The 131,495-nt window shown below is 35.4% G+C and overlaps 8 protein-coding genes across 12 annotated transcripts; 5 read left to right on the top strand and 3 right to left on the bottom strand.

Annotated features, from left to right (window-relative positions):
- The first annotated feature begins 32,311 nt into the window (after positions 1-32,311).
- On the top strand, positions 32,312-51,538 carry LOC126819291 (uncharacterized). The gene is made up of 12 exons (XM_050547274.2): positions 32,312-32,689; positions 38,505-38,775; positions 39,529-39,549; positions 40,027-40,133; positions 40,774-40,823; positions 41,559-41,773; positions 41,925-44,270; positions 44,648-44,953; positions 45,106-45,429; positions 46,238-46,399; positions 47,385-47,411; positions 47,782-51,538. The coding sequence occupies exons 1-12, from the start codon at positions 32,528-32,530 to the stop codon at positions 47,985-47,987; spliced, it is 4,197 nt and encodes a 1,398-aa protein (XP_050403231.1). The 5' UTR covers positions 32,312-32,527; the 3' UTR covers positions 47,988-51,538.
- A 13,152-nt stretch (positions 51,539-64,690) lies between these two features.
- Positions 64,691-71,877, top strand: LOC126810235 (uncharacterized). The gene is made up of 7 exons (XM_050535236.2): positions 64,691-65,053; positions 65,410-65,715; positions 66,894-67,217; positions 68,578-68,739; positions 70,910-70,936; positions 71,498-71,644; positions 71,873-71,877. The coding sequence occupies exons 2-7, from the start codon at positions 65,433-65,435 to the stop codon at positions 71,875-71,877; spliced, it is 948 nt and encodes a 315-aa protein (XP_050391193.2). The 5' UTR covers positions 64,691-65,053; positions 65,410-65,432.
- A 1,319-nt stretch (positions 71,878-73,196) lies between these two features.
- On the bottom strand, positions 73,197-83,135 carry LOC126819474 (heparan-sulfate 6-O-sulfotransferase 1-B). Its single transcript, XM_050547568.2, has 3 exons — positions 82,398-83,135; positions 79,421-80,195; positions 73,197-77,966 (listed from the first exon to the last, which is right to left on the bottom strand). The coding sequence occupies exons 2-3, from the start codon at positions 79,888-79,890 to the stop codon at positions 77,396-77,398; spliced, it is 1,041 nt and encodes a 346-aa protein (XP_050403525.1). The 5' UTR covers positions 79,891-80,195; positions 82,398-83,135; the 3' UTR covers positions 73,197-77,395.
- A 13,049-nt stretch (positions 83,136-96,184) lies between these two features.
- LOC126812521 (26S proteasome non-ATPase regulatory subunit 5) lies at positions 96,185-117,734 on the bottom strand. Of its 4 annotated transcripts, XM_050538956.2 has the most exons (9): positions 103,767-103,894; positions 102,961-103,157; positions 102,066-102,210; positions 101,642-101,774; positions 100,280-100,374; positions 99,164-99,416; positions 98,242-98,430; positions 97,490-97,599; positions 96,185-96,679 (listed from the first exon to the last, which is right to left on the bottom strand). In XM_050538956.2, exons 2-9 carry the CDS (start codon positions 103,137-103,139, stop codon positions 96,275-96,277), a joined length of 1,509 nt encoding a protein of 502 aa, XP_050394913.1. In that variant the 5' UTR covers positions 103,140-103,157; positions 103,767-103,894; the 3' UTR covers positions 96,185-96,274. The 4 variants fall into 4 exon arrangements, with proteins under 4 accessions (XP_050394913.1, XP_050394933.1, XP_050394924.1 ...); XM_050538976.2 differs by lacking the exons at positions 102,961-103,157; positions 103,767-103,894 and adding an exon at positions 117,589-117,734; XM_050538967.2 differs by lacking the exon at positions 102,961-103,157 and having other exon boundaries at positions 103,767-103,885.
- On the top strand, positions 105,710-108,621 carry LOC126812512 (uncharacterized). The gene has a single exon (XM_050538939.2). The coding sequence runs from the start codon at positions 105,775-105,777 to the stop codon at positions 108,514-108,516; it is 2,742 nt and encodes a 913-aa protein (XP_050394896.1). The 5' UTR covers positions 105,710-105,774; the 3' UTR covers positions 108,517-108,621.
- Positions 112,638-115,795, top strand: LOC126812520 (uncharacterized). Its single transcript, XM_050538945.1, has one exon. The coding sequence runs from the start codon at positions 112,738-112,740 to the stop codon at positions 115,420-115,422; it is 2,685 nt and encodes an 894-aa protein (XP_050394902.1). The 5' UTR covers positions 112,638-112,737; the 3' UTR covers positions 115,423-115,795.
- Positions 117,735-118,492: 758 nt separating the features above from the next.
- On the top strand, positions 118,493-119,403 carry LOC126812532 (uncharacterized). The gene is made up of 2 exons (XM_050538989.2): positions 118,493-118,960; positions 119,027-119,403. The coding sequence occupies exons 1-2, from the start codon at positions 118,543-118,545 to the stop codon at positions 119,401-119,403; spliced, it is 795 nt and encodes a 264-aa protein (XP_050394946.1). The 5' UTR covers positions 118,493-118,542.
- Positions 119,404-123,801: 4,398 nt separating this feature from the next.
- On the bottom strand, positions 123,802-130,343 carry LOC126820085 (zinc finger protein Gfi-1b-like). 2 transcript variants are annotated; one of them, XM_050548058.2, is made up of 4 exons: positions 130,153-130,343; positions 128,210-128,407; positions 127,497-128,084; positions 123,802-124,126 (listed from the first exon to the last, which is right to left on the bottom strand). In XM_050548058.2, exons 1-4 carry the CDS (start codon positions 130,244-130,246, stop codon positions 123,909-123,911), a joined length of 1,098 nt encoding a protein of 365 aa, XP_050404015.1. In that variant the 5' UTR covers positions 130,247-130,343; the 3' UTR covers positions 123,802-123,908. The 2 variants fall into 2 exon arrangements, with proteins under 2 accessions (XP_050404015.1, XP_050404016.1); XM_050548059.2 differs by lacking the exon at positions 130,153-130,343 and having other exon boundaries at positions 128,210-128,506.
- Between the last annotated feature and the right edge of the window lie 1,152 nt (positions 130,344-131,495).

Here is a 131,495-nt window from a genome sequence, read left to right as displayed (position 1 = left end):
ACTCCAATTTCAAATCAGTTATGTTTGGCAAAATAAGCCAGCAGTCTCAAGCAAGTGCAAATTTCTAGCGTCTGGTTATTCCAGTCTACATACGCCGTTTGATTTGGTGCAATGTGTCTAGCCTCGTCCCTCGAGTCTCTTGATACATCTGGGGCTGAAGCGCATTATGGTACACGATTCGTGTACCAATGATAAAATGTTTATTTTGTCTTAAATATTGGATATCAAAAGCCCATCTTTTCCGGTAAGATGACAACATGAATGTTGATTTAATTTGACAAATAAATCGTGTTTTCAATGTTGAAGATTTTGGATAATATTGAGTTAGAGACTTAGCTCCTTTAATTCAAATTTTTGCGGACAAAGTTAATCTTTGCTACATGTGTTTACGTTGCTAAGGCAAACTTGAAAAGTGCCCTTCAGAACAAAAAATCCCCTGGCTTCAGAACGCCCCCTAGTGACCCGGGTACGTAGGTTTATTTCAAAATATGACGAACAACTTTGATTCCTTTTTCACCTGATAGGGTGTGGTCCCAAAGTAAATAAAACACAACTTCAGAACAAATAATCCCCTGGGTTCCTACTCCAGAACGGGTTCCAAGCTGAACACATCACAAAATCCCGGTAGAACTTGTAGAAAACTGATTTGTTTCAAGTATGGCGGACAAAATTCTTCTTTCGTGAGAATGGTGCCACAATTGATCTATAAATATAAAGTGCCCTCCAGAAAAGAATATCATCTGGTTCAAATGTTACAGACAACTTTGATTCCTGTTTCAGCTGATCGGGTATGGCCCCAAAGTAAATAAAACACCACTTCAGAACAAACAATCCCCTGGGTTCCTTCTCCAGAACCGGTTCCAAGTTGAACACATTACGAAATCCCGGTAGAAGACTGATTTGTTTCAAGTATGGTGGACAAAATTCTGCGTTCGTGAGCATGGTGCCACATTTGACCTATAAAAAAGTACCCCCTGGTTTCTACACCTCAGAACTCCCCCTATTGACCTCAATAGACATGTTTATTTCAAATATGACCGACAACCTTGATCCCTTTTTCAACTGATAGGATATGGTTCCAAAGTAATTTTAACACACAGATCATTGCTACGATAGATGCGTAACGAAGATTTCAAGAAATGGAAGTGAAAAAAGCAAAAGGAAATCACGAGCTTTTCTCACTTCCATTTCTTGAAAGCAAAAGGAAAACACGAGCAATAACTTCAGACAGTTTTATAGAAGGATAACTCGTTTTTTCCTTTTCCTTTTTTCACTTCCATTTCTTGAAATCTTCGTTACGCATAATATGTCATATAGGAAGAATAACAAAGAATTTATCGTTCCATAAATATTGGCTATCCCAACGTGTGACATCAGGTCAGTTTTAATAATGATAAAAAATGACGTGTCGTCTGCCAAACAGCACTGATAGTTTACTTTCATGTTGAAAGAGGTCACGGTCTTTCATTTCATGAAACAAATCAAATGATTATTGCTATCGGTCAGCAAATTTAATAATTTCATTGAAATGTAAGACATATTATTCTGTGTTTTGTAAGGCCTTAAAAGCCAGTTTCATTTCATTTGATTTATACCGGTATGCACAATATTTTCTGTTAATTTTCGGGGAATGTGAAGGGCTGTTTTAATCTTCAGATTTCTATGTGAATGGAATTTCGAGATACGTTGTCAGTACTATAAAGTAGACCTACATATAATCACCAAGATTATTACAAGTCAATATTTATTTATTACTGAAAAAATAAATATCAAGCCTGGGGTGGAATGATGTTTTTTCTTTCTATACACGAAGTATAAATAGTAAATCTTTCAAAAGTTAAAATTGTAATGTGAACAGTTAATCAATGTTGAATACATATTTAACTTTTAAACCTGTCCCAGATGGCTGTAGAAGACACCTACGGAACTTAGAAGTTCAAGGAATTTGGGATGGGGTAGTGTACGTGTGTTTTGTTAATATTTATTGGGCCCACAAGTTAATGTTCGGACCCACAACTTTCATGAATGGCGTCTACCAGCGGGTCCTGTTGGCTTACAACTTTTCTTGTCGAATTTTAAAAACTGCAGTCAATATACAACTGATTTGTGATTTTTCTGTTTGCATATTGTCCGGAGTGTCTAAAAATATGTCCCTTGATATAAGCTAAGTTCTATTATGCATTTGTCTATTATGCAGAATGGAGAAGTGTAATGTGCAAAATAACTATTATACTGTATTTGTATCATTGGAAAATGTATTCTGTATTTTAACACAGAGACATTGGTATTGTGGAGCAATGAAATTGCAGATTGTGAAACCAAAATACGTATTTTGAACTGCTGAAATATGCAGTTTGAACAGTGAACATTGAAATAATATTGGTAACGGTATCCTTCCATAGCTTGTACTACAATGTTAACAGCCATAATTTCAAATTTAATAAAAAGTTAATTTAATTTTACTCTTTGAAATCGCCTCGTTGTAACATCTAAAAAAATCGGTTTTCAGTTGCATAATATGAAAGCTAAGAAGATATGAATTAATTCCATAACTAATAACAGTTGTACATTGTACAATAAAATATCAATAAATAATACAGTGGAATGGGTTATTTTTTATTATTAAGTGTACAATACGCCTGGTTTATATCGTCTGTACAAATTTGACCAGGTACAGTGTTAAAGAAGTATGAAGTGCCAGTACAGACACCTGGGACCTGGGCACCATTTATGCACCGCATATATTCTGTACATGAACCTCTTACAGGAATATAGGAAAAGTTGATTTTTCCATTACAACTGTATGGATCACTTGCTAAAACAAGAAAACATATTTTTTGTGTAAATAGTTATACAAATCACCCGTCAAGAATATGATTTACTCCGCCATATTAAATTTTATTGATATTCAAATTATTAGAAACTGTTCAGCATTTGAAATTAATAATTTATAAAACACCATTGTTATCAGTACAGTTCCAGAGAGCTTAGGACTACAACTTATCCAGTCATGCTGTATACATGCGTTCGTTCGTTCTTAGGGCCACTCCCACCATGGGTGATATCGTAGACAATTGTAGACACTGTAGATACTGTACCAAGGTCATATTTAGATTAAAATACTGTTAATTTCATTTACTTTGGTAATAGGGTGCAATACGCATTGCGTGAGAAGAGAAGTTTGTCCGGGCAGAATTCCAACAGCCAAGATTTCGCTCACGACCATCTTTTGCCCATCTAATTATCTTCCCATAAATATTAGAAGCCGGTTAGACGTATACCAAATCAGGGTTTTAAGCAAATGGGACCTACTTGTGTTCTCTAGCTATCCATCTATCGTGGAGGAAAACGCAGGCTTTTTTAAACATGCATTATGCAAGAGCTAAATCTGCCTATTTCAGGTCTTTCTTTAGGCCTGAAATGTTATCTAAATTATTAATTAGACATTAATTAACCTATCCAGGCCATAATCAACTCTAGATGTCAGCGCTAGCCTGCGATATTTAGTGGATTGTAGGCCGATTTACTGCATAACTTCCCTTCTCTATTAAACGATTAAATGGATAATCGAGACTATGCTGTTTATCGTACTGACTTTAGTAATGAGGCTTATGGGAATTTCAGTCGCTTAGTTTTCGGTTCATAGTGGATCAATTTGAATGAAATTTTCACCAAAATTGCCTTTACATTATTTAGTTTTTAACTATTATAGTGAGAACTTCCAACTCGTCACCGAATCTCCCATAATGTATCTTTAACTAACAAAGTGTTAAATTTCGATTTACAAAAAGAAGGGCCGAGACATTGTAAAACAAAACTCACTTTGACTTGGAGCCATTGTTGTGGTAGCAGCTGTAATATATAAGATATATTATATATTTCAATTGAAATGTTGCTACTTGGGTCGGCATGGTGTTTGAATAGTTTTGGTTTTGTGTTTGCTTCCTTTTTTGTTTTTTGTCGTCTATTTGGTGTTTTTTTTTTTGGGGGGGGGGAGGCGGTTGGTGACTGGACCCAACCCGAAGAACATTGTGAAATTGCGCCAAATAAAGCGAAAATATTAAATATGCTTGATGGGGCAAACTATTCCATTATCTCAGAACGAATGTCCCCACGCTCGTACACGACCGTATAAAGTACTTATTATAGATCTAAAAACAGATTGTGTCTACCAACTGGAGGAAAGATCAAATTTTGTTTGCTGAATTGTATCTGTATACCTTCTGCCACTGAATACCGAACACCAACTTTTCCATTGATGACGTGGGTAGAGAGATCGGATAAATCTAAATTAATTTCAATCCATTTTCCAATTACCTCTGGGTTGAGTACATGATTGACTTGCTTCGTTGAAACAATAAACTCCAGCTTTGTTACAATTGTTTATGTAAATGATACCATTAAAACACTGGATATATTGGTAACAGTCATTATACGGATGATCATACAAACCATCGGTCTTGTTAGAGCAATAATCACCTTATTAAAAAGAAAGAACATTAATTTATATGAATTTTCTACTGTACATAATCCACAGTAAATTATAAGATTCTGGCTATATTGCCGGCCCTAAGTTTTGATGGAAAGCAAAGCGTGGTATGAAATCAGAAAAACTCAAGAGAAGGTACTTGGATAACTGTCTTATCGCGGACTTAATGGCTGGCCGGGGGTGTAGGGGTAAAGGAAGCGACGTCCTCGGACATCCATGAAACGATTGTTTTAATTTTTGAAACTTTTACAGTTTGCTTAGTAGTAATAGCTACCTTACTTAAAGGGCCAATCCCGATAATATTTTGGAGAATAAAACTGCTTAATTTTGTGTTAAAACTCCTTAATATCCTGTACTTAAGGGCCGATCAACTAATTCAGTATTTGTGACATGTTTTCAAACAACTTATACCCGTCAGTCTTCATCTGGAAATGGAGACCGGTGTCCCAAGCTGTATTATGCGGTGTCTGGATAAAACCAGACTTTTATTTTATAAAAAAAAACAATGTGTAGGTGAAATTTACGTTTCGTTATCCAGTACGGCACATGGGTCATTCAATGTATAGACCTCTAAAGGAAGGCGATAGATTATCAGGTCACCCAACGAAAAAAATGACCAGAAATCTTAAAAGGGTTACGTGTCCGGATAAGCATTTTTGACGTTCACGTCCAAACAACTCAATATTTTGAGCTGGAATTTTGACACCATTCCTCTATATTTTGGCGCTTAAATTTCATACGAACTCGGACTTTTATTTTTGAGACTCTGTTCAAATCGGGATAGTCCCTTTAATCTGTTTTTACTCGAGGAGTTCACCCTGAGCATCATCGTTACTGATTTTAATGAAATTTGCAAATAAGAACTGACCTGGAACAACAAATAGATGGTTACACGAAGATGTCTTTCTACTTCCTTGATCAACATTACAACATAAACTAGAATTTTGCCAGCTTATGTTAAATGTTGAAATAAAAGATGAAACGTGTTTATTAATACAAGATTCTGAAGAATTTGTTTCTTGTGTAGGGTTGAAATTAAAATTCTCAAACTTTCGGCCATCTTGGAACTCTACAGACCACGTTACCATAGAAGCCGGTATACCAATGTCTACTGAACATATTATTTTCTGTTTTAATAATTTGTCCTCGACTACCTCATCAGGAATTGTTACAACCGGTACTCCTGGTGCAACTGTAAGCAAGAAATATAATAACATTTTAAATTCCCGAATGTGATACAATTCGTCGTGTTTTCTAGAATCTCCAAGGGTGATATGATGGTGACGAACCAGACAAGCATGTGCGTATTTTAATAACAGATTTAAATCCACCGCTTATAAATCATGCTGTGTTTCAGAATTAACAATGATGACGATGATGATGATAATGATGATCAACAAGTTAAACATATAATTGTGGGTTTATGCGCCTAACGTTTTAACTGAAAGCAAAACTCGTAGAAAAATATTTTGCAAGACGGATCCATTCATTACCCATGAACTTCAACTCTACGCAACTGTAGTCATAATTATAACTGATAGACCTAGAAAACAAATCACACGTTCTTAGCATATCTTAGTATATCCCATACAGAAAACCCGGCAAATAAATGATAACTTTTTAGGATAATTTTAACCACTATACCGGGTAAAAGGAAACACTTGGCGTGACCAGGATTCTTGTGAGAGGGGTGGGATGCCCAAGGCATCCTGCGAGCGCCGAGTGCCGTAGGAGCTAGCAGCAACCCGAAGGCATGGGGGCGAGGGCAGAGTGGCTCTCCCCTCAATTGTCATGTACTTGACGCCATTGCTAGGAGCAAATTCTTGTGAAAGAGAGAATCAGAAATAGTACAGAATCTAAAGATCTGCCTGTCAATTCTGTTTTGTGAGAGTTAGTATAAGACCACAGTGGAGTGGAAGAATGACGACATAATGGAATCGAGCACCTACGGCGCGAGGAAATTTCTGATAACGACGCATAATATGAAATATATTGAGCTTTTAATGTTTTGGGACTGGGACTAAGGGGTGGAGACTGTCGCCGTGGAGTCCCCTCCCCTCATTACGCCACTGGATACAATGCATTATAACTGTGCCCTGGTAAGTCCTCTGGTTTATATAGTATTTTAGTTTCAGTAAAGGTTCAGTTGTCCAAATTACATATCACCGAAAAGTCAAAATAGCCTTTCCCAATAGCTTGTTTGCGTCGAAATACCTTCAACTGTTGAAATATTAACATATAGATAGCATATTGACCTCGAATAGATTAAAAGATACAGGGTCCCGCCTGGTTTCTAGTAATGTCGGCGTCTTAACCGTGGGTCCATTTTATCTCTTACTCAAATACATATTTACTAGCGTTGCATGGGCGGTTGCCTTATATAGTTATGATTTTGAGTTAAGAATATGCTAGAAAAGTAATGAGTTTTCCTAGAGATAATGGGTCAGACAGAAAAGTAAATGGTATGTTCTAGAATGTAACGCAGTAATCATTAATTGCCAATATCACCATTAAATCCTGCAAAATCTAGAAAATAAATAGCATTATGAAATGCTTTGTTATTATGAAGTTATTTGGAAGTTTAATCGTTCCATTTCATATATTGAACAAACAAACCAACTTCCTATTGTACGTGTATATACGTGTATTATATATAGCTTAAAAACATACCTCTTACTTCTATTGTAGCTGTTTGTTGTACAACACCCCAATCACCACCAATACTACATGTATAATTACCAGAATGAGTACAATTTGGTTCTTCTAATGTCATTAAATAGATTTGTTTATCTGAATTACTTTCATTTCTGAAAGTCCACAGAGGCTGAATTTCGATTATATCACCAGTAATCTTCCCAGCTTCAATACCATTGACGTTGAAAATGATCCGTGTAAAATGATCAACAGTACTTATGTTACATCCCAGAGTCAAATTACCTTCATCCTGATACATTACTACATCACGAACATACACGCCTAGAATAGAGAAAGCATAGACTCAAAAATAAAACTGAAACAAATTAATCAAAGAAATACACTGCCACGTAATCGACATCTATCGCTACATTAGCTAATTAGAGCCCTAGCCTAGAAGTAATACAATTTTTGTTTAAATATAAAAGTACACCAGAAATGTCATTTTTCAGCAAGTTTTAGTTTGAGGGTCTCATTAAAATACATGTACCGGTAAATGACCCAGTACACTGTTATCCACAGAATAAGAAAAAAAATACAAAACAATTTCTAGGGAGTGGTGCCAGATGGCCTATTTGATTACAGCCCCCCGAAACAATATTTACCTGGTTGTGTAATAGTAGAATAAGCGGATGATGATAACTGTAAAGTATCTTGAGTAGGCGATGGTCTTAGTGAATATGACAGAAACGTAACTGATGTTGATTGTACATAAATAGTTGAATCAAATGAACTTGTTGGGGTTGGAATCAACGATTCAGATATAAATGTAGATGAATCGAACTCCGATTGTATAGAAAACAATCCAGTAGTTATTAACTCGGCGCTAATTACCGTTTTACCAAGTTTGGAAGATTGTGTTTCCGCTGTATTGTAATCCATTGCCGGCGAGATTTGTTTCCATAGACTTGTTTTTATTTTGGATGGACTTTGTTCCAATTCACCATAAGCATTTCCAGATGAACTTGACTCCCATAAAGACAATCGGGCCATTTTATAAGACAATAATGAAGACGCCGTATCCGCCCCTGCTTTACTGTATACAGACGAAATTAATTCCAAGGAGCTAGATGGTGTTTCAACAGAACTAAATTCTGACGTGCGAAGAGTCCTTTCAAATGAACCTGCAATTAAATTACAGGGGCATTATGGAATATTAGATAAAGACCTGGGCCCTTATTCACGAAAACTTAACTTAAGATACAATCGAAATTTTAAGAAATACTGCAATTCGATTGGCTGACCAGTAAAATCAATTTGCATATATCCAATGAAGTTGCAGTATTTCTTAAAATTTCGGTTGTAACTTAGTTTAAGTTTTCGTGAATAAGGCCCCAGAAAGTTATAATAGTCAAAAATAGATAACGTAAAGACAATATGCTGAAAATTTCAATCAAATCGCTCCACTCTAAACCGAGATATTTGCGATTGAATTTTAGGCCTAGCCTCGATGATTGATACGATAAAAAACAAAGTCTCGATTATCCATTTTGACGTTACGTCATCCATTAGAAAATGTATTCAAGTCTAGGTAATATCGCAGGCTAGCGATGACATCGAGAGTTGATTATGGTCTGGATAAGTTAATTAATGTTTAATTAATAGTTTACATAACATTTCAGGGCTAAAGAAAGACCTGCAATAGGCAGATTTAGCTCTTGTATAATGTATTTTTAACATTGGCTAACTTGATTCTAGCATATCAGACACTTTCATGTCCACCTCTGATGAATCAATCTTAACAGATGTACTGGGTTTTTCATGTTTTTTTTTTATTATTTACCATAGTTTTTATTGCGAAACACTCGTTCATTGTATTGCAGAGTGAATCTTTCTCATGCGGTAAATTACTAGAAAATTACTAGACAGCGGAGAAATGGTTTTTCATGGTTTTTTTTTACCATAGTTTTCATTGCGAGGCACTTGCTCATTGTATTGCGAAACACTAGTTCATTGTATTGCTAGACAAAGGTATAAATTAGCGAATGGCACCAATAGGCCATTGTGGTGCACATATACTAAACAGCAAAAAAACAAAAAAACAAAAAAAAACCAAAAAAAAAACGTCAGTACGATTTCAAAATCAGAGAGGCACTTTAATCAAATCATTCTAGAAATCGACTTACTAAATGGATCAAAGCAATTTTTTGTGAACAGTATGTTGATACATTAGTGATTAATTCATCACAATTCCAAGACAGTACGAGAAGGTTTAGAGTCTGTACATAGTCTATACATCAGTATCTGGTTTGTCCACCACGAGTGCAGTTGATATGCAATATCGACTCTCATTTGTGAACAGAACAGTTCTCCATTGCCTTTGTCGCCAGTTCTGGTGTTGTTGGGTAAACTGTAGACGTTCACGTCGATGGCGAGGGGTGAGGATCGGTCCACGGTAAGGTCTACAGTAATGGAGGTTCTCTCTGGTGAGACGTAGGCGCACTGTATCGGTACTGATGGGTCTTCCCTGTGTTCCCACTGTCTGGCGTGCTGTCTCAGATGCCTGTGTGAAGGGATTCTGCACGTGCTGTCGCACAACATGGCGGTCTTGTCACTTTGTGGTAACCCTTGGTCTACCAGTTCGGGGGCGATCATCCGTGGTTTTGGTGGCCATTGAAATGGAAGTGATTGTCAACGGGTTGGGCAGTGTGGCCAGCGTCGAGTCTTCCAAGCGCCTGGTTCCTCTAGGCTGTCGTGAGTCGTGGCATGCTGTGACGTTGTGTGAATGATTCAACCAGGTATGGGGGTTCATTTTATAGGGTTGCTCCCGGTGAACAGCACGTGTAGCATGAGTTTCATGAAAATCACGGAGAACACATTACCATCTCAGAAGTCAGGTTGCGTTTTTAAGAACATTTCCTGGGTTCATTTCTGTGTTTGGGAAGTAGCCTTATTGCTCAAGTAAAGATGGAAATGTGGTCACAAATATACAATAAAAACATTTGGCAAGTTTTATGCAATGCGTCTATTCAGAGTACCATACCAACCTGACGTTTGTTTTGCTGCTTAGTATATATATCGTCCAAATAATGTACTATTTTAATGGAAAGACTGCAATACGTTAACCCGAAGATAATGTATAAGGTTCCGTCGTGAAATAAATAATTAGTAAAACACCAGTCCATGTTTAAAGATAGCGAATAATATAAATGAAAAATATAAATGGTGTATAATACAAATGGTAATAAAACATATAATACAATTGGTATTTTAAAAATGATAGCCGTAACTATAAGATAATATATGATATAGATATATAGTGTTAGTGTATAATATTAATAGGTAATACTAGATATTACAGAAATATAAACAGATAATATAATCTATAATATAAATTGCAAATATAAAGTGGTAATAATATAAAAATATATGGGTTATAGGACAGTTTATAATATAAATGGGTAATATAAGAATATAGAGTATAATCTAAATTGATAAAATAGGGTATAATTTAAAGAGTATGATCTAAACGGGTAATATAAAATAAGGTATCTAAATGGATAATATAAAACATGGTATAATCTAAATGGGTAATAATATAAGATGTATTTTTAGCATAAATGGGTAAACAGGTGTGTAATATAAATGGGTAATATATGATGTTTTGTATAGTATTAATGGGTAATATGAGATGGTTTGAGGTATAGATGGGTGATATTGGGTGTTTTGTAATATAAAAGGAAAATACAAGATGTTGATAGACCTATAAATGGGCAATATAAAATGCTTCGTAGTATAAAAGGGTAATAAAAAGATGATTTGTATAAGAAGTTTTGTGATATAAATTGTAGTAATATCGGACTTCCTTGTGTTTCCTTAGTGATCATAAAATAAAACTACAAGTTAGTTCGTTTTTACAGCTTTATTGCTAAACTAGTTGGCTTCGAAGGTCCCTCGTTTTCAATAAAGCATAGATGATAGCTGCTAGGAGTATCTGACTCAACACCCTCTTTTATAACCCCCTTATTACTGCACGTTATAGACTGACCCTGGCGTTAATTTCTTTCCCAAATATGGAATAAACACCCCATTCTCCCAAGACCTTATTTGGTCTACCAACCCCATGTCATAAACAGATAGATTATGATGGATGTTTTGACAATGGTTTGGATAATTGGATTTTTCCAAAATATCATTGTTTTTTTATATATAGTGCGTGGGATGGGACTCTATATTATATAGAAAGAGTGAACCAACAATTAGTCAAAGACTAATGACCAAAGTACTCCAAAATAGGATACATAAAAAAGTACACTCGAAGAAGATTTTGTATAATTGTGTAACGTGTAATGGAATTGGGCAAATAGGAAACTAAGCAAACAAACATTGTGAAGTTGTGAAGATCAAATAAACAAATATACATGTACCTATAAAGTTGTTTCTTGAAGCTGAAAGTAAAATATGCAAAGACCCATCTTTGTACAATACGCATTTGTTCATGGAGACTAAAGAGAATATAAATCTGCATCTAGCGACTTATCTATCAAGTCTAGCTACATAAACTTTGTATATTGCTAATCATAGACTAGAATACTTAAGCCAGTTGGATTTGTCTGCAACTACACTCGGTAGGTGACGGGAGAGCGTCTGGTGCTTCAAATGTGGTCCTAGACCTTGGGTAGCCGTCATTGCCCCCACCCCCACACTACCACCCCCACCACCACCACCACCCCGAGTTTCATCGTGAGGAACTAGGCACGCCATAACCACATGTATCTATTTATGGCTTGCTGTTGGAAAACAGGATATCATATTTGCTCTTTGCTAAAGTAGTGCGAGGTCCAGCCTTTATAATGCGTTCTTAGAAAGACAATGTAGCGTTTTAGAAGTAAGTCTGGGTTCTAGGCTCGTCGATTACAGACTACAGATTTTAACAACCTTTTCTCCGCGGTGGGAATCTTTTCTCCGCTGAGACCTCATGTGATTTACCACCGTGGAGAAAATGTTTCCATCGCGGAGGATAGGTATAAACCGCGAAAAAAAGTGGAGAAAAGGTTTACACCGCGGAGAACACCGCGAAGAAAACTTTATACCGCTGAGAAAAGGGTTACTCCGCGGAGAAAAAGTTTACACCGCGGAGAAAAAGTTTACACCCCGGAGAAACTTTTTTGATTTAGCATAGTTTTAACGGCGATTTTTCATATGAGGCATATTACAAGAAAAGGGTATAAATCAACGCATGGCACTAAAAGGCCACCATATTATACTTACGAACAAAAATTACAGCTAATATAATACAAGTCACTAATACAATAACGACGGCCAAAGTAATCGCTGAAGTAGCTAGCTTTCTTTGGAGTTTAAATTTCTTTTCTGCTTCTGTGATTCCAGCATGGCTGCTACTGTCAGATTTTCGCTGAAGTGGTTCTGCCATGCAAGTCTGCTTTTGGGATGAATGCCCTGTTTCTAAAGGACGTAAAGGTCTGTTGAAATCTAGTATTTGTCCATGTTTGTCATTCCATCTAGATTTTACCTGTAATAAGTTTCAATATTTGAAAATGAGAGAGAAATGGGGTTTAACGTACACGCGACATAAACTAGGTCATTTCGGGAAAAACACATGGTTTAATTTTATTTCAATAATTCGCTTGCGCGTAAGGGTCTTTAGCAGTGGGAGGAAACCGGGGAGGGGGGGGGTAACGTCCACTCGACACAAACTAGGTCATTTCGGGACTAACATATGGTTTGAATTTATTTCAATAATTCGAAACCACGCCAGTAGACTCAATGAAAGGCCTTATGATACAACGCACACACGTTAACTATTCTGCCATCCAACTCCCCAAAAAGCCTTAAAGACTTTTGTAAAATAGATCAATGTTGAGTATGAAAGTCATCTGTTTCGTACAATACAGCCAATTCGTATATTATGCATTTTAGGGCAATAATAAAAATACTTTTATTTACATTTTTTGTCCTTGATACCTACACAATCAAGCTTGCACTTTGAATCTATTTATGACATCAATTCTTACGCCGAAATTATTTCAAAATATTTGTAGCTACCAATGTGATTTGTTTTAGATTTCGATCTGTAAGTCAATGTTGTTTGTAGTTTTTACGGGGAGCCATGGTGACTCAGTGGGTAAGGCGTTGGTTCGATTCCATTGTGTTGGCTGAGAATTGACAGTTGTACAGGATGCTGAGCTTGGCAATAAACAGTGCTAGTCGTTCCGATGGGAAATAGGAGTGTGCTGTAGCGCGAGCTGACAAATTTTCTATCATTACACAATGCATATAGTAATGTGTATGTTATTACTTTTAACTTCATATAATATAACATACAGGTCCAAATAGGGTCGACTAGTGGCCAGTCAACCCCTTAATATTCTTCATATCGTTAAACATGTACTTCGTTAAATCGAAAATCATCTCTTTAAGTACCAGCGAAGATATCAAAAACGCTAATACCCCTTTAACGTGACATGCATAAAGAAAACTATGCGTCTGTGCTTTGTAGTTTAATTCCCCCCCCCCCAAAAAAAAACCCCCCCAAAAAACAACAACAACAAAAAAACAACAAATCAAACAAACAAAAAACAACAAAACAAAAACAAACAACAAATGCTTATGGAGAAAGAATTTAATTTTGTCATATTTGGCCACCTACAAATAACCCTGTAAGAAATTTGTCAAATGGCTGCTATAAGTATATGGTTGATATTTAAATTATAGGGTGCCTACTGTTTTCTATAATATTTCTGTTTGAAATATAAACTTAGTATTACCTATAAACGCGAAGAATAACAAAAATGTAATGTAACTAGATCATACTTAAAGTAGTCTTTAACTCAGTCACGACTTATTGCTCGATTTAAATCCGTATTGATGGTGTTATCTTAACGTGAAAAGATGGACTTCTGATATCAAATATTTAAGACAAAATAAAAAAAATAAAAAAATTGGCACACAAATCGCGTGTCAGAATGACTTCGAGCGCCATTTGTAATGAAGCGACATCGATGAACGAGACTAAACATATCCCACGGGAGAATACTACCGGTTTAGTCTGGAATAATCAGACGCGAAAGACTGCCATTCGATTTGAACTATTCGCGTGTTTCGATGAACATAACTGAAATTACAGTAAAACAGAAACGATTGAATGTAAATCAGTTTATATACATTCATATTGCATTATTATATGCGTTCCGGTCCATTTGCGTCCATTTCTATATAGGTGCCAAAGAGTAGAGAATTAGCTCCTTTAAATAAATAATTTTACAAAAACGATTGTCAATAGATATATCATATTTACAAGAATCACTGGGATTTATCTTGCATAATAATCATTAGCATTTATTTGGTTGCGTATCAGTGCATTGAGACGTATTTTGCCCGGACAATGGCCTTTCCGTCTACTTTTCTTTCAAATTCCAACTACCAATAAATATTTGTCTTACTGTCTAACCTTTAACCCCAGACTAGATACAATAGAAAACATACCGACATTGAAAAGGCCATTTATTCTTTAAGTGACAAAAAATTATTTACATTGATACATGGATGGAATTAAAGATAATATCACACTATGATAATCAACAATCTTTACATTAATTCTAATAAAATACATATCTTTCATAAAGACCTATATTTCATAAAGACATATCTTATGTCTTTCATAATGACCTATCTCTTATAAAGACCTATCTTTCATAAAGACCTATCTTTCATAAAGACCTTTCATAAAATAACAAAATTGGTTAACCTCCTATCAAAGACGGGGGCATGTGCACTACCAATTTGTACAAGGGACCTTCATTTTTCGTTCCGTAGACGCGCATTCCTTGTCAGTACTGTTTTTATAGGTACAAGTATCAAAACATGGCATGGCGCTAAATTATCGAAGCTGCAATACAATGACACCAAAGATTGTAATCTTTTTTTTATCTTTTCATCTATTGAATATCGTTGCAATGTGTAGGAAAATATTAGAGCTTCCAATTGTTACGTGTTTCTAGTATATTTATTTAAGGTACTGAAGCATAAGTCAGAACAAGAATTCAATAACACCTATAAAATTCACTGCTAATCTTTAAATATAAAGCCGGCCAACTATAGATTCTGGCACTGTAATTTTATTTAATACCCTATTTTACAATTAATGTAATGAAGCACTATTTTTTTAGACTTGTGCGATAATTAATTACGAAAATGATAACAAAAGACTGTAAAATAAGTAAAAGCGCATTTTTTTTTAGTTTATCACCTTAATAAAGTGACATATGGACTCACCTCGTTGCAGGTGCTTGCAAAGTTCCTTTAGGAAGTCCCAAAAAAGGGTATCAGCACAGGCGGGAATACCAACCTGATCATTTTCATATTCATTTAAAGTTGCAATTTCATATTTTTAAGTTATATTTTTAAAATTTATTAAAATAAAGCCTTAAAATATATGGTATCTATAAACAGTCCTACCTTGTTAAAGAATAATCCTATTAATCCTATAATTCACTTTTGCCAGTTGAGAAATTGGCAAAAATATCATTTTCATCTTCAAATTCCAACGTTTGAAGATAACTACTCCTTGGTGGAGAATAGAAAACAAGGAAGGTAATTGGGAGGTAATTGTGTTATTATTTCCGGTGTAAATGAGTTTTAAGTGTGAGAATGACACCTATGATCGTATAATAATAGTAAGTTGACAACCTATTGAGCAAAAGACATAGAAATATGTTTTGACTTTCTTAGAAAATATGAAAATGTAACGTTAAAGGAATACTTGCCTGATCCTCAGATGACAGATGTGAATTTATCTCCATTGTTATGCTGGTTAATGATTCTTCAAGTTGAAAAAAATGTGTAAGTATAAACGTTACAATATAATTATTACTTATACTCAGTAATTACTTCTCACAAGTTGACAATCGAACCCTTCAAATAATTTAGGGAGTCCTCTAAGCTCAAATCAAAGCTGGTATTAGTGTTCGATATCTTTGATATTCTTTTATATGTAAATATATGTAACATTAGATTTTAAAAAAACTTATGGACAAATAAACCGAGGCGTGAAAGGCACCCCAAGCATTATAACAAAAATATGACACTTTACAAATAAATGATTATGGAAACAACGTAGAATATATAAATCTGACACAGAAAGAAATATTGATTTAAAATTAATTTGATCCAGGGGAAGTTTGAGTTCTTATGTTCTAGACAATATGATCTTTTACAAACTAAATGTGATTTATATCGATTTAAGTTGTAACCTTTCAGTTAGTTGGCTTAAACAACCTATATTAAAATGTTTGACAAGCGAATCGTGTTGATGTTGCCTCCCCCCTCCCCCCTCCCCCACGTGTTTTGTTCTTCTTGATTATTTCATATCAACTTAAGAGACCATATAATATCGTTTCATTTCGTTCCGTTTTGTTTTATTTCGTTGTGTTTCCTTTCGGACAGTCTAATCTAAGTTTTACCATTTTTTTCGTTCCGTTTTAGTCTCCGGCTGTTGACGTCACTTATCTTTGTGTAAAAGGTTTTTTCCCCCAAGAGCGCGTTCAGTTAAAACAGCCCCTAGCACAAAATCTTTCAGGTCATTACTGAGATACACATGCTTTAACTTTCAAACAAACCAAAGAACGAAATATAAAATATCTGATAGTATCTTGATAGGCTTAAAGATTCGTGTCAATGGTCTAAAATCCTAAGTTGACATTAAAATTATCTTAAAATAAATATATGCACAACATCAAGTCACACACACGCAAAGATATATAAAAAAATACCAATCAAAGCAATCATTGTATTGAACTTTGAATTGTGAAAATGCAGAAAGGGACGCAACTCGTCCTATCTTTCAAAATACATGTATGAATAACTAAATGTTATCGGGTAGAGCTTATTCTACTAGGTCATTTCGGGACTAACATATGGTTTAATTTTATTTCGATAAAGCGCTTGCGCGTAGGGGTCTTTAGCAGTGGGAGGAAACCGGAGGACCCGGAGAAAACCCATGAGGTTGGACAGGCAACCCTACTCATTTCACAGTATATTTGTAACTGGAAAAACATGTCTATATCGAATCAAGCATTGGGTAGCGAGCTTATAGGCAAACTTCATTTTCGAACTTTGATTTTGAAGTTTAATCTATATCACACACTTGTGCCAACCTTCAATCTGGGAAAATTAAATGATCACCAAGTAGACACAAAATACAATTTAATGTTATAGCTTTGAAGTAGATAAGCAGTAACAAAATACAATTTAATACTATCTGTAATTGAATTGTAATTCTCTATTTCATCTAAAAGCGCTTGAAGATTCGCTCTTTTTCTAATTGAGAACAAACAGTATCAATAATCAGTTCAGACTATTTAAAGGCTAAAAGGGGTAATTCAGATAACATTAAATAGGAAATATATTCATGATAAATCTATAGTATAGTTCATTTAAAAAAACAAAAGGATGAAGAAAATAGGAAATTTATAATCAAGTATATTTTAGATACTGAATACAATAGATTAAGGAAAAGCGCTTGCGTTTTCGTGCTAAAACTGAGCTAATTCCAGATGGAATTGCGGTTGTCGGTATTACGCCGCTTTGTCAAAATATCAATTATCCCGATAAAGATATAATGTAGGATACGAAAGACAGTCGTGCAGAACGAACTAGTAAGTACATATTTATCTATTCTATCTCATTAAAGCTTGGCAACTGCAAATATAGGCCTACTTTTCACGTTTTTGTAAATAAAGGATTTTAATCTAATGTACATAATGGCGCAGCTGTTTAAAAAAAATGATCAACGATTATACACGAAAGGAAATTTTAAAATACATGTAATGTCAAAACATAATACTGATATGTTTTATGTATAAATGATCTGTCAGCTAAGTGACGGGAAAGTAATTTTTGAAAATATAGTAAGTACACTTTTATCACAGAGATATTTGCTATGGTAGATATAAATGATACACAGTCGATTTTCAGCTCATTGATCATTCTTTAAAAGAGAAATGTTGTTATATGTGACGGCGAGAGGATATCTGACAATTCATAAAAAATTGACAGTCACTAGATAAGAGAAAACGAGAAAAATAGAAAAAGTTCATGCATTACCTTGTTTTTATTAAGTAGTCGTCTCTATAACTGTCACTAAATGTGGTAAACATTCAATTCTAGGTTGATAACAGATATCTCATGGGAAGTTTCTCCAGTAAATTTCCATTACCATATAAGGGTGGGTTTCGACGTCATTTGGCTCAATTAACCAACCTCTCTAATTATTTACATCATATTTGACCAATTAGATAATTGAAGGTCCAAAGCCCAAGCTACAATATCATATTTGTGAGCAATCGCCAGACAACAGATAGATTTCAGAAGGGAAAAGATGTAGCAGTTTCTATCAGCAGACGTGCCCAGCGAGTCTGGCTGGATGAGGTTTGATATATAAAGTGTAAAAACGAACTGTTGCATTGTTATTCCTGGAAAGACAATGGATAGCACGTGCATGCTGTATCATACGGCCTGTCATTGAGTCAACTGGCGTGGTTTCGAATCCCCGGTTGTACGTGACAAGGAGTAGGGTCGCCTGTCCAACCTCGTGGGTTTTCTCCGGGTCCCCCGGTTTCCTCCCACTGCTAAAAGACCCCTACGCGCAAGCGAATTATTCAAAAAAAAAATTAAAAACCATATGTTAGTCATGTAATGACCTAGTTTGTGTCGAGTGGACGTTAAACCCCAGTGCAGTGCATATTCCTTGGAAGTCATGTGGAGCTTAGTATGTAAATGACATATGGGGTTAATTACATGATTAATTAGATCATAGCCAGTTCGTGCCTTAACAGAAGTATATACGAATTGAAAAGTCAATATAATATTATTATCAAAAGCAGCTTAGGTCAATCAGTTCGATGCACCTAAATGATCGTTCAATTTGATGAAAGTTATAGAGTACTTTGTGACACCGGTTGGCTTCTACTTTACGATTAAGTAACAGTGTATTTTATACAAACAATTTTTTTTGAAAAAAAATTAAGCGGCATACCCGCGGGTCGCGCTGGGCCCGGGGAACCTGGCCTAGTATCCCAGGTGCCCCCTCTCCTCCGCCCACACGGGCCCTGTTTCTATAAGACAAGCAGTGACAGCGCCAGCCTCCGGTGGTTGGAGTGCCAAGCTGGGGCAAAGTCCAAGGTTAAGAGAGCAAAGGCACGAGCTTTACCTAGGGGTAGGGGGCGTCCTCCAGAAATTTCAGGCACTGATCGTTGAGATAAAGTGTCAAACGAACGGACTTGCGAACCCCGATGAAGCCCACCGACAAGCGCCAAAGTAGGGAGTCCTTACAGAGGGTATGGGGGACCTCCCCCAGAACATTTTGAAAAATAGACTTCCGGACATGCTGTCTTACAGTATTCAGCCAGACACCGATCGTCGAGATAAATAGAGCTGACCAGATACCGTCCGTCGCCTGATCACTAGTTTATCCGGCCAGAGAACAAAGTGTCTAACGAACGGACTTGCGAACCTCAACGAAGTCGCCTCATGAGCGCCAAAGTAGCAAGTTCTTTCCGGGGGGGGGGGGGTAAGGGAGACCACCCTAATAAAATTTTGAAAAATAGACTGCCGGAAATGCTATCTGACAGTATTCAAGCACCGATTATTGAGATACATAGAACTGATCAGATACCGTCTGTCGCCTGATCACTAGTTTATCCGACCCCAACGACGACTCCGAAAAGTTGAAAAGTAGACTGCCGGAAGTGCAGTCTGGCAGTATTTCAGTCTCTGATCGTCGAGATAATAAGAGCTTACCAGATACCGCCTGTCGCCATATCACTAGTTTATCCGACCACAGAGGAAAGTGTCAAACGAACGGAGTGAGTGAATCAATGTGAATCGTCGAGATAAGTAGAGCTGACCAGATACTGTTCGTCGCCAAATCACCAGCTTATCCGAACAGAGAGGAAGGTATCAAACGAACGGAGCGAGTGTATCAAGTGAATTCATATTCTCGCCACGTTGAACCTATACCCAAAAACTTTGAGGATCGTAAAAAGCACTTCTCAAGTGGTTAACGTGGTATTGTTTATGGTAGGTTTACAGCAGCTCGGGCTTGGTAAGAAATCACTCAGACTCTACAACATGCAAGTTTATCACCGAGTGGGAATGTGGGATTTAATCACCGTAGAAGGTATTGATTACCGAAAAGTATCACAAATACTTTTTTATTTTCTAAAATTGGGGGGGGGGGGGCAGCAAACAGAGTGCAGGCCAGATTTATGGAGGGGGGTGTTACATATTGTTTAGATCATCAATGGCAACATTATCGTATAGATTGTAGATATATTTATTATCCACCAAACATGTCATATTAGTTATCTTAGATGTAGTACTTTAGTCGTTTTGTTTATATCTAGGTATCTAGGTCAATACTTATGTGGAGACTTAAACCTCTCTCCGAAATTCTTAAAACTAACCCTAATCCTAACGCACAATCCACATATGGCGTCATATGTGCAGGGCCTTCTCCGATCTAGCGTTCTCCCTCGTTGTCACGTTAAACCGGAAGTGCACTTCTGTGGTGGAGAGAAAGAGAGAGAGGGAAATGGGATTTAACGTACACTCGACACAAACTAGGTCATTTCGGGACTAACATATGGTTCAATTTTACTTCAAAAATTCGCTTCCGCGTCGGGGTCTTTAGCAATGGGAGAAAACAGGAGGACCCGAAGAAAACCCACGAGGTTAAACAGGCGACCCTGTCACGTGCAACCGAGGAATCGAAACCACGCCAGTTGACTCAATGACAGATCTTGTGATACATCGAACACGCGCTAACCATTCGGCCATCCAACCATGTTTAAATTTGATTCAAACATTCAATCATTTATAAAGGAGCCCAATTACAGGAAGAAGATTAGAATCACACATGATTTAGACCAGTGTTTCATATCCTATGGTTAGTGATCGTAAAATGAATTTCTGTTGCTATACTAAACAGCAAAAAAAAAAAAAAAAAAAATAACCACGTCAGTACGATTTCAAAATCGGAGAGGCACTTTAATCAAATCATTCTAGAAAACGACTTACTAAAGGGATCAAAGCAATTTTTTGTGAACAGTATGTTGACACATTAGTGATTAATTCATCACAATAAACAAGACAGTACGAGAAGGTTTAGAGTCTGTACATAGTCTATACAATAGTATCTGGTGTGTCCACTGCGAGTGTCAATAACAGCACCGCAGCGTCTGTACATGGAGTGGACCAGACGATTGATGAACGCCATTGACACCTATAACTACACTCTCAGAAAAGCCTGGCGCAATCCATCGGTTGTGCTCGGTCTCGGTACGACGTTATTAAGTCTCCTCTGAATTTCATCCCAAAGATGTTCAATCGAGTTTAAGTCCGGACTAAGGGCTGGCCAGTGCATAACGTTGACACCGTTCTGCTGTAGAAAGTCAATAGTAACTCTGGCGTTGTCGGCACGGGCGTTGTCATGCTGGAAAAAGTTGTTTCGATGATGTGCGAAATGTGGTATGACGTGGGGTCTGAGATCTTGATCGATGTAGCGCACTGCTGTGATGCCGCCTCCTCTCCCTGGACCAAGATTTTGGAACACCACAGGACCCACTCTCTGGTTCAAGCCGATTCCACCCCAAACCATTATGTTTGGACCTCCCCATGACCATGAGTTTCGTTCCATTACACATTGGTCAGAATAACGCTGGCCATGTCGACGCCATATTCTTGTCCTGCCATCAGCAGTTGATACGCAATACCGACTCTCATCTGTGAACATAACAGTTCTCCATTGCATGTGTCGCCATTCACTTCGATGGCGAGTGGTCAGGATCGGTCCACGGTAAGGTCGGCAATGGATGTTCTCTCTGGTGAGATATTGGCGCACTGCATCGGTACTGATGGGTCTTCCGTGTGTTCCCACTGTCTGACGTCTGTCTTAGATGCCTGTGTGTAGGGATTCTGCACGTGCTTGTTGCCTTGTGGTAACCCTTGATCTACCAGAGCGGGGGCGATCATCCGTGGTGTTGGTGGCCCGAAAGCATTGCTGAAGCCTGTAGATGGTCCGATCATTGACCTGGAAGTGATTGGCAACGGCTTGGGCAGTGTGGCCAGCGTCGAGTCTCTAAGCGCCTGGTTCCTCTGAGCTGTCGTGAGCCGTGGCATGCTGCTGATGTTGTAGTGTGAATGATTTAAACAGGTATGGGAGTGCATTTTTTAGGGATGGTCCCGCAGAACAGCACGTACAGCACGAGTTAATGAAAATCATGGAGAACACATTACCATCTCAGAAGTCCGGTTGTGTTTTTGAGAACATTTCCTGGGTTCAATTCTGTGTTTGGGAATTGCTCAGGTAAAGTTGGAGATGTGATCACAAATATACAATAAACACATTTGCAAGTTTTATGCAATGCATCTATTCAGAGTAACATACCAACCTGACGTTTCTTTTGGTGCTTAGTATATAAAGTCACATTTGCGACAAGCGATATAGTTAATTCCACATTCAGTCTTGTTCTGCTGATGCAATAGAAGCGCTGGATCAGCTTAATTTTATGCCGCCTCTGTTATATTAAAATCCGAAACTATCAGTATTTGTCAATCTTGTAAAAACTTGCCATATCTGTATTCTTCAGGGTTTTTTTATCGGCTTCTTTGGGTTCTCGTTATACTGCAATTTCCCAAACTGTAGTGGGATTTTAGTTTTCTTCGACTGCGGGCGATTTTGGAAGATTAAAATGTAATTATTATTTTTGACAATTTTTTTTCGACTTTCTTGAACTGTCGAGACCCGAGAAATGTGTGTTTATTGAAAGAGTGCCAATGATATAAAATGTCATTTAGCAACATTACTTATTATATAAAAACGTGATTTACATTTATCAAGCTTCAATGAGCTCGATTGTCTTTCGTTTGTTAAGTCTCTTATATCGTAAATATTGCTTGAACAATTGAAACTAAGAATGTCACAAATTCTTTTTTATTGACAAAAAGAAAGCTATTGATTAGGTTGGCTGTGGACAGCTATGTTGATGTTATGTGGTGCAGATGTGATTTTGAGCAAGGCTAACTGCATATAACGGACTCGAAGCTTCACAACACCACTGCACGTTACACAGGTCACAACTCAAAGGTAAAAACAAACATGAGTCTGCTTGGCCCGTCCGTCAGTCCATCACATTTTTGGGACACAATAATTTTACTTCTAATTTTTGGGACACAATAATTCTCCTTCTAAATGAGCTAAAACATTTATTCTTGGTGTATGTATTTATTATGTAAATGCCCTGGTGGAGTTCGAAGATGGGTATTTTCTGCTTATGGTAAGCAGAGATAAGCAATTTGATTGGTTGATGCTTTGGAACACAATAACTCTCCTTCTAATTGAGGTAGATTGTTCAAAATCGGTGTAGGCGTTCATTAGATGAAGTTCGAAGATGAGCATTTTCTGCTTAAGGTAATCAGAGAGAGGTAATTTGATTGGTTGAGGCTTTGGTTCTAATTAAGTGAGAGTGATGAAACTTGGTGTACAGTTTTATTACGTCAATACCTTTACTAAATTCGATAATGAGCATTTTTGTTACAGGGTAAACAGAGCGATAAGCAATTTGATTGGTCGAACCTTTGGAGCTCCACAACTTTGTTTCTAATTGAGTGATATTAGTGAAACTTGGTGTATAGTTTCATTACATCAATACCTTAACAAATGTCGATGTTGTGCATTTTCTGCTTATGCGAAGTAGAGACTTCAATCTGATTGGTCAAGACTTTGGAACACAACAGCCGACCTTCTAATTGAGATAGAATGTTCAAACTTGGTGTAGGTGTCTATTAGGTGAATGCCTTGACAGAGCTCGATCATGCGCAATTTTAAATTAGGGTAAGCAGAGGTAAGCAATTTGACTGGTTGAGACTTTGGAACACGATAACTTTGGTTCTAATTGGGTGAGAGCGATGAAACTCAGAGTATAGATTCATTATGAAAAGCATTTTCATACCCAATTTTCGGGCTCTTGAAGAATAAAAATTTTAAGTTTTCAAAAATGTTATTCTAAGAAACCATTGGATCTTTTTATCTTCTCCGACAATTTTGATGATATCAGTGCCCGAACAGGAAATAATATTAAACAAATATACTTATTCTGTTTATTACTATTTCATAATTACCACCGGAATTGTAAAATGTTTGAACCAGCAAACATAAATAATTACATAAGATTTAGGTCAAGAGCTGGTCGTTCTAGCTACAATAGTTGAAAAAAATGATAATGCAAAATAACTGTATTGAAAATTTCATTCAATTTACTTTATTTGATATTACTGTTTGAAGTTTTGACCAGATGTGGAGTAGGTTGTTTATTATCGTAACAACGGTACTTGTGATTCGAGGCTCAGCCTCGATTCTCCCGTGTAAATCCGGGTCAGTTATAATTATAAGCTTTTCATGTCTAGATGATAATCTGTATAACATTTGAAGCCAAAATAGAAACCTGCAATAGGCAGGTTTAGCTGTTAAATAATGCATCTTTATTTAGCGTGAAATGTATATATTTGTCCTTTGAAAATCGGAATTGATTGTGCTGCGTTCCATAGTATTGCACATATGTTATTTAATATTTATAGTAGATATAGAAAGATGCTAGGGGTTTTCCGGCTCAGTTTTGCCCTTGTCAGTGATGCAGGACAGTGTCTAGTCGTTGGCACGTAGAAGAATCCTGCGCAGTTGGAATTCCAAAAACGAGTAGGCCGTAGGAAAAATTCCCCCATAGTAAACTGTATGGCGTGTATTCGTCTTTATTATTAGCCCAATCGGAGCAGAAAATTTGGATGTTAAACACCATTTCATTTCATTGCGTAAGCCAAGTAAAGCGACACGAACGGGAGCATTCCTGATGTTATCATTTTGAATATCATTAACCGCCCAGCTCCTCTAACTGACACACCCGTTCTTATATCGATTTAGATAGTTAATGTCTGCGTAAAATCAAGGGTGTATATAATAGAATTTATATCATTTTTGATAGTCTACCTCATAAAATTCTATACCCTCCGGAAAGAAATCAAATTCGGATTTTATCTTTTTATTCAAGAAATTCACATTATATTTGAAACCAAAAGGTTTCATAATATATTCTGAATCCAAATGAGCATGTGTTTCCATGAAATGAAATGGGGTTTAACGTCCTACTGTTCTGCTCCGACTGAGTCTCAGTATAGACCACCGTATTTATAGTAGTTGTAGTAGTAGTGGTATAGCTGGTGATATCGAGATATGTCTACATGTTTCTGATAGTACTGTGTCTCTTATCGTTGAAACCAGCTTTAGTAGAGAGAGAGAGAGAGAGAGAGAGAGTGAGAGGGAGGGGGGGGGGTAACGTCAGCTCGACACAAACTAGGTCATTTCGGGACTAACACATGCTTGAATCTTTTAATAAATATAACAGGAAGTGGGATTATACATTTAAAAAATACACCTCTTTATGGAGATTCGGTGGATGTTTCAAAAGGTTATTGCATAGTTGAATGGGCCTTGTCTTACCAATAATAGTGACACCATAAAGAAGAGTCATGACATATTGCATCAGTGCTGCCGCACTATACCCTGGGTTCATTCACGGTAGTGATATCGAATGTTTCTATTATAACAATTCTAATAATAATGACTGTATTTTCTGAGGGAAAATATTTATTTAGTACATGAGTTCTAATATAAAATTAGCAACTACACAGTGACCAAATATTTACAAGAGAGAGAGAGAGAGAGAGAGAGAGAGAGAGAGAGAGAGAGAGTAACGTCCACTCGACACAAACTAGGTCATTTTGGGGTCTAACACATGCTTGCGCGTATAGGGGTCTTTAGCAGTGGGAGGAAACCGAAGGACCCGGAGAACGAGGTTGGACAGGCGACCCTACTCCTTGTCACGTACAACCAGGAATCGAAACCATGTCAGTTGACTCACTGACAGACCTTATTATACAAAGCGCACGTGCTAACCTTTCGGCCATCCAATCCCCCAAATATTTACAAAGTGCATATATTAATATATATAAGCTTATCAAGGGAAAAATGAAACAAACAAGAAAGAGAAAACGGCAAAAAGACATATTCAAAGGATAACAAAGTTAAAAGATTTGACATGTATTGCCGTTGACAGTACTATATCTCTTTATCTTTAAAAGGGCATTATGGGAGGTTAGATAAAGAGCTGACAGTTCTAACTACAATGGTTAAAAACTAGATAATGTAAAGGGATTTGCTGAAAATTTCATTCAAATTGATCCACTCTAAACCGAGATTTTAGCGATTGAATTTTAGGCCTAGCCCAAAGGCTGTATACGATAAAAAAAAAACATAGTCTCAATTAAACATTTTGGGATTAAATCAGCAATGAGTGTTTAGCAGCAAATCGGATTCAAATCCAGTATATATCGCAGGCTAGATATGACATCGAGAGTTGATTATGGTCTGGATAAGTTAATCAATGTCTAATTAATAATTTAGATAACATTTCAGGCCCAAAGAAAGACCTGTAATAGGCAGGTTTAGCTCTTGCATAGTGTATGTTTAAATCCACCTTTAATAAACTTACCAGGAAGCGAGATTGTATATTTCAAAAGTACACCTCTCGCGATTCAATTAAGTATTTTATGTATGTATATCCCCGTATACATGTACATATTTCAATAGGGTATTGAATGGTTGGATGAGCCTTGTCTTGTCAATAATAGCGATATCGTAAAGAAGCGCCATGACAGATTGTGAAGCGTTTCATTATCTATATTCATGACAGATTAAATGAGCTAAACTTCTAACTCAATATTTTCCATAATATTCGAAATTAAAAACACTAATTAGAATTCAATATTGGTCCATTTCAATCAAAGTTGATGTTGTTATCATGTGTGAAAGTATAGAATCCTAATATCCGATATGAACCTTTTAAAATCAGTACACGATTCGTGTACTTTGTGGTTTCGGGCGCCATTGAACAAAGACAAACATATCCTACAAGGCCATGCGGAAGTAATTAGTAATGGCTGATTCATAAACAACATGGACTAAGCAGGCGTAAACGACCACCGTTCAATTTGGACTGTTCACGTATTTCACCGAACACAACTGAATCGCAATTACGATCATTTGTTTTAAAAATTGAATAAAAATCACATTATATACATTCATATTACGTTAAAGATACATTATGTACGATTTAGATAAAGGGCTCACCATTCTTGCTATAATAGCTCAAAAATAGATAATGTAAAATGAAAATCTTCTTTGAGTGGCATTTAGCAATTGACATACGTAATACAAAAACATAATATGGAACACAATTACTATTTTATTTAAAGCGGCGTTTCGTTAAGGCGTTTTCAAGCAAATGATAATGAAAATAATGTACAGAGGGTTTATATACAAAAACAAGTATTTAGGGAAACCATTGATTTAATATGTTAAATGGTTTCCCTATTGATTAGATTAATTAGTTGTTACTTGTTTTTGTATATAAACCCTCTGTACATTATTTTCATTATCTTGTCTGCGATATCACCTCGGTGGAAGCGGACGTAAAAATACAACTAACTAACAACATATTTTCATCATCATTTGCTTGAAAACGTTGAGAGAATCATCAACGAAACGTCGCTTTAAATAAAATAGTAATTGTGTTCCATATTATGTTTTTGTAGTATTATGATGAAAATATTGAAAATTTCATTCAAATTACTTCATTCTGAGCCATGTTATCACTGTTTGTATAGTTTTGACAAGATGTGTGCATTGTGGTAACCAGGGCACTGGTATATTCGAGACAGTCTCGCTTTGCCATTTTTAAATTATTTTTTTTAAATGGCGGACCGTTCTAATCTAGTTAAAATCTCGAGTATCCGATGCCATCGAGAGTTGATTATGGTCTGGTTTTGTTAATAAATGTCTAATTAATAGTTTATATAACATTTCAGGCCCAGAGAAAGACCTGCCATAGGCAGATTTAGCTCTTGCATAATGTATGTTTAATAAGTGTTTTTAGATCCATTTAAGGATTCCAAAGAATAGAGGTATGTGCCCTTTAAAACCAAAATATACATGTTAGATAAAGTCAGCCTCGATGTTTGCGAATACATAACATGTCTTTCAAAACACTACAAACGAATAAAGATGCTTTTAAGTCATTTGTAACTAATTTCAACTTAAACTGACCATGACTCTATATTGTCTGTAATAATATTTGACAAGTATATATTTCGGAGAGGGTAATTTTTATTGTGTTTCTTCTTACCGCTTTGGGGGTCTTAGAGTTGGTAAGCAATTAAATTTCGACGAGACGTTATTTGACGTTACACATTGCGGGTTCAAATGAGATTGCATGGAAAATGTTAGACAACTCGCTGATATTTCAATTGGTATATTAACTGCCAATATAAGAATAGTACATATTTTTTTATCGGTTTCAAACAACTTAACGAACGCGCAAAACACTTTTCTCTAATAAGCAGGTCGATGTTTGCATTTTCAGTAATTAGGTAATTATATTTTTCTTCTCATGGCATGGTGGGAGTGAGCATGTCCATTTAAACTGTTTTTGCTTTGCCTTCTTGTCCCTTTAATTTTAGTTCTGATTTATTGCATTTTATTAGAGCAATGTTTTATTTTCCCCATGTATGACTTGCCTAGAACATTATACTTTATAATCATTGCATGGATACGTACTTTAAAGGAACAGTGCAAAGTAATAAGTGTTGAATTATATTTGCCTGAATATTATGTAAATCAGAAGTGGAAAGCTCTGTACACTTTTTTTAATCGCGGTACAGTTAGTTTTACTCGTAACGGGAAAAGACTGACAGCTGCCTATGCAAGGGGTAGACGAGCGTATATTTTCGCTTGATCGCGCCGATTAGAATTCGCCAGCGATTTTTTACGGCCGATCACGAACGGGCGCACGTAGCGATCGTCTAGAGTAAATTTGCGTCGATCGTGTTACTTGTTCTAAATGGCGAATCGTCGAAATCGTAAGACTGCTGTTGTAGCTTGATATCTATTTGCTAACAATAAAACGGAAAATACTTAGAAGGGCTCGTGGAACAAATCGAAACTTGTGGTACAGGAGTTAGATTCCACGCTTCGGCAATGGAGGCAGACATTTTGAGATCATGTGATATCAATCATGTCTCCGATTGGCTTAACAAAATTGTTCGCACGACAATATACGCTGGGCATGGGCGCACGAGCTAATTTGATCGTCGGCGAAAAATATTCGGCCGAAAATATCTAACAAGCTAGATACGAGCGATTGATCATGCGAATGGTTGACCGAGCAGAATCGTCGTCGCCGTGAAGGTCCACACTGGCGATTTTTTCGAGCGATTTTAAAAATCGGTGCGATCGGGCGAAAAAATACGCTCGTCTGTCCCCCCACTTAACATGCTAGATACGAGCGATTGATCGGGCAAATGGTTCGCCGAGCAGAATCGTCGTCGCCGTGAAGAATGGAAAGGAAGTGTGGCTCCTCGGGATAAATGACAATACGCTGATTGCCGTATTCCCAAAATTGGATCTGTACACGTGTTGTCATCTGTCAATCTTAGTGACTAACATACAACACCACAGAAAACAAAATTTGCTAAATCACCTGTCGATGGTTACACGTCTAATGGTTAAAATAATTTGCGAGAGACAAGAACATCTATCATATTGAGGAACATATTCAGGTGCAGATCTAGGAATTTTTGCACAAAGGGGGGGGGGGGCAGGTTCCTGTTCAGGAAATTTGACAGTCTACTTATTTCATAGGCATACCTACACACTGACCTTTTTAAAGAGAGGGATCCAACACCCCGTTTGACATCAATTTTTAATTGTGAATTAACAGGATCACATTCTGGTTCAATTTCATTGATGCAAGACATGCCCATCCCATCTCATCATCTGATTATAAAGGATAAAGCACACGACCGTGATACTTTTCTTATAAAAAGTGTTCTTTTACATTTATTTTATATAGCTGAGTGTGGGGATCCGCCTCTGATATTAATAGTACGTGGTCAAAACAACCCTCCTCATTTATTATAAATATATGCAAGAATGTTTTTATATATATAATTATATGCACCTTGAACACGATTCGACACCAAGATACTTGTTCCGCTTTTTCTATTCAACGTGTGGCATTGTCTATTTTCAAACATTAAGGTTTATATTTAATGAGATGCAAACCATTATTTAATACCCTCGACTATAGCTTTGACGTAAATGAATTTTAAAAAAGATAGTGAATTCATATTTCATTTTAAAGAAATGTACTTAAAATAGTTTAAGGTTTGACTTTTAAACTGTTTTATTGATAACTGTAAACAATCGGTGAAATAAATAGCAAGTGACTTGATATGATAGATAATCAGTGAATGAATCTACACTGCAGTTTAAAATTATTGAAATTTTAATGCAGCCGAAGTAACAAAATCATATTTCTGCATCTTAAAAAAAGCCAGAAGATTAATTTTATCTTTATAAAATTGTTGGCCCTAGAGTCATCGTAATAAACACGGGTCTTTTGGGGTTCAGGGGCCAGTTTCACGATATTTTAACTAAGATAAAATTCAAATTTAGTAATTTGATTGGATAATATTAGATTGATTTTAGTGCTTAGCCAAACAAAATTGAAGTATCTACTAAAATTTAGAATTGATCTTTAGTTAAGATTTCGAGAAACAGGGCCAAGTTCTTCGTGTGTTACTTCTATGTTGTCTGGATGATCACAAGTCATCGTAGATTTATGCTTCATTGATACCTTCCACGTTGAAGCACTTAAACATACATTATGCAAGAGCTAAATCTGTCTATTGCAGTTCCTTCTTTAGACCTGAAATGATATCTAAATTAAAAATTATCATTAATTAACTTATCCAGACCATAGTCAACTCTCGGTGGCATCGCTAGCCTGCGATATTTACTGAATTTGAATCTGATCTGTTGCTCAGTGCGCATTGATGATTAAATCTAAAAATGGATAATCGAGACTATGTTTTTTATCGTACCGACTTTAGTAATGATGATCAAGGTCAGGCCTAAAATTCAATCGCTAAGTTCTCGGTTCAGAGTGGATCAATTTGACTGAAATTTTCAGCAAATTCTCTTTACATTATCTAGCTTTTAACTATTATAGTGAGAACTGCCAGCTGTTCTAATCTCCATTAATTTCCCTTTAAACAAGCTACTTCGTAAAAATGCTAATGATATATTCTTAGTTTGTTTCATAAAGTTTTATAAATTCGCCCACATGTAGTCATTGTTGTGATGTTGGACAATGTTTCAAATAGTATTTGGCCCACTAGTAAATCAAATATTTTATAGATCTACCCTAGATATTAAGTGTTGATTTCTTCCCAAAATTTGTAATGCTGTGTTCCCACTGTCGTGCGAAGCGTTACAATAGGATTGTCCCGAGTGAGTTCACGATCTGGCAACTGCAGATACGTTCGGATACGTTTCGATACAATCAACACGATTGTTACAACTGACCTCAATATAAGACCTGATAGGACCACGACGATTATTCCACGATTAAAACCACGATTTCAATCGTAGCGCGATCGCAATAGTGGAAACCTAGCATTAGAAACATCACTAAATCTCTGATATATTTTTGAAAAGTATCGATACAGCGCAAAGTCTCCGAGACTGAAGAAATCGCAGTGAGTCTCTTGCCCAACCACCACAACGGTCAATGGGATTTTCTTCACAATAATTTCAAAACGGTTCGTGGAATTCTACACAAATTAAGATTGAAAACCCGGGCACATGTGTATTCGATTTTTTATTTGTGGTTTCTTCAAATTTCTGAGTAATTGGATATTAAGTAAGTAAGTAGAGTGTTTGTCATATCATCCACATATAAAAAACAGCTCGTACATAAAAGGGCGATTTAATACATGACTTTAAGCGTGATAGACCCAGAGGCTTAAACGCATATCTTTACTTTATTATTGCATACACGATATCCATTCAAATCATTCTTTTGTTTTTTTTGTTTAACATACAAAACAGCGCCCCTTTAACATCCTGGTATAAATTGTTGCTTGAATGATATATAAGATATATATATAATAAGTTTAAGGTAGCGAGGTAATATGTAAGAGCTTGGGATATGGGCGGAGATATATGATGGTTTCGTTTTCAACAATTAATATGTATATTATATCCGCCTTACAATTATTGCGATGTAGGTAAATAGATGGCATGTTGCAGTTTTAAGACACGAAAATGCTGTGATTTTTTTTAAACAAAATGTCGTAATATGTCCCAAAATTCACAGCGTGTAAGTTCGAGAAGACATTAATGTAAACAATTAATAATTAGTTATTGTTAAAATGACGACAAATCGTCCTGTGTTAAATTCGGATGAAACATTCTTGAGGAAAAATTTGGACGATTTCGATAGTGGAAAGGATTTTGACAGTGATGTTATTCCGACGTGGACGAACACGTTTTTTGGAACTACACATCGGAATTTTACAGAGCAATGGAATAATGTAAGTAGAATAAAAACAGCTAGTGATTTAACGTCTGCATTCACCGAGGGTGATATCGCAGACAAAATGTATGTAGAGAGTATGTTGTAGCTTTTATTCAAAGAGTTTGCGTTTACCAATCAAATTGAATTTGATTACAATTACTTGGAGAAAATGTTTTCGTTAGGAATAAAAAATAGAGTGCGTGCCACCATTTTTACATAAATCTTTGTTAAACCATAACATGGACAATCTTAGTAGCCATTCTGATTACAAATGTGGTACACCGACCCATAGCAAGCTGATCGCCATTCCTATTACTGCGGCTCTGATATAAGCAACTGAAATTCATTGTATGAATACCAAGAATTTCATATTGAATTTTAATTAGCTATCTTTTATTCGCCGAACCACCCTTTTCTTTGTGGACCCATGCAGTCTTTTTTCTCATTAAATCTAATTATGTGTAAACCAGAGACAATTTCAATACATGCCCTTCAAGATATCTTTACACTATTTCTAGGGGGTATATAATCAATATACTATGTCATATTAATCGTATCCCAATATTATATAATCTAAACTATATATCGTGTACTTTATGATATGTAACCCTACCCTTAAATGATTGTAATTCTAGCTGTCACCTTACGAAGGTTGGGGAACTGGTAATGGAATGTAACCATTACTTTTTTTAAATAATGGTCATGTAATGAGTAATGGAAGATTTTAAAAAATAATGAGTAATGGAAATGTAATTAATTACATTTCAAAAGTAATGAGTAATGGAAATGTAATTACATTCCAAAAATCATGTAATGGTCAATTACTTTTCAATTACATATTATATATGGCACATATCATTATTTCCAACTATGACAAGCCTCAAATTTGATCATCAGAGAAGTCAATTAATAATATCTTACACAAATCCAAAATATTGGAATTTTAGAAAAATATTTTAAATCAGTCTACCCCTCCCCCCCCCCGGAAAAAACCCAACAAAACAAAACAAACAAAAACAGGTGGAAAACATAACTATTAAATTTTATTACTTTTGATTTATGGACCCTTTTCAGACTTTAAAGCGTAAGCCATGACGATTCCTGAACAGATGTAAACGTGCAAATTAGAGCTAATAATCATTCAATCATTCAATCAATAAGTATGATTTAAGGGCAATTAGATAGTCCTATTACAGGTTAATCTCAAGGTGACAAGTGGCAAACCAAACAATTGCATTCAAGTATCTCATCATACAATAGTTTTTGCCAAGCACTGCACCATACGTGAAAATTTACTTTTGCTCTAGTGTGATATTTGATAGAAGTAATAATTCTTACAGAAAAAAGTTAAATATATTATAGCGAGCTTTCATAGCTACTTCATCTCAGAAATATAAGGCTATTTTTTAAAGTTGGTAAAATGTTTTTTATTTATATGGCCATAAAGTAATGGGTAAGGGTAATTAATTACTTTCAATATAATGGGTAATGATAAGGAATTGCATTGCTAAAATGAGAAAATAATTGTAATGATTACATTTAAATAGTAATGATAATGTAATTAATTATATTGATAATGTAATGGTCCCAGCCCTGCGCCTGATACGTATTTATTTAATGCCCGTCATGATGATTATATAGTAAGATCTGTCATGATGTTCATGTAATATCCGTCCTGGTCATATGGTAAAACCTGGTACGATGATCTAGTAATCTCTGGCAATATGATCTAGTAATATCTGCCATGGTCATCTAGTAATACCTGTCATGATGATCTTGGAATACCTGTTATGATAATCTTGTAATAGCTGTCATGATCACCGTGTAATACTTGTCATGATCATCGTGTAACCTAACCTAACGAGGACTGTAATAGAATCTGCAATGACATCAACGAAATTAGCATATTGTTGTAAATAGCGTTGTAAATAACAAAGATTACTATAATGAATTTTATTTTAAATATGATAATTTTGTATAAAATTAAACGATTATTTTCCATAGAAAAGGAGAAAATTGATCTTTAAATTCGGAATGTTTAATTGTTGCCCACTTTCAATATCGTCACAAGTTATATGATTTGCAAATAAACCGCCTATTTAAAAATAAACATGGGACCGACTTGTACAGCAAATCAAAAGCAATAATTTGTACGTGCCCATAATATGACGGCAATTGAACGCGGATTATAAAGTACACTGGCATATCAATTTTCATAAGTGTTTTGCTACAGGCATAACACGACAGTTCAAAGTTCACAGTTTTTGTTACATAATAAAACCTTAATATTTGAGTAAACGTACATAACACGTACTTACTTCGTGCAACAAAATTCGAAACATTATCAATGAGAAATCAAAAGACCAATATTCTAATACATGTAGTTTTCACTATGAAATCAAAAGAAAAATCTTATATGAGAAATCAGAGGAATGGTATTCTAGAAATCAAGTTAAATTCTCGGTTCAGAGTGGATCAATTTGACTGAAATTTTAAGCAAATTCCATTTACATTATCTAGTTTTTAACTATTATACTGAGAACTGCCAGCTCTTTATCTAATCTCCGATAATGTATCTTTAAGTCGTTGAAATGATATACTTTATGATTATCCCACACATTACAAAGTTTATGTTTTCCGAGCATAAACCGTTCAAGATATGTTAATTTAACTTTCCACGCACATCAGCCTGCTCTACTAGTTGTATCTTTCAACGATTAGAAATTTCTCATATTGACTATTTTGGGGGTTAAATTAAAAGAAATTTGACTTAGTGTTTGATACATTATTCTATATTTTGACCCTAATCAATGAGATTGAGCTATTTAAAAAGAAAGGATAATTCCCCCGAAGCAAGTATTTTTGTAATCCGCTGGAATGATACTTTATCTGAATTTTATTTTCTTGGAAGGCTAATCGTCATAATAGTACGTGAAGGTAAAGCGATAAAATATACGTTAAATCACACTATAAATTATTCTGGTATTTATGACAACACAGTATCTAGCCCAGTTTGACCAAAGCACGTATAGTACAACAGCACAGTGAATGAATTGAAAATGGCCATTTATTAATATTAAGGTACAATATTATACAAATATGATTGTAATGATTATTAAAAAAATTTCTAATAAAATTTGAACTACTATAAACATATATAATAACATTACAAGGCATTTGTTTAGTATACTCATATATATTCATAGTGACCTATAATAGAACTAATGATTACTTCTTAGAGTTTGAAATGGTTATTTTAAAAGTTATGATTAAAAGTTATAGACATTAGTTTTTCTTAGAATTGCTGTTTAACCGTACAGGAAGAGAATACTGTCAATCATGATTTTTAAAGAACAAAAATGCTAAATCGCATATCAGTGCACTCTGCATTCAATCTCTGAGCTTTAATTCAGTTTATATACCAATAAACACTTTATACAAGCTCAGAGCTTTAATTCAGTGTATATAATTATACACGATATACACACTCAGAGCTTTAACAAAGTTTCAATATTGCAGTTCTATACCAGTATATCATTCTACACACAGAATATAATAATTATATCTCTACCCTGAATATTCCAGAATTTATTAGTATTCTAATTTGTATTTTGGTTCTAATCCGTTTTACCTCTTTCATTTACACAAAGAGTAAATACATATTCTCGATTTTATTATATAAAAGCAGAATAAATACTTCGTCTTTTTGACTAAAATCGTCGATTTAGAAATAACAATGTCGGGCAATTAGCCTCGTGTCTGTTCTCAAGTAGATCTTATTTTAGAAAGACAGCTGAACTTTCGTATTTCAGTAAATTAAACGCTCTGGTTTCTATATTAATCAGTAACCAAATCAAGCTAGAGGTTATTTTTTGTCCAATATGTTAAAATTCCTGTTTGATTGAATGGAGTTAAATAAGATATTTCACGTTTATTTTCAATACGCCGAGGATGGAATAAAGGTGCTTTTCTGTCACGAAGACAATTGGTGTGATAGCATTGCATAATAGAAATGATTTCTTTTATCCGGAATGTCAACTCCGGTTATACAAAGAAGTATTTAAAATTTTACACCTAACTATGTATGCAATAGACACTAATCAAATTTTGTATCATAATTACTGCCAGCAAGTTATCAGTAGTCCCGCAGTTTTCGGGTCATCTAAGGATTCGAAGCAAATATTATAGTTGAAAGCCTGGGTTATTAATGGTTTTGCTGTAACCTTTCCTAAAAAAGATGACAGGACGTGACGCAAACGATTTTCACTCCTATATCTTAACTGTCGTTAAAGGGGGTGTTCTATATGTTTCTCTATTCTATTAAAGATAAATAATGACCACAGTGACTAGGATCAACATTTTTATATAGGTGACCCCGTTCAAGACGAACCCTAATTATTAAGAATGTTCCAGTGATGTCGTCATCAATACCCCCGTTCTTTCCATTTGGCGACCACACATTGGGAAAAAAAAAATAGTAAATCGATGAAATTTGTTTCATTTCGTATCGATATTAACTGTTAGCTGCATTCCGGATCTTTGTAATAGCTAGTTTCGCGTAAACCTCTCAGACCAGTAAAGCAGAAAAGTAACGTTAGTTATGAACACAATAATTTAAAACCCACTTCAAGCATGACTACATATGCTGTCAGAATAGAAATATGTTTAGCATGTTCTTCCTGGTTGATATTAAAATGAGTTTAACTGATTATCGTTATTTATGACGTACCCAAATATGTACGACACTCCCTATATTGAGCTGGAGAAACAGAGCAAGAAAATAAAAAAAAAAAACATCGGCTTTTACGGGCGTATAATATGTTAATTTGTTTTCTAGGGTGACATGTTTCTTGATAAAACCAGAGTTGAAATATAACCGGGATTGTTTTTTTTTCAAAATGAAACTAAGATTAGTAAATTTTCGGAACAGATATTTAACAGTTTGAAGCTTGCCCCATCATTAACAGAACTAACACACGATATGAAATCAATTCAATATTTTATTTTGACCCAAATCAAAAAGGTTCAGCTCTTATAAAGTAATAATCGTGCCCCTGAATCAAGTATTAATTCACCCAAATTGTTTAATCCGCTTGAAGGATACTTTATTTGGATTTGTTTTTTGAAATAACGTAACGGTAAAATATAAAATATACGCTTTTCACACTAAATTACTATGTAGAATACACATACTTATAGTGTTTTTAGTGTGACCTACGAGCGTATAGCCTGACAGGAACTATAGTTATTATCTTTTTTAAAACGATTGTTGGAATTTATTATTAAACGTCATTAAGCCTATAAATTATTGGCTATGTTATCGAGTATTGCTTTTATCACCACCTGTAACTATTGAATTTCTTGCAAAGAATACATGCTGAAACTGAAAGGCGTAAACATCTTGTGCAAGATGGATAACTCATACGAACCAAATATACAAAATTGGCAATAATCATTAGTTGCCAATTTCATTACTAAATACAAATATATATATATATATATATAATAAAAATAATAATAATAAAAAATAGCACATTCAAATTTCTTGTAAAAGCTGGATATTATGAATCTATTTTAAAATACCAGTATTCTGGAACAGAATAAGTGGGGTCCTATTGCTCTAATGAATCACCGTTTCTTTAAAAAAAACCCAAAAAAAACCAAGAATAAGTCTACGTTTGTTTCGAAATAAATTATAAAATTATATATAATTGAAATGGAAAAAAAATAGGACTCAATTTTATGCAATAAGATTACTGTTTTTTCTGTAGTAATGAAGTGACACCAGATGTTCAACATGGTATATATGCCACAGTTTCATTTCATTACAGGTAAAGACAAGATGGCATCGCAATTATGGATATTTGTTTTCTTCAAACGATTCGATCCAGTCTTCCAATCCAGAAAACACATTTCAAAATGAGTTATATTTATCAGATGAACGTGATTTTTATGACAATATAAGTGAAGCATCCGCCATTACAAAAGAAAAGGCATTTAACCGACGAAGAAGATACGTTTGTGTGGGAGTGACTATTGCCATCGTGTTGGTACTATTAGCTTGTATAATATCCGCCGTTCTTATAGAAGTCATTTTTGTCCGTAAGTTAATTAATGATACATGATTTAAGATTTAGATGAAGAGCTAGCCATTCTTGCTATAATAGTTCGAAAAAAGATAATGCAAAATGAATAATTTGAAAATTTCATTCAAATTACTGTATTGCGAGCGAACATATTAGCCTTTGAAGGTTTGACAAGATGTGTGCAATAATTTCAACCACCGTACTGGTTGATCGAAGATAAGTCTCGCTCCACCATTTTTAGCTTAAATCAAAATATGGCTGAACTGTTCTAATCTATTTAATATCGGAGAAAGCCGATGCCATCGAGAGTTAATTATGGCCTGGATAAGTTAATTAATGTCTAATTAATAATTTAGAATACATTTCAGGCCTAAAGAAAGACCTGTAATAGACAGATTTAGCCCTTGCATAATGTACATGTATGTTTAATATGTTCTTGTAGAATATCAGATCTAAATATATTTTAAACATAGCTTGTGTGGGCTAAATATCAAAATCTACCAAACAGTGACATAGCTCTGGTATTGGTGGATGGGGGTGGCAAACAAGTTCATGTACAACCTGTTCCGTATGTCAACAATTGGCTTGTGAACACAGTAGAGGCTACAGTTTTTGACGGTTCTTTTTCGAATTTGATGTGAAGAATCTGGCCACGAGAGGACGAATACCAACGATATTCAGCGTTCTAGACTTACCCCCTTTGTCGAAATCACCTTGGATAATATTACATAAATATAATGTTTTAATTCTTCAAATGACTTTTTTTCAGCCCCAAGAAATGATTTAGCAGGTAATGATGTATACTTTATAGAATATAAAAATCGGATGTATTTCTATCTTTACCATATCAAGGAGTATTATGTTGAGGATTATGTTTAAATTTCATAGAAAACGAAATGGTAGCTTTACAGGCGAATCAAATGTTTCACATTTATCATAGTCCTATACCGAACTGAATAATTCACTATGGTATACAGTATATTGACCCATTCGTGAAGAGATGACAGCACTTATATTGTGGAATGTGGCAGGTTCACTTGCTGTTGTTATTCCGGATTCGTCCGTTAGACTTGATTACTGGTTTAAATTCACTATTCCTATTTTTTAAAATTCTGTTCTTGTGGCGGATTCTCTTGCTACTGTAACTCAATATATCCGAAATCGTCCATTAGACTTGACTATATAACGGATAAGAAATTAACACCTGCATTTTACAATGATCTAATGTGGATAATGTGCATTTTATGATATTTGATTTTATTTCTAGTACAAGCTAGGCTGTCAATGCGGATTATAAATCGTAATTACACAGAAGAATTATCAAATAAATCATCCGAGTCATTTCAACTTTTCCAGAAAGAATTATGTTCTTCGGTACGTTAGATTTCATGATAATCTAATTCAAATTATGCTACAATTTGTTTCGTTTTTGGTGGTTCAACTTCAGAAATAGAAATGAAATTGATATAAGATTTTTATCAGGTTGGATTACTAGAATAAATAGTCAGCACACCACGGGAGAAGGAGGGAGAGGGAGAGGAAGGGGGGGGGGGTGAGCTAAAGAACAGAACACCGGTCTGCAACACTGGTGTCCTGTCCAAAAGTACACCTATTTCTGGCGGATTAAGATCGCCAACACACGCCTACCATGAGTGGGCCCCCATAAAACCTCCACAAGTTGTTAGGAAGCTTGCCATACCCCACCCCTATTAACAATGTCACTAAAAAGCTCAAATTGACAGGATTCATAGTAATAGAATAATCAGGTCAGTTAAGTTCTTATACTGTGCATTGAACAAAAAAATATAGAAATGCGTTGCATGAAGACATTTTATACTCACATTGGTATTGTACTGGTAAATAAAAGTATTAAACAACGTGCCCATTAATAAATCTATGAATACATTATGATTTAAACTAAGTCTATATTAAATTAAATACACACAAATACCACAGTCAATTAATTATTGTATGCCCGAAGTCTTGATGCAGCATAAATTGATTTCTATTTCAGGTCCAAAGAAAAGTAAACGAAGACACGTCATGTATAATTGACTCAGTAAAGTAATAACCTAAATGTATTTAGATTTTAAATTCTCACTACAAAAATTATTTCATTGGTTTTAACAATTCTTAGATTATAAAATATTGAAGAAAGTATGTACCCGCCATCCATAGAGCTATACGCATATATTTCAATTATGAACATTTGTTAACAGGCTATAGCTAATAAACTCCATCTTCTAGTAATGAGCTAAAAGTATTTTGAATTATGAAAAGTTTATTTCATTTGTTTGAACAGTTCTCAAATCATGAAATATCGTAGAAGTAATTACCCACCGACCAAAGCGTTGTACGAATAAATTTCAATTATGAACATATATTAACATGTTGTAACACAAAACTCCATCCAAAAATCGTCACTGAAAGAGTACACAATACCAATTCAAACGTAAAGATATGCACGTTACGGTTATGGTTTACTTATGAAACAATTTTGTTGACAAAACTAACACAAAATACAAAAATATACGTGCTTTATTTGACATCATAATAAGCTAGGAAAAATGATATTACTGGCTGGGCTTTTATTATTCTCAGGGTTATTTTAATAAGATAACAATTGTTATAGTTTATTGGTAAAACAAATTGAAATAATAAATAACAGAAATCTAAAATGTGCAGCTTTGAAATCAACAGAATAAGCTTTTTATAAATTTTGTTTCGCCCAAAATAATAATGTTATATAATACTGGAACTACAGAAAACGTCATTTGGAAATATTTCTTTTTCTCCTAGAAATGGTTCTCTCATTGTGGATATCAGATTGTTTACAACATCAACAAGAAATGCTGAAGCTTTCGGTGTAACGGTTATAGTCATAATAAAAGGGGACACACAAGACGGATCAAGTTACTCGATTGGGGTATTTCTAATTAGTGAAATAAAATCTGAGAGTAGCAATCTCGTAGTACAAGAAACAATCCCACCCACGGCTATTATTTATAATAAAGGTAATTTTAATCCATGGTTCAAGTTAACCGTTTTTATTTTTGGTACTTCTGTATTCTTCTAGGTTAAATAGTTACAATTAACATGTTAAACGTCCATTGCTTAGTCTATCGATATATTCGTAAATTACATTTAGTGTTATATATTTCACAGATGAAACTACATTTCCATCATCAACCCTAATAACCACATCAACGGTGACATCTTCAAGTTCCCTACAACCAAGCTCAGTCGAGATTTCTTCAAGTCATAGTGCTCTTCAACTAGAATCAAGATCAACTGAAATGTCTCCAGGCCTGATGGAATCAAGATCAAGTGAATCTTCTATCATAACGTCGCTATTAAGTTTAGCAGAAACATCTTCGAAAATGTCAGAATCCAGTTCCAACGAAGAAAGCTTGTTGGAATCTAGCTATAGTGAATCACCTCACAGTTCTCAACAACCGAGTCCAAGTTTAACTGAAACGTCTTCTAGTACTCTTCAACTAGAACGAAGATCAACTGATATATCTTCAGGTCTGTTGGAATCAAGGCCAAGTGAATCGTCTGTCAGAACGTCACTATTAAGTCTAGTAGAGACATCCTCGAAAATGTTAGAACCCAGTTCCAACTTAGAAAGCTTTTTGGAATCCAGCTCTAGTGAATCTGATGCATCCTTAATCGTGTCTGAATCTTTTGTCAGTACATTACTACCAAATCCACCCGAAACAACTCCCGAAATGATAAAATCCAGTTCCACCGGATCATCAACTACCTTTAGTGAATCTCCAAATAGTTCACCACAGCCGAATTTATCTGAAACATCTTCCACTATGCTCAAATCAAGTTATACTGCTACATATTTAAGCCCGTCTGAATTTAGTTCAAGTGAATCTACTTTTGGTATCCCCCAATCAAGTTCGAAAGAAGAATTTTCCACTGTGTTAGAGTCAAGTGCTGCTGATACATCGCCCGTCGTGTTCGAAGCTAGCTCAAGCTCGAATGAAGCATCTTCCACCATGTTAGAATCAAGTTCTCCTGATACACCCTCCCTCATGTTGGAATCTAGATCAAATAAAGCGTCTGATAGTACCCTGCAACCACATTCAACTGAATTACCCAGTTCCACTGAAACATCTTTAAGCCCGTTAGAAACTAGCTCAAGTGAAACCTCTTTCAATACCCCACGGTCAAATGACGAATTATCTACCAGATTAGAATCAAGTTCTGCTCTAATATCCTCCTTTATGTTGGAACCTGACTCAAGTGGAATTTCTTCCAGCACCTTACAGCCAAGTTCAAATGAAGCATTTACTGTGGTCCCTGAATCAAGTTCTGCCGATAGTGATACACCCCCAATAATGCTGGAATCTGGCTCAAGTGAAGCGTCTTATAGTTCCCTGCAAACACGTTCAGCGGGAGCATTGTCTAGCGTCTTGGTATCTAGTTCCGATGAAATATCTTCAATCTCATTAGTTACTAGCTCACGGGAAACGTCTATCAGTACCCCACAGTCAAGTTCAAAACTAGAAACTAGCTCAAGTGAATCTTCTTTCAGTGCTCCGGAGTCAAGTTCAAATGAAGCAAGTTCAATTTTAACTGAATCTTCCTTCGGTACCCCACAGCCAACCTCCACTGAAGCATTATCTACCATGTTAGAATCAAGTCCTACTGTAATATCCCCCATTGCGTTGGAGTCTAGCTCATGGGTAATTACTTCCAGTGCCCCACAGCTAAGCTCAAATGAAGGATTTTCCACCATACTTGAATCATGGGAAGTTTCATATAGTCTCCCGCGAACGCGTTCAATGGAAGCATCATCCAGTATCTTAGTATCTACTTTCGCTGAAACATCTTCAAATCTGTTCGAATCTAGTTCCATCGATTCTTTTACTATATCGCTACAGACAAGTGAAGAATCGTCCGATAGTCTAGCATCTATATCCGACGAGTTCGACTTTGGTGTCAGTGTCACATACAGCAGTACACTAGAATCAATGTCAAACACAGTACTGTCCAGCACACAATTACCAATACCATCTTTATCACTACCTTACACGCTACAACCAAGCTCAAATGAGATACAATATAGCACACTGGTAATAAGCCCAACTGAAGTAACATCTGGTACTTCGACTGAAGCATTGACTGGGAGTTTAGAATCCGATTTTATTGAAGTATCATCCAGCATCTTATCACCCTTGTCAAGTATGTTAGTTCCAAGCTCAAATACGTTAACTTCTAGCATCACAGAACCTAGTACTACTGATATGTTAATTAGTACAGCTGAAATAAAACCCAGTGCCTTCTCAACGGAATCACCAATCACAACAGCCGAACTAGCAAGTTCCTTGATAGCAACTACACTCGGAATGCAAACATCTGAATCAAGTGTGAATGTAATAGCGACTACTGAAATATCTTCGGTAATTTCTACTTCTGAAATAGCAGTAACACCATCACCATCATTAAGCCCATCATCAACCCAAGATATAGAGATGTCATCAACCTTCATACCAGGTAATTATTATTGACTATAGTTTATCATATTCAGTCTAATTAAAACTCTTACCAATATTTCGTTCTCTTCGGTTGTTTACTACACTTCATCTTGGTCTAAATGCATTTCTATCGCTCTTCAAATATATGCAGATTTAATTCGTCGAATCCAGATCAACCTACAAATTAACAATATTCATACCGAAACTTCTGCGAAATGTTATGAAAGGCTTTGCTGTCATTTGCTCGGATAGAATAACACAGAATTGCCAGAAACCGACAGTGGACGAACTAGAAACACATACCTTGAACTCAGTCCTAGCACACATATTCCATTATGCAAATCATTTATGTCTTTATGTTAGAGTATCACGTTTTATTTATCTTTTCTCTTTTAGTCATCACTGTCAGAGACACACTGATCTATCAAAATGAGGACAACCTAACCCTAGGATGCAACATAACTAACACCGAAAACTTTACACAAATTATATTTGATGTCAATGGTGTAGAAGCTGGAATGATTACAAGGGATCAAACCGAGATAGAACCTCAGTGGACTTTTAGAAACGAAAGTAATTCAGATAAACAAATATATTTAATGACATTAGAAGAACCAAATTGTACTCATTCCGGTAATTATACATGTAGTATTGGTGGTGATTGGGGTGTTGTACAACAAACAGCTACAATAGAAGTAAGAGGTATGTATTAAGCTACCACTGTATAATACACGTATATACACGTATACTAGAAAGTTGGTTTGTTTGTTCAATTATGAAATTGAACGGTTAAACTTCCAAATAACTTCATTATAACAATAAATAATTAAATATATCTGTTGTTTATTTTATAGTTGCTCCAGGGGAACCAGTAATAGCGTTTCCTGATCAGATAGTGGAGAACCGAATATTAAGACAGAACATCACGTGTTCAGTGGACGCTGGCATACCGGCTTCTATGGTAACATGGTCTGTAGAGTTCCAAGATGGCCAACAGTTTCAGAATTTTAATTTTAACCCTACAGAAAAAACAAATTCTTCAGAATCTTGTACCAATAAACACGTTTCATCTTTTATTTCAACATTTAATATAAGCTGGCATAATTCTAGTTTATGCTGTAATGTTGATCAAGGAAGCAGACGAACATCAACTTGTAAACATCTATTTGTTGTACCGTGTAAGAATCTTCATTTTTCTTCTTTAAATTACTGTTTTCTAGTGTTGAGGTATTATAAAATATAAGCAGATTGGTGCTTTTCTTGTTCCAAAAAATAGGCTTACATGCATGATTAGATTTCAGTAAAATTATTGTATCCATAGTTGAGATGTAGGTCAGATTTAAATATGTAATTGTTTTCCATAGAATAGTTGGGATTATGTTTATACCCACATCTACTAAATACCGTTTAAATTGTACATTGGATTACGGCATTAAAAACTATAAGAGAATCACAATTGAAAAGAAGCTCCGATTAAATTACAGTGTTATGTGTTCAATTACTAGATGTCGTTTAAACATAACGCCAGATTTGATTGTTAAAATTATAACCCACGCATAAATTAGAAAACAAACGAAAGATATAATAGGGATCAAGTAGGCTGTATAGAACTTGAGCTATAGAACTTTATGTTTTAAACAAAACGCTAGATTTGTTTGTTTATAACCCACGCATAAATATAATTAGAAAATAAACGAAAGATATACAAGGGATCAGGTAAGCTCTAGACATGTGTTTCAAATAATTAGACTAGATATAAAAATCAGAAACCCAGGCAAGATTTGAATAATGCTGAAAAACAAGAAAAATAATGATATCAAGCAGAACCTTTAGTTTTAATGCCTCTAATCACATGAAAACAACATTAAGACACACTACACCGCCAATTTACTTAAACATACATTATTTAAGAACTAAATCTGCCTATTTCAGGCCTTTCTTTAGGCCTGAAATGTTATCTAAATTATTAATGTTTATATATTACAGCTGATTATTGTAATAATAGAACTGATGGTATATATGATCATCCCTATGATGATTGTTACTTATATGTGTCGTGTGGTGGTGGTACAGTTTATATCAGCAACTGTGGTAAAAGTGGTGCTTTTTGTTTTGATGAACAAGCCAAATCTTGTTCCAGAGCCGCACGTAAGTATTAATGTAGATCTATAGACCTATTAATTAATATGTTAACTTTAAGCACAAGGGGCAGATACATAGGAGATGGAGGCGCTACGGACATATTATGGAATGGAAATAACAAATTGCACTTTTTAGTTCAGTTGTGGGTTTATTTCTGGAAAAATTCTAAGAAAAAAGGTCAAATAAAGGTATATAAAGTAAATAAATGTCTATAAACTTTTCTATTCATGATATTAAATAGTCATAAGATAATCATTTCTGGTCACTCTTTATTTGCAATTTTTAGATCCCGTTTTCTATGGCGGTATATGATTAGATTCAAAACAATGTATAATCCAATTTCTTTATTTGTTCAGCGTAAATTTTAATACTATTTCATCTTATTTCTATTATTAAGAAGGAAAATGTCTTCCTCATTGACTCTTTATATGTTTAGCATGAACATCTAACAAATTTAGAAATGTGACATTTCTACCCGGCAACCATCATTATGAACTCGTTTAGTGTCGCCCCTGCCTGCTCCATTTAAAGATTGAGCACCAGATCGGAACATTGGTCTTTTTTTTTGAAGACAAGTGCAGATTCCTGTTTGATGTATATATTTACTGTTACGCCAATTAATATTTATATTCTGTTGATCTGATCATCAGCAGTGGTTATTCGCCTTTGCATTACCGCTGTAAAACAGATTGGCCCAAGCCTTGGATTATGAATATAATATTTCGAGCAGTTTCACAATGTAATGGAATGGGGTCAAGCGATCTGCCCCCTGCGCCCCCCCCCCTCTCCGCCCCAAAACAAAAATTCAAACACCAACACAGTCCCACGAACAGTTGGATATTGTGCGGTTATTTGGAGTATTTCTATAACGACCCCCCCCCCCCCTCCCGCGGCAGGAAGAAAAATTCACTGGCTAAGGCAACTATCATTATTATGATCAATAACACTAGCAGTATTGTAATTGCATTTTTTGATATCTTATATATTACAGCTACCACAACAATAGATCCAAGTCAAGGTGAGTGTTTACAATTTCTCTGCCCTTCTTTTTGTAAATCTAAATTTAATACTTTGCTAACTTCTTGCTAACCGTGAACGAAATCTTTGCTCTTGGATTTCTGCCCGGACAAACATCTCTTCTGACACAATGCACCCTATGACCAAAGTAGACAAAATTAACAGAATCTAAATATGACCTCGATACAGTGTCTACAACATGATAGGATAATTTACAAGCCATCTATACATGTACTGATAACAATGATTTTTTCAAATTATTAGTTATGTATACTAATTTAAATAACAATTAATTATTAAATAACGATAAATTATATTCTTGACTTGTGCTTTTATAATTATTTACACAAAGATATGTTTTATTATTTTAGCAAGTGATCCATACAGTTGTAATGGAAAAATCAACTTTTCCTATATTCCTGTAAGAGGTTCCTGTACAGAATATATGCGGTGCGTAAATAGTGACCAGTTCCCAGGTGTCTGTCCTGGCACTACATACTTCTATGACACAGAACCTGATCAGACTTGTACAAACGATATAAGCCAGGCATATTGTACACTTAATAATAATAAATAAAATATTTCACTGTTTTATTCATTGATATTTGATTGTACGACCGTTAATATTGATGGAATTAATTTACAATCTTGTTAGCTTTCATATGCAAATGAAGATCGATCGATATTTAGATGTTCCAACAAGGCCATTTTCAAAGACTGAAATTAAATTATAATTTTTTATTAAATTTGAAATTATGGCTGTTAACTTTGCAGTACAAAGAATAAGAAAAAGTGACAATATAAAATCATTTAAAAGGAATTAAAAACAGAACTATTCCGACAATCATTCTATTAATGACTTTAATGACACTGTAATTTGCGCCAATGAGCAGCTTCTTGGTTGGAATTCCAGCGCTATATAAGAGGATTATTATTATTATTATTATTATTATTATTTTATTACCCTACGTAATTTAAACAATTCAATCTGGTCTTAATATTAATCCATTCTCAGATCCCTGAATACTATAGGCCTAGTGCCATTATAGCTAATGAACTTGAATTTATATTCGGCTACAGATATGCGCCACAATCCACCATTGGCGATTAATTATTTTCGGATGACCCCCCCCCCCCCCCGTCACGCACACAAACCCCACTTCTTTCTAAACAAATATGCTCTTATCTGCGACTGACCATGTCTCGTTTTTATCGTCTGCAATATGTTGCAAAATTTTCAATTGTTCGCACTTCGCAATATCTTTGTAAAAATTGAACAGAATTTAACGATTTTGGACTGATAAATCAGTTTATATACATTCATATTCCAAAGAATGGGGCTTATCTCCTTTAGATGTAAAGACTACTTTTCAAATGAAATAATGTATGAAACATATTTTTACACCTAGTATTTTAACAGATTTGTGTGTAGGAAAAGGCGATTAGCTCGCAGCCAATACAAGACTGAATGATATTTATGACATGCGTGTAACGACTGGTACTGTTATTTTTGTAAGTCGGTATTCGTATACACTACATCGTGTTTGGTATTTTAAGACAAGGGCGGCATTGATTTATGGCATCATTCACAGCAAATTCAGTTACTTCCATCTTCTTTTTGTCCTTTTAAACCTCAATCTGATTAAAATACAGATCTATATTTCGTTTCGGTTTTTTATTCATATACTTTCGATGGCCTCTACTACATTAAAATCTGACCGGTTGTAGCGGAAGGTCGCGTCAGGTTCATACGAGTGACTTTTGACCCTTTGACGTCAGGCATTTGATTAATCAATCAGCGTGCACCTCTAGTGGGTTACCCACAGATCCGTGCACCTCACGCCAAAAACTCGCCGTAACAGACCGTTTCATAGGCTAATCCCTCACATCACCCAGAACTCGGGTTATATAACAACTCTTCCAGATCCTAGTGTAGTAAAGATAAGTAAAACGAAATTTTGAACGAAACGAAATAGAACCTGTGTTTTAATCAGATTGTTTTAATCTCAGAAATATATTCGAGTGATTTAATTTCTGATGTCAGTGCAATACCACTATTTTATGTTTTTGTTAAATAAGTTTTTATCATAATAACAGAACACAATTTTTATTGGAAACAATGTCTGGTTTTATTCCAAAAGCACGACGTTTCGACAAGTATCATCTTATCGTTATCAAGCACAAGTTATTAAGCTCAATGATGTAAAATCACGTTTCTATTCGACAAGACGGTATCCTCTTGCCGTTATCAAGCCAATGACTTCGTGCTTTTAGAATAAAACCAGTGATTGTTCCCCATAAACATTTTGTTCTGTTAATGTGTTTTCCCACAAACAATGTGTTCTGTTAATAGGTTTCCCAATCGCTAAATGCTACTTCAAGACTATCTTTATCACAAATTGCTGGTCGAACCAATGAAGACGGACATACCAAGGGATTTTCTACGTGCACGGCGGAAAATTACTATGGAATTTCTAGGCCTACGCAAGGATCGAACACGGGACCTCTGGGTTAGCGAGTCAACGTCTAACTCACCAAGCTACCTTAGCTCCCTTGATGGTCCGACCTGTGCAAAGGATGGCTCAGCCTTAAATAGTGTTACAATTCTGGCCCATTGCTAAACTTCGGTCGAAATTGTTCCTGGCACGCTTTAAAGTGGAATGTGAACGAGGTTATAGTCTTGATTCATCAGTTCATAATGCACTCTGAATAATGCAATCGAGACTGTTCACCAACAAATGCAGCCTTTTTCATTCTTCTTTGAGTAAAATAATCCATGAAATCTTCTTTTAACATGGATGGGAAACCTTCCTTTGTTCTTTTGGTTGAATAAGCAGATCGTTTTTCCTCTAGTAGATTGGATGGAGCTTAACCGTGCAATAATTAGACATGTTCAATGTTAATGCACACTTTTGCTGGTTTACACTAGTTTTAGTAGAAATCATATAGAGAAGTGGGGTGGGTTTTCTGTGCAATAACTTATAAGCATATCGAGCAGTTGTCAATGTTACATGTCATTTATAGCACGCTTCATTCGTTAACAGGTTTAATTCCTCGGCCTGCGGCCTCTGGTTAAACCTGTTAACTCATGAAAGCCGTACGCTATAAATATAACTTTTATATATTATATATTGATTAACCCGTTGCTGTTTATTTATGGTTTTGTAAAGTAATATACGACACATTAGCTAATTATTGTAATTATATTCCTGTAGTTGATTTTCAGGACTCCTACTATACGCTCGTATTTTAAAAGGGTTTTGTCAAACCTTGAAATACCAAATTATTACTCATAACAAAAATTGGATTTCCATATATTCTTTAATTCGTTATTGTTAATACTTATTCTTCTTTCAACTTGAACTCGACAGTTGTCTGGATTATAAAGGCTGTATTATTCTTGAAAAACGTGTCCAATTTAAAAAAAATATCTATGCTTAGTGAGATGCAGTCGACTAAAGATGACAAATTACAAAGATTATAATTATTTTTGTGGCCAATGGCACTTTAAAGGAAATATTGATTTTAATTATATTAATATGTTGAATATATGTTTACTTAGTTAGGTTACTTATAACTTATTATAACAAATTTTTCATGATTAACGTTACAAATTCCGATCCTGTATTGTTCGGAAAAATTTAGAAATCCATCAAAATATTTAACTCAACAAAAAAAGGTGACCCAGGCTTGTGCATGGTCTACAGAGAATGCTGAAAGTTGTGAAATTCGTCATGTCTTTATAAATAACGAACGGAATTATGTCATTGCGACATCACCGTCGGTAACAGTGGACGTTAATTCCTCGCTAGAAATAGTTCTAGCCTGATATTGCTAACAAGGATTCAACTTTCACAATATTGCAGTTCGAATGGGATTCAAAATCCCTCAATTAACAATTGGCTCCAAATCCTACATTGTACGTGTGCCTATAAGACGGAAAATAATACACTCCTAATAATGTTGCATAATTGTGATTTATAATAAGTATTCTGGTTTTTCGTTTTAAATATTGCAGCTGGTCTGGATTTATAACATACATGTATTATTGTAACCGTGGCCATATGTTGCTAAATATTTACTGTATATAAACAACACTAATATTGTTATTAAAAATTGATGCAGAAATGTATTTGTTGTTTCTACGTTGTTGTGCGAAATAAGAATTAAATGGCGTTTGCATGGTTATTGTTTGGGGTAAGACAGTTTTGTTAGAGCAAAGGTATACCGTGGTCGGCATATTTCATCTAATTAGTAAAATAATACATACTTGATCAGATATAATAATTGTTTAGCAATAATGTTTTCAGAAAGCTGATAGTGAAAAAAAAAACAAAAAAACAACCAGTCGAGCGTGTGGTAGTTGAAATTATTTCTGTAGTTTTGTAATCGGAGTACAGCTTTAATACGGGAATATTCTAACGGGAAAGTTGAAGCTCAATCTTCGCCAAATGTTGGACTGCGCGGCATTTACGTTTACAATTTGTTACAAATAATTTCATCCAAAATTACCTGCGTTTTAGCACCGATTATACGAGCTCTCAAATAGCACTACACTAATAACTACTGTTTAGAATCAAAAATATACTTTATGATCAATGTATATCCTATTTTATTCATCTGGGTTTTTGGTAAATTTATTATAAATATATTTCCTAGTTAATTTTACTCCAATTTTTGTTACGCTTTGAAATGTCTGAAATGATTATTGGTGCGGTTTGTTCTGAATTAGAAGAAGAGCGTAATCTTCAAGCGCTTTTAGATGAAATAGATACTTACAATTCAATTATACAGCCTGATCAGGTCGCAATAAATAACCTGAAAGTTACACAATCTGTAACAGCAACAGTGTTAAAAAAATGTTAATGAAATTCGAAGGAAGAGAAGAGTCATCGAGAGTAAAGAATGAAGGATTCATGTTTTGGCGTTGCACGTGCTAAATTCAACGAAACACAAAACTAATGAAAAATGATAATTGTACCGAAGTGATTGAAGACATTATAGATGGTGGGTATTGTTGTCTATTTGAAGTTGTTGTTTTTTTTTGGGGGGGGGGGGGGGGTACGAGGAGGTCGATTTCAGACTGATAAGATTGAACAAGTTTACTACAGATACAGAATCTTCAGAACATAACATAAAGCCAAATCTTTTAAAGAAATTTTAGAATCTATTAACTATAAGGGTCATTCCATGTCAAGTGGACCTAATTTCTGAAAGTTAGGAACATGACCCCCTCCAAAAAAATTATAAAAAATATATGTTATTGTACATGGACTTAAGCAAACAAATCCAAAATTATTCCTCTCTAGGTCGAAAAGCATATATCCCGTCGACAAAAAAAAATGTAATATGAATGTATATAAACTGATTTACATTCAATCGTTTCTGTTTTTACTGTAATTTATAATCAGTTATGTTCGGCGAAATACGCCAGAAGTCTCATGTGAATGGCAATCTTTAGCGTCTGGTTTTTCCAGTCTACACCGATGGTATTTATTGCGCATGCTCTCCAAAAAAGAATATAGTGTCACCATTTGACATGACTTGTGGAATATGTCTAGCCCTGTTCTTTGAGTCCCTTGTTCCAAATGGCGCTAAAACGCATTATGGTACATTCGTGTACCAATGGTAAAATGTTTATTTTGTCTTGAATATTGGATATCAGAAGCCCATCTTTTCCATGTAAGATCACAAGACCAATGTTGATTTGAATAGACAAAATTCGTGTTTTCAATGTCGAAGATTTTTGATGATATTGAGTTAGAGACTTAGCTACTTTAAAGCATCCGAAAACCTGAAAAAAACAACTGAATTTATGATCCGTTTCAGTGTCCTAATTTCAAATGGCCATATCTCAGCGAGTTTCCAACCTTACTTTAAGGCCATATACTATAACATATATTTTCTATGATTTTTTTGGAGGGGTCATGTTCCCACCAATGGTCCAGTTTATATGGAATGACCCATAACTATGGATGACCTGTTCGGCATACTCAACATTTAAATAATACATTTTTTTGTATTGATGCCAATCATATTATTGACAAGATAAAAGATGACAATCTATTGTGTTTCTGGATCAAAGATATTTTTCATAAAGAATAATTGAAAGTTGAGTAAATTCTTAACTTGAAGTCTGAGAATGTTTTGTGAACTTGGGGCCAGGTAATATTAATTGTATTGTGTTATAGCTACTTTAAAGTTATAACATTCCTGGTAATAATCTCATTTCAGATAGAATTAAGTTGTTTAGTGTCATTACATTATCTAGTTATCTATTTGAAGTTTATAACATCCCTGTAGGCTTCGGACTGGATCGAGTTATTGTTTACGCTCGCGGAATGGCTTATTGCGGGTATTTTTTCTGCACAGACTAATTTAAAAATACATACAAGCCAACGGTGAGGCTGAAGTCCCCCGCCGAAATCCCCCCCCCCCCCCGGCCCGCCCCCCCCCCCCCCCAAAAAAATCCCCAAAAAACAACAGATGACACATATTAATTGCACATTTATCTTTTTCAAAAGTATCGAGTAATCAAACTGATTATCATACTTCTCTGACACAGATCCTGATCATGTTTGTACAAACGATAGTAATCAGGCATACTGTACATTTCATAACAATAAATAAAATATTCCTCTGTTTTATTTATTGATATTTGATTGTACAACCGTGAGTATTGATGGAATGAATTTATATCTTGTTTGCTTTCATATGCAAATGAAGACCGATTTTTAGAATTTATAAATACCCCAAGAGTGAAATTAAATTAAGTTTTTTTATATATATAAATTTGAAGTTAGTGCTGTTAACTTTGTAGTACAAGCTACCCTACTGAAATTGAATAATTCAATCTGATCTTACATATTTATCCTTTCTCTCATTCTGAATACTAGGGCTAGTGCCGTTGTAGGTAATGAACTTAAATGTTATATTCGGGCCCAGATATGCCCCACAATTCCCCATTGGCGATTTTGACTCCCCGATTTCTCAAAACGATTCTCGGGCGCCCCCCTCTCCGCCCCCTACCACAAACCCCACGTCTTCCGACTCAAATGTCCTGTGTCTGCCACTGGCCATGCCTCGTTTTTATCGTCTGCAATATATATGTTACAAAATTTTCAATTGTTCATAATATCTTTGTAATACTGAACAGATTTAAACGAATTTTGGGCAGATTAATCAGTTTATATACATTCATATTGCATTTTAGATTCCAAAGAATAGAGGTTTGAAATAAAATAATTTGTAAAACATATTTTTACACCTCGGGTTTTAACAGCTTTGTGTGTAGGAAAAGGCGATTAGCTCGCAGCCAAGAAAATAATGTGTGATATTTATGACCTGAGAGTAACGACTGGTACTGTTAGTTTTGTAAGTTAATATTCGTTTACACTACATTGTGTTTAGTATTTTAAGATAAGGGCAGAATTGATTTATGGCATCATTTACAGTAACTTAAGTTACTTCCATCTTCTTTTTATCCTTTAACCTCAGAATGCATTCGAGCGATTTAATTCCGGAAGTCAGTGTAATACCTCTGTTTTGTGAAGTCTTTATCACAAAAACAGAACACAATTTTATGGGAAACAATCATAGGTTATATTCCAAAAGCACAAGTTATCAAGCACAATGACTTAAAATCACGTTTCGAAAAGACAGTATCCTCCTGTCGTTATCCTGCAACCAGAGATTATTTCCCATAAACATTTTGTTCGGTTAATGTGTTTCCCCTCAAATAATGTGTTGTGTTAATGGCTAAATGCTACTTAAAAATTATCTTTATCACAAATTGCTGGTCGAAAGTGAAATGGGTTTAACGTCCTACTGTTCTGCTCTGACTGAACATATAATACCATACAGGAGGAACATCCTGCTCAGACAGCGGTGCTACGACCTACTCATATAGGAATCTTCTACGTGCACGCCAATGTGTGCATGGGTCCTCGGTTTTTCATCCCATCCGAACGACTATAGGTTGTCCCCCTTGTCAGACCCTCTGACCTGCACCACTGACAAGGGGGAACCACGCCGCATCCTGCTCAGACAGCGGTGCTACGACCTACTCATATAGGAATCTTCTACGTGCACGCCAATGTGTGCATGAGTCCTCGGTTTTTCATCCCATCCGAACGACTATAGGTTGTCCCCCTTGTCAGACCCACTGACCTGCACCACTGACAAGGGGGAACCACGCCGCAAAATGCCGATTAACTTTCTAGACCTACGTAGAGATCAAACACGGCACCTCCGTGTTTGCGAGGCAACGTCTAACTCTCTAAGCTACATTGGCTTCCTTGCTGGTCGGACCTGTGCAAAATATGGCTCCGTCTTAAATAGTGTGACAATAATTTTTGCCCATCGCTGTACTTCCGTGTGTCCGTTGTGGGGGTATTAGAGACAATCAGGTACCGGTTTTATTTGTAAGATATCAGTTAAGGTTTGCAACGACCCTTTCTCCTCTCATTTCCAATATGGTTCATGTCGTTAAGTATTCAAATAAGCCCACGTTGACAGTCAAATCTTAATGTCTATTATCTGTAGAGCTATTTGAAGGTCAATAACTTTGCAACTGACTGATGTGGAATTGGGGATTTTGCATCTTTAAAAAAAAGGCCCTTGCCGTAAGAGGGAAGTGTCCCAACTGTTACTTTGTGTGAAACACATATGTGATAGAACTGATTAAACACGTTCCACATATAATTTTAACACAGAGATCATTGCTACGATAGACACATTATTAAGATTTTAATTAAGGGAAGTGAAAAAAGCAAAAGGAAAACACCAGTTGTCCTTCTATGTAACTGATTGAAGTGACGAGTGATAACAGATACACGGGCGAATTTCTGCTCACTAATATTTCTTTCGAAGATCAAAAGTTGTCATGTGAGGCTGTGAGAGGATATCTGATAATTCAAAAAAGTAACTGAATATCACTTGATAAGGGACAACGAGACAACGAGAAAATAGAAATAGTGCATAGATTTTCTTGTTTTTATTCATTCTATACTTAAAGGACAATATTAGTGTCAGTCATTATCACATACGTGATAGAACTGGTTAAACACGTTCCAGATATAATTTTAACACACAGATCATTGCTACGATACATGCGTAATAAAGGTTTTAACAATCGGAAGTGACGAACGCAAAAGAAAAACACGAGTTATCCCTCTGTTGCCAGTGCAAAATTTTAAAAAAATACAAAAACTAATGACAAATGATAGTTGTACCGAAGTGATTGAAGACATACATATGGTGGGTATTGTTGTTTGTTTTAAGGTTTTGGTAGATACGACGAGAAGGTCTATTGTTTATTTAAAATATCAAAACATCCAAATTTTCTTCGTGACTTCGAAAAAGGCTCAGAGGGGCACCTATCAGTTGTTAAATAAAAGTCAATTGCGAATCTGGAATATTTAGTAAAAGTTACACAAGAAACGTATGTTTCGGAAAGGGCGTCATTACTATAATATTCTACAACCTCGTCAATATAAGAAAACTTTCACCACTAAATGTAAGTAAGTCCAATAGATATATGTGCAAGGATCTGTTTTTCTAACAGTGAATGTTTGCCAGGGAATAATTTCTACACGATAAGATTTAGTTATTCATATTTTGAAAGATAGAATGAGTTGCGTCCCTTTCTGCATTTTCAAAATATCAAAGTTCCATATAAAGATTGCTTTGGTTGTATTTTTAAACTTTCGCCACTGTCCGACCCTCCGTCCACAATTTGTTTGTGGACACTCTACAGATCACAAATTTTATTCGATTTTAACGAAACTTGACATGTATGTCTATCTACCAACGATCACGGTTCCTATCGATTTTGGCATGTATCGCTCCATAACTTTATGGATTATGGCCACTGATTTTACGAAAAATCACGTTATTAGCTTTTTATCCGATTTAAAAAAAAAAATAACGTTTAAATGTATCACCGTTACACCCTAATGACGGTTGAGTTCGAATTTCGTGAAAATCGAACCGAAACTGCCCGACAAAATGGTCGCTCCTTGTACGCAAATTGTGTACAAGTATGCGAAGGTTGTCGACCCTCTAGAGGCCACAATTTTTGTCCGATTTTGATAATAACCTAAAACATACCTTTATATCCAAAATATCTCAGTCCCTGTCGATATTCGCGCATTTCAGACCATAACTTCTTGGATTATGGCCCCTGATTGTACGAAAAATCGTGGGTTTTGTTTTTAGCTTGTTCTCTATCCATCTCTTACAAAATTTGGGCGTATCTTGACTGGCAGTCGCTGGTTTATAAATCTTAGAGTATCGGCACGAATCTTTAAGCCTATCAAGATACTATCAAATATTTAATTTTTCGTTCTTTGGTTTGTTTGAAAGATGTCTCAGGGATGGTTTGATGAATTTTGTTTTAACGGGAAAAAACTCTTTACACAAATATAATATTATCGTCATTTGTGATAAGCGTTAATACTGCAGAATAGTTTCTAAGGCGCTCTTGGTTGTTATATTCACTGAATATTTACAGATCAGAATTTTGAAACAAGAATGTTCTGGCCCAGTTTTTTTCCATAGGAAAGGTCCACCACGGGAAAATCCCGTTTTCCAAATAATTGTAAGTTATTAGTTGGAGATTTTAGAAGATTTTTCTTTTTTTGAGAACCGAGACTTCTGCTGGTAGTATAGAGTTCCACAAGACGTTTTATATAAGATGGAGCTTCTATGTTTAACGTTTTGAAGACAAAGAGGGGCAATTTGAACTTAACTCTTTGCTGAATTGGAAGACAATTGTAGATGTGTTGATGTTTTCTTAGTGTAGAGTCGTTTTGCTGAATTTTGAACATGTTGTAAATAAGTGGCGTCAACAGCAGCGGAGACGAAATCGAAAGGAAAAATGGTATAATTTAGATTAGACTGTCCAAACGGAAAGGAAACAAAACGAAATATAATATTACGGAATGAAACGAAACGAAATGAAGGAAAATTTTAAAAAAAATCTAGGAAACACGGGTCTGAGATCAGACAATTTGTGAACTGTGAGATTGGTAAAATAATATGAAGAAGGGCTAAGCACAGGGGGGAAACAAGTTCCACACGATTCAATTGTAAAACTCTTTAATTAGTAGGTTTATGCCAACAATCTGAAAGGTTACAGCTTAAATGCGATTTATTTCACATTTAGATTTTAAAAGATCATATCTAGAATAGTATACAATAAATTTAGATCAATATGGTAAGAATGCATTCATGGCGGCGTCGAGAAAAAAACGATTATAAATTCTACGTTGTATATATAATCCCTTATTTGTAAAGTGTCATTTGTGTATTATAATAATTGGTATAGTAAAGAAAACAAGATCTTCTCGGTTTATTTACTCATAAGATTTTAAAAATCTAATATTACATATATTTACATACAAAAGAACATCAAAGATATCGAACACTTTACAGACTTTGACGTGCGCCTAGACGACACCCTAAATTATTTCAAGGATTTGATTGCCAACATGTATTGAGTAAGTAACTGCGTATAGGGAAACATTTAATGTTACACATCAATATCTAGCCGAAAAATGAAGAGAAATTCACATCTGTCATCTAATAATGAGACAAGCGGAATGTATGATATTCCTTTAGATGAATATGAAAATGATGTTGTGGATATTCCAGCCTGGGCGGATATCTTTTTTGGGACTTCCTACAGGAAGTTTGCAAGAACGTGGAACGAGGTGAGTCGATGTCATTTAAGTAATGTGATAATCAAAATAAATGTGAATTTACTTATTTTACAATCTTTTGTTAAACTTTTCGTAATTAATTATAGCACAAGTCTAAAAATAATGCTTCATTACATGAATTGTAATATTGCGTATCAAATTACAGTGCCAGAATCTATAGGTCTAGGTTGGCCGGTTTACTATTTAAAGATTAGCAGAAAGCAGAAAATTTACAGTGAATTTTATAGATGTTACTGAATTCTTGTTCTGACTCATGCTTCAACATCTGAATTAAATTTACCAGAAACTTTAAGCTCTTTAACTTTCCTACATATTATAACGATATGAAGTAGTTTAAAAGTTAAAAGATCTTAAGTACCTTTTGTCGTCATAGTAAAACAGCTCCGGTAATTTGCCGTCATATGTTATGTTTTTATTCTATCCCTTTATCAGTGTTGCAGGACGGATCGGGTCGAGTCCTTCAGATGGGACGGACAAAAAACGAGGTCCTGTGGATACATTGGCGGGCACGTAAACGATCCCTTGGCAGCTAGAATTTGATATATAGGACTCAGTGCCGTTGTCTGGACAAATTTTTCCTACCTCATAGTACACAGTATGACGTATGTCCATCTTCATTAGCCCAGTTGGAGCAGAGCAGTCATTTCATTTCGTTTTGATTCTGGTCCTAAAAACCACCCAGAAGTCACATTGTCTCATTTATGGTAGCCGTTGCGTTTAGTTATTGTGCCAAAGCTGGATAATGCTATAGACTATGCAGTGAAATGTTTAAATATGTACTCCATTACAACCACCAAAACATAAAAACAATATACATGTACATCACCCGATCCAATATTATTACTGCCTAGAAGCGGATAATAATAACGAAATAAATCGGCCATTAAGGAGGTAAACGACAACCCGTTTTTAACGTTCGTTACATTGAATTTTATGACAACCATCACTGGGACATAAAGGCCAACACGGGGATTTTGTGAGTCACTTTCAAGACCCTAACCATATGTCCACCATGTACGCGGAAGCTTTAAATCCAAATGTGGGCCAGTATGTCGATATGATGGGGGTCATAAATTTACCGAAAGGTAAAAACGGGTTGTCATTTACCTTTTTGTTATCCCCTTCTAGAGCGTAATAATTTTGGAAAAAGTACCGTAGATTCTTCAAAATATTATATTTTCCGTGACAATCGTTTTTCGTTATGGTAAAATTATATAACATCTAGTTACATAACATTTTCTTTATTTTTCGTGTATATAGCCTATATACACGAAGAATAACAAAACTGTAATGTAACTAGATCATATATAGTTAAATAAATAAATAACCATAGGTAATAGTAAGTTTATATTTTAAACAAACATATTATAACGAACATTGTGTATCATAATATCACCCAGATACTCATGGCAGCCATTGGACAAATTTCGTCTTACACACTGAGCTCCCCTATACTACAAACAACATTGGCAGTCCAAATAAAATATAAACTACACCATTAGCCACAAATATATTTTAAGAATTTCAGTGCAAGAAAGGCTATATCTCAAGGGTACATGTAGCCTACTGTTATTATTGTGTTCTTAAAACGCATAGTCGAAATCGCTTATAAATGAAGAATTGTCTGGCTTGTATGAAACAAATTACTGACTTAATATATTACCTTATTGGATTAAGACATCAATTCTGACAATAACCTACGTTAAAATTGCTAAACTTGACCAATATTGTCTGCTGATTGTATATAGAATTAAACTCGATATTTAACCTCTGGTATATTGGAGCATTAAATAACATAACATTAAAGCATTACTTTTAAGACAAAATAAAGTTGTAGAGTAAAACTCAGTTAGAATGCAACTCGTATACTAAACATTGATCTAGTTTAAGGCTTTCCATATGCATATCATCTGAATGTAGTATACTATAACTTTTTGTCAAATATTGCAATAATAATTGGTAATTGAACATTGACAAATATTCAAACTTAACAGGTAAAATCTAGATGGATCGAAAAACATGGGCAGATATTAGATCCCAGCAGACCTGTGCGTCCTTTAGAAACAGAGCAATTATTCCAAAGGCCGCTTTGCATAACAGAACAACTTCAGGGAAAATCTGATAGTAGCAGCTACACTTGTCACAGAGGCAGAAAAGAAATTTAAACGCCAAAGAAAGCTAGCTACTTCACTGGTTACTTTAGCCGTCGTTATTGTATTAGTAACTTGTATTGTTTCAGCTGTTCTTGTACATGTCATTTTCGTTCGTAAGTATATAATATCTCTTTTTTCTTTAAAAATAATGTGACACTACTAAATGTAACGGCAGCTAATTGCAGATGTAATATTCTGACTTTTGTGACATTCACGCTGTGTACTTTTAAATATTGATAAAACTTTCCATCTCTGTTAAAAACTGTAGTCTGAAATCGACGAGCCTAGAACCAAGGCCTACTCCTAAAACGCTACATTGTCTTTCTAGGAACGCATCAAAATATCTACCGAATTGTGACCCGGGTAGCTCCTTTAAAGTTTAGTCCTCGCGTTTGATTGGCCAAGGGCAACTACACCACTCTGGTTTCCAACATCAGGGCATAATATGGCTATATGTGGATATGACGTGCGAAGTTCTGTGTGGTGGTCGGTGGGTGTGTGGGGTTGGAGGAGGGGCAAATGATGGCTACCAAGGTCTACGACCACATTTGAAACACCAGACATTCTCATATAATCCACCCAGTTTAACTACTTAACCCAAAGCAAACTGTCCAGTCCAGTATATTATTCTAGCTCCATGAATAACAATATACCAAGTTTAACTTTATGTCGATATACCTGATAACCTTAATCGCGTTACAGCAATACCTGTTGATTAAGATTGATTCAGATATAATTTGGAAAATATTATTTGACAACACTACGACGTCTCTAGATGCACATTGATATTCCTTTCAGTAGCCATGAAAAAATGCGTTTTGTATCAACGATGAGTCTTTGCATATTTTACTTTCAGCGTCAAGAAACAACTTTATAGGTACATGTATATTTTTCATTTGATCAGTTTCGGTAAAAAAAATAACCACTTCACAATATTTGTTTGTTTAGTTTTCTATTTGCCAATTTCCATTATACGCTACACAATTATACAAAAAATTCTTATACATTTTTTATTTATCATATTTATATACAAAACATCTTATACTATCCATTTATATTACTAAACATCATAATATACTGTACATTTATATCCCCAAAAATCGTATTCTATCTGTTTATATTACAAAATATCTTGTACTAGCAATTTATGTTACAAAACATCTTATACCATCCATTTATATTATTAAACGTATTACAGTACCCGTTTATATTACCCATTTATGTTACAAAACATCTTATGTTACTCATTTATATTACTCATTTATATAACACCCACGTATACAAAACATCTTACATAACCCATCAATGTTAAACCACATCGTATATTACTCATTCATATTACCAAACATCTTACATTACCCTTTTATACTACAAAGCATCTTATATTACCCATTTATATTACCGAACGCCTTATATTACCCTTTTATACCACAAAGCATCTTATATTACCCATTTATGTTACAAAACATAGTGTATTGCCCGATTATATTACAAAATATCCTATATTACCCACGTATACTACAAAATATCTCATATTACCCATTAATACGACAATAAATCTTATATTACCCATTTATATTACAAAATAATCGTATATTACCCATTTATATTATACTTTTATATTATCCATTTATATTATGCACTTATTTACCTATTTATTATATAAATTACATCTTATATTACCCATTTCGATTATAACCTATTTCATATTACCAATTTCGATTATACCCTAATTTATATTACCCATTTAGAATATACTCTATTTTATCATTTAGAATATACTCTATTTTATACATTTGCATTTATATTTTTCATTTATGTTATCTTAAATATATATATACATTATACTTATTGCAGTCTTTAAATTAAAATAGTTGCCTAAATATGATTATTTTGACGATATATCTGTACACCATCTTGCACGTTTAACTTAGTTTCGTGTGGTATAAATTGTTTTCTTTTGTGAATTTGAGCAGAATCAAGGATGTATGGACGAATAACAAATCGTAATTTCACAGAAGAATTAGAGAATAAATCTTCAGAAGAATTTCTACGTTTCCAGGAGGAATTATGTAATGCGGTAAGCCACTGGACTTCATTTTAAAAAAATGTATTTGTCAAGAAAATTCTAGAAAAGCATTAGTTTGTGACTTTCTAGCTGTAATAACCGTATTGGTGATATTGTCACAACCGATGTTAACTTTGTGTTTTTCTTTTTTAAATAACCTGTTTATTTTTCTTTTCAGATACAAGTAAAAGTAAACGGGGAAACAGACTGTCTCCTAGACACAGTAAAGTAATACCTTTTAAAAAACAATAATGATCCCACACCCCACCCCGACTCTACCACCTGACAATGTTATCAAAACTGTCCAAGGCTCTGTCAATTCGAGTACGGTCGACATGTTGGCATGCTTGTTCTTTGGGCAATTGCGCATCGATTGACGGTCCATATAGTATTCTCGTACTTGATGCAATGATTGTGGTTAATGCTGCGATAAGGAATTATATACGGTATCTTCCATTGTTAATTTATTTGACTTGTCATTTTGTTTTTCAGACAGGGTTCAATTATTGCTGAGTTCATAATATATGCTAGTTTTTCCGGCGATTCTAAGGAATTTAGTACTAAACTTTTAATAGCTATAAAAGAAAGCAAGCCAGAAGGTTCGAGCTATATTGTAGGACTGTTTGAATTTAATGATGTTAAAACTTTAGAGACTCGTATGATTGTAAAGGAAAACATCCCAACAAAGGCTATCCACCATAACAGTGGGAATTGTATTGACCTTTTTTGTGTTATTATACTTATTTCTATCGATTCTGAAGAGTGTGGTGAGGGGGTATTTACACTTCGCTAAAAAATTCCATTTAGATAACCTTAAAACCAAATAACGATCGGAAATCCAAGAACTGGCTTCCTGATGGGCTTTCGATAAACGTCATGAAAACCATTCAAAACTGTGTATGTCTTTATCCGAGGATTGAATTGACAGATTTCTTTCAAATTCTGCAATACATTCGAATTTGAACACCATCTTGTATACTCAAATCACGTCAAAATGAAAACCATTTCTTACCAACAGGCAAAAACATTGAAGCTAATGTCTCTTTTTCAGATCAGGATACAGAAGTATCATCAGCTCTAAGTTTAGCTGCAACTATTCCCATTAAAATAACAGGGAGTACCTCTGTAATATGGGAATTGACATCATCCGAAATCCAAGGTTTAAAGGAATCACTTTCAGTTTTAATCAGTACTCCTGTTAAGATTGATTCATCAGAGGACATGGAGATGTCTGATATGCTAGAATCAAGTTCGCCAACGTTAAGTGATTTAATTGCAGGTTCATTTGAAACGACTCGTCGCACGTTAGAACTCAGTTCAGCTGAAACACCATCCAGCTCCTTGGAATTAAGTTCGTCCGTATATAGTAAAGCAGAGGCGGATACGACGTCTTCATTAATTTCTTATAAATTGAGCCTATCAGTATCTTTAGTGCAATCATCCACCACATGGAAGTCAAGTTCATCTGGAAATGCTTATAGTAAATTAGAACAAAGTTCATCCGAAAGGAATTACAATACAACAGAAATAATATCTTCTAAACTTGATAAAACGGTAATTAGCTCTGCGTTAATATCTACTGGAATATTTTCTATACAATCAACAGCAGTTACGTTTCTGTCATATTCACTAAGACCATCACCTACTCAAGATACTTTACAGTTATCATCATCCGCTTATTCTACTATTACACAACCAGGTAACTATTGTTTCGGAATGTAGTAATCAAAAAGGCCATGTGGCAGCACTCATTAGAAATTGTTTTGTATTTTTTTCATACAGTGTGCTGGATGGACCATCTACCGGTACAGGTATTGCAATGATTAACTCAAACTTAAATCAGCTGAAAAATTTTGGTGTACTTTTATATTTAAACAAATACTGTATTGGTTTCAAACTATGGCTCCAGTGTGTCGATTACGAGGCCTGGTAAACCTAGTCTTTCGGGGTCACTTCACGGTTTTTTCAGCTGTTCACATTGGTATGATATTGTTTTCATTAATTTGATTCACTTTTACTTTTCATTCTATATCTATTATTATTTCTATATTCTAGACGTGTATGTTCGTGATGTAGTAATGTATCAGGATGAAGGTAATTTGACTCTTGGATGTAACATAAGTAATGTTGATCATTTTACACGGATCATTTTCAACGTCAATGGTATTGAAGCTGGAAAGATTACTGGTGATATAATCGAAATTCAGCCTCAGTGGACTTTCAGAAATGAAAGTAATTCAGATAAACAGATATATTTAATGTCATTAGAAGAACCAAATTGTACTCATTCTGGTAATTATACATGTAGTATTGGTGGTGATTGGGGTGTTGTACAACAAACAGCCACAATAGAAGTAAGAGGTATGTATTAAGCTACCACTGTATAATACACGTATATACACGTATAATAGGAAGTTGGTTTGTTTGTTCACTATGAAATGGAACAGTTAAACTTCCAAATAACTTCATAATAACAAAGCATTTTATAATGCTGTTTATTTTATATTTGTTCGGGTATTTAAAGATGATACTGATAATTAATGATCAATAACTTACTACCATTACCTTCAGAAAAACTCATTGCTTTTCTGGCATATTCTTTACTCAAAATCACAACTATATTATTATATATAAGACGTCTACAAATGAAACATCGGTTAATTAAGTTAGTAAATTTATATGGATTTGAGTTAGAGGTAAAATGGACCCACGGTTAAAACCCCGACCATTACTAAATACCAAGCGGGATCCCGTACTTTTATTACAACAGTTGGTGTTATATCGATGGAAACAAGATATTGGAAAATGCTAATTTGACTTTTCGTTGATAAGATATTTAAACTAAAATACTATGATATATAAAACAGCTAGGGGACTCACCGGGACATATTTATAAAGCTTTGTATCTTACAATACAGTTGAAACCTGGGTATATCTGTCTTCTTCCAAAGATTTCCATTTACCCCGTATAGTGGTTAAAATAAACCTAAAATGTTATCGTTTATTTGCCGTGTTTTCAACATGGCATATCAGGTTCGCTAAGCTCTATTACAAAACGTGGTTTGTTTTTCTATATCAGTTATATTTATGACTACAACTGCGAAGAGTTGCAGTTAATGGGTCCGTTTTGACATATTTTCTTCTACGACTTTTACTTTCACATAAAACGTTAGGCGCAAAAACTCATCTTTACCGTGACATGACAACATACAATTATGTCTACATTGAGTATGCTAATAGACAAATATAGACGGTAGGTGGTATGAAATTGAATAGGCCATGGTGACAGGAAAATATAGTATAAATTAATAACAATAATGCAATAAAAATAGACCAGAACACAAAAATACACTGGGAATGAATATTAGGAATTTAAATAATGATAAAGATGGGGTACACCGCCAAAGATTGTAAACGCCATGCATCAACATCATTGCAAATCCGTTATTAAAGTACATTCATGCTTGCCTGGTTCATCACCATCATATCATTATTGAAGATTGAAGGTGTTATTATCGTGGCATATTTCTTGCTTACAGTGGCATCAGAAGTACCGGTTGTAACAATTCCTGATGAGGTAGTCGAGGACAAATTATTAAAACAGAAAATAATATGTTCAGTAGACATTGGTATACCGGCTTCTATGGTAACGTGGTCTGCAGAGTTCCAAGATGGCCGAAAGTTTGAGAATTTTAATTTCAACCCTACACAAGAAACAAATTCTTCAGAATCTTGTATTAATAAACACGTTTCATCTTTTATTACAACATTTAACATAAGCTGGCATAATTCTAGTTTATTTTGTAATGTTGATCAAGGAAGTAGAAAGACGTCATTGTGTAAACATATATTTGTTGTTCCAGGTGAGTTAACAGGGGCGGATACAGGAATTTTTGCAGGAGGGTGTTTACCAGGTTCCTGTTTGGGAAATTTGACAGTTGACAATGTATGATGTCATGCGTCTCTTAACTTCGTTGGCACATACACATTGAGCTTATTAATAAGAGAAATCCAACAGTCCGTTTGATGTCAGTTTTTATACTGAATTAAAAGGATCATTGTGATTCAATGTCATTGATGCAAAGCATTAATTGTGATATCACACATGTCTATATCATTATTTCACGCTTTGAATGCCACTCCCATCCCACCATCTGATAATAAAGGATAAAGCACACAGCCGTTACACTTTTCTCATAAAGTGTTTTTTAAAAAAAAAATTTTTATGTAGCTGAGCAGGGTCGGGTTTGCCCCACCCCCTCCTCTGGATCCGCCCCTGGTTATTATTTGCCGGGCTTAGAAACAATGATGCCCGGGGCCTTCTACGTGTGTGTATGCCCTAACATTCCAGTATCCTAGCACTCAGAAAGGAATATGTAAAAACAGATTAAGTAAGGTAGCTTTTACAATTAATTAAACAGAAAAATTTCAAAAAATCTAATAACCTTTCATGGATGCCCGTAGTTTCTTTAGGAACTGTCTCAGATCGGACGATGTCCACTGACAGTTCATATCGCTTACTATATAGCTGCAATATGAAAATACAGTAAATTACCGCTCTTCTCCACCTTCTATTTTTCACCGTGAATGTTTATATTTCGCAAAAGGAATCATTTCTTGTCATATCTGACACAAATTTATAATAATTAAACACTATGTTCCAGTAGAATTTAGCGATTAAATAAACATGCGATCTGCGCATGTTCGGGTCTCTTAATGGTTGATCAGTTCAAACGTATTTTGTGCTTGTTTTTAATCGCAAAATTCTGCTTGAAAATAGTGTTGAATTATTATAAATGTGTGTCAGCTGTGGCAAGAAATGATTCCTTTGGCAAACAAAGAAGAATCAGGGTGAAAAATAGCCGATAAGGATTAAAAAATAGCCTTAGACCAGAGGTAGGGGTGAGCGGTATTTCATATTGCAGTATAGCAAGAGATAGGAACTGTCAGCGGACATCGTCCGCTTAGAGACAGTTCCTAAAGGAACTAAGGTGCCCGGGGACGTTGCTCCCTTTAACCCCCACCCCTCTCCCCCTTCCATTAAGTCAAAGAACAGATAATTGTTTAAGTACAACTGCCTTTTCGTGAGCTTTTCTTGTTAAATACCAGCGTTGCTTCCCATCCAAATTTAGGTTCAGCAATATCGCCAGAATATTATAATTTACTGTGGATTTTGTACATGTAGATCATTCATGTAAATAAATGTTATTTCTTTTTAATCAGGTGATTATTGCTCTAACAAGACGGATGGTTTGTATGATCATCCTTATGATGACTGTTACCAATATGTCCAGTGTTTTAATGGTATCATTTATATAAACAATTGTAACAAAGCTGGAGTTTATTGTTTCAACGAAGCAAGTCAATCATATACTCAACCCAGAGGTAATTGGAATATATATATTATATATGAATACTTTTAAAAATCGATTTAAGAATAATTGGGAATTAACCTCCACCCTCCCCACGTCATCAGTGGAAAAGTTGGTGCTCGTTATTGAATGGCGGGAGGTACATGTATACCATTTCAAATAAACAAATACAATCCAGCACACAAAAACTGATCTTCCTCCTGTTGGCAGAAACAATTAGTTTGTACACCTATATAAGTACGTTATAGGGGCTGGTAGGAACAGTCGTTCTGAGATAATGGAAATCATTGCCCCCACCAAGCATATTTAATATTTTCGTTTTATTTGGCGCAATTTCACATTGTAAATTTGGATTGGGGTCCAGCCCCCCGAAATCCCTTTCAATGAAAATAAACAAGAAGAACAAAATAGGATGCAACCAAGAAAACCCAAACTATCCAAACACCACTACCGCCCCAAGAACATATTGTTATTTTGCGCTTATTTGGTGTATTTTAAAAGGTAGGATACGGGTATGCTCGATAGCACCTCTTTTTGTTTCTTCCTTCCTTATCACCTGAAAAAAGCATTGTCTAAACCAGCTAATCAATAGCAGTAGCAGGATTGCAATTGAAAATTGAAATATACTATTCAAAAAAAGTAGGGGATATTTGATTTTGGGGGCATAATACTAAAATATGCAAATGACTACGAAAAAAGTCACTATAGAACCTAACAGAAGAAACATTTCCAGTTACATGTGACGCCCAAACGCACCAATAGCTACCGCATGGAATGCAGGTAATGCTTGGAATCATCATGGGGGTCCAACCCAAGATTTGCACGACTCTGACTTTGAATGTTACAGTCATTGTGGCATTGAATTCTAGGGTGGAAACATCAGTTTAATTGTTTTAGTGACCAGAAAACAAATTTTGATATGCGTCGGCTTACCCAAAATGAAAGGTTACGTGCCCTTGGCATGCTACAGATCGGCACAACACAGGCGGTTGTGGCGCGGACGATGAATGTTTCTCAGTCTGTCATAAGCAGGCTATGGTCCAGATACCGTGATACACAATCTGTACAGGACAGACCACGCTCAGGTCGACCAAGGGCGACAACTCAAGCCCAGGATCGATTTATCCGTACCTTGGCCTTGAGAAATCGTGTCATCACAGCAAATCAGATCAGCGCTCGTCTTCAAACAGACACTGGTGTGAGAGTGAGTGGCCAGACGATTCGGAATCGACTGCATAGGGGTCACCTTCGCGCCCGACGTCCTCGCGTGATCCCTTGTTTGAGAGATCATCACATTCAGGCAAGACGTCGTTGGTGTAGGGATCGTCAACACTGGGATAATCGACGCTGGAGCAATGTGATGTTTTCAGATGAGTCAAGGTTCACTGTTGATTTTTTGGACAGACGTAGGAGGGTGTGGCGTCGTCGAAACGAGCGCTTCCAAGACGTTAACGTCATCAGACATGATCGATTTGGGGGTGGTTCTGTTATGGTGTGGGGAGGCATCACTGTTGCTGGAAGAACGGCTTTACATGTTGTTGCAGGGCGTGTTACAGGCCAGTACTACCGGGACAACATCTTGGCAGTCCATGTTGTGCCGTTTGCACGACGTCATGGCCGCCGTTTCATCTTCCACGATGACAACGCAAGATGTCACAGGGCCAGGATCGTTACAGGTTACCTCCAACAACAGAACATCACCACATTACCTTGGCCAGCACTGAGTCCCGACCTCTCCCCCATCGAGCATGTCTGGGACATGCTTGGACAGAGGTTACGTCAACGTCAACAACGTCCTGCCAATGTCCAAGAACTTGCTGCTGCGTTGCAACAGGAATGGGACAATCTGGACCAAAATGACCTTAGACGTCTCATTATGAGTATGCCACGTCGGATCAATGCTTGTTTGGCAAACAGAGGAGGATTTACCCGTTACTGACTTGGTTGTGATGCTGTGGTAACTTTGCTGTTTGACCCCGGGTATCATTTTACCCTTATAATGGTCAGTCTGTGCCTTACTTAGTCTAACGATCATTTGGAATAAATCGATGAATGTGAACTTCATTTCATTTTGTCATTTGTTTCTTCGTCAGTTTCATTAGGTGACTTTAATAACACTTAAAAATCAAATATCCCCTACTTTTTTTGAATAGTATATATGATATCTATCTTATATATTACAGCTACCACAACAATGGATCCAAGTCAAGGTGACTTATTTTTATAATTTCTCGGACCTTCTTTTTTCTTAAATCTAAATTTAACACTTTGTTAAACCCTAACAAATATAATGCATATTATCATAAGATCGCTGTGAACGCCCCATTATTGTTTGACTTTAAACATTGATGTGGGACTTTTCTAACCCGGCTTCTAATATTATGGGAAGGTAATTGGATTGAGCAAAATATGGTCGTGAACAAAATCTTAGCTGTCGGAATTCTACCCGGACAAACTTATCTTAACAAACAATGCACATTACTAAATTAAATAAAATTAATATTATTTTCATCTAAATATGACCTTGATACAGTGGTCTACCGCATGATTGGATAAATCACACGCTCTTTGGGCGTGAACTGATGGCAATGATTTTTTTTTTTACAATTATTAGTTTCACACGTTGATCAGTTCTACTAATTAAATAACAATAAATTATTAAATAACAATAAATTATTAAATAACAATAAATTATTAAATAACAATAAATTACATTCTTGAGTGACGATTTTTATAACTATTTACACAAAAAATATGTTTTATTGTTTTAGCAAGTGATCCATACAGTTGTAATGGAAAAATCAACTTTTCCTATATTCCTGTAAGAGGTTCCTGTACAGAATATATGCGGTGCGTAAATAGTGTCCAGTTCCCAGATGTCTGTCGTGGCACTTCATACTTCTTTAACACTGTACCTGGTCAAATTTTTACAGACGATATAAACCAGGCATATTGTACACTTAATAATAAAAAATAACCTATTCCACTGTATTATTTTTATTGATATTTTATTGTACAAACTGTTATTAGTTATGGAATTAATTTATATCTTGTTAGCTTTCATTTGGAACTGAAAACTGATTTTTAGATGTTCCAACGAGGCCACTTTCAAAGAGTGAAATTAAATTAATTTTTTTTTTATTAAGTTTGAAATTATGACTGTTAACATTATTGTAGTAAAAGCTACCGTGCTTAATTTCAATAATTCAATCTGTTCTTATATATCAATCCATTCTCACATCTTTGCATACTAGGCCTAGTGCCGTTGTAGCTAATGAACTTGAATGTTATATTCAGGTCCAGCTGTGAACCATTGGCATTTGAAACTCTGATTTCTAACACATATTCTCGAAGAGGAACCCCACGCCTCCTCCTAACCAAATTGGCATCCGCCACTTACCATATCGCGTTTTTACCATGTGCAGAATGTTGTGAAATTTTCAATTCGTCATATCTTTATAAATATTGAATTGGACGAAATTGGACTATAGAGATTCAACTTTCCTCAGGGGATTGAATATCCCTCATATGACGATGAGCAGGATTATTAAGGACTATATATTATGATTTCCGACACTTCCATGGCACATTTTATGGTTGACAAGCCATCAGTGAGGCTAATGTACCGGACTTAAATCCCAAAATAAATCGATAACAGTATTTATTAATTGCACATTTATCTTTTTCAATAGTATCACTTAAAATGACGTGGGCAGTGGATAATCCGAGAATTTAATAGTGCAGAATTATTATAAACGTGTGTCAGCTGTGGCAAGAAATGATTCCTTTGGCAAACGAAGAATCAGGGTGAAAAATAGCCGGTAAGGATTAAAAAATAGCCTTAGACCAGAGGTAGGGATGAGTGGTATTTCATATTGCAGCTACATGTATATAGCAAGCGATAGAAACTGTCAGCGGACATCGTCCGATCAGAGACAGTTCCTAAAGGAACTAGGATTCCCGGGGACGGGACAGTGGATAATCCGAGAATTTAATTATGTATCGATATTTATGATAAATGGACAGCGATTAAAGAAAACATCGTCTTGTATATGCAATGAATTCTCCCCCGGCTTCGCACCCGTTGCTAGATACCTCGTCAGCAAAGTCACGTGACACAAACACGACTTCTTTTAATAGATTTGTTATAGCTTGGAGTATTTCCTCGCGAATACAATGTTTTGCGAATGATTTGAAGCAAAATTTTGATGATTAAATAGTATGAATATGTTTTAGTCCAAATATATCATCAAATCACCTAGTTTGTACACGGAAATGTATCTTTAAATATTGTGACAATTCATGCTGTAGGCTACTCCGTTTAACGTTCTTTGAAACCGTTCCTGGCAGCCTTTAACGTGGAATGTAAAAGAATTGTATTTAAAAGTTGCTCTTTCTCCGACTATTACTAAATTGCTAGCACCTTATCTTCATTAAGACTTTTCACAACAATGACAAAAGAACAAACTGTGACATTTTATGTATATAAACATTTTATATTGGGCATGTGACCACCATGTAAGATAAAAAGAACACAGTTTTATGTAAAGATTACTGGTTGTAAAGACCAGGTAGCCTAGACATATACAACATGTAAGTTATTAGAGAGAAAATACATTTGTACAATAACATACATATCTACATTTCAATAGATATGTGTATAGCATCTATTCCTTGATCATTTGTTTCAATTTTTAAGTGTGTCATTTTTTTTTCTGAAAAGACAGTTATCACAAATGGGTCAATTATAAGAGAACAATAAGTTGGTCTAATGTAACTAATGTTTATGACTACAAGGCTCCATATGATTGTAGAATAAGGCTGTTACAATAAAAAAAAAATTACATGTAAATATTAAATGATGAATATTAACCAAAAATGCTATTTTTGACAGAAAAAAAATGACAGTTGTTTAACTAAATGTAATTTAAATGTAGAAATAATATCCCTACATATGATAGAGTGAAAGGGATTTTATAACTAAAGTCATCTCTAAAAAAACAAGCAAAGTATTATGACAAGGTTACAAGAAATAAACAGTGTCTAATCTCTATACCTGCAAGACCAGAGTGATAAAGTAGACCAGCTAAAAAAAATGTACCCTGTATCATGATTTTACTACTACCATAAAATCAGGCATCCATAAGAATTACATCTTTAAATATCCAAAGGTTTTAAATACAATGAAATAAAATTTCATGGGTAAAAATACAGATAATTTCAAGATACTCTTTGATAAAGAACCACTACATGTTGAAATCTTAGCAGCAGAAAAAACATGAATTAAAGAGCGCAGCCCTACTTGAGAGTAATTCTTATGTAATATATTTCATAAAACTTATATTTTAATATATATATATTTCTTTCACATGGAAAACTACACAAAATAAATATTACAAATAGTTTATTTGGCACAATACTAGTAAAAATTTAATTATTATCAGGAATGACATTTGACAAAACTAAGGGATATATATGCATATTACATGTACAATAACAAGCCAACAGCGAGGCTGATGCCCTCCACTGAAATCCCCAAATAAATAGATGACACATATTAATTAATTGCATATTTATCTTTTTCAAGTGTCCAGCAATCAAACCGATTATCTATAATTAGTTTAAGCATAAATGTTCACTATCAAACTCAGTCAAGGTTTTGAAGTACCGGTACCCACCTACCCCGGTAGTGAAACTACACATTAAGTTTCATCACTCTTCATCAGTTACAATCAAAGTTATCCCAAAGCATCGACCAAAGAAATTATTATTGCTTAGCTCTGCATAGCTTTAGTTAATCAATCAACTTAGTTGAGATATTCACCTAATGAACATTCCTCAATTAAAAGCAAAGTTGTTATGTTTTAAAGTCTTGACCAATCAAATTCTTTATCGCTACTTTGCTTAGCCTAAGCAGAAAATTCTCATCTTCAAACTTAGTCAAGGTATTCACATAATGAATCTATACTCATCCAATTAGAACCAAAGTTATCATGTTTAAAAGTCTCAAGCAATCAAATTGCTTATCACTCTTTACTCTAAAGCAGAAAATGCTCATTATCGAACTTAGTCAAGGTATTAATGTAATGAATCGATAAGTTTCATTACTCTCACTTAATTAGAACCAAAGTTATCATGTCTCAAAACATCAACCAATCAAATTGCTTATCTCTGCTTACCCTAAGCAGAAAATGCTCATAACTCCATCAAGGAAGACATTCACCTAATAAACACCTACACCAAGTTTGAACATTGTAGCTCAATTAGGAGATTTATTGTGGCCGAAAAGGTGTGACGGACAGACAGAAAGACCCATTTAATAGTCCCCTGCTTTCTTCGAATGGTGGGGGACAATTAGTAACAGACAGCTTTATGGATAAAATTCACTAGGTTTATTAACTGCAACGATACATGTAGTATGCAGTAATTAACTAATTCACAATGCCATCGTAGTGCTACATGCACATGCATGTAGGTCTCAAACTTTGATTGAAGTAGTGGACCTTGTTGTGAGCAGAATGATCAGTTGAATTAATAATGATGTACATGTATTTACACATGTACATTATTCTACCAATGTATATATATGTATGGTAAAAATTTAATTTTGTATACATTATTAATATCTGAAGCTACCTATAGAGGGCAGACAGCTAGCTTACATGTGTATATGATTTAATGTACATTGTATGTCAGAATGAAGTAAAGTGGTGAATTTTTTACCTGGACGTATTTTTTTATCTATTTATACATTAACAAACATATATTCCAGGTAGTGAATGAGTAACATGCTACATGTACATGTAGCTTATGGCCACCATTTTAAGATCGCAAAATTGTGACCCGTGCTGGCAAAATGAGTCGGAATGTGCAAAGTCTAAAATTGAGCTAAAAGTGAAAATATTGATTTTGATCGAAATTGAGATTTTCACAAAAACGAGTCTATAAATATATTATCTATCGACCCAAAAGATCAAAATAGCAATAAAATATTTAAAACACCTTTATTTGGACATTTAGTAACAGTACCATATTCTTACTAGTGTTACAAATGAAATTGAAATTTCTAACATTCTACATGTATTAGGGGTTCAGATTCTGATACCATTACAGTACCTGAAAATAACAGTAGCCCTATAATTGTACACGCAAAACCATATTTTAATTCAGTCATGTGACGAAGATTAAAAGAACACATGTATGATGAAGAAACTAAACCTGATTACCCAATCAACAATCTTAATCTCCTGACCAGTGAGTACTTACCCTAAGTTGCTAATTAACTGGTGAGATTAACAGAAGTTATTCCCATAAAAGTTATTATATACAAAACCTACATTACTAATCTATGGACTACTCTCTTTTGTTCTAAATTACATGTATGGTATAACACAGAAAGACCTATTAAACGAAAAAATTAACAAATATTATGCCGTGGTTTTGCTTTAGACCATACCGAAATCTTTAACTTGCTTTTTGTCGGAACTATAGCTCAGTCAATTTTTGTACGATTCATACCAACTCTACATCATTTTGAAGGTATTAAAGGTGGAGAATGTGAAAATAACAATACCTCAATTTTCAAAATTTCCTCATCGAAACTCAATTTGCCAGCACCGATCATATATTACTTTTTGAAAATTTGAGGTGAGATAGCTTAGATTAGCCCATTTTGTTTATCAGATATTTCTATTGCTATAGTGAATTGCTTTGATGCTCACATGATGTGTGACCATTCCTTGTGAATAAAAAAAAAGATAGGTTGAAAGGAAACTAAAATAACCATACGTCCATAGCAGCTAAGTCGTCCAAGCAGGCAACAAGGGTTGTCACATATTTTTTATTTTTGTAAGTAATGGAAACATTTACAAAACACTTAAATCTGATTACGAGTAATAACCCTTTACGTAATTATCAGAAATCATTTGTTTTCGATTGTTTATCTCATGAGTTTGAATTTATATTAACTTTAGCCTCTATAACATCCATAAGATTTCTCAAGTAATCAAGTCATAACTCTAGTAGTGAAAAGTAATAGGATTTTTCGTCTCATGACTGCAAACACTATGTATAAATTTAAAGTCAATCAGTTATTATCTTCAGCCTCTAGAGAGTCTACTAGCAATTGTGGATGCTGGACTACCGGATGGGGGTGTAGACAATATACAACACATTTCAATGTGGGCATATAAAAACTATAAAATAAATATGTTATACAATGTACACAGTACATTTACATAAATTATAAAAATAATTAGATTGAATTGTGGGACCTTTCTCCCTGCCAATGTGTCAAATGGCTTGGTTTTGATTCACAGATAGCATATGACAAAGAGTAAGTTCTCTAGTTCAGTCGTCTTGGTTTTCACCTGGTCATGCAGTTTCCTCCCATTGCTACATGTACTGTACGTGTATAGTACCCTACATGTACTTGTAGTTAAAGATGTGTTGTAACGAATTGACCTAGTTTGTAAGAGAAAAAGATGGGGTTGAAGAATCAAAGGAGCATCTTGATACTCATACAGCGAGGTACGAGATGGTGAATCACCATGCACTGAATGATATACAGGTACATGTATGGTGGCAGCTCTAGCTACATGTGTTATAGACCACTGAAACGGTAGAACGATTCAGTCTGATAATAAAATACAAATGAAAATTAAATTTCATCAAACAGTAATATTGAGTATATTATGTACTCGCCAAAAGAACAGATCTTTAGCAAACTCATATAGTTTAATGTCTAAATGATTCCTTTCCGTTAGTCTCTCAAGGTAAGAATCTATCTTCACTTTACTTCCTTTTGTGTCTTCTTTTTGTTCAAAGTCATCAATAAAGGGCACGTTAAATGTTTCCTCAAACAAAAGCTGGGAATAATTCTGATATTCCGTTAGTCCAAAGTATGCCATGTCTTGAAGATTTTTTTGGGCACTTTGTAACATTTTGAAATCTCTTTCCTTCGAACTCATTGTAGTCGTGTTATAACAATTAACTTTACTTAAATCCGCTAACATGCGAGTTTGTCTATTATTTGCTAGATTGTGCGGACAGTCTAAAAATTCCTCAAGGGTAACATCCATCCAATCAGAATCCTCATAACAAAACGGAACCTCCTCTAAAGTTGCTTCACGTCCGTTACAATAAAGTCTTGAACCTTTCCATGTGGCTCCCCGTGCAACATGCTTCCATTCACTAAGATAGCGAAGTATTGGATTTCTTAGTACAGTAATATAATGAAATCTGCAATTTAAAAAAAAACCAACAACATAATTCTTAAAATAATCACAAAAGGGCACTTTTAAAGTACCATAAGACATGTATATTACATGCATACTAAAGAATTATCCTAGATAATTTACAAGAAACTTTGATTTTATATCATGGTACTATCATATTCATATTGACTATTGTGAGTAATATTTGGGGAAATGTAAATTAGTGTTCTAACTGGGCGGCATACAACAACACATCTACTAGTCACAGTGTCTCCATAATATTCCTTCAAATGTTTCAATATGACTGCATGAGTACTGCAGACTTGGTTTTTTATCATTCAAATGATAGAAAACATATTCTAATGAAGATCACCATTAACAAAAACTTTTATTCAGGCTGACCTTAAAAATATCTTTGTTTCGCCTAACACGACCGACTAACTAAAACCACCCCCGACTTAAATTATTTTATTGCACTTTTCCGCGATCTTTTTATTTTATTTTGTGTGTCAACCTGAAATATATCACAAGAGTTATTTCCCTTTACTATGGCTATGGTTTGATTCATTATTGAAACTGGTTGATCAAGACGAAAGCGTCATAGGTGTCGCTTCTCAACAAAATAGTTGCAGACGAAAGCATGTCCATGGGGCGTCGTTTTAAACATGCTCCTAAACTGGGCTAATGAAGACGGGCATACACCATACAGTGTGCTATGAGGGAAATTTTGCCCGGGTAGCAGCGCTACGGCTTACTCATATATCGAATTCCAACTGCCAAGGGATCTTTTACGTGCACGCCAATATGTACACGGAAACTCGGTTTTTCGTCCCATCCGAACGACTAGACAGCTGTCCTTGTCAGACCACTATTAACGTCAACTTCCGGTCCTAGTTGGTGTTGGCAATCTCAACACTCAACATTTTGTTGATGCCATCCTTCAGTCGGTGTTGCTTCCATTGCTGGTTCAACACGGCGTCCGTCGACACATGGTTTTCCAGCATGACAACGCCCAACCCCACACTGCCAGGTTGACAAGAGACTTTCTGAACAATCATCATGTCCATGTTTTGGATTGGCCTGCTATGAACCCGATCGAACAGCTTTGGGATGAACTTGGACGACGGGTTCGAACTCAAGCCGTGCCACCACAAACTGTTGCCGAGTTGGCACGGGCACTCCAAAATCATTGGCAAACAATCCCACAGCGTGTAGTGAGACATCTGTGCAAGTCCATGCCAAGGCGACTTCAGGTATGTGTATGAGCTCTGGCTGGACATACCCGATATTGACTTCAGCTGACCCCTGCTTTGGTTTTGTGCATTTGTAGTGAATTCTTTCATGAAATTATCCACAGATGCTTGTTATCTCAATTTTGTCAATTGTTATGTACATTTGTTAAAAGTTGTTGCAGTAAATATACTTTGAATTTGACATTGCGCTTTTAATGGCTTTGAGTGTAGTTTAAAAAAATTATACCTTCTATTACGGTGTCGTCCTTCCTTTTGATCCATTTTAGCATCCACACATGACTTAAGTTCTGTCCAATCAGCATGAAGACCACACAGCCAGCCAGTAGAATAGCGACTAAATAACCAAATTTTTCTATTCTTTGTAAAACAATCGCACCTTTTTTTCCCCTTGAGTCCACAGATGCAGGGTGGATCAACCGCTAAATTTTTCACAAGATTCCTTCCAAAAAAGGTTCCCCCGGTTTTCTGAATGTGAAGAAATACAATCACGTCTTCCTTTTCAAAATCAATATCATTTTTGCTCAATTTCCGGGATTCATTAGTTGTATCTAAAAGTCGAGATGCATCCTCACCGACATATTTTAGATGAGGACAATTTCTCAGAAAACATTCGCTATAATATTGAGTGTAGAAAAATCCTGAAACCGACAAAAATATCACAAAGAAAAGTAGAGCTTTCCATTTAGTGGGTGTCATTATCTATGTCTGCTAACCTCATTGAAAACATTAAGCAAATATTTTGATTTGACTATCATAACAAAAACACATTTTAGCAAAGGCTGATGGGTAAAATATCACTGAAAATGTCAATTTTCCTTCAGTCGTTTGTTAAGTTAAAACTGTAATTCTCATACAATGTATTATAACTTTGTTTACTCTTTAAATCAGGAAATGAGTAATGCTACTTTATAGTGCTCAACCATTCAAATGCTCATGTTGAATAACTTCACTTCCGTACAGTTAATATATTAAAACACATTTAGAGTAGGCCAACCCTTAACCTGAAATTAGAGAAAGAGAATAATACAAATAAATGCATTATCACTTTTACCAGGGCAATAAATTAATTTTATATAATTATTATATTCAAAATAAATAAACTTTAGACTATAATATAATTTTTGAACTGCTGAAAAATATGTAGGGAGAGAGAGAGAGAAATGGGGTTTAACATTTGAAATTAGGGTGCTGAAACGGTCCATAAATTCAGTTTTTAAGTTTTCAGGTGCTTTAAAGTCACATTTCTAATAGGAGTAGAACTCTCTAACTTTGTAATCCAAGACAACTTTTGGTGTAGATTACGAATTTAGCATCGCACTCAATATGTGAGGCATACGTTTCATGCCACCAGGTGGCAAAATGTGGAACAAATGAAATATTCACTATTTTTTTCAGGATTTCCACAGCCTCTGGCAAAGTCACTATTCTATATAACCTCCACAATTGGCATAGTTAATGTCAGTTTGTCTTTTATGAATTTACAAAAGTCGATTGTATTAATATTGCTAGAATTTTTGCTCTTATTAAAAATGATAGCATTATATTGTATTAATTAATATCTCTGGCAAGTTAGTAGATTAACATATTTGTACTTAAATCAAGTTAGCGAATTAGTGACAGATGGTTACATAAAAAAGAGTTATAATGTGGTAAACATTCAATTCTAGGTTGATAACAGATATCTCATAGGAAGTTTCTCCAGTAAATTTCCATTACCATATAAGGGTGGGTTTCGACGTCATTAAAGCCTAAATTGACCAATCTCTTTTATTATTTACATCATATTTGACCAATTGGATAACTGAAGGTCCAAAACCCAAGCTATAGAACTATCACATTTGTGAGCAATCACCAGACAGCAGGTTGAATCCAGAAGGGAAGAGATGTAGCAATTTCTGTCGGCAGACTCGCCCATCGATCCTGGCTGACTAGTGTTTGAGAATGACTTTAGTATTGTAATCTATACTATGCTTGTATCCATGTATCTGGCTATGATATATAAAATGTAAAAACAAACTGTTGCATTGTTATTCCTGGAAAGACAAACGTTTTAAGAAAACAGTAAGGAATAAATACACAACCTGAAGGTTAAGCAAAGACAGCTAGAGACATATTCTAGACAATCACAAGGCTACTAAGATATGTAGTAAGAAAAGATGCATGGGTCGTACGTAGGATGTGGCGACCGGTTTTCCCGTTTTCACGCGTCCACTCTCCACGTCTTGACAGAAGGCCCATGGTGCTACAAGTCTTGAAATTAGAAATATGAGTTTAAAGCGCCCAAAAACCTAAAAAGTTACTAAATTTATGATTCGTTTCAGCATCCTAATTTCAAATGGCCATATCTCAGCGAGTTTTTGACAATGTATACAATCAGATTACATTATTATTATATGCGTTGCAACCCATTTGGATTTGGATCAATTTCTAGGTCCCAAATATTAGCGATTTAGCTCCTTTAAAGGGTCGCATGACATATATAATAATGTAATATGAATGTATATAAACAGATTTACATTCAATCGTTTCCGTTTTTACTCTCATTTCAAATCGGTTATGTTTAGCGAAATACGCCAGAAGTCTCAATCAAATAGCAACTTCTAACGTCTCGTTATTCCAGTCTACACCGATAGTATTTATTGTGTATGCTCTCCAGATAAGAATATGACATCACCGTTTGACATGACTAATTGTCGAATATATCTAGCCTCGTTCTTCGAGTCCCTTGTTACAAATGGCACTGAAACGCAATATAAATGTAGGTACACGATTCGTGTACCAATGGTAACATGTTTATTTTGTCTTAAATATTGGATATCAGAAGCCCATCTTTTCCCGATAAGATCGCAACATCAATGTTGATTTAAATTAAGAAATAATTTGTGGTTTTAATGTCGACGACTTTGTTGGATGCTATTGCAGTACGTACTGGGTTAGAGACTTAGCTATTTTAATTGTTATCTTGTCTAATATTATATTAGTAACATAAATGTTATCAGGTAAAGTGTCATCTTATTCAATTCACAATCACAACAAATAATATACTGAATAATTTATAAGAATAAAGATGAAAAGAATATAGAAAACAACAATAATGGCATGGCCAGGCATGGGCCTTCGGAGCCAGTACTGAGTAGGGATGGTCGCTAAGTTCAGTTGATCCTTATAAATTCTTAAGAATATTCTTATCAGAATGGCCTTACCATAAAGTGTTAAACTGCAAACAATGCCAAGGCTGACTGGACTGAACTGGACTGCACTGTGTAAGAGTGGGCCTAGACTGACTGACTGTCAGTGGAATTTAGATGAAAATGTGCTACCGGTACTGCTAAACGTCCATACTTTGGATTTTCGTAGAAGAGTGGTTTTCTTTTACATGGAAATTAAAATATAAAATTTCCTATTTCTGAACCAAACCAAATAAATTATCAGCTTTTTTTTTAATAAGGATAAATTATTATTTGTCAAAAAAAAAAGAGACACAGGGCGATTAACGAAGGAAGCTTGTGCACTTGATTCATTCGCACATATTATAATCGGCACGTCCAACAAACGGACGAATGAATCATGGCGATTCCCAGGTTTTTTGTGCACCGTGCCACACCTCAACATCACAAATTGTTTGGGTTTTTTGGGAGTTTTTTTTGCATGCTTAAAGAAACTTGTACAACAACTCTAAAAGAAATGAAATGGGGTTTAACGTTCTACTTGTACTGCATCGACTGGGCCAGGACACACGCTGTCGGTCGACAAAGTCGCAATTAGGCCAAAAACAAAATGTTATGTTTCCGGTAACCTGACCTATGGTGGCTGATAGTGGCCATGTTAAATCTCGCCCTTTCATAACGCGACAACACGACATCACGACAGTATTGACGCAATCATACGACACTTTATTCTGTCGTATCATCGTGTTATTTTTATCGTAACGTCGAGATGTCGACTTATTGTCCTAGTCTCTTTCTACAAGTCACAAAAATACAGCTGTACTCATTACATCATATATAGGCCTAAGTAGTAGATTTGATAAATGGGGGGTTGGGATGGCCTAGTGGTCTAGAGTGTCACGCTTCGACCTCTAGCTGGCCGGTCACCTCTGGCTTGCGGCTGTGGTTTCGATCCCTGGTGTGAGCGTATGTGGCATGGAGATAGGGGCGCCTTCTCAACCTCGTGGGTTTACTCCGGGTACTCCGGTTTCCTCCCACACGAAAGACCCCTGCGCGTGCGCTAAGATCATGAAAATAAAAAAAGACAACTTGTCTGCGATATCACCTTCGGTGGAAGCGGACGTTAAACACTAACAACAACAATTTGATAAATATAAAAGAGATAGTAGGAAAACGTTGATTAATTATTTGTTTTCTCAAAATAATGAAACATTTTGTGTCCACAAGTGAATTATATTTGGTATTATATTTAAAAAATCTAGAATTACAATAGCAGGACCAAAGTGAGTTAGCTAAGTTAATTCCTTGAAGAAAAAGTGGTGTCGGGAGGTATCGAACAAGTAAGCATTCATTGCCATGTGTACGACACCCACCAATATTTATAGATGACTGGAGCGATAGGTTAAAAATGATTTCAGAAGACAGGGTGGGAAGGGGATTGTAAAAAAACCAAATCGGGTCACATTCTTTAAAATCACAGCATTATCATAGTGCAGCACGTCACCCCAATAGTTGCAGGAGTTTTTTTGAATGAGGTGGAGAAAACGATTCGCAGCCTGTCATTGAGTCAACTGGCATAGTTTTGAATCCCCGGTTGTACGTGACAAGGTGTAGGGTCGCCTGTCAAACCTCGTGGGTTTTCTCCGGGTGCTCCGGTTTCCTCCCACTGCTAAAGACCCCTACGCGCAAACGATTTATTGAAATAAAATTAAACCATGTTAGTCCCGAAATTACCTAATTTGTGTCGAGTGGACGTTAAACCCCCCCTCTCTCTCTCTCTCTCTCTCCCATTTGACATCACTAATGGGATTGAGGCCTAGATGAGTAAAAATAGGCCCAGTAATATCTTCAACTATGAACACACTCTAAAAGCCTCATACCCCCCCCCCCCACGTCACCCAAATAGATGCAGGAGTTTTTTTATGAGGTGGAGAAAACGATTCGCAGCCGTTATTGACCTTATCGCATATAGGCTTGCATCCGTTTGACATCACTGATGGGATTGGGGCCTAGATGAGTAAAAATAGGCCCAGTAATATCTTCAACTACGAACACACTCTAAAAGCCTCATACCCCCCCCCCCCACGTCTCTTATTTTGTTTTACAAATAATTTCAGAATCAATAAAATGATATCAATGATGTTTGATAAGACTGAAAAATAACATGTATAACATTGATTAAACAACATAGGTAGTAATGAGAAATATTACATATTGAATCCGTATTAGTGATAGCGTAGATTTACTCAATACGTTCTTTCCAATAGATCATCATTTAACTTGAAACAAGGGAAACAGTCGATCGAAGAAAACAGATTTAAAAAAAAAAAACAGGTTTCAATGTGACAGTAGTGCTTCGGTCATGCATTTACCTCCGAGAGTGCCACCCTTTCTTTGAAAGTAATGATTGTGCCAAATTTGAACAAATTCCATCTAGATTCGCGGCCTGTAGGTAGAGTGTTGACAGATCAAATGTAAAAAAAACCCAAAAAAAACCCCCAAAACCCCAGACCTATAAAAATATATTTTCTTAAACTCTTTTAATTTTGAAATTATATTGTTTTCACATGTGCTAAGTGTTTTAGCGAATATTTATAGAAGGTAATATAATCCTTTAGTGGCATTTAGCAATTGGAAACATAACAAAACTGATAGCCCGATTTTATCGTAAGATCGTGTGATTTTGTCGTGCCGTCGTATCATCGACTTATCGCCACTGTAAGTCGATGATACGACGACACGACAAAATCACACGATCTTACGACAAAATCACGCGATCTTACGACAGAACAAACTGTCGTAAGATCGCGTGATTTTGTCGTGTCATCGACCCAATTTTGTCGTGCCGTCGTATCATCGACTTATCGCCACAACATGTCGATGATACGACTGGCCCCTCTCCTGTGAGGTTAAGGATCCAACTTGCTTCGTGCCAGTTGAAGCGACCACTGTATTTGGTTTGACGACTGTGGTGATAGCCGTTTCATCAACATTCCAGATCCTAGTACAATCAATCTTATTTCTGCCCATTACCTCCTCCAACTTTCCAAAGAACACACTGACATTTGCCTTGTTGAATGCTGATGCTCTTGCTAGGCTTGTAGCTTCGGGGACGCGTATTGCCAGCTGTGGATGACTCTTCAGAAAGGCAGAGAACCAGTCAGGTCCAGCCATTTGGACATCGCTCCAGGAAACTGGCATCTGCAAATTGAAGAGCTTTGCACATTCATATGCTAACATCCTCACTTCCCGTGGAGACAATCCAAAGTATATTGATGCAGCATGCTGCAGGTAGGTCGCAAGCTGCTTCTCTTGTTCGTCAGTAAAGACTTGCCGCGGTTTTGTGTAGCCAAAGGAAATCGTTGATGTTGAAAGTTCTGCCTGGTTCAGTTTTTTATATTTATTTATATATCCATGCAGAGTAGAGGCAGGAATATTGAAAAGAGCTGCAGTTTTCTTGTACCCATCAGATGTCGATTTCGAATGTTCCAAAGCTCGCTGTAATACATCTGGTGCTGTCCTCTCTGGCCTCTTCCTGTAATAGACTCGAACCATGATGGTGTTGTGATCTAAAAATGATATAAACAATTAATTAGGAGGGGTAATTGATTACGGGGCAAGTTCGACCCCCTGGTCGGGGCAAGTTCGACCCCCTGGTCGGGGCAAGTTCAACCCCCTGGTCGAACTTGCCCCGATTCTGATGGTTGTACTTGCCCCAACTGCTCTATTTTTAGAAACCACGTGATTCTATCGGATACGTTCAAGGCAATGCAGAAACTTATCTTCCATAATAAAGTTCACTCCCTCAACAATAACTGAACATGCAATGACGATTGTGCTATAATATTTACGTTGTAAAGATAGACATGACAGAACATGTAAAAAATATACTCACAGTTGCCATAAACAGTTTTCCACGGCCCAGCTCGTCTTATTTGACCTTCAATTGTACGTTAACGGAAACGCTGCGACCACGTGGTCACAAAAAGGGGGGGTTACCCTAAAGGGTCATCTATTTTTTGCGATTTAAAGAAAGGTTGTACTTGCCCCGGGGTCGAACTAGCCCCGGTCTCCTTACTGGCGATTCTTTTTGAGAACTTGAGGACAAAAATCGTATATATCCTAGATTTACTATTACAGTGAGTTCAATCACTTGACGGCATACCATAATTAACTCGCTGATAATCCGGTTCGTGTCAATGAGAGAATTAAATATTTCGATAGTTGAATTCCGTTTACTGTGGCTTCATAGGCTACGGCATGTAAAATATACAAGGTTGCCTAATAGGATATTTTTATTTCAAATTATATTATCACCATTGGTAAGAATGTAAGTACGAGTCGAATGGCGACGATTCTCCAGTAAGAAAACGGTTTGCCATTTGTTTCATTACCGCCGCCAAAATGCTCTGAAGTGAACGACGAGTATTATTGTAAGCTTTTCTTACAAATGCAATTGAAATTTATATCATTCTATCAGGGATTCAGATTCTGAAATCATTATGGTACCTGAAAATAACAATAAGCCTGTTGTACACTCAAACTTTATAGAAAATTGGCTATCAATGGATGAGATTTGACGTGTATATAATAAAAAATATATTATACGGTGTGCAAATTGACTAAAGTCACCCCCAAAAATATCTGATCTTAGTAAATCATCTAAAACTGGGCTATTGTTTAATGTAAAGACGAATCTATTTTTAAGTTGTTGTATATTATTGTAATTATATCGGTAATTGTTTTATAACAGGCCTACCTGATAAATAAAATTGAAGCATGTTGTCTATTTTATCACACATTTTTGGCAGATACAATATTCCAGTTGGCGGAAAAGAGTATAAACATTATTGTATATAAAAATTATCGTCTATTCTCCCGGAAAAAAATTGAATGTCAGTGTGAGCCCGGTCACTGGGTTAATTAAGACGCCCATACGCCATACATACAGTGTGCTATGAGGGTAATTTTGCCCGGACGGCGGCACTACGGGCTATTCTTATATCGTAGCCCATTCCTTCTGCTAATGGTTCTTTTACGTGACAAGATGTGTGTGTGTGTGTGTGTCAACGATGGGATCGAACACGAGACATCCAAGTTAGCGAGCCAACGTCTTACTCACTGAGCCAGTCACTCCCAATAATAAAAAAAAGAATCGAGCGTCAAGATGGCGAACAAAGATAAGTGATTGTTTAAAACTCGTGTTATGTAACATCTATGCTTTAAAAAAAGAAAATAAGACATAAATGTCTGATAGTTTCAAATGAATAATTTTAAATGGGAAAATAACAAAACGAAAGGAGAAATAAACCTTTGATAATTTATAGTTTGTTCGGGCGTGTATTAATAAAAGGAAAAAAAATCTTGGAAAATAAAAACACAAACACAAACATAAACATTTCAATTAGAGGCGTCAACAGTATAACATTATAATAGCCTGGCATATTTCAAAATTTATTTACTAAGATATATATATATCTTTAAAAACGTGTTTGTTTTTTTTTCGACCTAACTTTCGGGCAATCTGACTTTTCGGGCAGACGAAATGTAATACCAATAAAACGGGTTCCGCCCCCTTAACACTGATCGAGCCCGTATTCCTATGGTATTGTTTGAGATATATGTTCTAAAATACAAACCAGGTTAATAATTAACATATCGTCGTAAATAAATTTTGTTTGGGATCCATATTCTGGGTTTAAAATTCCAATTGTCAATGGAACTGGTTAGCTTTTATTGTGTACTCCACAAACTACGGGGTTTTCTATGATCACTAAACTATGAAATTAATACCTCGGGCTTGATTATTTGTAATTATACAAGATAAACACATAAATCAGCTTTTGTGACCATATTTTGAAATTGGAAACCTCGTTAAATACCTTACAAATAACTCATCAACACTAAATTTGATCAACTTTATCTGTAAAATATAATCCCAGCCTAGAATGCCATAATACTAAAACACCAAGTATACTTCTCAAATTTTGAGAAGTGTTTATTCTGCTTCCATTTAATATGATCGAAAATGTTTATTTAGTTAGAACTCCAGACCAAAGCAGGCCTGCAAGACAGTTGTCTTTAAAAAAAAAGGGTTAATATATTTTTGTTACCTTAGATGACGATATTTCTAGGTTAGGTGCGGTTGTATTTTTGAATGAAATGTAATTTGGAACAATTTTTAACATCTGGCGGATCAGAAGATAATTAAAAGTATATGAAATGGGGTTTAATGTCCTACTTTTTCTGCACCGAATGTGCTAATGAAGACAGGTGAAGTATATGACTGGGTTAAGCCGGAAACCGAATTAGAAAATTATTGGTCCAAATGTATTCCACCCGTTGACTGAAACTTTTAAAAATTAGCAGAAAGACACAATTTTTATTTAAGTATTTTAGAATTAAAAGAGGGTATTTGGCTAAGTTTGGAAACCACATTTGTGATTATTTGTGTCGATTCATTAGGCCTATTCTATATTGGCAATAGGCCTAATCGGGTATTAAAAACTCGCCTCACTGCTATTCTATACCAGATTGAGATGAGGAGACAATACAAATTATATTATAACAAATCTTCAAATTGTCTATATTTCATGATCTCATATAAATAATATTATGCTTTATCTTATTCATAACGTCACAATTAAGAGAATGACGTCACAATAGCGCGCACGTCTAAATAACCACTTTTATGCTAGAATCCAATGCAAATAAAGCGATACCAAAATGGGAAATAGTTTTCACTGCCGAAGTCACTGAATTTCGGTTGTTTCTCGAAGAAATCAGTGAATATTTCAAGATCATCACCAGTCAGTCACAGATCTGATGAATCGGTACCAAGACCACTAATTCCAACTGGAAGTTCGCGGCCTGGTTCCAGGAAGAGTAATGGGTCCGATGGATTTGATGCCAGAAGTTTGTCTTCTGGTGAACAAAATGAATATATAACAGATTGTAAGATTCCAAGTTATTCTGGAATTAATTGTCAAGCTAAAACAGGTAATGATGTTCATGTGACAAGAATTTCTAGAATTGATTGTAAAACTAAAGCTAAAGCTTCCATCACCAACAACAAAACGGTTCCAAGTCTTCTAAAATCAAACGTCAGTCAGAGCCATGAAGATTTATTAGCACTATTCGTCACACAACCCGTATCTAAGCGAACTGATAACTCTAACCGAGCATCGAGGCATATCAAACCACATACTGGAAAGCGGTCACAGCAGTGTTGGAATAAAGCTTCAACATCGTCTTCTAACAAGTCTGCAACAACAGTTGATGCTGGAGCTAGACCAGTCCGACCAAAAGCAGCTGTAGGCCGAAGAACTGCACCTGTCGTCACCCAGGAATTCGCCTTGCCTGGCTATATTGCCGATTCCTCTGAGAGATTAGAAGCAGGTACACCACTACCAGAGCAACGGGGACAACGAATCATAGATGATTTTATTTAGCGGTGTCTAGAACAAAAGCCGTTCAAAGATTGAAAAGAAATACTAATCAATTATCACTGGGGTGTAGAAATGGTGTTTGTTTTGGTAAGTATTTTAAAACTGTTAGTAATTATGAACCTAAATAAGACATATTTCAAAATCTGTAGTATAATATTAAAACATATTCAACAATTAATTATTTGCAGGAACCATAAAACTCCACCAAGCTGCACCAACCAAGAAGATTAGAGAAAGTGGGTAATCTGCATCAGAGAAATGAAAGGGTACGAATCCATGCAATGTCATCTAACATAAAGGATATGTAATAATGTTACATAACAATTTTGGCACTGGAACTAAATGGATATTGGTCTGATGAACTAGGACAAAAAAATATACTAAAATATTTTTTCGAATGCAGCCATTTCATTGGTTAAGAGTTTAAATCCTAGTCCAAATTTTAGGTCTTAGCAAATGAAAAGGCTGCAATCTTAAACTGTTTTTATCGACCGCTGGTCATGCCAGATCTTAGAATATTAACGAAAATAGTTAAAGATACATTAGTTAAGAGTTTAATAAAGAGTTGGTCATTCTTGCTATAATAATTCAAAAATAAATGATAAAAAAAGAAAATATTGAAAATTTCATTCAAATTACTTCATTCTCAGCCAAGTTATCATTGTTTGTAGTTTTGACAAGATGTGTGCACAGTGGTAACCAAGGCACTGGTATAATCGAGACTTAGCCTCGCTATCCTATTTTTAAATTAAATTTTTAAATGGCGAACCGTTTTAATCTAGTTAAAATCTCAAGTATCCGATGCCATCAAGAGTCGATTATGGTCTTGTTTTGTTAATAAATGTCTAATTAATATTTTATATAACATTTCAGACCTAAAGAAAGACCTGCAATAGGCAGATTTAGCTCTTGCATAGTGTATGTTTAGAGATACATTATGGGAGATTTTTATAAGGAGTAAGCCATTCTTGCTATAATAGTTAAAAAATATATGATGAAAGAAGAATATATTGAAAATTTCAGTCAAATTACTTTATTCTGAACATAGATATCACCAGTGTAATTTTTGACTAGGAATGTCTAATGGTTTGGATTGTTCGTACTTGGTTTTATTTTATTGAATTGCATCTTCACCGATTCTTAGTATGGCCGATCGTTTGATTGACAGGCGTTAACTCCACCTACATAATCTCTGCTGTCATTTGTCTGCTGTCATCATATCCGAATTTGTGTTTTAGCTTTTTTGATTTTTATAACAATTGGACAAAATAAGTGAGAGGGTAAATTTTCATTCTTACTTGTATTTTGGGCATGCATTAAATCAATTGAATATAGGACATAATATAGGTATACACCAGTGGCGTCGTGCCTATTGGAGAAATAAAAATATTTTTATTGATATTATTAAGACAGAAGAACTGTCTCCAGGAATTGTATAAATTGTCATTATCTGTGTTTAGTTTATTGCACTTTAAATAGTTTAAATGTCATTTGCTAAGGCGTCGCTCAACAGCGGCCTCGCTTCGTACACTCTATCATTTAGCCTCGATCCGGGAGTATGGTGTCAACATAACGGTTAATCTCCACTCACGACGCCATTTAAAATTAAATCAGTCAACGAAATCCCGTCTAAATCCAAGCTGAATCCAAGTCATCCGTGGGTCTACAGAGTTGATTTTGTGCTTGTTGTGTAAATAAAGATCTAATTTATAATTTCTATGACATCTGAATATCTTTATTCTGCAAGTTTATCATTAAATAATGCACAAAATTATACAGCTTAAACATCGGTTGAGACATGTTCGTCTGTATTATCTCGAGCGCTCGACTTAATTATCTTGAGTGCTCGACTTTCAAGCGCTCGACTTAGTATCTCGAGCGCTCGGAATATTATTTCTTTTTTTTTTGTTCAAAATCAACCACCGTAACTCAGATTATGCTGGCTACGGGCCTGAAGCAAATCTTATTGTCATCATGGTGATTATGCAGTTTTTATATTAATTAATGTTTGAATAACAAATAATATAAACAAACCTTTATTTAAGTTATTTTTTCTGAGATTGAGAGATATGTTTGTATCAACATTCCTGCAGATAACTGTTGCCACTCGCCAATCCACCAGTCATCCACACTGCTTGAGGATGCTCTACCAAGTGCTAAATTTATTGCCCGATTGACTTGAAATTTATACACACCTAGGTAGCCTAAAAATGATTTTTCATAATTACTTTTGTTCACTTTGAAAAGTCTTATGGTCCTTCTAGTCTCTAGACAAAGAAACTATTGATTAGGTGCTAAATTTATCAATCGATTGACTTGAAATTAATACATAAGGGTTTCTGTTCTAAAACAAAAAATCCTGTAGATTAATCTAATAATCTAAACAGCAAAAATTATCTTGATTTGTTTTGGTTCATATAAGGCAAGCGCGCTGTATCACGAGGCCTGTCATTGAGTCAACTGGCATGGTTTCAAATCTCTGGTTGTACGTGACAAGGAGTAGGGTTGCCTGTCCAACCTCGTGGGTTTTCTCCGGGTCCCTCCCACTGCTAAAGACCCCTACGGGCAAGCGAATTATTGAAATAAAATTAAACCATGTTAGTCCCGAAATGACCTAGTCTGTGTCGAGTGGACGTTAAACCCCATTTCTCTCTCTCATATAAGGCAAAGAGGAAAACTGTCAAATTAAAATTATATCTGATAATTACTTCATTGATTACTGCTCTTGATCACTTTTTAGTTTCTTGTAAATGTTGCCTTGAACTAAAAAAAACTGTTAGCCTGGAACAGTCTGAATTGGCAAAAGCCCATCTTCCCAAAATCTCTTGTTCTGTATTTGTGTTAGAAATCACAGTTCTGCTTGAAGTAAACATTAGCTTTCAGTTCCACTTTAATTTGATAGTTCTTGCCATGTCTGTGTATTTTGTCTTGTCCGCAGGTTTCTCTTAAAGGGACAATAAAACTCTTGCTGGCTTGACAGCTCCAGAAAATAAAAAATAGCCTTATTCTAAGTACTAGATGTGTTAATGTCCTACCTGTTGTGTAAATTATCCATTAAATCCTATTTTACTTGTCCAAAGGGTTCAAAAATATTTTTAAATCCAAGTCACATTTGAAAAGCTTTACGTCAGGCTTTTCAAATCATTTAGTTGAATTTTTACAATTTTTTAAATTAGGTGTGTTAAGATGAAATATGTATCATCAATTAATTGGAATATTGTAAAATAGTACAATTTGTTGACCAGAATAAAGATTAGGACATATTATTCAGTTACAACAAGAGTGGTATTGAGCCTTTAACGGATTTGTTTGTGCGTAGTGTGGTCCTCTTGCACTTACTATTGAAAATGGGTATAATATCATGATTCAAGTTGACAAAAGATAATTGCACAAAATTTGTTAACCAGCGGCTGCCGGGCAGGATACGCCCACATTTTGCAAGAGATGGATAGAGAACAAGCTAAAAACAAAAAAGATTTTTTGTACAATCAGGGGCCATAATCCAAAAAGTTATGGTCTTAAATGCGCAAATATCAAAAGGGACTGAGATTTTTGGAATATAAAGATATATTTTAAGTTTCATCAAAACTTGATAAAAATTCTGACCTCTAGAGGGTCCATAACCTTTGTATTACATACTTATACACAATTTGCGTACACAATTTGCCATTTTGTCGGGCAGTTTCATTTTAATTTTCCCGAATTTCCAATTCAACCTTCATTATGATGGAATGGTGATGTATCTGAACGGTTTTTAAAATCGGAAAAAAAACTGTGACCTCTAGAGAATCCACAAACGAAAAATGTGATTTTTCGACCAATCAGGGGCCATAATCCAGGAAGTTACGTTCAGATATGTGTGATTATCCAAAGGAACCAAGATCTTTATGATAAAAACATATATTTAAAGTTTCATCCAAATCGGATAATAAAAACTGTGGCCTCTAGAGGGTCCACAACCTTGATATACCATATTTTTACACTATTTGTGTACAATTTTTGTTCGATTTTCATGAAATTCGAACTCAACCATCAATAGTGTATGACTGTGATATATTCACACATTTTTTTAAAATCAGATAAAAGTTGTAATCTGTATGTGATTTTTCGACCAATCAGGGGCCATAATCCAGGAAGTTACGTTCAGATATGTGTGATTATCCAAAGGAACCAATATCTTTATGATAAAAACATATATACTATTCAAAAAAAGTAGGGGATATTTGATTTTTAAGTATTATTAAAGTCACCTAATGAAACTGACGAAGAAACAAATGACAAAATGAAATGAAGTTCACATTCATCGATTTATTCCAAATGATCGTTAGACTAAGTAAGGCACAGACTGACCATTATAAGGGTAAAATGATACCCGGGTCAAACAGCAAAGTTACCACAGCATCACAACCAAGTCAGTAACGGGTAAATCCTCCTCTGTTTGCCAAACAAGCATTGATCCGACGTGGCATACTCCTAATGAGACGTCTAAGGTCATTTTGGTCCAGATTGTCCCATTCCTGTTGCAACGCAGCAGCAAGTTCTTGGACATTGGCAGGACGTTGTTGACGTTGACGTAACCTCTGTCCAAGCATGTCCCAGACATGCTCGATGGGGGAGAGGTCGGGACTCAGTGCTAGCCAAGGTAATGTGGTGATGTTCTGTTGTTGGAGGTAACCTGTAACGATCCTGGCCCTGAGACATCTTGCCAAGATGTTGTCCCGGTAGTACTGGCCTGTAACACGCCCTGCAACAACATGTAAAGCCGTTCTTCCAGTAACAGTGATGCCTCCCCACACCATAACAGAACCACCCCCAAATTGATCATGTCTGATGACGTTAACGTCTTGGAAGCGCTCGTTTCGACGACGCCACACCCTCCTACGTCTGTCCAAAAAATCAACAGTGAACCTTGACTCATCTGAAAACATCACATTGCTCCAGCGTCGATTATCCCAGTGTTGACGATCCCTACACCAATGACGTCTTGCCTGAATGTGATGATCTCTCAAACAAGGGATCACGCGAGGACGTCGGGCGCGAAGGTGACCCCTATGCAGTCGATTCCGAATCGTCTGGCCACTCACTCTCACACCAGTGTCTGTTTGAAGACGAGCGCTGATCTGATTTGCTGTGATGACACGATTTCTCAAGGCCAAGGTACGGATAAATCGATCCTGGGCTTGAGTTGTCGCCCTTGGTCGACCTGAGCGTGGTCTGTCCTGTACAGATTGTGTATCACGGTATCTGGACCATAGCCTGCTTATGACAGACTGAGAAACATTCATCGTCCGCGCCACAACCGCCTGTGTTGTGCCGATCTGTAGCATGCCAAGGGCACGTAACCTTTCATTTTGGGTAAGCCGACGCATATCAAAATTTGTTTTCTGGTCACTAAAACAATTAAACTGATGTTTCCACCCTGGAATTCAATGCCACAATGACTGTAACATTCAAAGTCAGAGTCGTGCAAATCTTGGGTTGGACCCCCATGATGATCCCAAGCATCACCTGCATTCCATGCGGTAGCTATTGGTGCGTTTGGGCGTCACATGTAACTGGAAATGTTTCTTCTGTTAGGTTCTATAGTGACTTTTTTCGTAGTCATTTGCATATTTTAGTATTATGCCCCCAAAATCAAATATCCCCTACTTTTTTTGAATAGTATATTTAAAGTTTCATCCAAATCGGATAATAAAAACTGTGGCCTCTAGAGGGTCCACAACCTTGATATACCATATTTTTACACTATTTGTGTACAATTTTTGTTCGATTTTCACGAAATTCGAACTCAACCATCAATAGTGTATGACTGTGATATATTCACACATTTTTTTAAAATCAGATAAAAGTTGTAATCTGTATAGGGACCGCAAGGTAAAAACGTGATTTTTCGTACAATCAGGGGCCATAATTCAGGAAGTTACCCTCCGATATGCACAAAAATCTAGAGGAAACAAGATATTAGGGTTATAAATATGCATTTTAAGTTTCATCAAAATACAATCAAAATTGTGACCTCTAGAGAGATCACAAGCTAAAAACGTGATATTTCGTACAATCAGGGGTCATAATCCATGAAGTTATGGTCCGATACATGCGAATATCAAAAGGAACCGAGATATTTGGGAGATGTACCTATATTTTAAGTTTTGTCAAAATCGGCTAAAAATTGTGACCTGTAGAGTGTCCATAAACAAATTGTGGACGTCCGGACGGACAGGGGCGATGACAATATACGTCCACATGAAAATGTGGGCGTATAAAAAGGGTCTAAATGTCAACACAGATTGTGCATACATTACAAGTTATCCAATTGAATTTACGCATAATTTTGAGAGACCTATTTTAGAAACAATATCAAAGACATTCACAGTAGAGGGTTAAAATTATGTTTTTTAATGTTGTAAAACTTTAACAGTAACAATAATGTTTACATCACAAGAGAAATTCATGTGTTGATAATATTTATGAGCCACCATCACCATCCATAGCAACTTCTGCTTGAGCACGGACGAAATAAGCTCCTTGTTGATAATACTCAAATAACTTCACATAATATGGACGACCAAATATTTCCGTAGTTGTGGGTGAGTTGACAAGAGTTTGTATAACAAGATACTTGGAATCTCGACCTTCTTTACTTGTTTCTGTTGATCGGTCCAATAAAAATTCCATAAAACCAGGTAAATTGTTCATTATTTTCTGTGCCCATGGTAATGTGGCAAGAGTTCTCATAACATTATAACCAGAGCATCGGATTTCATCAAAAGGCCGCTGACACAAAGACCAGATAAATTGAAAAGGATCCGCCATTAATGTATTAAACCATTTTTCTGTGAGACTTAACAATTCTTCAGTTTGTTCATCTTCCTGTAAAATCAAAATACAAGTATTAGAAAATATGATCATTTGAGGAATTTTGAATACCCACGAAACTACAATACTGTTCATGTTGAATCTCTAAAAGGAATATCAGTCCAAAAATAGTTAATCAATTCTGTTCATTATTTACAAAGATATGATGATCAAAATGTTGACTTGATGCATTCACAAGTTATTTTGAAGTACATGTATTAAGGGAAATAACTCCACAGATAACTGACTAATCGTTGGTTATATAGGTTTGTTCTAATGTGACTTTGGTAATTGTATCCTGCTCCTCGTGGGCATTTTTATGCAATAAAAATTTATCTTATCTTATCATTCAAATTCAAACCTGTCTGAGATATAAGTTTACATCACATTGATGGCGCACTCAGAAAATTGTCAAAAAAATTCCCAAAGATTGCTTTGGACAAAGAACACAATCAAAAGAAATAATTCATAATAACAGCTTGATTTTGTGGGTTGTCATTATAAATATATAATTAAACATATAAATATGAATATTTTCATCCCATCTAAATCCCAATGTTCAGAGTTATAATCATTTGAAAATTGTTCCACATTGCCCTTTGTTGGCTTTGGCTGCCTTTTATCAGACTGGAGAATTGATGAAACACACCTGCCTTGGTTTTTGAGAAGCACACCCGTCAATTGTTTGGTCAGACATTTTTAAGCCCGTTGGAAAAGGTGCCTAAGATAATATTTCATGGTTTCCTTTTCTTGAAATGTTTTGTACTCATATATAACATTTTGTTATCATTACATACATTCTATATTCATTTATGATACATGTACCTTTAAAGTAAGTAAAGATACTAAGGAATCCAATGCTCTTAATTGGAATTCAACTTTTGTATCTTTAATAATGCTTCCCAATACTCGAACTCCATTATCCATCAGACTGCCTGAAACAATAATACAAATAATTTCATTGAGATTTGGATATTAAAATCTGCTGTTCCATATGGCATTCTGGACTGTTTCCAAAGGGTATTATCACTATCAGTCTTGTTACACTTGATGCACATACAATGTTTTGAATGTATCTTGTTTATCAAGGATAGGGAGGGCCTAAAATACAGGCTAAGGATCTTAAATTGGTGCATAATTGTAGAAAGTTTGCATTCTTTATGCTAAAAAGCTAAATTTTAATATGGGGACTTACATTCCCAACACACAGGAGCTAAATTAGGTTGATCTGATGCGTTATCAGCATTAGTCAAGGAACAGAATGTAATTGAGTAAATTTTCATTTCAAAGTCAGTTTGTTTACTAATTTTAGTATCATTTTTGGTATAAACTATTAAATCTGGACACTTGTTCTATCCATGGATCTCAAAATTTAAATGTAGGCAGATTCACAAAAGAAATTTGTTAAATCAATGCTTTTCATTTATTAGCCTAATCAAGAGGGCCTGGTCATTTTAAGAATCACTACTATTGGAGAGAACTTATATAGGCCTTTGCCTGTTGTTCAATCCATTTCAGTTTATTGAATAAAATATTGTTTAGATTAATCACTAATATTATGAAAATTATAGTTTTACCTAATTTTTCTAAGGTTTGTTTTCCTTCAACTGTACTTCCTAGAAATCCAAGTGTGTCAATGGCAACATTTTTCTGGCCAACATCATTACTACTCAAATTGTTAAAAACAACATTGACAAATGCTGGGAATTTTTGACACACTTCCTTTGGATGATGTTTAGACATACCACCAAAAAATTTCACCAAGCCTGAAAAAAAAAAGATTATTTACTTTAAAAGTTTAAATATGATATGACAATCACAAAATAAATACATGTACGGTAATAAGTAAAAATAAAACAATATTTTGGCAATATTAATATTAAATGTTCAATACTGATGGCAAAAACCCTTAGAACTTTGTCCTGTAGTTCGGCCACAGAAACCAAATCAGAGTTGGGGTGGGCGATTAATAATTGTATGGACTTCACAAGCTTTAACAGTCAAATGAGAAAGATAACTCTGAAAAATATGATCTTATAACCAATGTCATCTCAAGTTTCATAAATTTGTCCATACACAAGAGAAGAATTCTTGCATTCAAAACATTCTGAGTTCCTGTGGGCACATTAATTTCCTTTGTGCACACATAGCCAAAGGTGTTTGCAAGCACACACATGCACAGTTTAGATGAGAGAATCCACCAAAATTCCATTACTGATAAACTTCAGTCAAATTATGACTGAAAAGATAACTCTGCAAGCTTTCAATGAACCATATTGAACTATCCCACAAATATTCTACCAAGAACACTGTTCTGTATTGCATTTACAGAATTTCCTAAGTTTGTTGAACATAAATGAAGAAATGTGTGCATGTACAGCTGGATGCTTAAATACTTTTTGGATAGTAAAGGACAAAAATAGTCTCATTTAACATTATTATAATTAAATTACTTCTACAGTGATTTCTGGATACATGCAACTTAAACTGATACTGTACCTGGCAGAAGTAAACCAGCCAATGCATCTGTTTCTGTGGCTTTCATTAATTCCTCTAATTTAATTATAACCCCAGCTTGATCTAGATAAACTAGACCATGCTGTACTTGAGCTAAATCAGACAACATTTCAATAGCATTTAACTGAAGCAAGATGTCATTTTTAAAAATTTCATTTGTTAACTGTTTCAAAAGTCCACTTTCTTCTGACATTTGTAAACCCTCCTGAGATTGTCGACTGATATCAATTATTATCTGTAAGTAAATAATAAATCTAATTATTTAACTTCCATGGTTCAACTTTTAAATAAAGACCAATGTCCACATTTTAAAAAAAAAAAGTTACTAACAGTTATTAACAGTGTGATTGCCCTCGTCACTGAGAACTTAACAATGACTTTACTGGACTGGTTGTGCACAGTTTTTGAGATTTCCTTTTTAAACCTTGCTGAGATTGTTTGTCCGATAATAAATACACCACCGATCGCAAAACAAAACATGGAAATATTGAAAATACCAATTTTATGGAATTAAAAAATGTGGCTTTTATAATGCTTGGGTCATTACAACTCCTACAGTTCTATGGGTGATGCAATGTTATGCCAAGGTTGACACCTGAACACCCAGAACAAGCCATGCATTAAATCAAGAGAGCAACAGCACCAGAACCACTGTACTGGACAAGAATCCCATAAGAAGTCATCCAGAAGTTTTTCTCTCCAAACACCAAAGTTGCATGGTGTGTATGTGTGGTTGCTAGAGGTGGACACACATGATACTGACTTTTGATTATTACCCCTTGGGCCTATCTATATTTCACTGTAAAGTATAGTTGTTAGGCCTCCCTGGATTGTTGATTTTCTTATGTCAACAGTGAGTAGGGCAATGTATTGCTAACCTGGAGGTCCCTGCTTCAATCCCGCAGTTGGCTGAGATTTTCCATCCAGTGGTATCCCCTAGGATGGAGGGCTGGCAAGGAACAGTATCTAGTCGTTAGGAAGGGGTGTTGCGCGAAAACAAACCCTTGACTGTTAGAATTTGATATAAGACTTCATTAGCCTGATAGAGCAGAAAAGTAGGATGTTAAACCCTATTTCATTTCATAGTCTCAGTATTACCTGATACACTCTAAATCTAACTATATCGTTTTTCTCCATAACTTCTTTCAACATACTTTGGTTGTATAAACTTATAGCTCCATTTTGTGTTTTTCCTAAAATATAATAATATGCTATAATATTTCTATTACAACCAAATGTCTCAATACTAGGGTGACCCACCATAAATAAATATCTCCAAATATTTCGACAATTACGCCACAATATTTATATATATGCCAAGCCTCAAATCAGTTTCACACAATTTTAGTCACTAAATAAACGATCATGTTGTACTTAATAAGCTATGACCATTAATCATCTATAAATAAAAGACTGAAAACTGGTTCCATGTGTCGTCCATAACATCCAGACACTTTTGAGTAAAAGATAGGTTACGTGCCCTTGTTTTGAAATTAGTCTCGCTTAACCAGTCTATCGACCATTCTACATCTGATTGACAGGTCGGGATAATCAAGACTACTTTTTTACGAAACATAACAGAAAGCTAGAACAAGAAATTGAATTTAGAAATAAGCACTTTAGACAACTCAACAATTGTTTTAAGAAACTTGTAAAAGTAAAATGAAACTACTGCTAATATCATGTTCCTGCTAAAGAAAGTGATTCAGAGATAGTATTTGTACTAAACCAAAAGAAGCCGCTCTTAAGGTACAGTTAATGATAAAGCAATTTAAAAAATAAAACAAACGTAATTTCTAAAGCTGCTGTAATAACCAAGAAGCTCAATTTTACTGCTATTCAAAATCGTCAACAATAGATTTTTTACGGCTGTAATAGTTGATATATTTGTAGAGAATTGCACGTGCCATGGCTATTTATCAACTCAAAGAGAGTGCGGGGTAGTCAGAAATCAGTTTGAGACACGCAACTGAAGCGTGCACATTTAGCCGTGTCGAGACCAACTTTCTGTAGAGTGCACGGGTCACCCTATCAATACTTGAATAATTGTCTGTATGCATATATTGTTCAAGAAAATATCCAATTTCTATCTTCATGATTTGCAGTAGAAACATCCAACAAACTTCATTTAATTTCTTTGTGATATTGTTACTTTGCATAAGTTCTGATCGACTGATTGATTCTATTTTTTATATATTATTGTGTTCTGAGACCGTAGACCATATTAAAGCCACTTCTGTCAAAGTTTCACAAAAATGAATTTGATACCAAGTTATGTTATGCATTGAGAAAATTTCACTTCGGTAGTGAGCATTTGGTCTCTTTACTCAGTTTAGTTGTAAATCCACAGGTAAATTGTGTTAGATAATTAAAGGCGGTTCATTTAAGGTCAGCATTTAAACATTATTTCTTAAAATAGTATGGTAATCGCATTACAAGAGGAATAGACTCAATTCATACCTAAAATTGTTAAAATATCACCAGCTATCTTGGCCACAGCAAGATTTTCATTTCCGAGCTGAGATATTATCTTCGGTAAGATATCCAACCATCCAATCAATCGGTTAGGTTCTGTCTTGGCTACTCGTAACAACTTTTAAAAAGCAACATAAAAACATTGTTAAATATATAAAGAATGCAGAGCTGTATTGGTAATCAATTACGATAATAGACAATTGATTGATTATCATGCTTTCAGATAAAATAAATTTTGTGATGTGAACAGACTACCTTTTTATGCTCAGGGATACATATCTTTAATATGTCCTTATACATGATAACCAATATATGCAATATGACAACTGTTCCAAACGAGTGTGGCTAGTCATTAGCAATCTTCCCATTAAAACTCATGTTTAAGTTCTTGTATTCCAATTAAATTTACCTGTGTTAGGCATAAACAATTTACATCAGGTGCTGGGTGAGATAGACCATTTTCAATTTCTTCCTTGAAGTTGTCACAGATTTCTGATGGAGGTAAACCAGATAATAATCGTTCTATTGTTTCACAAACTAATTTTTGTTGTTCTCTGAAAGAGTGGAAAAATATTACTAGCAATGTTAATGTAGATATAACTGTACATTTTGAATTTGTTGTCCACTATACGTGCCTGAACAAAGTAAAGTGTAAACTAGTTATCAACTTTTGTCTCTTCAGATTTTATGATCAGAATATCATTTATGGTACCATCTATAAGATCTAGCTTGTTGGATTACCGTGTAGTAAACTTCCAGCCAGAGTCTATTGCCAAAAATCACATTTCATCTGTTTTATGTTTCGCCAGCACTGTCAGTCAAATCAGTGCATTTTTATGTATGAAGTGACTTCAAGTGTAACTGTAAGCTTATTTAATAAGCCCCTGGCCCCGAGTTCATGAAGCATTCTCAATCTTCAAGTTAAAAATTTACTCAAAATTGTTTGCCTTATTTTAACTAAGATATAGCCCCTTAAGTTATAAAACTGGTGTTGTTTTAATGTAGGCCTATCAAATACATTAATAAGAAACAATGTGCAATTTTTTGTGTTTCTGAATCAAAGATATTTCTTATAAACAGTGATTGAAAGTTGAGTAAATTCTTAACTTAACTCTGAGAATGCTTTGTGAAACCGGGGCCAGGTTCAAGTTCAAGATGATGGCTTTATGACTATCAGTATCACGTTAGATGACAACGTTTAAAAATGTCTATGATATGATCATATGGATCCTCCATATTATTACCACTAAGATCTAGCCTAATTGAAATTACTACGATAGAATAATCTTGGCTTTATAGCTTACACGTTTGTTGTATCTAAATACGTAAAAAGTTGAGAAAAGTTTGGAATTTCAGAGCTGACATCTCTGAGAGTTGATGGATGGATTGTATACAGCACGGCTTTCAGTTCTTCTAAATCGTTCAATGGATCAGAAGATATAGTCAAGCGTTGAAGAATTTCACAAACGGTTCCAGTTGTCATTTTCGATAATACACTTCTCTAGTTATAAATTGATAAGGTGAAGTTAAAAAATTTTAAATTTTCAAAATTTGCCAATTCATAAAAGATGGTTAGAGTTATTTCCCATCTGCGATCTTTCGTAAATGAGGCACTTTAATCGGAGAACGCTAGATCCAATCTGTTTTACAGAGAATTATGAGTCTCGTATAATACCTCTGTCATAGATGACTGCCTTAACACGTGCTGTCACAGCACGCGGTGTGAATCATTGGCTGAATGACGCGTGCATTGTTTACATAAGACATAACTGCTTCGGAGAGAATGCTGCATTTTAGTCATTTTAATACCCATTTACACTATATTTTTACCTACAAATACGTCAAACGCCTTTATTTATTTTTCCAATATATACAAAAAATGTTTTAGAATTTAATTTGTCGCAGGAAAAAAGTTAATATTCCTAGCTCATTAAGCCGCATCAATGTCATCCTTATCAGTGATTGTCGCGGCCAAGCAAATATTCACTGCGGATCAGTGTGCGCTAGATCGGCGACGGTCCTGCACCTTTTAGTACATATGACGTCATATGTGGATTAGGACCTGCAGATTTCGTCAAAGTCTCGAGATGTAAACAGGACTAGCACTAACCCTAACACTGGACCAAGCCTAACCCTCACACTAACTCTAACGCACAGTACACATAATGACATCATATGTGTAGGACCGTCTCCGATCTAGCGTTCCCCGCTTTATAATCAAGGCCACTAAATCTAGCCTTGGTTATCAGGACAGAAAGAATAGGGACTGTAACAACCCCATTCGGCAAACCTCGACAGATTCGGGTACTCTGGATGTAGGGTTAGATCCATTGACGTCAATGGTTAGATCTATTTGATAAGGCCAACTTGGTGAGTTACCCCCAAGTCCAGTCGAATATATCAGTCGATGGCTGTTTAAAATTTGGGAATTCGCACTTGTTCAAATATCGTTTATCATCGTTTTTATTTTCCCCCATTTTTAAATTTGATTACATGTATTAAAATTAAAACTGTAATGCGATTTTTCTTCAATCCTAAAAACAATTCATACATACCCTTTGCGACTAAGGTCATCAACTAGGGTTACAGATCAACGACTGCCTGCATGATGAGGTCATTGACTGAAATAAATGGCAGTAGCCTACTGTAAATTATGGTGGCTGATTGGTATCATGTCGTGATGTCGTGGTGTCGCCCTTCATAAGGCGACAATCCGACATCACGACATTATAACCCGACACCACGACAACCCGACATCACGACTTCACAACATTTTTAACCCGACATTACGACATTTTCACCCGACACCACGACATTAAGAATGTTGTAATGTAGCGTAAAAATGTCGTATTGTTGCGTAAAAATGTTGTGATGTCGTGATATTGGGTTGTCGACTTTATTATGTTAAAGCAGCCATGAATAATAGAGTGCTGCCCTTGCCGATGTCAAGTCAGCCCTCGCCATCTCATCCTTCACAAAGAAAACTTACCCTTCACTATAACTGCGAATTAAGCTGACCCTCACTACCAAATTCTCTGGATGACCATAACTCGAGCTTTCGATAAATAAAATGAATTGAATATAGTCTATTTTTAGTAACCCATTTCTTTGCTCAAAATAAAAATGTTTTTATCTCTTCTAAAGTATGTAATCATGAATGTGCCAGAAAATAACAAGTAGATTTAAAGAGCCATAGAAACCTACTTTCCAGTGATGTATGACACAATAACCCCACCCCCACCACTCTCTTTAATTCAGCCAGTGAAGGCTACCAAACTTGTATCAATTTTAATTTTAAAAAGTATATATGCATTCCGCCGAAAATATAATAAATACATTTCAAGAGAGGATTAACTTTACTTTTCAGTATAGATATACAGAATTTTGGATTAAGCCCCGCATTTTTATTTCAAATACCCCCCCCCCCCCCCCCTTTTCACTTTTCAAGGCAAGTAAATATAAATGAGCCAGAAAATGATTTATAGATTTGAAGAGAGAGAGAGAGAGAGAGAGAAAGAGAGAGGGGGGGGGGTTAACGTTCACTGGACACAAACTAGGTCATTTCGGGACTAACACATGGTTCAATATTATTCCAATAATTCGATTGCGCGTATTGGTCTTTAGCAGTGGGAGGAAAACGGAGGACCCGGAGAAAACCCACGAGATTGGACAGGCGACATTACTCCTTGTCACGTACAACCGACGAATCGAAACCACGCCAAACTATTAAAAGAAGATTTTAGCATAATCAAAACAGCTTGCAGGGACGTTATTTAGTGAACTGACTGGTTAATCGTGAACAATTTGGTAATGTCTAAAAATATCCACAAGAAATATCGACCCATACTGCACACAGAGATCCACCTCCTTCTCTTCATACTTCGCGGGGCTATTAGTAGTCACACAGTCTATCGAACAAGCCAGATTAAGGACTGGTTAACCGCGAACAATGAAGTCATATCTAAAGATAGTTTTTCTTGCACAACCCATAGAAATGGCATACATTTTCAAAAATAGACTCGTAGACTGATATAAAAACAAGACAACTTAAACGAATAGTCAGTATACCCACTATAAAGCCATTAGAAAACAACTCACAAGAGTGTTTGTACTTTAAAATGGTGCGTAAAATTTATAGAGGCGGTGTCTCTACCGGTAATACTCTGCGCGTCAGCAACTCTCGTTTCCTTCAACAGTATGCTTCGGAGGCGGGTATAACCTGCAGTGTTTCTGATGTTCCAGACGAAACCAAAATCAAAGAGGCGAAATTTCTTGATCAGAATGGAGTGTTTTACTCACTCAACAAAAAGGGACGCTGGCTGCTACCCGATTTAATTAAAGAAGAAATAGCCACAGGTTTAAGTGAATGTGAATGTAAGGTGTCATTACTTGAACTGCATAAACTGAACAAACCGAATAATTGCGTGGGGTATTTTGTTAACAAGGGACACACAAGACGTGTCTTGCCGAACAAAACCACCTACTTAAATAGAAAGAGTGTCGTTAAAGTTAATGATCGGCCAAAGAAGCGTCATAACAGAAACATTTACAGACGGGGTGGTAACCATGATGATATCATACACCCGGAAAAAGATGGACCTTCTGTAGAGTACCATGTTGTTTATCCAGGATCCTTAGGAAGTGCAATTTCGGATCCACGAACCTTATTAACCGAGTATTCAAAGAATAATACATGGGATCAAGCTTCCAAGAACAGAGGAAAAAAACAACGCCGACTTCTTAAGACAACAGAAAACGAAATCAATTCGGTGGAAAGTGATTTAGATTTTATACAAAATGTTTGCGAAGTAGACGAAAAAGCATCAGGGGAAGTTTACAAAAACTGTGGAACAGCGTCTAAATTATCTGACTACTTTCAGCGAGCTCGCCGTGCTGGTAACGGAACTTCGACTAAAAAGAAATCCAAAAGAAAGCACAACAATAGTCAAAATGCTGTTGTTTCTTCAAATCCAGAACACAAAACAAAGCATCTAAAACTGTTGCATGAGGAATATTTGTCGAAACAGACTACTATAGATGTAGAGGACATAGAACCTAATTATACAGAAAAAACATTAACCGAATCATTGGTAATTCCAGTAGATGTAATTCTTCCGAAGCACGAAGTTGGAAGCAGTTATCTTGAAAACAAATTTGCCAATACTATTTGCTTTGCCGAATGTCACCCAAGAAAGTTTACAATTGATATCACAGAAAATATTAAGAAGCAGTTCAAGCATTCCCATAACTTCAAAAGAACAGTCTTACAGAAATTTGACCTAACATCCTTTGTAGTTTTTGCTTTTAAGAAGAACTATGATAACCATCATGATGTCTACAGGGTTCATTTGAATATGGCTACCCATATATCAACAGTACGCATCGAAACTTTATTCGATATGATGTTAACCGATATGGACGATGTACTGAATCGCTGTTTCGTGTATTTTGATACCTTGCCACCAGAGTCATTCCTTTTGAAAGACGTAGTAGAAATTAAGTGTACCCCATCTGTTGATTTTGATAACATCCGACCTTATGTTCAAATGAAGTCGAATTCCATTTTCCCCGAGACTTTGGTATTTACAAAAACAACAGTTGCGAACACATACGCTGTTGACTTTGAATGGGTACTGGCAAACGACTCAGAAGAACGCTGCTGTAATATATGTTTTGAAAATATATCCACGCAATCCTGCATTTCGTCAACTTCCCTCCTTTCCTGTGGTCACGTGTTCTGTGATGGCTGCTGGCGAGAACATCTGCTTAATAATTTTAGAGCTGGCCTCCAGAAATGCCTGTGTCCAGAATACGACTGTGATAAAGATGTTGACGTTTGGACCATGGTCACCTTGGTAAATATTAGAGACATTAAAAGGAGACAGACCAGGAAAATTACCGATAATATTGATAATTCTTCTCCAACTCTAAAGTGGTGTCCCAACAAAAGATGTGGTAGAATCTTACAAAACCTTAACAGCGCTGATGACTCCGGGATGGCGGTGGTGTGTAAATGTGGGAGAGATGTTTGCTTTAGTTGTACTAGAGAGGCTCACTGGCCAGCTTCCTGTGAACAATTTGCTTTCTATTTTAATAAACTGAATGCTTTTGGACATGATGTATTGTCATACAACGACACAGTGCCTGCTATCCAGGTGTATGGTAAACATTGTCCCAAATGCAACAAATTCATCGAAAAGAACGGAGGGTGTCCCAGTATGGTTTGTGTTTGTGGAGCCCAATTTTGTTGGTCGTGTGTAAAATTATGGAGTGACCATACCTCGAGAGACAATTGTTATGTAAAGAAGGATTCTGAAGGAACAATGAAAAAAATAATCCGACATATTGAAAGAGAAGTTACTGGAGTTTTAAATCCTGCAGAAAGTAAGCTTTACCATATGGCTTTAGCTAACCGAACAGAAAGACAACACCAGAAAATTAAACACCTCCAATTAAAAGTAGATGAGTATAAATGCCGCGTTAAATGTTGGATGGCGAAGAATAATATGTCGAACTGTGATCTTGGTTTAAAGAACCCCAACAATTCAATTGATGACTTTTTAAAAGCTATGATAAATTTGAAAATTGAACTTAATTATGTATCAGAATTTTGTTTCGTCATACTCGACAGCGAACGAGACAAAAAGAGTGGGATTATTCAAAGTATTCGCTTTGCTGCAGTTCGATTGCAAGCATTAAGCGAACGTTTTTATGATTTATTATGTAATGACAATTTTTCCCATCTGAAAACTGTATCTAAATTAATCTCTTTGAGAGAAACTGCGACTTCTTCCATAATGACCGTTTCCGCTCTTGTTTGTAAATACAGACGAGTAATTAAGAAAAATTCTAATGTGTAAATGAGGGAAAATATATATATTTGACAATGTTTAATGTTTTATCTGCCATGTTTTTATTTATATGTACTTATAAAGTTTACATTGAATTTTATAAATATTTGTTTGATTTTATTTGCATGTTCTCTGTATACACACCGGTTTCAAATTAAAACCCCAATACAACTACAGTAGCAGGAAGCATGAGCGTCACACATGGGGGGGGGGGGTAGACCCTAACTCCTATTTATTTACAACAATTATAAGGGTTAGTTAAGATTCTATCTGTATAAAACCTGTACATATCACAATATGGTTTACATTTCTAAAATAAAACACAGAGAGAATCATCCTTGAAACATGTGTGAAGTGAAAAGTAACTGTGTTCCATAAAATTGTGTCTAGTTAACTTTTTCTGTTACTTATCAGATTGAATCGCATGTAGGTACCCGAAAACATTATCGCCTAAACCAAATATTTATCGCCCGCTCAGCCAGCCACGTAACCATAATACTTTGCACGCAGTGGGCCAATCAGTAAACGAGTTGTGTAGACAGCATGGCCACATGGTGTTTGTTTATATTTTTTAGGGGTTTTAAAATAGGGTTAGGGTTAGTGTTGTGGACCCCCCCAATATATATTTCACGGCTACGCCTCTGGCAGGAAGATACCCCTCGACTCATTCCATACACAGGATATGTAATCTCAAGTTGGCGCACGTTTTCGTTCACGAGTCTGCTTCGAAGTTAGATATTGGTTACATGCTCTAGATAACCGCACTACACTACTATTTATGCATACCCCTCCTATAGAATGATGGGCCTCCAAAAACTGAAGAGTTCTTATATCAACAACGAACTGAACATTCGTGAATTATTCAACTCACAAGAGTAGATGTAGGTCTTGAAGGGAACACACATACAATGCATTTCAGTCTGACTTGTCTGACTTTCGATGGCAATTTACAGTCAGCAGTGCCAGACCATCTTTTAGAGCAGAAATGTTTATATACGAAGTTAAGCCGCATATAAATGGGGTTTAAAGATGGACTCCCAGAAAAGTATTTATCGTGTGGTTATTTCCAATAAAAGTATGGTAATTTTGGTTTTTATGGAAAGTAGAGATATCCAATCTTACTAGAAAAATACTGGATTCCCCGAAAAACATTCATGGAGCGCATACAGTACAAAAATGTAAGGGTTCCCCTAATCAACAGCCCGACGATTAGGAATTTCTACCCGCGTGATCTCAAAGGTTACACGCGAACATTTAGCGCTTGATGTACAAGTTGATAAATTATATGAAGAGTTAGACGTGCAACACTTTCTGAGATAAAAATGACGGAAAAAGACGCGGGTAGTGGATAATCCGAGAATTTAATTAGGATTCGATATGTGTAATAAATAGTAAGCGATTAAAGACAACATCGTCTTATGTATGCAATGAATTCTCCTCTGACTTCCAAGAGAGGTAAGTCACGTGACGTAAACCTGACCTGGTTTGATCTAATTTTTATAGCAGGACCTTCCTTCGCAATTACAATGTTTGAGAAGGATTTGAAGCAAAGTTATGACAAATTAATTAGTTTGAATATTTTTTTAGTCCATACCATTAAATCACCCAGTTTTTACGCGGGAACCCATCTTTAACATTAATTTCTATTTTTCTGCACCGACTGGGCTGATGAATACGGACGTATGCCACACAGTGGGCTATGTGTGTGTGGGGGGGGGGGGGGATTTTGACCGCACAGCAGCGCCACAATCTACTCTTATTTGGAATCCACGGTGTTTCGTCCCATCCTGAACGACTAGATGTTATTACTGACCAGCTTCCTCCTGGCTTTAAGCCAGAGCCTTATTAACTGAGCACGAGTCCGAAGAACTGGTCAAAAGGATCATCAATGTCAGCCATTAAAGAAAAGCAAAACCTAGTTTTATTTGAATTCCTGATACTTTTTTATTTCATAGCTTGTGTATATAAGGTATCACATTTCTGATTGTTTTACTGATGGCTGCTATATTTTGACGGTATGGTTTACTCCAGCCTTTGTGTTCTCGAATTAAAATAGACCCATGAAGTTCCTCACAGCTACATTTAACTGTATTCGAAATAGTGCAATCTACGCGACCAATTCGGTTGCGTGCATTTTTTGGGGGATGGTGTTTTTTCTTAATTTTTAAAGTAGACTAGGTGATTTTCATTATAAAAAAAAACGCAAAAGGATTATATTTTCATGCACGTCCGATATTCGAACGTTTGCCCCCCGTTTCAAGAATAGCACTAAAAGATGGTGGAGTAGCTAATGGTGTTCAATTCAGGAATTTACAGTGAAGTATCTGAAGCTGAAAACCTATAATCTTCTGAACACTGCTTGCTTTCCACCATTCTTCAACTACAGTTTATCAGCTGACATTAATACACAACCCATTGTTTATCGCTAAATTCTAAAATCTCGAATTCATATCCACCCAAGAACGCGATGTAGGATTCATACAATATAATAGTAAATACCTGTGTCCCCTTTGTCCTCAGCTAAGCAGCTTATCGCCGATTACTTACAGGTTACATGTATTCCCAAAGTTCATTTGGCACAATTCATACATATAAAAGTTCATTTGGCACAATTCATGCATTTCTTAGTTACGTCTCTCAAGATTAACCACTGATCAACTGGTATTGAAGTGTATTATAGGGACTTGCGGGCTGTTTTCATGGTTTATCAAGTAATTAAATTTTTGGGTAAAAATAAAAATGTCGATTTAAACAAATTTGCTGTGCTGCGACTACAGATAGAACATATAATGTTAAGATAATATATGAGATTGTCCCATCTTTAAACAGAATAACAGATCAACTCCAATTCAACACGTTATCTTCATCAAACCACTGGCGAACTTTTAAGTTGATCTCAATGAGAGATAAAGAGACATGTACAATTGGTAATGACAATATATTGTCACCCACATTTGGACATGCAAAAATGTCATTGCCTACAGAACATTAAGAGCATACTGATTTGTTTTTGTTCTTTTAAATTTAACATTCTCTTTCTTGTGTTACTAAAACAATCTGGTCCTTTTATAGATTGGCCCTCATAATGTACGTTAATGCGCCAATGAACGAATGGGTGAATGAATGAATGGCTTTATTGCATCAAACATCTGGTGACGTTTACGAGACAAATTACAGGTTATCACAATAGTATATTAATACATGCATGAATTAATAGAAACAAGTATCACATTAAATAAAGTCTAAAACAAATATCACAGACACAGAAATGATTAATAAGTAAGACGGATGGGGGCACATTCAAAATATTTTGAAATCAACTTGTCATATATAGCTACTGCTATACAGTTGTTTCTAGCAGACGACACGGCTATGGATCGTGGTGAATATATATATATATATATATATCTATGTAATGTATAGCTGCTGATTATTGTCGTACTATCCCATACGATCATGTTCTACAAAACAAGTGATCCACATGTCAACACATACAGTTGTCCCTAGCAGACGACACGGCTATTGATGGTGGTGTATATAAATATAATATATATATAAGAGAGAGAGAGGGAGAGGTTTAACGTCCACTAGACACAAAATAGGTCATTTCGGGACTAAGACATGGTTCAATTTTATTTCAATAATTCACTTTCGCGTACGTAGCAGGGGTCTTTAGCAGTGGGAGGAGACCGGAGAAAACCCATAAGGTTGGACAGGCGACCCAAATCATTGTCACGAACAACCGCGGATTCGAAACCATGCCAGTTGCCTCAATGACAGACCATATGATATAGCGCGCATGCGTGATAACAATTCGGCCATCCAATCCTATATCTATATGTAATGTAGTTACATATGGTAATATATAATCTATAGTATGTAAACCCCAACTAAAGCAGGGGATAAGAGACGATACAATATCGAATAATAACACCACAACCCAGATCATTGATTAGTAAACATGACCAATTGCAATATATTGTGAAATCCGGGTCAGGTATAAAATTAGATATATTCTTGCTCTACCAGTCCCTTGGTATTAGAACATGCTAATGCAAGACTGGATCAACGAGACTAAACTAATTTCACGTGTCTTGCAATAATATTTCACCACCAATGGACATATCACATATATTTGAACGGTAGTACTTAAGGCGTGAATGAAAGGCACATTCATAACAACCGTGAAAAAAGCTATTAAGAATACCGTTGCGTTTGAAAATATATAAAATGGTGCGTAAAGTTCTTAAAGGTGGTGTTTCCACAGGAAATACTGTACGATCAAATCCATCCAGACATTATGCATCTCAATCAGGAATAACGTTTTTGACATCAGAGACCACCAGTGCTCATATAAAACAAGAGTTTGAGGAAGCAAATTTCCTGGGCTTCGATGGAATCTTCTATTCTCTAAATAAGAAAGGAAGATGGTTACTTCCAGAATTAATCAAAGAAGAAATAGAGACCAGTTTAACGAAGCTAAAGTGCAGTGTTGCCTTAATCGAATCACACAAACTTAACAAAGAAAACAATTGCCTTGGATATTATACTAATAAAGGTAGGACAAAGACAGTAATCCCAAAGAAAGGTAAATATATAAATAGACCGAACGAAAAGAAATTAAATGGTGCTCAAAATAAAACCGAGAGCAAAAAGCGCAGAAGATTAAGGGGAAATAACTCTGGCCAAGAAGAGCAGACGACAGTCGATGCAGACGTTCCTTTGCTTGTGTACGACGTTGTTTATCCATGCCCAGCACACAGTTCTATTGTCTCAAATCCAAAATTCATAAAAAACGAATCTGACCATAGTTTAATAAAACACAAAATTAAACACTGCAGAAACCAACGAAGGTTTCTGGAGGACATTACCTCAGTGGAAGATGAATTAGAGTTCATCCAGGACGTGTCTGATGCTGATGATGCAGTTTCTTATGAAGACGAAATATACATGAACACCGGAACGAGGTCCGAAATCTGTGATTTCCTTACACACTCTCTTGATCGGAACGTTAACATTGATAAATCCAAGCAACGAAAATTACGAAGTGGGCTTAAATGCCAAAAGAAAACTAATGATGAGGGACGATTGAAACATTTGAAGCGTAGGCCTATACGTGTAGAATATACCCCTAATTTATCTGTATTTGATGCCGAAAATGAATCCATAGAAATCAACATACCCAATTTACCAAGCCCAGAATATATCCCTGTCGATATCATTCTTCCGAAACATCAGGTTGAAAGCTGCTACCTCTTGGAACACTTTCCAAAAGTTGTCTTTGCGGAATGCAGTCCTAGAAAATTTATAATTGACATTACCGAAGGCATCAAAGAACAACTCAAACATACCAAACCTTTTAAAAGAACAATCTTACAAAAATTTGACTTAACGTCTTTCGTAGTTTTTGCGTTTAAGAAAATCTATGATGACCATCATGATATCTACAGCGTCCATTTGAACATCCCAACCCATACCTCAACAGTGCGCATCGAAACTTTATTCGACATGATGTTAACCGATATGGATGATGTACTGAACCGCTGTGTCCTTTATTTTGAAACCATGTCACCAGAGTCATTCCACACAAAAGACATCTTAGATTTAACCTACACCCCCCTTGTCCAATATGATATTATTCGACCTTTTGTTCAGAAGACAGTCAACTGTGTTTATCCAGAATCTATGGTTCTTACAGAAAGGTCTTACGATGTTGATGCTGTTGATTTTGAATGGATAATGATAGATGATGACCAAGAAGAACGCTGCTGTAACATATGCTTTGAAGATATATCTTCGAACTCCACACTTTCATCTACATCACTTCGCTGCTGCGGTCATTGGTTCTGCGATGGTTGTTGGAGAGAACACCTTCTTAACAATTTTAGAGCTGGCCTCCAGAAATGCTTGTGTCCCGAATATGACTGTGATAAAGAAGTGGATGATTGGACCATGGTCACCTTAGTAAATATTAGAGATATAAAACGAAGACAAACAAGAAATATCACGGTTAACTTGACTACTTCAAACTCCTCTAAGTGGTGCCCCAACAAAAGATGTGGGCGAATCATACAAAACCTTAGCTGCTCTGGTTCAACCATTCTCTGTAAATGTGGAATTGAAGTTTGTTTTAATTGCATGAGAGAAGGACATTGGCCTGCTACGTGTGAACAGTTTTCGACATATGAAAGAAAATTAAGGGCTTACAACGGCATCGACTGTACCACTATACCTGTTGTGAGGGTAAGAGGGAAACATTGTCCGCAATGCAATAATTTTATTGTGAAGAACGGTGGCTGTCCAAATATGATGTGCATCTGTGGCACATGTTTCTGTTGGTCCTGTGGTAGGAAATCTAGTGAGCATAGAATGTACTGTAAACCAAGTGGTCGAAATCTCGGCACGGTTTTGCGGGACGTGCGTCATATTGAGAGAGAGCTTGCAGGGGCTGAACCAAAGAGTAATATGTATATGATGGCTGTAAAATGTCGAATGTACAGACGCCCATCACATATAAAGGGATTTAAAAAGAAATCAGAACAGTTTAAATCACGTATAAAGAGCTGGTTAAAAAAGCAAAATAACGAAACTTTAGGCATGAATTCTATTGATGATCTGTTTACTGATATTGTAAACATTAAAACTGAACTGAATTTTGTATCAGAATTTTGCTTCGTTGCTGCAGCTTGTGAAGAGAATAAGAACATATTAAAATGCTTTCAACGCGCGGCCTCACGATTACAAACATTAGGCGATAACATAAGCGACTCTTTAGTTATTAGCATTTCCCCCGATTTTAGGAAGATGCTTTCTGAATTAATGTCCCTTAGAGACAGGTCGAGGACAGCCATCTTATCTGTGGTTACTTTAATGTCCAGAATACAGAGAAATAGCGTAAGTGCACAGCAGCACTGAATTCTACCGGTATTTAAACACTCCAAAAATTGAATTGGATACTTTTTAGCATGAGCATGATAATTATTGTTAGCCTGAATTTTGAAACAAAATGACTGTATCTTTTTTTGTGTGCTATGGCGTTGTTGACTGGAATACATCTTTTATAATCTAATGTCTAAAACAAATAACAATAATGTACATGCAGATCCACAAGGGGACTGACTGCTATGTAGATACGAATTGGATTGGATACTTTCCATGTTTGCCCATGATAATTAGTGTTAACTTAAATTTACTAAAAATTACTTCACCGTTTTGTGTGTGAATAGTTGAACTGCTTCTTATCGCATTCCAGGATGTCTCCGTAATAAAAATGGATATTATATGAAAAGTCGTTTTACGCAATATCTGCAGTTAATGTAGACGTATATTGTTGCCATCTACCCCTGTCTGTCTGTTCGTCCACGCAAGCCCGTATACTTTCTATCTTAGTTTCTGTAACTTCGTATATCCAGTCGAGCTCCATTCAGATTTAGAAGTTTATACAAAGTACAACAAATCTATGTAAAGTCTTTACATGAGAAATGATATCAGTTGCTTTAGAAGGAGAAAGCATACTCTCCCGGGTATAGCGACCAGCGAACACCACCCTCGATTAATTTATTTCTGTTTTCAAGACCAGTGTCCATGGATAATATAATATATCCAACTACATGCCCATCATTACTTTAGTAATCTCCTGAAGATCGCCCGTAATATTTAAACTCTTAGTCCACTAAACCATGAAGTATTTTAATATTTTCCTAATGTCTGCATTACAAATTTTAAGTATCTCTAGACTTAAAATTGACAAAAAGATATGGACCAACTGTGGTGTTAAAAGTACAAACGCGACCACCAGCTGATTTGCTCATGACTTAAGATCTTGTTCAAGAAAAGCCTTTACTGAAAAGCTACCACCACCTGCTCAAATTGTTTCCGCCGACCCTGTGGTTTTCTAGGGAACTTCTATTTCGTTGAAGATTAAGGTGTTCTTGGCGAGAGTCCAGCGGCGTTTATGATCAAATATCGCATTTCTAATTGCTTGAAAAAGACACGACGAATTCCTTCATACATATGAATCAAAAACGGCTGTTAAATTTCAACGGTACACTGTAAATAATATTAAAATTTGTGTATTTTTACCGTAAATTGACTGGCAGAAAATTGCCAGTAAAATGACTGTATTTTAACACTGACTTGTAAATTTACACCTAAGTGGTAGACTTACGTTTACAAACAGCATGTAAATTTACAGTGAGTGTAAAATAATTTCGGTGTAAATTTGCATTGTTCTTGTAAATAGAAAATGGGATAAATTTACATTCAAATTTTTAAAGGGAATGTGTTTGTTCCCACTCGGCTGAGGGGTCCAAGGTTCGATCCTGGTGAACACATACAGTTTTGCGGACCTTTCAGCCGAACATGCAAAACATCATTCGATAATGGAAAGAAATTAAATAAAATGGGGTTTAACGTTCTACTGTTCTGCTTCTTACAATGGAGAGAGTAGGAGGCATGACACGAAGCAAAATGTCTCACACAACCCTATGTATGACATATCACTGTCTCCATACGACAGTTAGGTGCATTCAGGTTTTGAATGACCTATTTCTCTAGGTTGAAATCGACTAATCAGACTGACATAACAGTAAATATTTTGCACGAATTTCGGTATGTGGTCGAAGGGGAATAACCGATTTGAACACTACTTGACAGTAAATTTAAAATTTGTTGTAAAAATACTATTTCAAATGGCATTTCTGTTAATATACAGCTCAAATAATGTAAACTGACATATGGTTGGATTTCTACATTACGTTTGGTGTAATCTTATATGTCGCCAAAGAGGGAATAGCCGATGTAGCCACTGTTTGACACTTAAAGTTCTAAAGAGATGTAGACTTACACGTTTACTGCAAATTGTACACAAATCCCGTATTTAAACAAACACAATGTATAACAAAAAAAAGTTCAGACAATCCTATCAACTGTTTCGAATGTACATGTATATGTAATTCGAACAATACGGGAAAAATATAGATTGTAATTTGGAATTGGGTGGGGGTGGGCAAGGAATTTATCCCTACCTTGAACTTTAAAGTTGTCTCCCAATGGTCGATGTTTTATTTTTCTTTAACTTACATGAACATTCTCTTTCTTGTGTTACTAAAAACAACCTGGTCCTTTTCTAGATGGACCCTCAAAATGTAGAAATGGAATTTTTGGCACGTCAGCTCCAACCGGACTTGCGCCAAACTTGGCGACGTCTACCCCATTTCATTTCATTTTGTCACGTATAGCTACTGATTATTGTAGTAGTAGGCCTTCCAGTGATTCATATGTCAACACCCTCTGAATATCAGAGACACGCTATAGCTGCGGAGACGTACGTTGTCAACACATACTGAGTTGTCTCTAGCAGACGACACGGTTATTGATCGTGGTGAATACACCTAACTATCTATGTTATGACTATGTTATATACATGTAGTATGTAAACCTCAGCCTATATATTATAAAAAGACATAAGAGACGTTACAATATCATTGATTAGTATTTTCCGGCGTGGTTTCCACTTGTCAGTGGTGCAGGACGGAGAGCCTGACAAGGAGAGTTGTCTACTCGTTCCGATGGGACGAAAAGCCGAGGTCCTATGTACACATTGGCGTGCACGTAAAAGATCCCTTGGCAGTTGGAATTCGATATAAAAGTAGGCCACAGCGAAATTTCCCTCATAGTCCACTGTATGGCGTACGTCCGTCTTCATTAACCCAATCGGAGTAGAACAGTAGGACATTAAACCCCATTTCATTTAATGACAAGTAAACGAAAACAATACATGGAGAAATCCGGATCAGGCGTAAATATATATTTATTCTTGCTCTACCAGTCCCTTGATATTAGAACATGTTAATGCAAGACTGGATCAACGAGACTAAACTAAATTCACGTATCTTGCAATAATATTTCACCACCAATGGACATATCACATATATTTGAACGGTAGTAGGCCTACTTAAGGCGTGAATGAAAGGCACATCCATAACAACCGAAAAAAAGCTATTAAGAATACCGTTGCGTTTGAAAATATATAAAATGGTGCGTAAAGTTCTTAAAGGTGGTGTTTCCACAGGAAATACTCTACGATCAAATCCATCCAGACATTATGCATCTCAATCAGGAATAACGTTTTCGACATCAGGGACCACCAGTGCTCATAAAAAACAAGAGTTTGAAGAAGCAAATTTCCTGGGCTTCGATGGAATCTTCTATTCTCTAAATAAGAAAGGAAGGTGGTTACTTCCAGAATTAATCAAAGAAGAAATAGAGACCAGTTTAACGAAGCTAAAGTACAGTGTTGCCTTAATCGAATCACATAAACTTAACAAAGAAAACAATTGCCTTGGATATTATACTAATAAAGGTAGGACAAAGAAAGTAATCCCAAAGAAAGGTAAATATATAAATAGACCGAACGAAAAGAACTTAAATGGTGCTCAAAATAAAACCGAGAGCAGAGAGCGCAGAAGATTAAGGGGAAATAACTCTGACCAAGAAAAGCAGACGACAGTGGGTGCAGATGTTCCTTTGCTTGTGTACGACGTTGTTTATCCATGCCCAGCACAAAGTTCTATTGTCTCAAATCCAAAATTCATAAAAAACGAATCTGACCATAGTTTAATAAAACACAAAATTAAACACAGAAGAAACCAACGAAGGTTTCTGGAGGACATTACCTCAGTGGAAGATGAATTAGAGTTCATCCAGGACGTGTCTGATGCTGATGATGCAGTTTCTTATGAAGACGAAATATACATGAACACCGGAACGAGGTCCGAAATCTGTGATTTCCTTACACACTCTCTTATCGAAACGTTAACATTGATAAATCCAAGCAACGAAAATTACGAAGTGGGCTTAAATGCCAAAAGAAAACTAATGATGAGGGACGATTAAAACATTTGAAGCGTAGGCCTATACGTGTAGACTATTCGTCTAATTTATTTGTTTTTGATGCTGAAAATGAATCAGTGCCCATTGAGATGAGCATCCCCAATACTGACAGCCCAGATTATATTCCTGTAGATATCATTCTTCCTAAATACCAGGTTGAAAGATTCCATCTCTTGAAACACTTTCCAAAAGTTGTATTCACGGAATGCAATCCTAGAAAATTTATAATTGACATTACTGAAGATATCAAAGAACGACTAAAACATGCTAAACCTTTTAAAACAACAATCTTACAGAAATTAGACTTAACATCTTTCATAGTTTTTTCGTTTAAGAAGTCTTATGATGACCATCATGATATCTACAGAGTTCATTTGAATATGGCTTCCCATATATCAAAAGTACGCATCGAAACTTTATTCGACATGATGTTAACCGATATGGATGATGTACTGAACCGCTGTGTTCTTTATTTTAAAACCATACCACCAGTGTCATTTAACCTGCAATCCAGTTGTCCAATATGATATTATTCGACCTTTTGTTCAGAAGACAGCCAACTATGTTTATCCAGAATCTATGGTTCTTACAGGACAGTCTTACGATGTTGATGCTGTTGATTTTGAATGGATAATGATAGATGATGACCAAGAAGAACGCTGTTGTAACATATGCTTTGAAAATATATGTTCGAAGTCCACACGTCCTTTCACGTCTCTTCGCTCCTGTGGTCATTGGTTCTGCGATGGTTGTTGGAGAGAACACCTTCTTAACAATTTTAGAGCTGGCCTCCAGAAATGCTTGTGTCCCGAATATGACTGTGATAAAGAAGTGGATGATTGGACCATGGTCACCTTAGTAAATATTAGAGATATAAAACGAAGGCAAACAAGAAATATCACGGTTAACATGACTACTTCAAGCTCCTCTAAGTGGTGTCCCAACAAAATGTGTGGACGAATCATACAAAATCCTAGTCGCTCTGGTTCGACCATTTTCTGTAAATGTGGAACAAAAGTTTGTTTTAGTTGTATGAGAGAAGGGCACTGGCCATCAACGTGTGAACAGTTTTTGACATATGAAAGAAAGTTAAGGGCTTACAACGAAATACTTGGCTTTGACTGTACCAGCATACCTGTTGTGAGGGTAAGGGGAAAACACTGCCCAGACTGCAATGCTTTTATTGTAAAGAACGGTGGATGTCCACAAATGATGTGTAGCATCTGTGGTACATATTTCTGTTGGTCCTGTTGTAAAAAAAACGAAGGAGCACAGTCTTACGAATTGTTATTCAATTAGTCAAAATCACGGCACGGTTTTGCGGGACGTGCGTCATATTGAGAGAGAGCTTGCAGGGGCTGAACCAAAGAGTAATATGTATATGATGGCTGTAAAATGTCGAATGGACAGACGCCCATCACATATAAGGGAATTTAAAAAGAAATCAGAACAGTTTAAATCACGTATAAAGAGCTGGTTAAAAAAGCAAAATAACGAAACTTTAGGCATGAATTCTATTGATGATCTGTTTACTGATATTGTAAACATTAAAACTAAACTTAATTTTGTATCAGAATTTTGCTTCGTTGTTGCAGATTGTGAAGAGAATAAGAACATATTAAAATGCTTTCAACGCGCGGCCTCACGATTACAAACATTAGGCGATAACATAAGCGACTCTTTAGTTATTAGCATTTCCCCCGATTTTAGGAAGATGCTTTCTGAATTAATGTCCCTTAGAGACAGGTCGAGGACAGCCATCTTATCTGTGGTTACTTTAATGTCCAGAATACAGAGAAATAATGTAAGTGCACATCAGCACTGAATTTTACCGCTATTTAAATACTTGTAATGTATTATTGGTTTTGGTACTTTGTAAGCATGACCATGATAATTATTGTTAACCTGAATTTATTATAAATATTTTGGAGAAAAATTACTGTATCTGTTTTTTGTTTGAATAATGGAAATGTTTGTTATTGCGTTTCTGGCTGGAATATATCTTTTATTCCCAAATTTTTCAATATAATTATCCCTACTCCTTTTCTGGTCTTTATTTTTCATAATAGTATAATGTTTAATGTGGATGCTTTTTATGTATTATGGTAATCATGGTTTTTGCCGTGTGCATTATCATGTATATTTTGCCTTTAATTTAAGTTCGAGTTGTTTCATATGGTACATCTTAGCCAAAGTTTGGCTTAAAGGATGGGGGGGGGGGGGGTGATGGGGGGGGGGTATAATGGAACAGATTATAAACTGTCGTTGAGCTTTAGGCCAATGATTTGATTTTATCCGTTCATTAGTCTTTGAGGTTCATAAAATATTAATAATGTTAAATAATAAAACAATGACTGGTGATAATCGATTAGTTCTTATTGTTAAATATTATATAGCTTAAAGAGTATTTCTATACAGCTGGCGTGGCTAACTCTTTTCCCAGGCTTTTTTTCCATCTCCTATTGCATTTCGTGATCAGAATGTATTGTGCACATAAATAAATAGATCGTATATCTATATAAGTATTATCGAGTATCGATATTTCAAGATTTTGATTTGCAAATATTTGTTTTATATATACGTCATTCGCAGATTGGTCTAGAAGCTAAATTAATTACAATTGTTTCCACAGTAATCTATATATAGACAATCTATAGTACCTTGCTCATTGCTGTGGATTTATCTTCCTGCTATAGACCACGTCGATATAAAAGTAGTACATATCTTGAATTATGAATTTATTCAAGATATATGTAATACTATAGGTGTTATTTTAGTTCCAGGAAAGGTGCTCTGTTTAATATATCGAAGTGGTTAAACAAATGGGTGACAACGAGAAATAGGCCAAGTAGGTATTTTGCAATTTTGCAAGATTCAAGTTTGTTAGACTAATTCACAGATATTTCCTGTCACCACCAATTGCTGAAAGTAGGGTACTAGTCATCTCGTACACAGATTATTCCAATTAAATAGAATAATGTTCACGTAAAACGGTGCCCATACGAAACATTTACCCAGAAATGGCAACTGTCCCGCCCTAATAGCAGACGCATATATGCTCTCTATATAAGAAGGGGCGGGTTTAAATTTCCCTTCTTACATCATCCGGCGTTCCTAGCCGTAAGACTAACCGCCTTGGCTTACAGGCCAGGATACCGACAGCATGCGGGGTTTTCAGAACGTACTCTCAGCCTCTGGTTCGAGGCTGGGATAGAGACAATGTAGTGTCTCAACCGTTATGTCTGAGTTCTGGGCATGTTAAACCCAGATTGTAGATATTATAATAAATCCTAATGTACTATCATAGATGTTGTAGTTTTCCTTATTTGATCTATAAACATAGTTATAAAAGCACAGTGTTTCAGAGTCAACTGACCTTTGGAGTTTTATATATAGCGTGAAAGTCCTGACTAGATAAGTGTCACCCCCAGTGTCACGGGCCGTTTTCTGGAAGTTCCTGATTAAAGTCACATCGGTCCCCGTAATGCCACAAATGCCCGAAGTATTTCAAAGAGATATTTCATAGATATGCACATTTTACATATTCTACACACCATATCCAACATTTAAACGATTTAATAAAACAAACTGACAAAATTATTCGTAATTACAGTTTGGACAAAACGGTCTTTGCAATCTCCGACAAGAGCGTTTTCTTTGTCAGTATCGCCCAAAGTATTTCAAAAAGTGACCTACAAGGAAGATTTGTTGTAAATATGCTCTACACATAATATCCAGCATTTTAATGATTTCATAAAAACGGTTTGGACAAAACGGTTTTACTTAGCGCCGACAAGAAACGGCTAGAGCGATGTGTATATCGACAACATGTCTTTCCTTGTGGGTCACTTATTGCCATACTTTGAGCGGTATTGACAAAATACGGTATTAGTAGACCCTCGAATCCATAGCTCGAAGTCTGTCATTTCTTGTTCCACGGCCTAGTATGCAGGCAATGGGTAACAGGACGGACTTTCTACACAACCCGGATGGGCCGAAACTTTCGGGTGTATTCTGGCACAGATGTCGGAGAGTTACTGTCAGAAAAACAAACATTCATTTTATGGAGACTTTCCGTCAGCTAAAAGAACGAGAGCTGTTCATGGGAAATGATCCTCAGTCGGTTAAAGATATCGAATGTGACGGTATCCGTTTGCTATTGTAATCAAAAACATATCTCAAAGCTGGCGTAATCTCCGGCAGTGTCTTTCAATCTGAATTAACTCGATGGTAACAATAACTTTTATTTGCATTAATCGCAGATATACATTAACAAAACATATTACATGTAATATATAATAATGATAACACTAATTATATAAATTAAGAAATAAATAAATAAGAAATAAATATTGCACAATTGACATTAAATCTACAATAAAGATTTAAAAATTTGCTTTGTGATTTTCCCTACACAATATCAATTAGATTTATTGTAATACGGCGCCATTTTTATTATATTTTCTACTAATATTGACGAAAGTAATCCTTCTTCTCTGAAAAACTTATCAATGTGGCGTGTCCACCCCTACTCCCATATGCGCTTCAAGTGACAGGGCATGCTGTGTTTCCACATGACGTCGTAAATCAACTTTGCGCTGAAAAGCTCGTCCACATCTATCACAAGCAAAAGGTTTGTATCCCGTGTGCTTTCGACTATGGGTAATTAGATTTGAAGATTGGCTGAAGGCCTTTCCACACTGCATACACTTGTGTGGCTTCTCACCTGTCAAAAAAAATATATATACAATATTGATTTCATATGGATTAACATATAGGCTAATATGAAGTAAGAAGAAAAAAATACTTATCAAGACTTTTCCAAGAATTGAGCGATATTCAAAGAACAAAACAAAATCATAAAATGTGCCGGAACAACCGAAAGGGTTAATAGGATGTAACATTATCATTATGATATGCACAATTTTTATTTCCAGGATATTAATTATTTTACACGGAAACAATAGCTATTTCTGGATTCTATTTTATCGTCAAACTCGCTGTGATGTAAATAAGGGTAGGACACGCGATTGTTGCCGAGATTGTAGGTTAGGGTGTATTAGGGCTCGGTCCAGGGTTAGGGTTAGGGTGTATTAGGGCTCGGTCCAGGGTTAGGGTTAGGGTTGGGATTAGCGCTAGTCCTGTTTACATCTCCTGACCTTTGACCAAACTTGAAGTTGGCCCTATGAAATAGATCTAAAACTGTCGACAGCGCAATTTAATTGACCAAACCCGAATCCGCACCCGTACTTATGAAATCAAACCAAGTATTTTAGACGTGATTCAACAATATGCAAATAATGTCTCGAGAGAAATAAATGTATTAGCTCAACAATTAGTAAAAATTTTGTTTCGCTTATGTTGACCTTTAGAAATCAATCAGAATATTACAGAAAATACAAAACAGCGAGTCTCACTGACGGACTCGACAGTATGAAATCACGTGATTAAAATGTCACCGAGGTCCCCTGTGACGTGTTGGGGAGAAATCGTTGTAACATTTATACGATATTTGATCTCTTCGAAAATTATCGTACCAAGGGGACATACTCACTAATCACGAAGTTATGACAATAACATCAATTAGTAAATCCTCTTTTGATTGTTTTTCTATAACTGATTCTGCATCAATAACTACATTAAAGTTCGACGCAAAATGATTTCTAATTGAAATGTCATCAGAATGAATGAAAAACAGCAATCTGTTTCATAACGGTAATGCTACAGCCTTCTTTTAACTCTCTACGTAATGACTGACCCTAAGGTCCCGTTCACTTTACGCGTGACATCACATCATACGGTACACCATTGCGTATACTATTTATTTTATGTATCCATTTACACTAAATAGGAATATCTTTTATCCAGATATACGTCTTTATAATTAAAACAATTCTTTTAGAATTTAATTTGAAGAAAAAAAGAGTTAATATTGAGAGCAAAGTAACCCATCCCGACGTCATCCCTATGAAAGTAGCGGCCTTGCGAATATTTTAAATCAAATCGGCTTATTATTTTTTTATCACTCTTATTAAATGTATTTATAAGAAACGACCAGCATTAATAAAACATTTTCCACCCCAGCAACCCACAAGTCAACTGGTATTTCGTCGTTCTCTTTCATATTATGAGTTCCATGCTGTAGCCTAAACGAACAGATCACTGCAAAAACTGGTCAATATAAATAAATTGTTAATAATGACATCGTCATTTATTTTGATATGCTTTCATTGTCTGTCAGTCTATTATTTCGACAATTATTGTTTATATAAGTTCTGTCGATAACAAGTCGAGATTTCCGCATTCGTTTCCAGACAATTTGCAATAAATTAACTAATATCCGAACAATTATTATCACGCCACTTAACAATTTTGAACAAGTGTGTTCGGCTCTATTAAAGGTCATTATTTTAAGACCAGTAGCAGGAGGTGTAATGAAGGGCGAGTTTGAGTCATTTAGTGACCTTTCATTGGTTAAATATTACGTCATTTATTCTAATTACGTGATATATTTGAAAGTGATTTATGTGGTTGTTTAGTCATTCAATCAATTCCTGTAGTACAAATTGACATTTTATTTAGTGGAAGTAATTATGACAATGATATCATTACTTAACTATCGTAACACATCTGGCAGGTTCGCGAACAGTTTTTCTTCTATAAACAAAAATTTTAAAAATAGTTTGTCATATTTTATGAAATGAAAGATTTGCACAAAGAGCAGCACAAATTATGTGAGCTAAATGAACTGAAATAAGGATAGTACAAAATTGTTTCTTTGTTGTTTTTTTTTTAAATTCAGAGTTATTTTGCATATGAGATAAATTTAATAACGGAGATATACATTTAATAAAGAATTTTATTAGAAAAGTGCTTGTCACAATGGACGGTACAGATGTGCGCCCTTTAAAATATATGTGCGTTATATTTATTTTTGGGAAAATATCAAACTTCCCACGGCTTAATCCATCTAAACGAACAGCGTCTACGCGTTGGCGTTCGCCTATTATTGAAGCTTCGATGAAGAGTAGGCCCACATCATGGTGTGTACCCTGGTTGTTGTAAATACACCAGAAAATATATTGCTTTTTCTAATTTATGCATAATCTTTGATTTAGTTTAGTATTAAATAAACCGTTTCTAGCGTAGCCTATGTGAAACATTTTTATTTATTTTATTTTATTTTTTTTTGAAAAAATAATTTACTATTGTTTAACGAATTATACGTAGAAATACCAACAAAGAAATTTAATAAGTCTTCGATTTCAATTTAATCTTTTGATTTCATTAATTAGACATTTTATGTTTTTTTACATGCAAAATAGAAATCAGACAATTGAAAAAAATGAGGATACATAAAAAAAAACCTCATTATATTCTCCTAATTTCAAAAGTGCCCAATTAATCTCTTTAATTTAAATCAGTGGGTTTTATATATACGATACTGAATCAAACAATAATGATTGACATGAAAAGATTGTATTATTTCATAATTAATAACCAGAAGATTTCTAATTTACAATATCAATATCGTTTGTTGTCCTTCCTCAGAGAATGTAAAATAAGAATTAATTGAATGTAATAGTTTTTGTCAGTGATATTGTCTGGCATTGTGTGTAACAGATCAATACTTTTTATCTATATATCGCAAATTTATTGCCTATAAATATATATAATTGGACTAATGAAATAAATATGATGAGCACGTACGTGAATAAGGTGAATCAGAACGTGGACAGAGGATTATCTTTAAAACTTTTTTTCAAAAGGCTAACGTAGTTGTTGTTGTTTTTCTTTATTTTCTTTTTTTGGCTATATGAAGTGGATCAAGTCCGTAAAATTATCACGCTCATTGTCAATATCAATCTAAATATAAATTCAAGAAAAATATGGTCTGTAGCCTATTTTTTAGGATCCTACAAATAAGTTCCCCAGGGGAACCATTTGATTGATTTGACGTGTTCATGGTTGGTGCTTGAAACCATAGACCTTTCCATGGTACATGTATGTCGGTAAACTCAAAATAATGTAAGATCGTACTCACCGTATTTGGAATTAACGGAAACTATGAGTATGAACAGTTAGCAAAGACTCACCCGTATGTATGTAAGTGTGTTTCTTCATATCTGATTTTTGATGAAATCTCTTTCCACAATAAGGACATGGATACGGTCTGGTATCACTGTGAATCAGTAGGTGGGTGGACAAAGTCGACGATCTCTTGAACGTTTTTCCGCACTGTGAACAAGAAAAGTTCCTTTCTTGAGTATGAACTACTCGGTGTTGGTCCAGGCTTACGGCGTGACCAAACGTCTTGTTGCAAACATCACAGGCAAACGGACGCATGCCATTGTGGGAACGTCTTACGTGAACTTCAAGTCCGTGTGGGGTACTAAATAGTTTGTCACATTGGGCACATTCGTAAGTAGAAGTGATTTCTGACAAATCTTTTCGTTCATCAAACATTAGTTCTGTGTCAAGTTCGTGGTTAACGCTCCTAAAAAGCCCCGCCGTATCAAAATTGCGCGGATATTTCCAAAATGGCGACGGTAAAAAGATACTCGATGGGAAAAAATAGAAACTGTCAAATGGAAATCTTTGCTGTGCTTTGGTAAAATTGCGTAACATGTGATCTGTAGATAACTGGCTTCTTTTCAAGTCGAAGAATTTTTCTACTGCTTTTTCTGAAATAACAATAATATGGAATACACTTTTCCAAATAAAGAAAACATTTTCATGTGAGCATACAATGTAGGGCATATTGAAATTGGTTTGAAGGTTACTTAATAGTTATTTAATGTTCACTTACGTTTTGACTGGTGATTATTTTCCTCGCAACTGCTATGTGAGGAGGTGTCGTGGGGTGACAGTGGCATGTCATCATGTTGTGCTTCGTGTGGCGTATCATCCATAGATGGAACCGTCTCTGCCACCCATGGCCTATAGGCTGTAAAGTTACCATCTACCGTTGAAAACTTGCTGCCTTTATTTTTAGAATCGTCGTCAACTGTAACACCAAATTTAAGCTAAAACTATCTTATAAAAATAGTTGGGATCGTTATAGTATGGACCCGCCAAACAAAACCAATTCACATTGACGATAAGCTCTGTAGCGCCAAAAATAATCTAGATTTAGATTTTACAAAACGAAGAAAATTTTATTGATAAGATTAAAGGGGGGATCTAACTTTGCAGATCGTCTCCAATTGATAAAATATATTTGGAAATTTCACAAAAAGGATTGTGAAAACATTGAGACAACCATTTTAAAATTTAGTTTGTAGCATACTCTTCGCGATGTTTCTTTTTGGTCAGATCTGATCCTTTAGTGCTATACTGAAATCCGCGGGCACTGGTTCAAAGTGATATGATCTAAATAGATCAAGTACTTTAATTAAATGAATATGTCCAGAGTTACTTTGAATATCATATTATATAAAAATCATTTTCTTAGTGGAAATGGTGGAACTTATATTTTTGACCTATAACCTTTTTTGTTGAACATTCTGTGAAAATGGCCGCCTAGATATTTTTTTATATTTTCTTTAAAATTACGCCAGTTTTAAAGCAGTGTTTTCCAATAGCATGCCTGATTACATTTATCATTTTCCACATTAAAATCATAATCAACCGAAAAAAGAGACTCGATGGGACGAAGGAAAAGTACTTATGAGCCTACCCACTACATTAGAGGGTAATCAATTAAGGAACTGTGGCCCTGTTTATATGGGTTTTTAAAATATTAAGATGTTGCATCTACTTAAAATAATCAGGATTTCCCTAGAAACTTGGTTATGGTGCAGCATATACCATGAAAGAATTGTTCGTGTCTTTAATGGGTAGAAGCAAAATTTAGATAATGTATAAAATAAGTTTAATAAAAGATAAAAAGCTATTATTATGGGGGCAAAACGTACATGTAGTTACATCACATCTGTCCATCACATATTTTAGAAGTACATTCTATATTTATTTATTTTTTTCGATAATAATGCACCAGGTATAATCTATAATCCCTGAGTGGCATTTAGTGATTGAGCACATTAAAACACACAGCACAATTTATAAGGAAAACAATCACTGGTTTATACACATGTAGCACGACGTTTCCACAAGTGTTCTCTTATCGTTTTCAAACACAAACAAAGGAATACTTGTCGAAACGTCGTGCTATATGTGTATAAACCAGTGATTGTTTTCCATATAAATTGTGTTGTGTTTTTTTACAGTATCGCCTAGGTTTTGAAAAGATTAAAACGTCCTATCGATGTGTTTTCTAAAATGATACAAATTTTCTAAAATCAATTTCCGATCTTTTTCTGAAATTGGAAAAGAGTGACGCTAACACTGATAAATTATGATATGCCCGAAGATGATAACGGAATCATATTTAAAGTTTTAAAAGGGAAACATTATTACAAAAATAATTGTTGATAATATTAGAAAATAAAATAAATCAATAATAATGATACAAAAAGAAAACAAAGGGGTTTATGAGGTAGAATAAAAATGAAATAATAATAATATATACAACTTAAATGATTTTCTTTTTTTTTTTATTATTTTATTGACCTTTTTTTTTCAGTGAAATGTTACAAATCTATGAATTGTTAAAATTCACTTTTGACTTGACATGTCACGATAACTGAAAAACATCCAGTAAATTGATCGTATATATAATATGAAAACTATTGTAAAATATAACAATAAATCTAAATTTGAGAAATTATTTTAGTAAATAAGTTTTCTCACCATTTCGTCGAGGAATAACAATCTGGAAAGCACTCATTTCGCTGTCGCTTAATTCTGTGTGTTTTTGACTCCGGACGAGAAACGATCTCGGCATTCTGTTGCAATTTACACAAATTGAATAGAAAATTAACACAAACTCTCGACTTTTACTCTGTTCATTTAGAGACTCGTGTGTCCCCTTGATATATTAATTAGGCTCCGCCCATATTCAATTGAACGATTCTTCGGTCGCGTGCCGAACACACGCCAATAACGGTATATTTAGCCAATCACGATAAATTAAATATTATCTTCGCTCTTCTCTATATCACACGCTATTATTATGAATAAGTGACGATTGGGGGAAACTTCGTCCATATTGTACAAAATTAGGGTAAAATACGAGAGTCAGTAAGAATTATCTACAATATTAAAAACAAAAGAGAAACAAGTATCATAGCTGGTATGACACTTAATTCAAAAAAATGAATAAGAGCATTCACTCCTCTATGTGTACATGCACAATTAATAATGTGCTATTAATAGGAATAAGTGACATTTGAGAGAAACTTCGTTTAAATTGCACAGAGTTAGGGTAAAATACAAGTCTATAGAATCATCAATGAAATTAGAAAGGAAATAGAAATAGGAACAAGTATCTTACTATAAAATAAATGTTATGTGAAAATATTATTTTATACCTTATTATTAATTGTCTTTCACCCAACCAAACTTTTTGGACCAGGAACTGGTCGCTAACCGCTACTTATAATGTTCTTGTTCTTCTTGGAGTGACGCTCTTCAAAAAAGCCTAAAGTTAATTCAAGTCCGATCGACATAATGCTTTTTCTTTGAACAATTCTGCATTGATTTAGTGAATTAGATGTTTTGGACCAGGAACTGGTCGCTAACCGCTACTCATAATGTTCTTGTTCTTCTTGGAGTCACGCTCTTCAAAAAAGCCTAAAGTTAATTCAAGTCCGATCGACATAATGGTGGTAATACAGATACGTGCATGTAATTTAAAAAGAGGGTTCACATCAAAATATTACAAAAATGCTTTTAACAAAAAATGAACATTCTCCCTTGTTGTATTGATATCCTCTAATCGATGGTTACTAAATAATGAACTCGGGTGGCAAATGGTTTTATCTTAAGGTTTAAATAGTTCAATGAATAACTTCAAGCTGAGCAAAGCAACCAATTAAAAATCATGAAGACAAAACACAAAAGCAAAAAGACTACGAAAATAAATAAATACGGACAGTGTAAATCTTTACTCCAATCAAGAGTATAACCGACTAAACGCGACAGTGTACATGCATTATGTACATTTAAATAAATAAAAGTTGTCAGTTATTGCT

This window comes from Patella vulgata, chromosome 1 (genome assembly GCF_932274485.2).
Source record: "Patella vulgata chromosome 1, xgPatVulg1.2, whole genome shotgun sequence".
Lineage (NCBI taxonomy): Eukaryota > Metazoa > Mollusca > Gastropoda > Patellidae > Patella > Patella vulgata.
This window is presented reverse-complemented; position numbering and strand designations above follow the sequence as displayed.

Coding starts and splice junctions, on each gene's coding strand:
- LOC126812520 (XM_050538945.1), top strand. CDS start 112,738: ATGGTGCGTAAAGTTCTTAAAGGTGGTGTTTCCACAGGAAATACTGTA.
- LOC126812512 (XM_050538939.2), top strand. CDS start 105,775: ATGGTGCGTAAAATTTATAGAGGCGGTGTCTCTACCGGTAATACTCTG.
- LOC126812532 (XM_050538989.2), top strand. CDS start 118,543: ATGGTGCGTAAAGTTCTTAAAGGTGGTGTTTCCACAGGAAATACTCTA. Junction 118,961..119,026: donor TGCTCAAAATAAAACCGAGA/GCAGAGAGCGCA, acceptor CAGTGGGTGCAG/ATGTTCCTTTGCTTGTGTAC.
- LOC126819474 (XM_050547568.2), bottom strand. CDS start 79,890: ATGACACCCACTAAATGGAAAGCTCTACTTTTCTTTGTGATATTTTTG. Junction 77,967..79,420: donor GGACGACACCGTAATAGAAG/GTATAATTTTTT, acceptor TTTAAATTGCAG/ATTTCATTATATTACTGTAC.
- LOC126810235 (XM_050535236.2), top strand. CDS start 65,433: ATGTATCAGGATGAAGGTAATTTGACTCTTGGATGTAACATAAGTAAT. Junction 67,218..68,577: donor ACATATATTTGTTGTTCCAG/GTGAGTTAACAG, acceptor CTTTTTAATCAG/GTGATTATTGCTCTAACAAG. Junction 70,937..71,497: donor AACAATGGATCCAAGTCAAG/GTGACTTATTTT, acceptor TTATTGTTTTAG/CAAGTGATCCATACAGTTGT.
- LOC126819291 (XM_050547274.2), top strand. CDS start 32,528: ATGACGACAAATCGTCCTGTGTTAAATTCGGATGAAACATTCTTGAGG. Junction 40,824..41,558: donor TGTATAATTGACTCAGTAAA/GTAATAACCTAA, acceptor TTTTTCTCCTAG/AAATGGTTCTCTCATTGTGG. Junction 46,400..47,384: donor ATCTTGTTCCAGAGCCGCAC/GTAAGTATTAAT, acceptor TATATATTACAG/CTACCACAACAATAGATCCA.
- LOC126812521 (XM_050538956.2), bottom strand. CDS start 103,139: ATGACAACTGGAACCGTTTGTGAAATTCTTCAACGCTTGACTATATCT. Junction 100,375..101,641: donor TGATATTTTAACAATTTTAG/GTATGAATTGAG, acceptor ATTATATTTTAG/GAAAAACACAAAATGGAGCT. Junction 98,431..99,163: donor GGCTGGTTTACTTCTGCCAG/GTACAGTATCAG, acceptor TTTTTTTTTCAG/GCTTGGTGAAATTTTTTGGT.
- LOC126820085 (XM_050548058.2), bottom strand. CDS start 130,246: ATGCCGAGATCGTTTCTCGTCCGGAGTCAAAAACACACAGAATTAAGC. Junction 128,085..128,209: donor AAATAATCACCAGTCAAAAC/GTAAGTGAACAT, acceptor TTGTTATTTCAG/AAAAAGCAGTAGAAAAATTC. Junction 124,127..127,496: donor ACACACTTACATACATACGG/GTGAGTCTTTGC, acceptor TTTTTTTGACAG/GTGAGAAGCCACACAAGTGT.